This window comes from Leptonychotes weddellii, chromosome X, assembly GCF_054177405.1.
Source record: "Leptonychotes weddellii isolate Sample4059 chromosome X, ASM5417740v2, whole genome shotgun sequence".
NCBI lineage: Eukaryota > Metazoa > Chordata > Mammalia > Carnivora > Phocidae > Leptonychotes > Leptonychotes weddellii.
Window position 1 is genome coordinate 31376259 of NC_138385.1, and position 102815 is coordinate 31479073.

The 102815-nt window shown below is 38.4% G+C and overlaps 1 protein-coding gene and 1 pseudogene across 1 annotated transcript; both read right to left on the reverse strand.

Annotated features, from left to right (window-relative positions):
- Window positions 1-19493: 19493 nt before the first annotated feature.
- On the reverse strand, window positions 19494-84286 carry ALG13 (ALG13 UDP-N-acetylglucosaminyltransferase subunit). The gene is given in 31 exon segments (XM_031027289.2): window positions 19494-20414; window positions 23029-23206; window positions 25148-25188; window positions 29129-29290; window positions 35941-36106; window positions 37339-37410; window positions 40727-40807; window positions 41134-41189; window positions 41292-41324; window positions 43538-43658; window positions 44002-44158; window positions 44350-44463; window positions 45307-45553; window positions 46293-46420; window positions 47460-47560; window positions 47916-47980; window positions 49824-49932; window positions 50916-50991; window positions 52872-53034; window positions 53237-53318; window positions 58048-58120; window positions 59495-59541; window positions 60268-60318; window positions 62597-62680; window positions 63235-63411; window positions 63414-63452; window positions 63454-63578; window positions 63581-63606; window positions 81015-81153; window positions 82986-83148; window positions 84134-84286. Coding segments are annotated over 31 exon segments (3423 nt in total). The 5' UTR covers window positions 84215-84286; the 3' UTR covers window positions 19494-20148.
- On the reverse strand, window positions 38013-38138 carry LOC145717998 (U4 spliceosomal RNA; annotated as a pseudogene).
- Window positions 84287-102815: the final 18529 nt, after the last annotated feature.

Consider the following 102815-nt stretch of genomic DNA (forward strand, 5'->3'; position numbering starts at 1 on the left):
ATTAAAGAGGGCACATTCTGCATGGAGCACTGGGTGTTATGCACAAACAATGAATCATGGAACACTACATCTAAAACTAATGATGTAATGTATGGGGATTAACATAACAATAAAAAAATTAAAAAGAAAAAAGAAAGGTATTTCAAATACAGCGCTTAAATGTCATCTGACCCCAGAGAAAGTATAAGCCGATGTGAGAGTGAATTTATAAACAGAGAAAATTGGAGCTAAGAGAGTACCTTAGAGAGAATCCACTCTATCCCGACCTCTCTTCCACCCTCTTATTTCACAAACAGAAAAAAAGGGCCCAGAGAAGAATAATGATTTGCTCAAGGTCACAGAGCCAACCAATAAATCCAGATCTACTAAATCATAGAAGCAAGGCATTTATTATTAAGCATATATATGATATAGTATACATAGGAGATGTGAAAATGGAATGGCCGCTATACATACATTTTCTTCATTTGCCCCAAAATTTCAGACTGACATATTTAAATGTAAAGTGAAAAATGTACTCTGAAGTCAAATATAATAATACATGGTATAAGAATCATTTACTACTTGTCCAAATACCTATGCCACGGTTTACCTCCATTACAGTTGGCTTTCTTGTCACTTCTAGACACCTGTATTCATTTGTTTGATTCCACCATAATTCCATCAGTGTGTCCCTGATAATGAGTAAGGGTATAGATCCTGCAAAGAAAATGTCTGAATTATATTAGAAAATGACCACTGTTGAAGAATCTCTTCCACTTCCAACTTTAAGTCCAGTGGAGTACAAAGAAAGAGGAAAGATTTCAAATTCAAAGTCATCGTTTTTGGAAGATGCCAAATTTTACAGGGGTATAAATGCTCTAAGTTATATTTCTGTCCACTTAAATCAGAACATTGCAGATTTCTTTCTGCCTCCCATAGTCATTTTTTATTCTACTCTGACCTAATTTAGGCTATTTCAGCTAAGCCCAAAACATCTAAACATCTGCCGGCAATTTGATTAAAGAACTGAAAAAAAAACTAGGGCCTCTACCTTTTGAATGACTTAAATAATAAACAAATACTTTTTCAATAAGAACTTTATAGTTGTTATGGCAGTGCAAAAGCTCTCCTGTAGATTTCATTGAATTTCAGTGAAAAATATGAGCTGATACCTTAGCCAGAAAATACCAATGACCATTTGATGTTCCTATTTAGGCCTTGCGAGTGAGACTCAAGTGGTGTTTTGACTAACGGTTTAAGTGGCCCAGACCTTGCTTGGTTTATTAAATCATCAGATAAAAAGTACTTGAAGTTAGGCAGACATTCTTTCCTGTTTAAAAGTACATAAGAAGAATTGACCATATTATTCTGGTAATCGAGTTTCCAAAACAATGCTAACAAACAGATTGCTTGTATAGACATAGCCAAAGTAAGCTGATGTAATTGTTCAGATCATTTAAATAACTTCTTCGTACCTACCTGTCAGCTCCCTCTAACCCCTGTGGCTTTGCCTAAAATCTATGGGCATTTTAGTTTGTTTCTCTGGCTTGCCTTATCTAGATAATTGTTCCAAATATCCACTTTGCTGGTAAAGAGTTAGCCACTGGGAACCGAGTACTGCAATTCAATGTGAGCATTACTTTAGTAAAGAGAAATGCTATTTCTACTGGATTTCTGGTGACCTTTTCCATCACTTTGTATCCAACAGATGTGAGTTTTGGCTTGTGTTGCCTTTAGGGGGATGTTTGTAAAAATGGGAACCTTATCTGTGTTACACACACATGCACATGCACACAGTGAAACTTAATAGCATTTGATCGTTCTGGCCTTGGCCAGATCATTCTTTTTTGGTAATTATTTGATCATTTTGAAGGGAGGGGGAACAGGAATAACTTCAATGCAAAGAAACTTCTTGAGATATGGTGAGGAATTTCTGAAATAAACTGCCATGACAGAATCTGCTGTAGCACAATTATTAATATTGAAAGCTCTCAGAATTTTGGGTTTCTGGCTTGAAGAAAAAATAAAGCATGTAGGTCAGAAGAAAAGAACCTACCTGCAAAAATAAAACTACGCATTTTTGGTGAATTAAATTAAATCTGCATACTTTGGATTTATTGCATACTTGAGATATTACTATTCATATGCTGAAACGTGGCCTAGGATTTCCACCTATAGGCTGCTTGATGGTCCAGAGACGAAGATTCCGGTAGGTGGTTTTGAGAGGTTTATTTTTAGAGAATGAAACTTTCAGTAAGAAACAAAGGAGGGAATTGCTTGGGACGATTCCGGTAGCAGACCAGGCTGCTCTAGCATTTTTAAGCTCCGTATTTGTTTTATTCCTGCTCTAGGGTGGACTTGTATCTTGTACTTGATACTTTATTGGATTTGAGTTGTGGTCTTTCATTTTTTAGATATACCATCAGTGCTTGTGGTACTTGAGAGACACGCACATATTAAGAATGATAATGTCTAAGTATAAAATTAAGCAGAATGCCCTTATGCCAAAGCTAGCTTTCTTATCTAGTGTGAAAAGTTGTAAAGCTGTGTAAGAACTTCCTGTTAATGAATTGCAATTTTTGTAGTAAATGGGAAGAGCCCATCACTTTCAACCATCGTAGTCAACCTTCAGAAATCCGTAACTGTAACATCCACGTACTCTACCCTCATTCTTCGCCCTCAAAAAGAAAAGCCTTTTTTACAACTCCCCAAACGACTTGATAGAACCAAAAAAGACTAAATGAAGAAGCAGGGAAGAAGGGCCTGCAGTGTGAGGTCATTTTCACCAATTTGCAGCCGATTTTGCCATCCAACTTCATCGATGAGTAGGTTTCAGGGAACCTAACATCCCAGGAGCTGCCCCTCAACACCTGCACACACACATACCAAGGCAACATCCTCGGTGGCACCCGAACAAGTAGGTGGCAGTGGCCTTTTATTTTAGCCTAAGGTGGCCAACCATTTCCACGTACACGTAAGCTGGGCTTGGCCATTCCATGCCTTTTCCCACAAAGTTCAACATAGCCCAAAATACTCATTGCCACCACCTGCCTTCCAACTTAGAAAACCTGTTGACAGTTCTCTGGTCTTATACAACCCTTAAAACTGACCCTTGGAAGACAAGACAAACAAGAGGCTTTGAGTTTTTACGGGGAGTGCTGGAGGTACTTAGATGCTGGTGGTAACAGACGGAAAAGCTTGCAAAGAATGAGTATGGACAAGCGCTTTAAAACACAGGACGAAACCACCAAATTGTCGAACTCTTTAGATGACCAAATTGAGATGGACTTCCCCAATAAAAAAAAAGTGTAGTTCCTGAATTAAAACATTAACTTCACTGTTTCCTCACTCAGAAAAATCCAGACGTGTAACAGTATATGAAAACCAGCTCCGAACAAACTGTAAATTCATTTTTCAAAGGTCGGGTCAAATTTAGCTTGAATTTCAGATCATGGCAAGTTCTCACCTTGTGGTCACTATATTGCTAAGTTCAACACATCAGACTCATAGTAAGGTTACATTTTAAATTGTGCAATATTGTCGATTAGCTTTTATAAATATGCACGTTTAACCAGTTACTGGGATGGATCTCTCCAAATTTTATCTAAGAAATAAAATGAATTTGTCAAAACTCTACATCAAAGAGAAATAAAGGGTAAAATTGGGGGAGGATAGTATAGAAGGCTAGATTCTATATCCGGTGTCGTCTTTTAGCCTCATAAATTCGGAATAAACATATCAAGTGAGATTATAAAATAATGAGATTGATATTTTCATAAGCATGCTGGAATGTATGTGCCCAAATGAATGCTATTCTTCAAAGTAATCACCTTAAGCTGCACCCATATTCCAAGGCTGTCATTACTCAAATCACTGTGGACGTCTGCTTTTGGGAGGACTTTCAAAATCCATAAAACAACCTCTGAATATCCTCAATGGTAGAAAACCATGATCCTATAAGATAAAAATTTTTCAAACAGTCAAAAATAATTTTAGGTCCATATTTGGTAAAAAGGTGGGTGATCAAGCTGAGTTCTACTTTTTCTGGTTCAAGTGCTAATACATAATAGGCACTTTAATAGGCACAAATATAAAACAAAATGGTTTCTTGTGTGATTTGTAAAGTGACCTGAAACTGCTCTTTGGGAACCAGTTAATTTTTTTCTTATCAACTTTACTGAGGAATGACGTGTACAATTACCTGCATCCCTTTAAAATGTACAATTCAGTGAGTTTTTGCAGTTGTATATATCCCTGGAACCACCACCAACATTAAGATACAAAAATTCCCACCACACCCAGAGTCCTCGTTCCTCTTTGCAGTCTGAAATCTAGTTTTAAATATGCTTGGAGCAGTTAAGTGGCCGCCAAAGCCTCCCAAGGAAGAAACATTAAAGAACACCATATTTAGGTATAGAACCTCCACTGATTTGGCAACAACCATAATGACTTAACCCTTGAAACATCTGTGTTTAAATAGTAAAACACATCCCAAGTTCCAATAGTTTGTCAGAAATAAACCCAGAATTGGCTTCCCAAACCTTACCTGAGCCATAAGAAATGACACTTTATGATGCAGAGGTTCTGACAACTAGGCTGTTAGCTGGAAGAAGGGGCAATACAGAAAAGCCCCAGGCTTTGTAGAAAAATGGAGGGCGGCGGCAGCTGGACCCAGGAGGAGCTCTGGTAGCAGAACTAGGAGGTAGCTATACGGGGAGGACGGCAGCAGCTAGCTGAATGTTCAAGTCATTTGAAAGTCACATGTATTTCCTGTGTAAGGTCTAGTTACATGATTTAAGGTAAGGCTTCAGCACTTTGTGGTCCCGCCTTGCAGGACTTCTTTTATGACAGATATTCAGTGATCAGTTTAAATAACCAAAGCAATGCAGCCTGTAGTCCAACAAGCACAGTGATAACTGTACTTAGTATACTTGGACAGAAGAAGCAGAATTCTCAAGTAACTAACAGGATCATTAGAACCAATGACACTAAAATGAATGTCATGTGAGCTCATGAGGAAACCTCTAAACCCAAAGGGTTAACACATTAGTCTCTGGCTTCCTTAATGTAAAGGCAGTCTAATTTGATAAATTATTAGCTTTAAAAGTTTTAACTGTTCAAATTGCTCCTTTAACAAAGCAAAAGTAAACTCATGTGTTTTCTTATTTCAATTGTAAAAGGAAAGACTTTCTCAAGGACATTTCAGTTAAGTATAAACAAACACATCCTTCTCAAGTGGAAACATTTTGTCTTTGTTTCTTATAACATAGGAATGCACACCAGTGATAGTATTCAAGAAAATACCAATATTTAAACCTTTCACAGAATTATGTTTCAAGATTTCTCAAAAACGAGGTTGAAACTGAGGTTGAAACAATGAATGTAGTTTGGAACTCACATTTGACACAAGACAAAGAATAGTAAAAAACACAGGTGGTGTTTAATTCACTTTCTTAACCTAGGTGACAGCCCGATCACACATCACCATACAGAAAATGTTTGCATCAAACTTAAGGTTAAAATTAGATCTCTTGGGCTTAATCATGAAAAGGGAAAATTCCAAATGTGTTTGTGTAAATGGCATTTTGGCTTTGCAGACTACAATTTTAAAAGCTAAAACCTCCTTGAGGAATTTCATTTGGATGATTTCCGTAAGAAGCGCAAAGTTAGTGTCATCTTCAAATGTGTTAAAAAATATTGTACAATAAAATGATTTTGTGTATTTTTAGCTTCAGTATGAAGAAAAATAAAGCACTGAGTTTCTTCCCCCCGAATTGTCTGGCTGCTCAGAATCAAGGTGTTTTGTTTCTCCATTTTCCCATCATTTACAGCCACCTATTATTAATAAACATTTGTGAACAATGGATTTTACGCTAGAATTTAACCACCATACACTTAAAGGAGACCTCTGCAGTTCCATATATTTTGAAAAGCAGATGACTGAGAATAAACATTAGTATCATTCTACCTTTTTATTTACCATTAGAGCTGTGACTATCAAATATTTAAAAACTGAATAAGCATTCATTTTTAGTATATGTGCTGCCGAAGCGAGCACTGAATAAGCATTCATAAAGAACTTTGAGGGGTGCCTGGGTGGCTCAGTCGTTGGGCATCTGCCTTCGGCTCAGGTCATGATCCCAGGGTCCTGGGATCGAGCCCCGTGTCGGGCTCCCTGCTCAGCAGGAAGCCTGCTTCTCCCTCCCACTTCCCCTGCTTGTGTTCCCTCTCTCGCTGTGTCTCTCTCTGTCAAATAAATAAGTAAAATCTTAAAAAAAATAAAGAAAGAACTTTGAGATAATGACATAAAGGGACCAAGACAGTTATAAAGCTTGAGCTTACACATTGAGCAACATTACAGGCCTTATCCTGAAAATTTCTTATTCTTTATTGAGTACCCAAAGTATAATACATGTTGTGCAGAACAGTTTGAATCTGTGGGCCAGCAAGAATTTACATAAACTAAAACTAATGATGTAATGTATGGTGATTAACATAACATAATAATTAAAAAAAACTTTAATAATAAAGAAATCTATTTTTAAAGGGAAAAAAAGAATTTACATAAACTGAGGTTAAGCTGGTCATTATTAAACTAGTATACTCTAAGTACATTTGGGCAGTATTTCCTCAAGTATCAGTTGGTGCTGTAAGATTTTTTTTTTTTTTTTTTGTAATGGGGCGCCTGGGTGGCTCAGTTGGTTAAGCATTGGACTCTTGATTTAGGCTCAGGTCATGACCTCAGGGTTGTGAGATCAAGCCCCATGTGGGCTCCACACTGGACATGCTTATACATGGAGCCTGCTTAAGATTCTTCCTCTCCCTCTGCCCCTCCCCAACCCACACTTGCAAGAGCGCTCTCTCAAAAAAATAATTTTTTTTACCTTGCCCCTAATTAAATCAGATTCGAAGTTTTAATGTTTTTATTTTACTAACATTAACTTTAGGCCACCAGAAAACTGGTTAGCATACCAGAACAGCTTAACTTTCAGCCAAATAACTCGTTTGCAAGTCCTGGCCTAATTATTTAAAGTATGATTGGGTGTATAACATCTACACATTAGTTAGGTGAGTAAGGACAACTAAATAGGCAGTAACATAACTGAAAAGATCTGCAACTGGCATATGCAATAAACTCCTACAACTCAATAATAAAAAAAAACAAACTTCAACATACCTCAAAAAGAAATAGATACAACTGGCACATAAGCACATGAAAAAGTGCTCAACACAATCTGGGAAATGAAAACCACAACGAGATACAACTTACTACACACCTACCACAATGGCTAAAATCAAAGACTGACACTACCAAATGTGGACAGGGCTGAAAAACAAGTGGAACTCTCATACATTGCTGGTGGGAGTGTAAAATGGTATACTCAAATTTGGAAACACATCCTGCAGTTCCTTACAAAACTAAACATACACCTAAACTGTGACCCAGCAATTCCATTCCAAAAGGAATGAAAACAAATGCTCAGAGGCTTGTACAAAAATGTTCATAGTGATAAGGAAAAATCTGTGTCCTAAGATGGCTGACTGAGCCAGCAAGGGAGTTCCAGCCCCTGCCCTGGGGCTCTTCCACGTTCTTCTCCCTCCTCTGCTTCCCACACGTGCCAGTCCGGGTTCTTCTCCCTGCCCAGCTTTGCGCATGTGCCAAGAGTGCCCAGTATGTGGAAGTAGAAGTGTATAAATTGCCCCCTTTGTGCTCTGGGCTCAGACCTTTGGAGACCACTGTCCTCTGAGCCCCCTGGGGTTAAATAAACCTCCTATCCTCCAAGATCTCCGGGTGCTGCTCGGTTCTTCCATCAGGTGATCCAGTCCAGGTTCCGTAACATTTGGTTCCCTGACCGGGAAACCCAACTGCGCTGGCCCATTGTTGCCATCGGTCTGGGGGCAATGGCAGGGTGGTGACGGAACGAGGGATCCTAACGGAGAAGGGATGCCCTGCCTGATTTTCGGCAGTCTCCTGCCCTGGTCGCCTCAGGCCGGCCCCACTCCACTGTTCCCGCCGGACTCGAGGAGACTTGGCAGGTGAGGACCTGGTCCCGACATCGGATCACGGTAAGGCCTGGGGCCCCAGGACCCAGACAGGCCCACCCCCACTGGGGTGGAATGGGAGCCTGATCACCTCCCAGAGACCTCTTAGAGGTCTCCCAGGTAGGGATTCCCAGGGAGGGAATGTAATAACTTCTGGAGTGAACGTGTGAGTGAATGTGCAATCCGACCTGGCTTACTTATAAGCGGACTGATTCTGTGACTCCACGGGTGGGCACCCTTAAGGACCCCAGAAGCCCCCAGAGTCTGAGTGGGCCCGTCTGCGATTCCATGGTGAACGGCATATGGTCTATGGCGGCATCGGAAGTTTCCGATCATAAGTCACAACGCTGAGACCGCTACGGCTAAGCTTCACCTAAGCTCCTTCAGGACACGGCCAGACGGGCATCTGATTGGTCTCCTCACCTCAGGAGGCACCCCCCCCTTTGTCTGTCTCTGCGCCACCGCACACGGGGACATCACCATGGGGTCAGGGCAGAGTAAACCTACGGTTCTAGAGACCATGATCAAAAATTTCAAGAAGGGGTTTTCGGAAGACTACAGAGTCAGGATGAACCCCGGCAAGTTGAGAACCCTATGTGAATTGGAATGGCCCACCTTTGATGTCGGGTGGACTTCAGAAGGGACACTGGATGTCCCAAGGATTCATCGAGTGTGGCGAGTCGTAACAGGAGAACCAGGACACCCTGATCAGTTCCCATACATTGACTCCTGGCTAGGAATTGCTCAGATCCTTCCCCCCACCCCGCCCCGGGTACAATTTGCTTGCAATAGTCAGGGACAGGCCAGGGTCTTAATCGCCTCATCCAAGCGACCGAAAGAAAATCAGCAAAAGCCCCAGTCTCCACAAATCCTAGCCAGAGATCCCGAGGATGAACCGATCCTGCCCCCACCGTACATAACCCCGAGAGTCTACACCTGGCCCTTCAGCTCCAGACACTCTGCTGCCATCGGTTTCACCGGCGCCCCCAGGCCCAGAGGATCCACCGGCGCCCCCAGGCCCAAAGGATCCACTTTCTCCAGGACCAGCAGCCAGGCTGCACCCCAGGCTGGGTGCAAGTGCCCTCCAAATGCCGGTACGAGAGACGCGGGAACCCGAAAGGCACGATGAACACGGGACGGTCCAACTCGGCCATTCCATGATGTATTATCAGCCCTTCTCCACCACCAACCTCCTCAGCTAGAAACAACGCCCCATCCTACTCTGAGAAACCACAGGCTATGGTAGACCTCATAGAATCCCCCTTCCAGACTCATCAGGCCAACCTGGGAAGACTGCCAACAGTTACTCCGCACCCTGTTTAACAGAGAGGAAAGGAGGAGAATAATGAAAGGTGCACGGCAGTACCTGAAAGAGCACACACCCTGCTGCCTGGGCTAACACAGCCGCACCTGAAGAGCGCCCAGCATGAGACTTCACCACATCTGAGGGACGGGCCCACATCCGCCGGTACCAGGAGGCCTGCCTCCGGGGAATCTGGGCAGGAGCTAAGAAACCCACAAACATGACTAAGGTATCCTTGGTCACTCAACAACCAGGGGAGTCCCCCGGGGACTATTACAAAAGACTATGTGAAGCCTACAGGATATACACTCCATTTGACCCCGAGGCACAGGAAAGCCAACAGATGGTAAACACCTCCTTCATAGCTCAGGCCGCCCCAGACATCAGAAAAAAACTTCAGAAACTAGAGGGTTTTCCCAGGATGAACATCACGCAGCTAATAGAGATTGCCAATAAGGTTTACATGAACAGGGAGGTTGCAGCTGAACGGGAAGCCAACAAAAAGATGAAAAAGAAAGTCAGCCTCCTTACCGCCGCCCTGAAAGAAAAGGACAACACAAAGGCAGGGAGACCCCGACCACTGAAAGGGGGGAGACCCAGAACCCCCTTGGCAAGGGATTAATGTGCCTACTGTAAGGAAAAAGGGCATTGGAAAAACGAATGTCCCAACCGGGGAAAGGCCCAGAAGCCCAGCTGCTACAAGGAAGAACCCCGATAGGAGGACTTCATAGGCCTGCGGGAATGGACTCAGACTGAGGGGGACCAGGCTCTTTCCTCCTTGGGCCCCATGAGCCCACAGTCAGAATGAAGGTGGGGGGCCAACCCGTGACTTTTATGGTTGGTACTGGAGCCGAGCACTCTGTTGTCACCTCCCCAGTGGCCCCTTTCAGCAAAAGGACTGCGACCATCCTTGGGGCCACCAGAGCGCGGGCGATACAACAGCCCTTTCACCAGGCTCGCCAGTGCGAACTCGGGGGCCACAAGGTCCGACACGAATTCCTTTATCTGCCTGATTGTCCCATCCCTCTCCTGGGCCGAGACATACTCTTCAAACTTAGGGCTCAGATAACCTTTGAGCCCACTGGACACACTAGCCTCCAATTGAACCCAAGGCAAGAGGGGATGGGGTCCCTGTACTAGAAATTACCACACCAAGGGAAGAAGAATGGAGGCTATTCCGTGCCCAGGCCCAACCGAATAGCCCACCGGAGTTCAGACTTGCCTTCCCTTCAGTATGGGCTGAAAACAACCCACCTGGACCAGCCTGGAATCAGGCCCCTATCATTGTTGAACTGATCCCAGGAGCCCAACCTCAGAGGCAAAGGCAATACCCCCTTCCACAAGAAGCTAAGATCGGCATCCAAGAACATCTGACCAAACTCGAAGAAGCAGGTATTCTAGTCAAGTGCCAGTCGGCCTGGAATACCCCACTCCTGCCAGTCAAGAAGCCAGGAGGGGGATACTGACCAGTTCAAGACCTGCGGGCCATCAACAAGGTGACCATCTCTCTGCACCCAGTGGTCCCGAATCCATACACCCCCCTCAGCCAAATCCCAGGTTTGGCCAGATGGTTCACTTGCCTAGATCTGAAGGATGCCTTCTTCTGCCTCCACTTAGCTCCCCAGAGCCAGCCCCTATTTGCCTTTGAATGGTCTGAACCTGATACAGGGCGCCAGATGCAACTGACTTGGACGCGCCTCCCGCAGGGGTTTAAAAACTCACCAACCCTCTTTGGGGAAGCACTGGCCATGGACCTCGCCAGCTTCCCAAGAGAGGCCACACGACGCACCCTCCTCCAGTATGTGGATGACCTCCTTCTCGCCAGTGACACACAAGAAGACTGCACAAGAGGCACAAAGGCCCTCCTACAGCTCCCGTCAGACTCAGGATACCGAGCCTCATGGAAGAAGCCACAAATCTGCCAACAACAGGTCCAATACCTTGGTTTCCTCCTCACCCAAGGGAAGAGAGAACTAGGGCCGGAGAGAAAGAAAGTCATCATCTCCCTGCCACAGCCGCAGACAAAAAGGGGCCTACGAGAATTCCTGGGAGCTGCAGGATTCTGCTGCATCTGGATCCCTGGGTTCTCAGCAATAGCAAGACCCCTCTATGATCTCTTAGGGGGACCAGATCGAAAACCCCCTGTCTGGACTGAGGAAGCAGAAGCCGCTTTCACAGAGATAAAGACTGCCCTGGGGTGGGCTCCAGCCCTGGGCCTACCAGATATAGAGAAACCCTTCAATCTCTGTGCATGAAAAAGAAAAGATAGCACTCGGGGTACTCACCCAGACTGTTGGGCCCTGGCAATGGCCAGTTGCATATCAGTCAAAGAAGCTGGACCCCATGGCAGCGGGATGGCCACCGTGCCTCAGGGCGCTGGCAGCCACAGTCCTACTCTTCAAGGAGAAAGACAAGCCTACCCTGGGGCAAGAACTTAACGTCAAGGTCCCTCATGCAGTTGTGTCCCTCATGAACGCACAGGGATACCGCTTCCTTTCCAACTCTCGGCTAGCACAATACCAAGGGCTCCTCTGCGAAAACCCGTGGGTCACACTCAAAACAGTAAAGACATTAAACCCAGCAACTTTTCTCCCCATGGACGAGGAGGAACCAGAACATGACTGTTCCGAGGTGACTGATGAGGTCTACGAGAGCCGTCCAGATCTGCGGGCTCAAGCCATAAAGAATCCAGAGCTCACGCTGTCCAGCGATGGCAGCAGTTACCAACAAGAGGGTGCCCGGAAAGTGGGTTATGCAGTAACCACAACCACTGAAGTCCTAGAAGCTAAGGCATTACCAGCTGGATGGTCAGCTCAACGGGCTGAACTATATGCCTTAGTCCGAGCCCTCACCCTTGGTGAAGGCAAGTGAGTCAACATCTATACTGACTCTCAGTACGTCTTTGCTACTGTACATATACATGGAGCCATCTACAAGGAAAGGGGCCTCCTAAACACTGCAGGAAAAGCTATCAAAAACAAGGAGGAGATACTGAGACTCCTCAAAGCCGTCTGGCTTCCAAAGGAAGTAGCAATCCTGCAATGTAAGGGACACCAGAAAGGAGACGACAACCCCACAATGCAGGGAAATCATCTGGCAGATGAGGCAGCCAAGACCACAGCCAGTGAGGACATGGACAGAGCCCCTTCCCTCGCCATGGCCCTGACACCCCCGGAAGAAGTCCCTCCACCCAGTTACACTAAAAAGGAAAAGGAATGGGCCATGGCTGAGGGAGCCACCCTGACTGAAAAGGGATGGTGGATGATGCCAGATGGGCACGTCTTCATTCCAACAGCAACTGGAGGGCATCTAGTCAAGGAACACCACCGACTCACTCATCTGGGGGAACTGCATTAGAGGCCCTTCTCAAGAAGCACTACTACATCAGTCAGCTGCTGGCACTACGCCGAGTGAGTGAACGGTACATAACGTGCTAAAAATAATGCTCGGTTGGCACCACGGCCCCCGCCAGGTGTCCAGAAGGTGGGAGCAACCCCCTTCGAGGATCCAAGAGGTAGACTTCACAGATGTGCAGCTCTGGGTGGGTCGAAGCTTTCCCGACCAGGACGGAGCAAAGCCGGGAGGTAGCTAAAGTCCTCTTGCGGGAGATCGTGTCCCAGTTCGGCCTGCCATTAACAATCCATAGTGACAATGGACCCGCATTTGTGGCAGACATTGTACAGGTCTTGACCAAATCTGTCAACATCACCTGCAGACTCCACACCGCTACCGGCCCCAAAGTTCAGGGAAAGTAGAGCAAATGAATCGCACCCTCAAGGGAACCTTAGCAAAGTTTTATCAGGAGACTAACCTCCCATGGCCGGATCTGCTACCCCTAGCTCTCTTGCGTGCTCGCTGCACGCCTGGGACATTAGGTTTCTCCCCATTCGAGTTAATATATGGATGGCCTACCCCATGCTTGGGAAGCCTTCCAGGAAACTTGCATCAGGTTGGAGATAAAGGGATAAAGGAGCAGCTTCAGGCCCTGGGGGCCACCCTAAATAAATTACAAAAGTACACCATTGAGAGGGCCCCAGTCTCCTTAGGGTCTCAGGTACACTCCTTCCAGACAGGGGACTCAGTTTGGATCAAAGATTGGAAGAAAGACCCCCTCAAACTGCAGTGGACAGGGCCCCACACTGTTGTTCTAACCGGCCCTACTGCCCTCAAGGTCTCAGGTGTCACCCCGTGGGTCCACCACTCAAGAGTGAAGAAAGCTCATCATGCGGACGAGGAGCCGCGCCAGTGGAGAGTCCAGCCAGACCTCACGAACCCGCTCCGGCTTCACCTTCGACGAGACCCCACCGACTGATGGACACCTGCTCACCGTGGTCCCTGGCTCTCATTGGCATGATTTCCCTCATCTTGTGTCACCTCCCACCTTGGCACCACGGACCTCAGATTACCTCTTTTTGGCTCCAGTACTGCTGTATGGAAACTCTTCCTTTCCTGTCACGGGTCACAGTCGGGTCTGTGCGCCTAACACTTTTCTGGCTTGTGATCAAGGTTTATATATCTGCATCACCCCGCACAATCAATCATGCACACTTGTCGATCTCTTACCCGATCTTTCAGTCCCGGGGCCCCACTTATATGGAGACCTCCTAACTGACCCCAACGTTCCCCCACAGCCATCCCTCTTATCGTGAGTCTGTGGGCTGTGTCAAGTGTTGCCTGATGTCTCAAGTTCAGTACCAGGGGCTAACTCAACAACTCACGGTGGATTTTTCTGCCCTCACTCAGTTGACCCTGGCCCTGCAGCGCCAACTTGATTCATTGGCCCCAGTGGTCCTCCAAAACAGACGCAGGCTCGACTTGCTCATGGCCCCACAAGGGGGGCTCTGCCTCTTCTTACAGGAGGAATGTTGTTTCTATGCTAATGAGTCGGGGGTGGTCCAAGAAACTCTGACTCAATTACAGGAACAAGTAAGTCACTGGCGGGAAGCACTCCAAGCGGAAGACATGGTGGGATTCCCTCACAATGGTTCCCTTGGTTCGCCCCCCTCATCGGCCCCCTCCTAATGCTCCTCCTCACAGCAGCATTTGGTCCTTGTATTCTTAATGCCCTTACTAGATTTATCACTGCTCAAATTGCTAAGATCAGACTCCAGTTGCTCCTTACTATCGCCCCATAGATGAAAATGATGCCCTGTAAACTAGGTGTTTAAAGGGGCATCAAAGGGGGGAATGATAAGGAAAAATCTGTGTCCTAAGATGGCTGACCAGGCCAGCAAGGGAGTCCTAGCCCCTGCCCCGGGGCTCTTCCGCGTTCTTCTCTCTGCTCTGCCTCCCGCACGTGCCAATCCGGGTTCCTCTCCCTGCCCCGCTTCGCACGCGCCAAGAGTGCCCAGTACGCGGAAGTAGGAGTGTATAAATTGCCCCCTTTGTTTGTGCTCGGGGCTCAGACCTTTGGAGACCACTGTCCTCTGAGCCCCCTGGCGTTAAATAAACCTATCCTCCAAGATCTCCGAGTGCCGCTCGGTTCTTCCGTCGGGCGATCCAGTCCAGGTTCCGTAACAATAGCAGCTTTATTCCTATCTAAAAACTAGGAATGGCTCAGGTGTCCTTCGATAGAATGGATAAACAAATGATAGCATATCCATACAAGAAATGCTGCTGAGCAATAAATGTGAACTGGCACACACAACATGAATGAATCCTGAATACACTGTGCTGAAAGAAGCCTTACACAAGGGAGCACATGCCCCGACTTATTTATATACATTTTGAAAGACAAACTAATCTATGATGGAAAAATCAGAAGGAACAGTGGTTACCTACGGGATGGTCTGGGATGACAGAGATTGACTAGGAAGGAGGGAATTTCCTGGGGTGATGAAAATGTTATCTAGATAAGGGCTTGAGTTTCACAGATGCAGGATTTTTCAAAATTCACTGCATCAAACACAAGATTTGTGCATTTCATTGCCTGTAAATTTTACCTCAAAAGAGAAGTGAACCTTTAACAAATATTCAATTCTAGTTAACAATATGCTGAAACATTTTGGGATGAAGTACACTGGAGTCTGCCATTTTCTTTGTAATGCATAAAAAAACAAGGATTTATAGATGGATATGTGAAAAGTCAAGTAAAGTAAAACGTTAATTGTAAAATCTAGATGGTGGATACACACATGTTCACTATGCAATTATTTCAACTTTTCTGTACTTTTAAAACTTTTCATAATAAAATGCTGGAAAAATAAGCAGTGAGTAAAGGAAAATAAACTAAGTTAACAAAAGCCAAATCTATACCGTGCTTCAAAAGTAGGAGGGGGAAAACTTCTTAGGTAGTTGAAGCTATTTTAGCAGAGCGAAAGGAATGAAAGAAAATTAAAACAAAATTCAACTGCTGAAGCAGGCAAAACAAGTTATAAAATCATGGGTTTTTTGGGGGGGGTTGGTAAGGCCATCCATATGGTAGAAACTTTTCTATTTTATTGTGGTAAGAACACTTACCATGAGAGTTACCATCTTAACAGACTTTTAAGTGTACAATACAGAAGTGTATTATACAGCACATCTCTAGAACTTCATCTTGCATAAAAAATTTATCAAGATAAAAACTCACTTTGATCTGGCTAATATACCAGGAAGGAAAGAAAACATTAGTTTTTTTAAGTCTAGAACTTTAGTACTCCAGTACTAGGGTATAATTTTTTTTCTATAATTCTGCAAATGATTTGAAAAACCTGTATTGTATAGTTTGGAAAAAGCCATTAAGGTCTGCCAGAAAAGATCCATTACTTGATTAGGTGAAGGAACTGACCGCCCACAGAACACCAATAACTCAATACTACTAATCAGTAATGTTTGCTAAGATAGATCTTAACATTTTTATTCATGGACTGGCCTGTATTTTCACAGGAAATGATCCAGTTTAACCTCAATATTGTGAATCACTTCTCCCAGCCCCCTTTCACAAAAAATCTAGCCAGTGGCAAGGACCACCTACCAGAAAACCCCAAAACACAACAGCTGTTCAACAGTAAAGGACTTCCTGATTTCCAAGCTCATAAGCAGTGAACTCAAAACGCGTTGATTATTAGGGAATTAGTGAAGCAGTAAAACCTGAAATGGTTCACTCACCTCAATTAGTTTCAACTACAAATGTATATCATGGTTTAACAAAATTTAGTTTTACAAAGTGGCTAGCAAATACTTTTGAGAATTACAAAATTTGAAGACTTAGTTGCCTATACTATAGGCTTCTCCCAACCCCCAGATGTGCCTTGTTAGGTACTGATCTACAGACCTTACGTGATGGCTTCTCTAAAATTGTTTTCCAGCAATCAAGGCAAAATTTTTTAAAACCTTAACTCTTAACTTCGTAAACATTTATTCTCCATATTGCCAGTTGCCAAGGTAGTTTAAAAAAAAAAAAAACTATTATGAAAAACTTCAAACACTAAAGTAGAGGGAAGAGCATAGTGAACCCAAGCTTCAACAAGTATTCAACGACTAACATGCAGCTCATCTTTCATCTATAAACCCTGCCACCCAGGTTTGAGGTGATACCCAGATTTATCAATCTGAAGTGGTTTTAGTCCCACAGTAGTTACCTAAACTCAGGGTCCATCATTTCCTGAAGCTGTTATCACCCCAAGCACAGGGACCCCACACATCCCTGAATCTGCCTTTGATAACTGAAACAGAAGACAAGTGTTCTAATCAAGCTGCGCCAACTGAAACTTATTCTAGTGAGGGGGGGGGGAACAAGAGGTTGTCTTTTGCTGTATTCTCAATTTAGTTCTTATTACAAATGGAAATTATAAATGGCTTCAAGGGTTTCATGCAAAATGAACATTTGTCCCAGATTTAGAAAAAGTCTAGATTAAGTTCATGTACAGCCCTTCCTCAATGGGCTATAGATTTCATTATTCATAGAGATTTATGTCTGAATTAAGTTCTGGATGTCTGGTGTTCACATAAGAAATGATTTGTTCCTACTTTTATTTCCAAAGCTAATTAAAAGGTTATGCCTTGATTATAGGTTCCAAAGGAAAAATGAAATATGTTTGAAAAATTCACAAGTCTTGAATTTCAATAGTAAAACAGATTCAGTATTTTCATTTGCTGTTAAACCAAGGCAGAAAACTGCAATTAAGGGGCGCCCGGGTGGCTCAGTTGTTAAGCGTCTGCCTTCGGCCCAGGTCATGATCCCGGGGTCCTGGGATCGAGCCCCACATGAGGCTCGCTGCTCAGCGGGAAGCCTGCTTCTCCCTCTCCCCTACTTGTGTTCCCTCTCTTGCTGTGTTTCTGTCAAATAAAATATTTTTTAAAAACTGCAATTTTGAAAGTAAATATACACAGCATAAAAAAGAATTGTTTTCCTCAGTATGGAAATGATCCAGCTTTCTACCTTTGCTTTGGTGTAATCAGATCTATCTCAGGAAGGGGTAGAAGTAAAGGGTCAAGAATGAACCACAGTGCCTTTGGAGCAGAGGGAAGACAGGAAGTTTTTTTGCAACATTAAGGGCCCTAAAGAGTTAGTAATATGAAAAAGAAAAAAGTCTACCACTATGTTTATACTATAGGTTGATTAAACACATTAAGTCTTAGGACTTTGTAATTACCAGAAAAACCACTTCCTTTTTATCTGGAAGCTACTTTCAAAAACCACTGCAGACTTCTGCAGCAATACAGGTTACCTTCACCCTCTCAAACCCCAAAACAATAGGAGGGTCAGGGTACATGCTTGATTATTTCTTTGAGAAGACTGACTGGAATACATCAACAAGTAGACTACACTTGCATGATTTTAACAGACCATAAATACTGATTTCCACACTGGTGACAGATAGTTAATAATTAGGTTGATCTAGTATACACCACGATCCCTGGTTTTCTGGTTAAGAACAAGTATCTCATTAAATCACTTTAATTAGTAATGGAACTCAAAGCAAAGCAGCAACCTGTAAGTTTAAAATAAAAACAAATCAACTGGGAGCTTAAGGCAAACATGCTTGTCTCAAAACCACACAATTTCCAGACCCACATTCTCAAGACAGACTATAACCTTCTAAAACAATCCTTAGAAGCTAATTAGTAAACCACTGAGAGTTGAAGATACAGGACAATCACTTACTGTCAGTTATATATATTCCAGAAATGTTAGCATATTTGAAAAATCTCAGAGAGGGGTTGCTCCATGTTTTAAGTTTGACTAAAATAAACCTTTACTTAAAACATGAAACAATTTGTAGGCTGCACAAATTGAGGACCCAGGAGGTCAGGAGAGAAGAAGCTAAAACACTAATACACAGTCCGGTTGTTATAAAGATCAGCACACTGTTGTCCCATCTTTCTTTACTAAACCCTGATGCCAACTTGTACAGCAAGGGCTTCTTAAGATGAAGGATGTAAAAACAAAACACAACCAGTTCCGTATCTATCAAGAAAGAGAAGTCTTAACTAGTACATGGATTTAGAACTCATTAATATCAATTATCTTCAGAACAGTACACTGAAGATAGTATATCTTCTTTAAAATGGTTTCCCCCCCAATACTTTAAGCTGCTAAGTTTCCTGGAGCCTGGAGGTTCTAAATGGTTTTTTGCCTAGGGTGTAGCTGAAGGTGGGAAAAAATGGACTGATTCACAAGAATAACCTTTAAAGATGGCAATATAAATAGGTTTTGTGGCAACCAAAGAATTCTTTTTAAATAGCTATCAGGTGAGATACAGCAAAGCATTCATTATGAATAACCCCTCACAGAACTGATGAATACAGAGGGTCTTGTGGTCTTTGGGTAAATAAAAGGGAAAAGATGAAAGAGTTCTCACAGAAAGTCAGAGACAAGGCAAGGCAGGCCTACAGAGATACAAGGTAAGTCTAAAAACAAAAACTGAAAGATACAACTATTGGAAGTACAGGACAATGAGAAAGTAAGTCTAGGTTAAAGTTCCATAAGGGAGTTAAAATTAAAAAAAAAAACAAAAACTCCACAACCTAAAAAGGGACATTTTCAAGGGAAAAGAACTGGTAGTATGCATCATAATGCCTTGCGAATGAATCACATTTCAATTGGGACCCACAAGTTCATGTCATAAAATTACATTTTTTTTTTTTTTTGCCACCAAGATAGCAGGGGAAAAACATTAGGACAATCCAATGTCTGGTACTCTTTGCTGACACACAAAAAAAGAAAAAAAAATCCCACTCATTTTAGCAATTTTAAATGCTAATTTTTATTTACTGCTAACTGTGCAAATGACACCAATTCAATACTGTGCAGTAAAACAGTTACATAAATCCAATATCAAACAATAGCATATGGGATAAATCTAAAGCAGAGCACCATGTGCCTTCAAAACTGATTAATATCACAGAACATAACTCAGTTCAGACAATTCTTAAGAAACCTGAAAAGCTCTCTCATTTAATATTTAGTTATCCAGAAGCAACTGTTCTTGGTTTTTTTATTTCCTAGAAAAAAGTGAAAGTTATTCCAATTTTGCACGGTTTAATATGATGTGTGACATCTGAACCAAGGAAGTAGTTTGTATGATTTATTCCTTTTATCAATTGGAACCATCAGCTAATACAAAGTTGACAAGCTGGCTGACAGGAAAACAGCTGAATGTAATGAAATATGCTCAACATGGGGCTAGCTGTACATCCATCTCAATTTCTTTATCCACAACCCAAAGTAATATTCCTTTATTTAAAGTAGTATTTTAAATCAAAAGATAAAATAATCTTAAAGACAGATACAATAGTAACCACCCTAACCACCTAAATCACTTTAACATAAAACACTTTTTAAAAACCAAAACAGCAAAAAATGGCAGTGCAAGAATACTTCATACTGCTGAATCTTACATATTCTGAGGTATGTAATGAGAAGCTGAGGGAGGTGAAGCAATATAGCCAACTGGCCCAGGATTCACAGCACCATGAATTTGAGAAGAACCACCATATGCTGCACCAACTGGGTGCCAAGGGGCAACATAGGGATAATCTGGCACAACAGAAAGACAGGAATCAAAACCCGGCAAAGGTGGTGGCCCATAGGGATCTGACATCATTGGATAATAGACTGCTCCATGAGGGACAGATGCAGGGTCAGCATTTGGAAAAGTACCTGAAACAAAGAATGCAAACAGTACACACTTTATATACAAAGATTCACTAAAACATCAACATAAATGGATGTTCAGGTAAAAGTGAAACTCAGCATTAACTACAGGAAAGATCACAGCAAATGTGGCAAGAGCATTTTCATATTTTTTTTTTTTTTTTTTTAGAGAGAGGAAGGCGGGGGATAAGGGGCAGAGGGAGAGAACCTCAAGCAGGCTCCATGCCTAGTGCAGCACCCAACGCGGGGCTCAATCTCTTCGACCCTGAGATCATGACCTGAGCAGAAATTAAGAGTTGGAAGCTTAAACGACTGTGCCACCCGGGCATCCCAGAGCACTTTAGATATGAACATTAGGGACTGAAGCCAGCTACTAAAAGATTATATGAAAATTTCCTAATTATAAAAATTTAAATATGTGTGTGTATAATGGGTCAAATGTATTCTACCTAGAGACAGCTATCTTTCTGGGATGATTTAGTACCTACAGACTAAATACATACAGAAACATTCTCTAGAGTCCTTCTAGTCTCATAAGGGTAGTTCCCAATTAAGTTATTCAATAGTTCCCCACAGTGACACATATTATCCAAATAACCATTTTGTATTACTTTAGCAATTAAAAACTCTGGTGTGTATACAATCTGGTCTATACTTGAAGGTTCTGAGAAGCATCCTAAAGACCAAACATTGAAGTGCCATCTCTTGAATGTCATTAAGATCCTAGCATCACTTTAATTTTACACTTTTGCTACCATGAGTCAGTTTTAGTGGAAATAGATGCAGTTCTGTCCTTGCTATAGTGACTATGTAAATATTAAAAAGGAGTCCTTCATTACCTGGAATAACGTAGATGAGCACATTCTGTGGAATGAAGACTTCCACTGTCTCATGGTTTACAACAATTAAAAATAATTCTATAAAAGGTACATGGTACAAAAATGCAATGAAGGTTGACACTTTAATTTTTATTACTATGGGCCATATCACATCACCACACTAGGGATAAGATTCTATAGTGCTAATATTTCCAAACCATTAAAATGCTTTAAATGAAGGGAGAAACAAAAGGAAATTCACATTTCTCACATGCAGCAGGCACAGTATACTTCTACATATAGTATATACATATATCTCATTTAGTTCTTACAGTAACCCTGGCAATATTCCTGTCAGATAGTTCCCATTTTACAGAAAATCGGGCTTAGGGAGGTTAAGTAACTTAGCTGAGATCACAACCATCAAGTAGCAGTGCTGTAATGTGAGATAGATTTGGTTCTGTTAGTCTATATAATTTTTCTACCTCCTGCTGATTCCTTCTAAGGGCAGTCAAGATCCTATTCTAAATCCTTTAAAATGCTGCTCCATCTATACAACACTGTTAATTCACAGAGAAACCATCTTTATGGTCTGGCACAGTGGTCTCAAACTTTTTGGTCTCAGGATCCCTTTACACTCTTAAAAATTGATTATTTCAAACAGCTTTTGTTTATTTGAGTTATACCAATATTTACTGTATTAGGAATTAAACTGAGAAAGTTAAAAATATTTATTAATCCATGTAAAAATAAGTTTATATTCCAAAACAAAAATATTGTGAGATAAGTGTCATTGTTTTACATTTGTGCAAATCTTGAATGTATGGCTTAATAAAAGACAAATGGATTCTCACATCTGCTTCTGTATTTAACCAATTGTGATACATTGTTTTGAAGTATATGAAGAAAACCTGGCCTCATACAGATATGCAGTTGGAAGAGAGAGAAGTCTTTTAATAACCAGCCTTTTCAGATAATTAGATATTCTTTGATGCTACACCAAAACTAGGTAAGTGGTAGTTGTCAAAGGTGAGTAGCAATGTGGACTTTTTCATACTCTCTCAATATTAAAATCCACGGTTTTATCTTGCACTTTGAATATATCTTTTACAAAATTATACATAGGTAACACCATGCATTGGTAATTGTAAAAGTATTATTGTACTGAGTTACACAGATCTCCCAAATGTTCACACATTTTATTATACAGTGTGAAAAAACACATTCATTAACAGCCCCATCTATCTTTTCAAGCTTTTATTTTTTTTAAGTGATCTCCACCCAACATGGAGCTCAAACTCGCAAGTCTGAGAACAAGAGTTGCATGCTCTACTGACTGAGCCAGCCAGGGGCCCCAATAACTCCATCTATCTAGAAAAGTACTGAGAAGCTGTCAAGTTCATGGCAGCAGATATAAGTTTTCCAAAATTCTAATTTTTATTTGAAAGCTGGGATTTTTATCTTTGTTTTTTCCAAGATTTATTTATTTGAGAGAGAAAGAAAGAGAGAGAGGCCCCTGGGTGGCTCAGTCAGTTAAGTGTCTGACTCTTGAATTAGGCTCAGGTCATCATCTCAGGGTCATGAGATCTAGCCCCACATCAGGGTCCGCGCTAAGCGTGGAGTCTGTTTAGGATTCTCTCCTTCCCTCTGCCCCTCCATCCCTGCTCATGCTCGCTCTCTAAAACAAACAAGAAAACACAGGTCTAGAATATGGGCCAAATGAGATATCTGAAGGTTATTATTAAATTACACATAATATAGTCCAATTGTCCTTCTTGGAGGCACTCTCATTACATACTCACTGTTTGCTGATGCTTCCGCCTGTGTGCCATCTTGTCTCCCCACCTCACCATACAACTGAGGAACTGTCTGCTCTACCAGAGAAGATGGCTCAGCATAGACTGGATAATTCTCTACATGAAGCTGCTGCTGCATCTGTGGCACATAGACCATGGAGTGCCAGTAGTTGTGGTGATAGCACTTGGGTAAGAAAGAAAGAAACACTTTACTATCTCTTTTCTTAAAGTAGTACAGTTACTCACTAAAAAACAAACTAGGCTATGATTTTCAGGTAGAGTAGCATTTTTGACCTAAAAGAACATTTGGAAAATCTATTCTCTACTACAACTTTAAGTTCTTTTGCAGGATCTATCTCATATTTGAACATAGGAATTCTTTTAAGAAGGCATCCTAAGGAAATTACAAATATACACAATGACCTGTATACAAAGATGTCTTTCCTAGCATTATTTTTAAAAGCAAAATAGAGTGGACTAAGTCACAGGGATGAAAGGTACAGCATAAAGAATATATATAGCCCATAGTATTGTAATAGCATTGTATGGTGACGGTAGGTAGCTACATTTGTGATGAGCACAACAAAATGTATAGACTTATTAAATCACTATACTGTACACCTGAAACTAATGTAACATTGTATGTCAACTATACATCAATTTTTTAAAAAAGAAAAAGAACACTGAACCACCTAAATATTCAACAATAGAGAACTGGATGAATTATGATATATCCGTGATGGGATACAATAGAGGCAATAAAAAAATTGTGCTGTGAAATATTTAAGAAAAAAAGTGCTCACATTGTTAACTTAAAAGTTTACAAAATTACATAGCCTCGTCAATATTTTGTAAAAGAAATAAATAAGCTATAAGGAAATATATCACAGTGTATAGTGGTTGTACACATGATTTCAGTTATCTTTATGCTTTAATATTTTTCACATGTACTACAATGAATGCTATTACTTTTGATACAAAAAAGCATTAAAATAACTATTCTGGGGCGCCTGGGTGGCTCAGATGGTTAAGCGTCTGCCTTCGGCTCAGGTCATGGTCCCAGGGTCCTGGGATCGAGTCCCGCATCGGGCTCCCTGCTCCTTGGGAGCCTGCTTCTCCCTCTGCCTCTCTCTCTCTGTCTCTCATGAATAAATAAATATTTTAAAAAATAAATAAATTAAATAAAATAACTATTCTGAATGTCCTTCTATTCCCATGATGTAAAATGCAGGAGATGTTTTAAAATGCCTCAGATATCTGACATGAATTACAATGTTTCCACATGTATCTATAATAAACTAATATAACTGAAGGTGCAAGTAGTTTATATTTTCAATTCTTGAAACTGCATTTAGGAAATAAGAACAAACATCCCATTCCACTATTCTTAATTTATAAATGTGTGCCAGTTGGAGAAGACAGTTTTCTAGTGAAATCAGTGTCTGGGAATATGAACTAATCTGAGCATTATCCAGGAGTCCGTCTGGTTTACTATCATCTGCCAAATCTTAAAATGTATCATTCCATTTTAGGAAATATGCCATCTTGTTATATCAGAAGTCAGGTGTATTTCGGGGGGGGGGGGTGATGTCTGAAAGAAAAAAATAAAAGAGCTCTTACCTGAAATCAGAGACACCTTTCAGGGATATTAAGATATTTGTCAGAACCCTCACCCTTCTACAATTCAGGGGAGTGGTGAAAATCAGTGTTTGGTAAGTATCTATGAACACATAACTGCTTTAAAAATAATACAGTCCTTTAAATGTCTTTGAATCAGTCCAATTACTTTTCATATAAAATGTAGAAATAACCATAAAAATGTTTCAAGCAAGACAAATGATCCATTTATTATTGAAACAGAGGGTTGACATATGTATGATGCTAAATATGGGGGCCAATAAATGTTTAAGTTGTGCTGCTTAGAGCCACCACTTGCCATAATTTAACTATTTTATAAGAGGAACTGAAGCACTGGGAGGCTCAAGTACAAAACTGACTTATATCATCTTCAGAATTATCTTATCTCCTCACAGTGTTCTTGGCTTTTAAAGTTCAAGAGTCTGATTATCAAACCAGCTTACATTTTTAATCTAGAGTTTGTCAAAGCAATTTTAACATGACTTACCTGCAATCCCAGATTGAAATAGTACTGCAAAACTTTTGTATCTAAAATTAAAAATCTTAATTTTAGTGACTAGAAGACATAAGCAATTAGAACTACCACTTAAAAGCTTTTCTGAGTATAGTTATAAATATAGTCTTCTTGCATCACCACCACCCTCAATTCTATCTTATAGTAAATGACCACTTACCTGCCACTATAGGTAAGATCATTTTCTGATCCAAGGTTTAATTACCAAATACATATTTTATTTCTAGTCTGAGTATTAGGCAGATGTTACAGAAATACTACTCTGCTAATATTTAGAAAGAATCCAGTAAAGGCATTTTCTTGCTTGTCTCAATAATAAAATCAAGACTTTATTCTTGAGACAAGCAATTTACTACATAACCAATCATAATTGTCTTCTGTTAATGGAGCTACTACACAGTACAAACTAATGCTCTACTAATGCCAAGATTAATGATGCCTAATATAACTAGCACTGTATCAAACAATTCACCTTGCTTTTACTTAACATGACTAACATACCACACTAGAACTCCAAAAAGAGGAGGCAGTAAGAAAGGTAACTCAAAATAATTTATATCTTAAGGTGATAAAAGCTTCTTCATAGAACTTAACATATTTCACAAATAAATAAAAACTAGATGTATGGGATAAGAGGGAATAATCTTAGCATTCTAATTGTATCTCTAAATGAATTTTTATTGACTGACCTGGGATCCATGTATATTCTTCTAAGTAACTTGAGTCCCACTAACAAACTCTAAGAAAACCCCTTTTTCTTAAATTGGAGACTTCTGATATGTAGAAATATATTTACTACCATTTTAAAACAATCAGCTTTTATTTTGACCATTATGTGGGAGTAGAGTATAAAGACTAAAGGTTAAGCTAAAGAATATCAAAAGATAATAGCAGGAAATAAATTCACAAATGGCACAGGATTCCATTCCTTGGTGTATGTATGTTCACACAGAATTTGTATACAAATAGCCATAGCAGTATTATTCACAGTAGCAAAAAAGAGAAAACAACCCAAATGTGCATGAACTAATAGATAATAAAATGTGGCATACTCATACAATGGATTATTCAGCTATAAGAAAGAATGAAGTATGGATACATGCTACAACATGGATGAACCTTGAAAACATCATGCTAGGGGCGCCTGGGTGGCTCAGTTGGTTGAACGACTGCCTTCGGCTCAGGTCATGATCCTGGAGTCCCGGGATTGAGTCCCGCGTTGGGCTCCCTGCTCAGCAGGGAGTCTGCTTCTCCCTCTGACCCTCCTCCCTCTCATGCTCTCTCTCATTCTCTCTCTCTCAAATAAATAAATTAAAAAAAAAATCTTTAAAAAAAAAGAAAACATCATGCTAAGTGAAAGAAGCCAGTCACAAAAAGACCACATACTGCATGATTCATATATGTCAAATGTCCAGAACAGGCAAATCTATAGACACACAAAGTAGAAGAGTGGTGGCCTGGGGGAATGAGAAGTGACTGCTAATGGGTACAGCATTTCTTTCTGGGGTGACAAAAATGTTCTAGAAATAGTGGTGATGATTGCACATATTTGGGAATATACTAAAAACCACTGAACTGTACACTTAAAATGGGTGGCTTCCATAGTATGTGAACTAGATCTCAAGCTGTTAAAAAAAAAGGCACACAGATAGGGACTATAAAAACTCAGAAACATCACTTTGAGATATAATGGGGGGTATCATGAAAATGACTGGATTTTAAGAGGAAGATGGAAGACTGGAGGGGAAAAAATTTGAGTAGATCACCATATGCCAGCAAACGTTTAGAAGTAAAAAATCAGGTGCAGAGTTCTTGCAAAAGTAGAAAGAGATAAGGGGCACCTGGGTGGCTCGGTCATTAAGCCTTCGGCTCAGGTCATGATTTCAGGGTCCTGGGATCGAGCCCCACATCGGGCTCCCTGCTCAGAAGGGAGTCTGCTTCTCCCTCTCCCTCTGCCCTCCCCCTGCTTGTGCTCTCTCTCAAATAAATAAAATCTTTAGAAAAAAGTAGAAAAAGATACAACTTTGGAAAAATGACCAGCAGTTTCTTATAAAACTAAACACACTTATCTATGACCCATCAATTCCACTCCTAGGTACTGCCCAAAGGGAATGAAAACATAGGTTCATAAAGACTTTTTACAAGAATACTCACAGCCTTATTCATAAAAGCCCCAAAATGTAAATAATCCAGATGTCCACTAACAAAAGAATGAACGGGAATTTTTAAAGTTTTTTTTTTTTTTGAGAGAGAGTGAGTAAGCGAGAGAGCATGAGCTGGGGGAGAGGCAGAGGCAGACTCCCCGCTGAGCAGGGAGCCTGACACAGAGCAGGACCCTGGGATCATGACCTGCGCCAAAGGCAGACGCTTAATGGACTGAGCCACTCAGGCGCCCCTAAACAGGAATTTTTATACAATGAAATACTAACTCAGCAATAAAAGCAAATGGACTACTGATATATGCAACAATATGAAAGAATATAAAAAATAAGGCTGAGCTTAAGAAGCCTTCCATAAAAAGTATATATTGTATATTCATATGAAATTCTAAAACAAGTGAAACTATGACAAAAAAAATCGAACAGTGGCTGCCTCTTGGGGGTAAGTAGAAGCAGGGGTGGAAAAAGACTAGGAAGGGGCATGAGGTAACAGTGAGATAATGGTATTTTATACTTTGATGGGGATTTGGGTTACAAAGGTGCATGTACTCATTTCTCAAAACTCAGCAAGTATACACTTAAAGATTTGTGCATTATATGTTAACTTTACATCAAAAGAAAAAATAAACTCCAAACTCTAGTTAATGATATATGTATGCTGAAGTTTTTATGGGGAAGAATGTTGATGTCTGCAATTTACTTTGGAATGCACCAAAACTGAAATGGATGACTTGATGGACAAGGAGATGGATGAAGGAAAAGATGGACAGATATGTGATAAAGCAAGTACAGTTAATGATAGAATCTAGGTGGCGAATACATGAATATTCATATTGAAATTCAACTTTCATGTATATTTGAACTTTAAGGATTTTATTTCTTTATTTGAGAGACCGACCGACAGACAGTGAGAGAGCATGAGCAGGGAGGAGAGGGAGAAGCAGGTTTCCCGCTGAGCTGGGAGCCTGACGTGGGGCTCCATCCCAGGGCCCTGGGATCATGACCTGAGCCAAAGCAGATGTTTAACCGACTGAACCACCCAGGCGCCCCTGAACATTTTCATAATAAAATGTTGGGAAATGCAAAAATCACCATTATGTGGTGACAGAGTAGATCTTGGGCAGGGATAGGTAAGTAAGCTACTCCTTAGTTTAATTAAAGAAACAAGACCACATGGCTTAAATCTGAGGCAGATCAGACCCCCAATTCTTCAAAAAACAAAACAAAACAAAACCTTCTCAGACTTCAAAATTCACTTGGAATCCTAAATATCGAAAACTGCAACAATTTCATACACTTGTGGCAGGAATGTAAGAAATGGAGAAATTTTGGTATCAATTCCTGCTTTTCTAAAAAAAAAAAAAAACAGGGTACCTGGCTGGCTCAGTTCATGATCCTGGAGTCCCAGGATCGAGTCCCACATCGGGCTCCCTGCTCAGCAGGAGTCTGCTTCTCCCTCTGACCCTCCCCCCTCATGTGTGCTCTCTCACTCTCATTCTCTCTCTCTAATAAATAAAATCTTTTTAAAAAAATTAAAAAAAAATAGTTGAGAGAACAAAAAGAAAATGTTCAAGACAGACCTGTAGCTATCCAAAAAACCATCCACTTCTTGATTATGGAGAAAGTTTTCTCAGCTTTCAGTTCTTTCTTTCCTTAGTCACTTACCTAGCATTATGCTCTCAGGTCAATTTCCATTTGGACCCTACCCCCAGTAGATAACCAAAGAGAGATATGCTCTAAAATAAAAAAAATTTCAGACTAAATAACCCTCACACAACTCTCAAAATCTCTTTACCTTGAGGCAGATCACTGCCACTTGGATCACAGGAATAAGGTGGAGGTGGTGGTGGTAAGTTTGAAGCCTCTCCCACCTCAAGAGGAGGAGGTGGAGGTGGTAAAGAAGCAGCAGCAGCAGAAATAGGAGCAGAAAGGTATGGATAGGATGGTGAAGCAATCACTAAAAAAGAAAACAAAGTAGCAATGCACAACTGTAACACCTTATAAGCAGTAGTTCATCTTCTACTTTTGCGTCCCCAATATGGTCAAACAATTCTAATTCCTATGGTTTGACTTAAAAACTTGGAAGGTGAATTGCCCACATTCTTAGACATCGCCAGTTGAAACTGGGAGTTCATTACAGGTTATTTTGAATTAAGGTAATTACTGAAATTAAAAGGAAAAAAACTGGAAGTTGCAGAGTTTTGACTATAAAGACTTCATGATAAAAAAACATTGGCTAACATACATAAATGAAATACCATTAAAGCAAAATTTTTACTTAGCTTAATATAAAGTTAAGGATGTTTTCAGCCATCTGCCATTCTTAGTCTAATCACAAGATGCAGAAGCTAATAAGAGAGACTAAACTACACAGATTACAGATTTAAGTAAACCTTGAAGGTTTCTACTTATTAGCAGAATCACTGGAATTTGGGCATTCTAAACCATGACAGTTCCATTTCTAAGGACACACAGAATCTAAGACAGGCTAGATGAAATATCTTATCCCTTTGACTTTCCGTACCTGTGGCTATAGTTTAAAAACAATATTCATTCAGGAGTTTCAATTTTTGACATAAGAAATTCCAACATAGTAAAAGTATCTCCCATACACATACCAGATAAATTTGTTAAATCTGATGAAAGATGAATGATACAACCCTTCAAGTTCAATTCAATCATTTTAGCCAACTTAAAGACATTCAAGTACTACATTTATTGTGTTACCTGCACTGTAATTTTAACCCTGAGAAGTACAGAAACTTTAGTCTCAATGTTCAATAAAGATTTAAGTTCAGAGTTTTAGAACACTTAGTTTAGTACAGGAATGGTGCACTCAAGCTGAATTTGTTATTCTGTTAATTTAGCAAGAGAAATTTAAGGTCAAATATTAGAAATAATCCCTACTGTTTTTATTCCCTGACATAAATACTTACAATATACTTATCTATACCTTTATACAGTTACAGGCCAACAGTGATAGAAGATGTCTTAGGGTGATTTAAAACTTGGATAAACAACTCTTTGGGGGTGATGAAACTGTTCTCTCTTGATTGTGGTGGTGGTTATACAACTCTATGCATTGTCAAAACTCAGAACCGGGCACCAAAAAATGATTCTTATTGTATCCAAATTAAACAGTAACATTTTAAAACGTGCTCAACTGTTTTGGAGTTTTGTCATGTACGTAGAAATCTCCACTTTCACAGATTTGGAAGAGGCATTTAAGTTTTAGAATATCTCCAAATATTCAAAAGGCTTTATGAATTTGTTTTCCATAAAGTAATGGCTTTTTCAACTAAGCTCCACTTGTATTCCTTTTAAACTAGCACTCAAATCACACCATTTTTTTAAAAAAAAATAAATTAGCCATTAGCTAAAGATAGCAGAATGTGATTATGATCACTAGGTAAAAACCAACTACTAAACATGGATAGCTAAGTAAGTTCTCATGGGCCTGAATCAAAAGCAGAAGAAATTTGGAGATTATTTTATCTGAACTCACCTTCCCTGAAAATGCATATTACAGTAAGTCCCTGAAGTTTTATAATTTCCAATTGCTCTAGAGATACACGAGCATCTCATTTGTAAACTTAACAGGGCTCTATAGGTTTAACAGGTAGAATTTAAGGGATAGCTCCAAAACAATATAAACTTTACTAAAATATTAATGGAAACAAACATAGTCCATTCAAAATGCTTATTTGCCCTATGAAGCTGCAGTCTGTTTCAGGACGTTTCAGAAGAGCATATGAATATACATAGTAAGGCTTGATCATGATCTCAGGGTTGTGAGATCAAGCCCTGCATCAGGCTCTGCGTTGGGCGTGGAGCCTGCTTAAAATTCTCTCTCTCCTCCCTCTGTCCCCCCACCTGGCTCCTATACACAAACACGCTCTAAGGGAAAAAAAAAAGTACAATTAAAGTATTATTTACCTTGATCACTGTGGTTTTTGGCACTTTCTTAAGTTTTGCACCCAAGGCAAATGAGTCACTAGTCCTGGCCCTGACAAAAGCCTTGGGAACAGTTATCAAAACTCAGTTAACAGTATTTAATGCCTATGGGGAGATTCATATTAAAGGCAATCATTGCATCTAATGCCATGACAATGCCAGATAATAAGTGACTTCATAATGGAGGATGGGTTGGGGCTGCCAGAGAGACACAAGAATAACACAATGGGAAACATGAGCTGTTTCATCTAGAGGAGTGAAAGAAATGTTAAAGAGTGATTACATAGCAGCCATGACCTAGTAGAGTTATAGCTGAGGTTGATAAGTGACTCAAAGAACAAGAAGTAAAATAAATGCATTTTTAGAAATATCTACACAGAACACAATCTGACATTTAAATGGGAAGCTTTCAATGACTGTACATAAATGAGGCACTCCAATGTTTGATTCACCTGTCATTTGATTTGAAGCTCAGAAATCTGCCTAATGCTTTTCCTTGCAATTAGCACAAAGTAGTAAAACCAGGGTCTACACTAACGTTTTCAGTGAAAAATTTCTATGGTCATTAATGAACATATATTGAATGCTTTTATTCCAGGAATTATGCTAAGCACTAATTTTTAAATTATAAGTGAATCAGATACAGAAAGCAAATCAAAATGAATTATTTTAAAGTGGACACTATCAGGTCAAGAAATAAAACTTTGCCAGTCACTCCAGAAAACGTCTTTGTGCTCCATCCCAATCACAACCCTCTCCCTCCCACCGTAATTTAACCATTACCCTTTCACAGTAATCACTCCTTTGTGGTTTTAAGAGTTTTGTCATCCAAACGTGCATCCCTAGATAGCTTTTAAAAGTTGAGGTCTTAAATGTCTTTTAAAATATCAGTCCCTTCTCCATCCCTGTCATTTCCTTTCAGTTTTTGTTTTGAAAAATCTTGGCCCTTTGACCTATTGAGTTTCCCACAGTCTGTATTTTCCCGATTATATAGTCATGGTGTGTTACAATATGTTCTTCTGTATTTCCTGCAAATAGGCAGCTAGATCCAGGAGATTGGATCAGACTCAGGATTGATTCCTTTGACATACCTATAGGTAATGTTTCTGCAATCTTCACAGCTATTGCTGTTTAATACCTAATTCAGTAAGGACTGCAAAATAATTATCTTCACTGATTAGTTAGAATACTAATACATAGAAACACTTTCCCTCATCTATTTGGTTACCCAGTGGTACAGTTCATATAAGGGAGGCAGGATAAATGCTTTATTCTTTCACTTTATTTTCCAGTTAAGAAAATGAGGGGCGCCTGGGTGGCTCAGTCATTAAGCGTCTGCCTTCGGCTCAGGTCACGATCCCAGGGTCCTGGGATCGAGCCCCGCATCCGGCTCCCTGCTCAGCGGGAGGCCTGCTTCTCCCTCTCCCATTCCCTCTGCTTGTGTTCCCTCTCTCGCTGTGTCTCTCTGTCAAATAAAATCTTTAAAAAAAAGAAAGAAAAAAAGAAAATGAACTGGTTTCTTGTCATCCTAAGGTGACCAATTTTTAAAATATCATTAAGAACTTTTATGTTTAACATATTTGGTATGTTCCAGTCTGCTGCAATTATCATCGTTGAGACTCAAATTGTTCCATCTTTGGCCAATGGGAACCTCTTCAAGGTGGCTCCTGAGTTCTTCTGACATGGCCCCAGTAGTCTGATAGCTTCTTTGCTATCTGGTATGACAAAATGATATAGGCTCATCTTGAACATTTCCTGCCCAGACCTGGAATCTGCAGCCATTTCTCCACAAAGCTGCTTGGTTTTTTTAAGTGAGAAATGGCATGTCAAGACCACAAAATGAGTGCTAAGAATATTGTTTCTAGAACTTTTCAATGGACAGAGCTGGGAAATATACACATATATTTAAAGATAAAACACCTGAAGTTATATTGATACTTCCAATTCAAATTTGAGACCATAAAAACTTTTCTTTAGCCTTATTATATCCATATTACCTTTCTTCCATACTTAGACTCCTGGTTTGCAAGGGCACAAGGGGATAAAATTAGAGTATCCCATACTCACTCATTTGTTTTAGCCGACATTACACAGTCTCAGAATAACAATCTGATTATCTAGATAAAAGAACCTCATGTGATAATTGAGAGGATTAAAAAATGCTTGGCATATGGTCTCTCAACTCTATTTTTAAGAATAGCCATACAATATCTACATTGTCCAAACATAAAGTTATTGCTATTACATAGTGTATTCTCCACCTCTTAGCCCTCATTGTCTTAATTCTTTATGTAATTATACATTTAATACTTACCATTAGGTCTTCTGTCGATGTCTTTGTTTTGGTAGTCTAAAAGTCAACTCATTCTCTGGAACACTGATGTCCATTTAATAGAACTTTCCGTGATGGCAGAAATATTCCGTATCTGTGCTGTCCAATACACTAGGCCACTAGCCACATGTGGCTATAAGCACCTGGCATGTGGTTGGTGCAACTGAGCAACTGAAGATTTTATTTAATTGTAATTAATTAAAACTTAAATTGTCACATGTGGCTAGTGATTACCTTGCTTGACAGCATAGTTTTAGTAGATTCTTCAGGAAGGGCTCATGAAAGTAATATTCTCTGAATTCTTACTGCCTTTTAGGCTTGAAAATCAGTTTTGGTTGAATATAAAATCTTTGTTTTACACATGCCTTATTTTAAATGTTACTCCATTTTCTTCTAGCATAAAGAACTGCTGTCAAAGTTTGATGATTATCATTTTATTTATTTTATACTCCATAGGCTCTTTTATCTAGATAATCAAAGGACTTGCTTTTTCTTTAAAGTCTGGTCATTTTACTAGAATTATTTTGGTGTTGGCTGTTCTGGGTCAATATTCTCAGGTATGCAGAGTGTTGTTTCAGTATATAGTTTTAAAGTTTTTTAATTTCAGGGAAAGTTTTCTGAATTATAGTTTTCAGTATTTGTTCTTTTCCCTTACTTTGGTTTTCTTCTTCAGAGACTTCTATCACTGTTTGATCTCCTTTGCCTAACTTTAACAAGTCACTTGAATCTTTATCTTCCTTTTCTTCATTTTAGATTCCCCCTCCTTCTTATATCTTTCTTTTAAAGCATTATCTGTTGTATATACTTGGTCATGTTCTTTATAGTTTAGTCTTCGTAACTGAAATGAGTTTCTGCCATTTTTAATGCTTTTCTATCACTTCGAGTTTTTCTAATTCTGATTTGTTATTCTAAGATTTTTAATTCCAGTTATTCTTTAATGTTTTGTATTATTTATATCTTTAGCTCATTCTGAAATAGCTGTTAGTTTAGTTGGCACATTTTAGTTGGCACATTTCTGACATGTTTTTACTGTCTATAGGGATATTCTTTTTTGTTCTTAAAACATCTTTGCATAGGATTTCACCTTATTGCTTTTCCTTTGTGACGTGAAATTTTTTTCATGAACTTTAGAATGAGGTGGATATAGGGTAGTTTTGTTTTTGTGTAGTGTTCAAAAACATGACTGCTTTCTAGGATTCCATGGCTCTGTTGTCCTCTACTTTGGTCTGGACATGTTCTTTTCCCAATCCCGATCGATTCTGATTCCACTCCCAGTAGTTTCTCCCCAGTAAGGAATACTATCCTGACAGGGAGCCCTGGCAGGTCACTTTTGAGGGTTCTTAGGGGCCAGATTGCTCCAAGCCCTTCAAGTCCCTTTACCAGGTACCCAAAGCACTCACCTAGTATTGGAGAGGTCAAATCCCTTCCCAGTCTTAGCTGCTCCTTCCAAATTGGCCGCCCCACTTTCCAGTGAATTCTTATTAGCTCTTTTGGGGTTCTTCTGTTCTCAGGTCTATCAGACAACATCCCTGATGCTTCCGTCTTCTTGCTCCCACATAGACCCTGATAGCATGCAGGTCTTGTGACTGGTGGTTTGTCCCTAACTGCTTAGGGACACCTTGTGGGGATACCTTGCCACCTAGTTTCACTGTAAATGTTACCCACGGGTTTTGGTTTTGCTATTTCCATTTTTATTTGAGGATTCAGATTAAATAGCTATGTTGTTGTTGCCACCACCTTCCCCGAATTCTGAGAATTCTAAATTATATTAACTCATTGGAATTTCATGGCCACTTTATAAATTGGTACTACCAGTACCCCCAAGAGCTCATAGGTTAAGGCTAAATAACTTGTCCAAAATTACAGAGGTAGTGAGTTGTAAAACCAAAATTCTAACCTAAGTTTCTTAAATCCTAGAGCCTATATTCTTTCTTACAACATTCATGGGAAAATGATTCATTATACAGAAAAGTATTTTACTGCAAACTTTTCAGGAATTCTGTGAAGTGTGAAACACCTCTACTTTAATTCCTGTATAATAAAACTTAAAGTTTAACTAGTAAAGTCCTCTAAATTTTCAGTAAGGTAGCAAAACAATAGCTACAAAATTATATCAAAGCCAAATTTGCAAGAAAAAAATTGAAACCCTGGCCCTGAAATCTCATGGATTCCTCAAATACAGAACATACTTTATTAAGTAGGTTAAACAAATTTAATACTAGAAATTAAAGTAATCCTATCTAATCACTAGAATTGTTGTATGTGCATGCTCATGAACAGGAAAAGAGGCTTCCCAAAGTAAGCCACCACCAATAACCTACCTGGCCTGCCTTGTATAGGTGGAGACACAAATAGAGGCTGTACAGCATTCTGTGAGGAAACTGAAGGGGTACTACTAGCTTGATTAGCTGCTGCACAGTTAGGTAAGACTGGAGCTGGAACACTATTGGCACAAGAAGCTGCAACTGCTGTAGAATTTACCATCATCTGTAAGTGCAGAAGAAAAGTTTAGAAAAGTTTAGTGATTTCGCAAACACTGTTAGTCTCTTATCTGATTCTAAGTTTCAAGATATAGTATTTGGATAACCAAAATACTGAGAAATCAATCTTTATGTAAACCGTATATGAGGTTATTTCTTTTAAAAGAGCACAATTAACTTTAAAATCTTAATTTTTAAATTTATTTTTCTGAAAAAGTAATATATTAATATGATTCAAAAATCAAGTATAAAATTGTATACAATGAAATGTTTCCTTCCAACCCCTATCTTCCATCTGCCTAGTTCCCCTCCCCTCTCCCCAAACAGGTAATCTCTGGATTTCCTACATATTATCCAGAGATTGCTATGTTTGTTTTTACATGTGGATACATTTCCCCACGCTAACACATACTTTTTTTTTTTTTAACAGAAAAGGTGCTTTGCTTTTTTGTGTGTAAACTTCATGGGACTGCAATTTGTTTTTTCTGATGAGGCTGCAGCACCCAATACAGCACTGTGCACAGAGAGATATTCACTACATAGTTAACACACACTTCTTGAACATGCTGCTCTCAATGCAGTCTCCATTTTCTTACCACACACTGCTGTGTGGCTGCTACCCATTCTGGTCCTCAGAAACTGTATTCAAAGTCACCAGTGGTCTTCATGGCAACAAATCCTAATAGACTCTTGCTAGTCCTTATGGTGCTTGACCTCCTGGCAGCAACTGACACCTGACTATTCCTTGAAACATTCTCTTCCTGGGGCTCCCATAGTACTACACTCTCCTACTTTTCCTCTCTCCTTAACTATTCCTTCCCTACCCATTTGCTAAAATTTGGTGATCTACAGGCTCTGTTCTGGATGCTCTCCTCAAATCTCTTCCTTTCCCCAGGATTATCTTACTCGCTCCCATGGTTTCAGCAACCTTTCTGACGCTAGCTCCCTATTCTTTACATTTCAGTTTCAGTACATGAGAGACTTGACCAGTAATTTATATTAATTCACTCGTTATATAAGAGGTTTGGAATAGAAGGACTATGAGTAGTCAAACGCCAGCACATAGAACAATGTCTGGAACACAGTAGATAATCAATTTCTCGAATGAATTTTACTGATCACCGTGCCAGGCACCACAAAGTGCAATAATACTTAAATACGATGAAGGACAAGGAGAACAAAAAGAAAAAAGTCATTCCCCCCACCCATGTGATTGCTTGATAACACTATTAAGATTACCTTCTGGGGGTAGTTGTATGAGGTAACTGTGTCCTGAGGAGACATAGAATATGGTCTTCTGTCCTGAAGAGACTTTAATGAATATAGAAATATAGTTAAGTAAGGGTAAATCAAGAAACCAAACAACATATCAATAAAAGATCTGATTTGTTCCAACATCTCCTAAAATTAAGTGAAAAGTGATCTGTCCTGAACGTGTTCAGATTTGGAAGCAACTACTAAGATAACGTTCCAAAAGGTATCACTCCAGTGCCTGATTTAGGTGACTATGCTATTTCCCATCTATAGAGAACCTGATCGTATCCAATTCTAGTCCAATGTAGATACTAAAATGTAGCGGAGGATTATAAACACCTTTTCAGTGGCCTTTCTTGCCTTAAAAGCTTCAAACTTAGTAGGACCAACAACAGTTTTACTAAACAAAAGCATTCCATCTAAAAATGTAGCTTGGGACAAGGGTGGATATATCTGGTTATTCAGCTGTAGCCTATCTAAGCAGGATGGGGTATAATCCGAACACCACTCCCCTCTGGCTCAAGGTCTTCTTTGAAAGTAAAAATGATTTTTAAAGGGCTCAGTTATACATGACAAATTGTCGTGACAACAAAAACAAAAAACCTAGCAGAAATTGGTTTAACAATGGTAAGAGCACAGAGGGAATCAAGGAAAGTAATCACAGAGAAGAGGAATCATATTGTGACAAAGATGAGCCCAACTTACCATGGACTGCACATTTCTATTAACAATAATCGCTCCTCAGATAAACCTCATTGGCTACGATACTGCCACTGCACATTACTAAAGTCAGTTTTCAAGTACAACCAAAGCACCTGCCAAAAAGTAAACTTTGGCTTTAACTCAGGGGGCCCAGTGTGAATGCTAAACAATTCTACAGAAGGATTTAGTTGAGAGTTGGGCACAGAAATAAATAGCAATAAATATTTACAGGGTTTTTTTTTTTTTTTTTTTTAGGAGGCTGTGTGCCTGGACATCTGTAAGTCCTGCACTGGTCCTCTCCCCACAGCATGCTGTGAATAAAATTACTTAGAAACTTGCTATAGAGGGCGCCTGTGTGGCTCAGTCGTTAAGCGTCTGCCTTCGGCTCAGGTCATGATCCCAGGGTCCTGGGATCAAGTCCCACATCGGGCTCCCTCCTTGGGGGGAAGCCTGCTTCTCCCTCTCCCACTCCCGCTGCTTGTGTTCCTGCTCTCGCTATCTCTGTCTCTGTCAAATAAATAAATAAAATCTTTGAAAAAAAAAAAAAAGAAACTTGCTATAGATTTGGTGACTGGGGAGTGGGAGTGGAGCACATCCTGAAGAGACTGAAAGCTACTGAGGATGTATGATAAAGTAAGTTCAGAACAAAAATGAACATGTGACAAATGAAATTAAAGGGACAGAAAGAAATTAAGTATCAAAAAAGAGAGAAATTAAATATCTATTCTTGTCATCCTTGATGGTGAGGTTTTTACTTGTTTTTTCACTGGGGTGGCTATTTCAAGAAATGGCCTAAGAAGCATATGATGAGAACAGTAATGGCACAGTGAGAAGAAAAACTATTTCTCTAGAAGGGAAAAGGAAAGGGAAGGAGAAATAAGGGGAAGAGAAATCACGTATCATAGTTTTCTTCATTCCAAAGATTTACTGCCTAAACAGTGTAAACAAAAATTTAGTATGTGAGGTTAAGATTAACCATAATTACAGAACAGAGGGTTGTTATTCAAGTTCTTACAAATATTCCAGTTCTCCTGGGTACATGGTAAGTTGTTCTTCCTGGCCCCATGACTTATTTGGTCAATATGAACAGAAATATTAAAAGCCAGTGTTCAATTACCCTATCTTTGGTCCAGCAAAGTGACTGTGAAAGCACACATGTCCATCAGCCTGGGTCCCCCGAGTGACTATGATGAACAAAAGCCTGCTACCAACCTACACTAGACATAGAACATGAGCAAGAACAACTGTCCTGTGTTAAGCTGCTAAGATTTGGGGTGGGGGGGTGTTACTGCAGCATAACTTAGCTTGACTGAAACAGTAATTTGGTAATTAGAAGTAGGGTACAGTGCTACTGTAACAAAAACCTAACTTGAAAAGGAGAGAATGAACTTTTGTCTCTTAGGGGAGGTTTGGAAAACAGTGTTAATTTTGTGTTTTGATTACTGTTGGCAGAGTTTAGCAACATTTTTTAAGATAGATGTGTACAGGAAAGGAGTTTGTAGGTAGGAATGAAAGGGAATAGAGAATCCTTGAATACAGGGACTTACGGGGTTAAAGACGCAATTGCTTCAAACCAAAATTGTAAAATATAAAACTGATAAATACTTTGGACAACAAAAAGCAGTTAAAACTTGGGTTTGAAGCAAAAATCAAATTGTTAAAATCTGATTGCATTAAGATATTTCAAAGCAAGAGTCCAACTAAGAATGCAACACCCACTGAATCCTTGCAATTGGACAAAATGGCTCATGGAAAAGCCTCCAAAAGTATGGCTCCTCCACCCCTGATAAGGTCAAGGTACTTGCAATCAGAGAGACACAGAGATAAGAAAGCAAATTATAGCAAATCTAAGTAGTATATCTATTAAAAAAAAGAATTGTCAGTATGGCTACTGGCATATGAAACCAAGAGGAATCATAGAGAGAAGCAGAATAAATTAATCACGCAGCCAAAGAAACTATGAGCAGAACTAAAACCATCCAAATGAGATAAAACAACCCCTGGGCTCCTAATTTTCTCCAAGTAAGAAGCAGGCTGAGAAAGCTGCTCAGCTGCCAAGAAGGATTATTCCCCAAAGCCTACTTCAAATATGGCCAAGGAACAAAGGGCCCTGGAGCAACCAAGAGCCCCAGAAACAATGAATCAGAGAGCCCCTCCAGGGGACAATCCCCATGCCTAGGTTGGGGGCCCTCACAATGTCTGTCCATGATGTCAGAATTGCTAAAGGCCATTAACTATTTCTCCCATTTCCCCCCTTTCTGAATGGGAATTTTTACTGCCATTTTTCAGTCCCTGCTTCACCGTTATAAATTAGGTATGTAGCGGTTAAATAACTTTGTGTCTTTGGTTTTAGGCCTCCAGATGAAGATGAGCCACATCTGGACCCAATGCACAGAGTACTACACATTTCCCAGAAACCTTGGGCTTTGAGTTTATTACACTGAATAAGATTTTTGGATTGCGTCCCTTGAGGTGGAATCGTCTTTTGCCTGTGGGAGGGAGTATGAGTTGAATGTTGTGGTCCTTAGCACTGTTAAAATATTTCCAACTTTTTGACTTTCAGGCACGCATAAGTTAATACTTCAATGGAACATATTCTGGCTAATGAAAAAGAAAGTGACAGGTGTCATGTCCAGGTGGAAGCTCTAAGAGCCAGGGCACCATTCACTACCTTTTGGTTCCTTCCTTGGCAACCATGAATGGAGCTTCTATCAGCCTGAGTTCCTGAGCAGAGCCCTCCTGTAGACCTCCACTGGATACGAAGCATAATCGAGAAACAAACTTTTGTTATATGAAGTAACTGAGACTTATGACCCATTCTTACGGAAAAATCATAATAAAATCCTCTAAAAAATCATCAATGCCAATGTTTGAATTTCCTCTTGTATCAGCACATTAGGAGTATCATTAAATAGATTAATTTCAGGGTCTTAATTTCATCTACAAAATGGGAATGAAGCCCTAACTACCTCATAGGATTATTCTGATTTAAATACATTTATATGTATCTCTCTTAGAACAGTGCCCTAGTACACAGTAGGAGATATAAAGTGCTTGCCATTTTTATTAAATACCTACCAAGTTTGCTGTAGATTCAGTTGTGCTATAAACACCTGAGGTTTCATAGTCTGGTTCTAGAGAATATAGCCAAAGTAAAGTAAAAAATGAGCATTATTTTATAATTTAAAATTGTATAAACAATGATGAATGTCAGATTATATCTAGATCTCACTGACCTGAAGGATAAATATATTCTTCATGATATCTCCCTACAAAAAAAAGACAGAAGAAGTGTTTATGTAGGGCTTTTTAGCTCAGCAGAGCCAGATGGCCAGCACTTGCTTTTTCTCAAGGTTTATGGATATATATTCAGAACTAAAATGTATACATCCTTGAAACAAATGATTTGAACTTTCATACTAATCAACAGATATTGAAGCCAGATATTGACTGTAAACAGGACAAATTTCTCCTCTGAAAATTCCCTTGGTTCTTAAAAGTTCAGGCAGAGGTAAAAACCCAGTTGTATCCAATTTTTCCAGTCAAGCAGTAGAATATGGTGATTGAGTTCACTGGCTCTAGAGTTAGGGCTGTCTACATTTGAATCCTGATTAACTTATATCACTTTAGGTGGGTTATTTAATTTTTGTGCCTCAATTTCTGCACGATAAAATAGGGTAACAGTACCCAGATCATAGGGGGTGAAAAGAACATAGCATGATATATAGTAAATGGTGTCTGTAGACTATAACCCGTATTATGCTTAGGTGGACATTAAAGGGGTATATCATGCCTCATCTGTTTCTCAGCCTGTCTTAAGTAAATAATACATTTTTTAAAATTGGTTTGTTCTCAGAGGATGGCTCAGTGATCTAAAGTATTTTGCTGTTAAGACTATATTATACCACTGAAATGCAGAGAAAGTTAATCATCAACTGGACAGTTTTCCACCAAATAAACCCCACAGGTCAAAACTGGATTTGATTCTTAAACATGTCACTTATCAATCACATACATGCAACCACTCCAGACAGCAGGATTTAAGCTGAGAACAAAGATTTGGTTACTTTGAATATGCCACTACGGGTGAGCAGTACATCTGAAGGTACCCACACCAAGCTAAAGGGAAAAGACGAAAGGGTCATGCTGAGTAAAAGAGCAGAGAGTACACGTCCTTGAGCACATGCATGGGGACAAAGTCTTCACAGGTCATTCTTGTGCTAGATGTTTTGTCCTCATTAAATTCCTAGAAATACCTATTTTCTTCTACACATGTACACAGAAAAACATCACAAGAAAATAAAGAACTTGACTGTTAAATCAAGTCAGTGAGACTGCCTCATACCTCCTTAATCCACCCAATTCCTCCAGAATTGTTTCAGTAGAATTGTCTGTCACTCATACATCATTTTACAGTAAAATGGTAAAAACAAGCACACCCCATGGTGAGAGGCACCACAGCAATTGTTAAGGACATACATACAGGCTTTAGTGTCAGACAAACCAAATTCAAAATTGACCTCTGCCAATCACAAAGGACCATATATTGCATGATTCCACTTATATGAAATGTCCAGAATAGGAAAATCCATTAAGATAGAAAGCAGACTTGTGGTTGCCTAAGGCTGGGGGCGGGGGGCGGGGGAATGGGGAGAAGCTGCTAACGAGTACAGGATTTCTTTTTGGGGTGATAAAAATGTTCTAAAATTGATTGTGGTGATGGTCATGCAACTCTGTGACTATATTAAAATCACTGAACAGGTGACTTTTAAACCCTTTTTAAACAGGTGAATTATACCGTATGTGGATTATATCTAAATAAAACTGTTATAAAAAAGTTAAATCTCTGCCACTTACCAAAGGGTATGACTTTGGCCATGTCATTTACCCTTTGTACCTCAATTTCCTTATAAACAAGGATACCATATTCCTTAGAGGGATGCAGTTAAGTATTATATTAAATTATAAATATAGTTCTTTAGTACAGTGGATGACCAATAGGATACAATGAACAGTAACGTTGTAAGTCAAGCAGACTTCTTTGGGCAACGAAATTATTTTCATAATAGCAGTCTCATAAAATAGTCTCATAAAATAGCAGCTAGTCACAGAAAAGCCCAAAGTAGTTCTACAAACAGTCCTCACCATAACATAAATAGTGCCTTCCTAATAAGGAATGGGTATTTTCCATACCAAAATCTCACCAAATCAAAATTCACTAGAAGACCTAGTGAGAGAGCTGAAAGTAAACTGTGACAATGTGGTGGCCTATAGAAATAGAAGTCTGTCCTTCTGAGAAAGACCAAAACATCTTCAAACACCTAGCAAGCTCTGAGACAAGAACTGATAACTCGTTCAAAATGAGCTACCAGAACAGTGTGAGATCCCCTGAAACCAAAACTTTAAATCTACTTCACAGCCCTGATGTGTTAATGCCACAAGAATCATCTTTTAAAGAAACATTTAACTGTAACTGACTCACCATTATCACTCTGGCCACTGCCCTCCTCTGAATTCAAAGTCTGTTTGCCCGAGCTACGTCCTCGCCTTGCAACACAGTATCTCGAAGCAGCAGGAACCATTGTAGAGGGCCCTCCACGATTCTGTACCAAAGACACACACATAGACATGCAGTTCAGGAAATAAAGCTATAAATATATCTTAATGTACTTTAGAATCAAAAAACATGAGAAAATGATCAAGAAAACAAAATATTAGCCCACACTATGTAAGGCAAAATTATTGGTCCACCTCTACCCCTTTTCTCTAATAGCTTTAAAAAGTTCTCCTCTCCCATATTTTAAAAGCTCTAAGATAAAAATTCATGTTTTCCAGAAGTGCTTTATTTGGTGGTTTGTCAAAACCTAAAATCTATCCACACTGCCTTTAAAGAAAAAAAAGAGAGAAAGTAAACAGCTTTTTTGAATAAATCTTTGACCTACTTACAGGTAAAGTTGGATAAGCAGTCTCATCCCCTTCTTCAACTTCATAAAAGGTAATGGTTTCTTCCAAGCCCCTGGGCATCTGTCCACTCTCTGGGGCAAAGCTATACTGGCACTCCTTATTCATACAATGCATCTGGCGGTGACTACGTCTAAAGGAACTTAAGTATTAAGTAGTTCAGAGAAAAGGGGAAAAAATGATAAAATTTGGTGGTAACGTTTCTAATTTCTAAATAACAGTTCAAACATCTCAGTGTTGACACTTCTAAAAAATTTAATCCATGTATTTGTTGCTCAGCAATGAAGCCAAACGTACCCATTTTCTGATTTTCAACATTTAAAATTCACTTACCGAGATCTATAGGAGAAGTTATCATAGCTCTGGCAACATCTTTTACCTGGGCCAGGGTAAAAACCAACTTTAGGGCCCTCCATGTTATGCCTGTTTATAAAGCGAGATGAATCCCTAAGAATGAAGAGAAAGGAAAACAAAACTCTTTATTCACTAGTGCTTGAGTTGTTAATCTTTACACTTAAACAGAATTAACACATCTTTCTAAAATTGTCCTAATGGGGCGCCTGGGTGGCTCAGTCGTTAAGCATCTGCCTTCGGCTCAGGTCATGATCCCAGGGTCCTCGGATCGAGCCCCACATCGGGCTCCCTGCTCTGCGGGAAGCCTGCTTCTCCCTCTCCCACACCCCCTGTGTTCCCTCTCTCGCTGTCTCTGTCAAACAAATAAATAAAATCTTTAAAAAAAATAAAATTGTCCGAATAGAAAGAGCTGTGTTCTCCTCACTACTGGCATTAGGCCTATCCATTATTAATGGATACAGAGCCAAATACATGGCACTCAACTTGATAGCCCTAGCATGTCTTCAACCATTCCATATTTCCTTGTAGACAGTGAGAATACAAATCTCCCAATAAATTCATTTGACAAAAATTTAAGTATACATCAGTTACATCCTCTATGCAGACATTACAAAAGGGAGCTAAACTGCTAAGACATTTCTAAATTCTACTGTAATTCTGTCCAGGAATTATTGACAATACATAAATAGAGGGGCACCTGGGTGGCTCAGTCGGTTGAGCTTCTGCCTTTGGCTCGGGTCATGATCCCAGGGTCCTGGGATGGAGCCCTGCATCGGGCTCCCTGCTCAGCGGGGAGCCTGCTTCTCCCTCTCCTCCCTGCTCATGCTCTATCTGTCTCTCCCTCTCAAATAAATAAAAAAAATCTTAAAAAAAAACATTTATTCAAAAACATGTAAACAGAGATGTACATTATCTTGAAAGTCAGTTAAGCCTTACCTGGGCATCCCATATCCCCGACCTTGTCTCTGAGATGCATGTTGAGGATGAAAATGTTCATTAGACATAATACTGCCAGCTGTCGGTGGGTAGTGCATTGGAGGGTCATGCCCATAATGCATACTGTGCTGAAGCCTGGGCGGGAGGAGGGCATCTCCCCTGCTGTAAGCCATAGTCATATAAACCTCTTTTCCTCTAACTTTTTTGAACATCTTCTTCCGTTGTTTCATGTCCACCTCTGACATAGCTTCCAGGCAAACAAAGAAGCAGCCAAATAAGCTTCATAACCAAAGCAAAAGATCCAGTCCTCCCCTCCCCAAATGTGTAGAACTTTTTTTTAAGGGAACAAACTAAATAAATACAGGGAGAGAACGTCTGTATTCTTTAAGGATGTACTAGATCTTCCATTTGGAAGGGCAAAACCAGCAGGTAATTTCCGTATCAATGGACATCTCAGAACTATCTTTAATACAGGTGGCTCTGATCATCAAAACATAGTCGGCCAGTCACCTACATTACCTATTTTCCAAGAAATTATGCCTATTAATGTCACTGGCTGCTTCTATGAGGTGTTTTCCTAGTTCCTTGAGAAATCTATTCCCTTAAAGTTTTAGAGTCTAAAATCCACTCCAGCTTAAGTTTATACGAAGTCCTGTAGAACAGTGGTTCTCAACCACAGGCAATTTTGCCCCTCCCCACCTTGAGGCACATTTGGCAATGTCTGGAGACATTTCTGGTTGTTGCAACTGTGGGGAAGGATGCTACTGGCATAGTGAATAGAGGCCAGGGATACTAATCAACCTACAATGCACAGAATGCACAGGACAGCTGCCCACAACAAAGTTACTATCCATCCCAAAATGTCAGTAACGCCTAAGTTGAAAAACTCTACCAGAGAACAAGACTTATCTATGTTGTCTTTTTTTTTCTTTTTAAAGATATAAGTACAAGAAGGGGGCTATAATAAAAACCTTCAGCATACAAACCCATTTCTGGGACATAGCCCCCGGAAGTTTTCTGGTAACCTCTTCCTTTCCGACTGGGCATAGCATTCCAGGCAGGAACAGGTGTGACTTGGGTAACTGGTTTTAAGTTAGCCAGCGGAACCACATGCCTTAAAGTTAAAGACACCACCATAAGCCACTGCAACAGACTTAATTCTCACTGGATATATATACCCTCACCCATCCCGCTTCATTTTCAAGTGTATTCTACTTAAACTTGTTGACACTAGCTACCCTATTGAGGTTTTCTTTTTAGGTTAGAAAACCTAAGAGTAGTTTGTACAGTTTTACAGCTATTTGTAGCACATATCACATTCCAGAGGAAATACTGTGATAGAGTAGTCTACAAATATTTGTTGCCTTTCCTTGGAAGAGGATTGTATTTTCCCACCCAACTGACTTCTGGCTCAGCTATGTAATCCACTTTGGCCAATAAAACGTGGGCAGATGCTTTAAGAACCAGCACATGGTTGATCATGTTCATTTCTTCCCTGTGATCATGGAAGACTGTCTAGATAAAGCCTTTGTTGGCCTGGGTCTCCCCTTCGCTGATGCACTATAAAATGCTAAATGAGCAAGAAATGAACTTTATTGTTTTAAGCTACTGAGATTTTTTTGGTTATTATAAGGGCAGCATAAGCAAGTTTAATGGTTCTTCAAGTGGACCAACAGCATCAATATCACCTGGAACCTTGTCAGACGTTCAAATTCTTGGGCCCTACCACAGACATACTGAAATCAGAAACTCTGGGGATGGAACTCATCGATCTGTTTTAACAAGCTCTCTAGGTAATTCTGGGGCATGTGAAAGTTTGAGAATGACTAGACTAGCTTATCTTAGTATAGGCAGAGGCTCAGTCAGCAAACTAGCTTTCCAATTAGTATGAACAGTTTTATACCAGAATTCTGTTGTATTTAATATTTCTAGTAAACTGGCTAGGGCCTAGGGATTTGGAAACTATTCATATACAGGTGTATTGAGATTTCATACTTCAGCATGTGCTTTTAACAATCTGAGGTAAGTCATCTTAAGCTGGTACCAGATGTAACTAGATTTCTTACTATCATCTGGTAATTCTCAATTTAATATTACAAAAAGGCATCAAGAGCCAAAGATTTTAGTAATTAAACAAACCATCGTATTCTTACTTTTCTGCCAATTCTTCAATGAAGACTGTTACTGAATTGTTCTCATTTCCAACTTCCTGAATATGAGCATTATAGTATCTTCCACCTGATTCCAAGCGAACCTGAAAGAGGATAGGAGACACTAAAAATACATCCAATCTCCAATCTACTGACAGATATATCTTCTGCCAAACAAAAGTACAACTTCTCCCCAAACAGATTTCAGTATCTACTTATTAAAGTGGTTGAAATCAACACTGCCATCCAGTCTGATTTAATAGAGGTGGCACATGCTGGAAGATCCTTACATTTTTTTTGAAAGATCCTTACATCTTCTTACATAAGTTTGTAATTAAAATTTAACGAACATTAAAATTTTTTTAGCATTTTGTAAATGAGCCTTGTTGAACTTATATTAATGACTAAAACCACAACCTTGGAGAAACAAATGACTGAGTTTTTAAAAGATGAACTAACCTGACACTTGTCTCCCAAATAGTAATGTCTCCCAGCATACTCCATGTAATCAGATTTTTGAAGTTCTATTAAAAGAAAATGAAGATTCAAGCTCATCCAAACTGGTTCCTTTCCCATTTTACATCATTTAATTTTCTAATTTACTTTTACCAGTGTTTTTGACAATGCTACTACTATAAGGTAAAATCGGGGGGGGGGTTCCTAAAGGGTCATTCTCTTACTCTTGATATTCATTTCTATAGTCAATTAAGGAGATACCAAAATAGTTTTGTGCTAAAGAACATAGATAGGTGGAAACTGGGAGGTTGTAATCTTAGTTGGTCAAACACCAGTAAGGTACAATTTGAAGTAACACACCTCGATTAAAAAAAAAAAAAAAAAAAAAAGAAAAAGAAAAAAGAAAAAAAAAAAAAACAAACACTACATAGCTTCTTCAAAGTAACCTGTTATTTTTAACAACTTATTGTGTTCCACAGGGTCTTAACCTCATTCTAGATTGTTAGATTGTTAACTATACCTAAGTTAACCAAGGTTCAAGAAGTTGAATATGAAACATTAAAGGCTACCTTGAAAGCAGAGCTTTAAGGGCTAATTTGATCAACTTCTCTTGGAAGGAGATAAACAATTACCTATTTCAAAAGTTGGCAAACTTGCTTCTTAAGGAGCCAGACAGTAAATATTTTAATCTTTGTGGGTCATAAGGACCCTGTCACAACTACTCAGCTCTGCCATAAAACTATTAATGGACAGTAAATTTGAATTTCATATAATTTTCATGTGTCACAATATACTGTTCTTTTATATTTTTTTCTGCCATTTAAAAATATAAAGACCATTTTTAGCTCACAGGGCCATACAAAAAACAGCCGGCAGGCTGGATTTGGTCTGTAGGCCATAGTTTGCAGACACCTGACCTATTCATTTACCAGTGAGGATAGTCTTAACATTTTAAATTTAAGATAAACTTATTTGCAGTTACAAGTTTCAGGTACTCTTTTTTTTTTTTTTTTTTTTTAAGATTTTATTTATTTGACAGAGAGCGACATCAGTGAGGGAACACAAGCAGGGGCAGAGGGAGAGGGAGAAGCAGGCTTCCCACTGAGCAGGGAGCCCGATGCGGGGCTCAATCCCAGGACCCTGGGATCATGACCTGAGCCAAAGGCAGACGCTTAATGATTGAGCCACCCAGGCACCCCAACAAGTTTCACGTACTCTTAAAAGTTATCTAAAAATGGGGCACCTGGGTGGCTCAGTCGTTAAGCCTCTGCCTTCGGCTCAGGTCATGATCCCAGGGCTCTGGGATCGAGCCCCACATCAGGCTCCCTCCTCCACGGGAAGCCTGCTTCTCCCTCTCTCACCCCCCCGCTTGTGTTCCCTCTCTCGCTGTGTCTCTATCAAATAAATAAAATCTAAAAAAAAAAAAAAGTTATCTAAAAGTGATTTCCACACAATCTTTGCAAAACTGAAAGTCTTGGATAAACATCAGATTCTAAAAGATCCCTTCCCACTTCTAAACCTATTTGTTTCCTCTTCTGGACTTAAAATCATGAGAATATACCGGGCGCCTAGGCTCAGTCAGTTAAGCATCTGCCTTTGGCTCAGGTCATGATCCCAGAGTCCTGGGATCCAGCCCTACTTGAGTAGGGCTCCCTTCCCTGATCAGCGGAGAGCCTGCTTCTCCCTCTCCCTCTGCCCCCCACGCCCCCGCTGGTGTGTTCTCACTCTCTCAAATAAATAAATAAAATCTCTTAAAAAATAAAATAAAATCATGTATCGAGTAAGCTAAAAAGTACCAGGCTATTTTTTTTTTTACAACAGTACATTAAGAACATCTCATCAGAAATAATTTGCAAAATTTTTTCCCTGGATCTGTCAGGATTCAACAGTACGCCACTGATATTTCATTACCTTTTCTGCTGTCCAACCAAACATCAAATTCTACATTACGATAGATTTCTGGATCCAGGGCTTTGAGCACCTTATAGGGGAAGAGCATCTTTGATGGACTTTCTGGAGACTAAAACAAAAATAATCATGCTACAAATTCACCATCCTTAGCATTAGTGTCCTTTCTATGAAAAAAAGAATTAAAGTTCTTTTTTTAAAGTATGTACATATGCCTACCTTTTTTATTAAAAAAATAAATAAATGCCGTAAGTTTTATTGTGTATTTTAAAAATCAGGACATTAAAGAAGCAATATGCAAATAATCTAAAAGTTTTTAGATGGCAGAAGGGAAATACTGTCTACAACTCAGGATACATCTCATATAAATCAATCCACACAGATTAAAGATTCAGTCAGGCTATTCAATAAATCTCATCTTGATAAACAGCACAGAGGTGCAACAAACTGTTTCTGTACCCTAAAATCACCTGAAAAAAATTTGAAAATTTTATTTCATTTTGGTCAAAATCTGTTACAACTTCCAAAGAAATTACCTTGTTCTTCTGCTTTCCTAGAATTTCATCATATCTAATACTGTTACTGTTCCCAAATTACCAACACTTGGGGCATACATAATTATAATAGTATCTTCAGCCCTATTTAGTGAGCCTCAAACTAAAGGTCTGCTTGATTTTAGTCCTATAAAGATGGTAAAAATCTCTCCCCTTTCTCTAAACAGATTACCTATTTTCTTTGAATAGGACAAGCATTATATTCTTTAATGACAAAAATAAACCTTAGCATCAGAACACTGATTACAAACTAAGTATCTACCAGATTTGTAACATTACTTTAACTTGAAAAACAGCAGTTTCTGAAAATTCTCAAGTGTTCAGAGTTTGCTTGGAAACAATCCAAACAATTCCATCAAGAATAAAAATTCAGAGAACATTAAGCACCCATTTTACATTTTCAGATTAAAACTTCCACAAAGGCAAACCTGAACTCCTCCTCCACACCATATAACTAGAATGGACCACCTGACCTTAACTTGTTTGTTATGGTGCTGCAAGCCAAGATTATGAAAATTCTTTGCCCTAGAAAATTTCAAACCTTTGCTTCTTCTGTTCCTTGATTGTACCCCTCTGGGATATTTTCAATATTGCAGCAGGCACCCAACTCTTCAGTCCTAATTGAAAAGATTCAGAACAAAGAGCTTTATATAAATGCAGTAGCTAAATTTTAAGTCTAATGACTATACCACCACATAGTGGTAAAGTAGCTCAGGTCTAAAAATGAGGCAAATACTTTTTTACCCCAACATTTACATTTATGCTTCCTTTTTCTAAGTATGTGCTACAATATACTTAGCAGATTATCTCCTAAATTTCATACCTCCATCTCTTAAAATGGCCCTATGATCCTTGCCTCCTGGTGTGCACATCCATGTATGATTCCCTGATCTCAAGTTTGCTTCTAATCAACAGATAGGATGTGTTATTATAACGCATAAGAATGTAGTGCCTGTATTGCTGACCTCTCTCTTGCTGACTATAAGGAAGCAAGCAATCATATTTCACCAAGCCCATGTGGAAAGGAGCTGAGGGTTACCTCTGGCTGACAGCCACCAAAAAAAAAAAAATTTTTTTTTTTTTCAGTCCTACAGCTGCAAAGAACTAAATGGTGCCAAGAACTACAAAAGTGGAAAAGTGGATCCTTCCTCAGTCAGAACTTGAAATAAGAACTCAGTCCTGGCCAACAACCTCATTGCAGTCCTGTTGAGACCCTAAGCTGAAGACCCAGCTAAACTGTGCCCAGATTCCCAACTCATATAATTGTGAGATAAGTGTGTATTAAGTTGCAAAATCTGTGGTAATACGGTCACGCAGCAATAACTAACTAATACATTTTGCCTTTTTACTACTATAGTTTCCATAAAGCCTGATGTCCTTAGAACAAGTCACCAGTGAAGAATGAAGCAACTTCTACCCCTGCATTCCCAAATAAGTTTTAAAAACCACTCCTCGGGGCGCCTGGGTGACTCAGTCGTTAAGCGTCTGCCTTCGGCTCAGGTCATGGTCCCAGGGTCTTGGGATCGAGCCCCACGTCGGGCTCCCTGCTCAGCGGGAAGCCTGCTTCTCCCTCTCCCGCTCCCCCTGCTTGTGTTCCCTCTCTCGCTGTGTCTCTCTCTGTCAAATAAATAAATAAAATCTTAAAATTAAAATTAAAAACCACTCCTCTACCAAAAAAAAAAAATTGCAAGCCACAAATATGCAAGAAATAAAATTGCAAGCAAGACAAAAAGACAAGGTGACACCTGACTGGCACCAAGCCTATCTGAATTTCCTAGACAGAAGTAGGTTATCAAGAAGAAATACAAGACAATGCCTACTTTATTATCTCTAACACAAAATTTTTGACCAAATCTGTTAATAACAGTTTCCTCAGAGGCCACAAACTACCTTCTCCTAGTGAGTACCAAAGGTAGACACTCAAAAGCTCCTAAAACTTCCCTTAGGCTGAGAGATTCTTTTCTACTAGCTGGATGTATGTGTCAAGCAACCACTGTGTAACCTCAGTTACCAACTAACAAAATGATGGTGCTGGTTTAAAATTAGTTTTTTCTCCAAGTATGGTCCAGGTCCACAGCCTACCTACATCAGAACACTTGGGGTGTCCTTGTTTAAAAAAAGCAGATTCCTAGCCCCACTGTGACCTCAGATTTTGTGAAAGTAGCCCCAAGAATCTGCCTTTTTAACAAGCACTGTAAAGTATACCTTTGTATACAACTGAAGTTTGAGAATCATGGGGTTAGGTAGTTCTAAAGTCACCTCCAGCAATAAAAACACTGATTCTGACTTGGATCAAACCTCCAAAGCCTGAACATCTTAAAATACAACATATCTTCTTGGTAAAAATTTCTCTTCCCCCATTAAAAAATGTATATCCATATACATATGTGTGTGTAGTGTAAGTTATAAGTTTGTCAAGCCCCTTCCACTTTCAAATGATGATGCACAGAAACATGAAACATGATCATGTAGTTGACATCCCCTTTCCCTGTATTACCTATCCTGAGCTGAACTCTTGTAGTCAACATGGACATCTTCACTGCCAGTCAGAGCATTGTTTCTGTTCTTTTTGGAACCACTTCGAAACAATTCAACTGCAGTCTTCAACTCTTCTTCATCCACAACAAACACATCTTTATAGAGAATTTCATACAATACAGCTAAAGGAAAAAAGAGCCAAAACTCCAATTATCAAATTAAGATCTCTTTATAACAATGTGAAAATAGCCATAAACCAGTATATAATTTCAATAGGTATGAACAAAGTCTTAAAAGAGCTATTTGTGGCGGGTCCTTCAATTTAAAAATGGGCAAAAAAAATCATCTGAAATACACCTAAGCATTTATACAGCCTTCACATACCCTGACAAACAGCTGCACTTGACTGAAATTGTTTCGAGTATACTGAATCATAATGGCCATTACTTGAATAGCAGAGTAGAATCTGAAGAAAAGAAAAACACATAAAATTAAGTAAATGTTACATATCTTACAACTATGAAATACTTGAAATTAAATCGCTAACTAGAAACTGATAACTGTTTTTAAAAACATGACTTTTTTAGATTCCACAGATTAAGTGATATCATACAGTACTTTGACTCATTTCACTTAACATGATGTCTCAATAAAGCTGAGGCAAAGTGATTTTTTTAAATTTAAATACAGATAAATGGTAAGCTAGAAGTCAAAGGGATTTTCTTGAAAGTGACTTTTAAATGCCAAGATTAAAATCACTACTAAGGCTACACTGTGAGCCTACAGCACATTCCCATTAATATACCACACAAGTACTGATCTACAAATTTGCAAAAAGATGGGAACTTTTATAAACTGACTGAGTAAATCTAACAGAAATCCTAACAGAAGTCAAAAGACCCAGCTTAACTTCAAAAAATGACTGGAGAAATTAGGTCAAATACCCAAATACTCTAAACTCAAGACTATAGGGGGAGAGACTTAATTTATTCAAAATGTTATCCCTTGTACTAAGTAGCACTATATGAATACACCATATAGGAGCAATACTGCTAAAGAGACTTCCTTAATGAAATAAGGCACTGAGATGGCTACAAAATGAGTTAATTTCTTTGATCTTTAATCTCTAGTTTTCCCAAACAACAATCCAAAGCCATGCTTACTAACCAAAGTATTTTCATAAAAATGCTTATGGGCTCTATATAATGAAATGTGTTTGAATAATAGCACCAAAGCCTTTTAAAATTTTTGTTCAAAAACCTGTCTTGTGTAAAGGATTAATACCTAGTGATTAAGTCTATTTTATTTTGAAGCCACCTCTGGTACCAGGAACCTAAGGTACCAAAGATGATTCTCTGTGTTCTATGGGAGGATGTTGCCACCAAGCTTCTTTGGCAGAAAACCATAAGCACCCTGTTTGCTGCCTTCCTACCTATTCTGGGCTTACTCCTTCCAATAATAAAGTTCTCTATATCAAGTCTGTTATTCTTCCCCAGCCTTTTTTTGAAATCACAATTCCAACTCCATCAATATAATTCATTTCAGAGTACTGAAGGCAAACATCAAGCTAAAGTTAACTCATAGTGAAATTTAAGTTATGAAGTATCACACGCCCCAAGGGGTATTTGCCTTTGAGAGTTTATTAATCCAAAAGAACAGTGAACAGATTTTGAGCAGAGAAGCCCTTTGTACCTTGGACTGGAAAAACTTGAAACTCCAACTAAGAAAGGTAAATAACTGGAGGTAGTTGTTAAGGAGTAAAGGAATCCAGCTAACCAGAACTGAATAAATAAGCAGGAAAAAAACCCCAGAGATAATGGTGTAATTTATTCATGTGGCAAGTTCCATTTTGATTTTAAGAGGTAAACTAGACAGGATGGCTTTTATGTTCCTTGGGGTATCCCAACATAAAATAATAGTTCTCTGATACACACTTGTGGGTAGGTTAAGTGGGATGTCAGGGCATTAAACTAGCGAAAAAATGAGGTAGATATGTATTACTGATGAGGATAGGTGAAAAGAACAAGTAATAATATATTTAGTAGGAGCCCATCTACATTAAAAAAAATAAATGCAAAGAGAATGATATAGGATACCCACTCAAACTTAATAGTTGTTATTTTGAAGCACAGGAGATTGAAAAGCATGAATGAGGGCTTTTTTTTTTTTTTTTTAAAGATTTTATTTATTTATTTGAGAGAGAGAGAATGAGAGAGAGTGAGTACATGAGAGGGGGGAAGGTCAGAGGGAGAAGCAGACTCCCTGCCGAGCAGGGAGCCCGATGCGGGACTCGATCCAGGGACTCCAGGATCATGACCTGAGCCGAAGGCAGTCGCTCAACCAACTGAGCCACCCAGGCGCCCATGAATGAGGGCTTTTTATTCTACCTTTCAGATTTAAGTTTTATTTTTAATAGAAGTACATCTATTCTTTCTAGGTAAAGAGGCTAAGTAAAGATGGATGGCTACCTTCCAATGGCATTCACTTTGATACTGAATGACTATGTAAAATGCAAAGTTAAGTCAATAAATGTTTACTGCTTTTAATAAAGTCATTTTTGAACTGAGCCTGAACTGAGAAACAGCAACTAAGTTTTTGACAAAGCAAGGTGTCACACAAGTACCCTGTTGCCAACTGGCTCTTTCATATTTAAATTTCAAGATGAACGAACATACTTTATACATTTGCAAATGATACATATACACATTATCCTGTGCATGCAAATGCCCAACTGCTGGTATTAGCTTTGTATGCATGTACAGATTAGAGTTATACATGATATTCTCATGGTTGCACACACTCAAAAGGTCTTATACATTTTGTATTCTTATGGTTCCCAATGGGTGAGGTTTTCCCCTTAATTAGCTCAATATCTCTGTAAAATATACAGGACTCATTTAAAAATGGAGATGTGTAATTGTAGGAACTAGGTGATAGGGATTATGAATGTTCACTATACAAGTCTTTTAATTTTTCTCTATATGAAAATTTTCACAGAATAAAATGTCAGGGAAAAAAACTGAATTGCAGGTTTAGAGTCCTGGTAAAGGTCTATATGTCTAAATCTCTTCTCCGGCAATGCTGTATATAATTGCTAAAATACAAAAGCTACCACTCTTCCTTCCTCAAAGAATTCTGATTATGTCACATCCTTGCTTAAAAACTATGAATGAGTGTTTAGAGCAATTGTACTGAATGTCTGAAATTTACTTTAAAATACACCAGAGCGGCACCTGGGTGGCTCAGTCATTAAGCGTCTGCCTTCGGCTCAGGTCATGATCTCAGGGTCCTGGGGTCAAGCCCTGCATCGGGCTCCCTGCTCTGCGGGAAGCCTGCTTCTCCCTCTCCCACTCCCCCTGCTTGTGTTCCCTCTCTGGCTGTGTCTCTCTCTGTCAAATAAATAAAATCTTTTAAAAAAATAATAAATCTTTTTTTTTTTTTTTTAAAGATTTTATTTATTTATTCATGAGAGACAGAGACAGAGAGAGAGAGAGAAGCAGAGGGAGAAGCAGGCTCCCAAGGAGCAGGGAGCCCGATGCGGGACTCGATCCCAGGACCCTGGGATCATGACCTGAGCCGAAGGCAGACGCCCAACTGTCTGAGCCACCCAGGCGCCCCAAAAATAATAAATCTTTAAAAATAAAATACACCAGAAATTAAGATGGATTGATGAATGGATAGATGATAAAATAAGGATACTAAAAGTGGTGGGAATTAGAATGTTCACCATAAAATTCTTTTAGCTTTTCTGTATTTTTGAAAATCTTTATAATAAAATATTGGAAAAAAAACTACAACTATTCCGAAAAGCCAAATTCTTGGCATGGCCCACTCATTATGTAACTCTAGCCTATCTTTACAGCATTGGCCTCTCCCCTAACCAACTACTTGAGTCCGAAAGCGTCTGCTGCTTCCATGTCTTTGCACAACTCCTCTGAATAGATTGCCCTTCATACTTGTTGGACTCATTGTTTGATATTCCACTTAAATACCACTACCACCAGGAAACTTTCTAAACTCTCTCAAGCAGAGAGGACTTTTTCTTCTATGTTCTTTGTACATACTTCTATTATAAAACTTACCACTTCACTGTAAAATTAACTATTTGCATTGTCTGTCTTCATAGTCTGTTAGGCCCTTGGAGAACAAGTATGTTGTATTCATTTTGGTGTCCCCAAAGCCCAGTGAAGTACCTGATATTACAGGGGCTTAATGTTGCCAAACAAATTAGATGGCAGTACCACTGATAAAACAAGGTTCCCCAATTTATACTTATTTTCTAAGTTTTCTCTTGCATTCTACTCTATTCCTAATGCCACTTCCCTGGTTCAGGTCTTTTGTTGTCTAGATTACTTTAACATCCTAACAGTTCTCCCAGTGTCTAGTCTTGTCTTATGATCATCAAAATGTTGCCTGAATTATGGTCCACCATGTGAAACAAGACTTGCAAAACGCAATTACTGTATAGTCTATACTCACTAATCAAATAATCATGATAAAAGGCTTTTCTGAAAACTCTTTGGAAGAAAAATTTTATGCTGAAGAACAATCTGTTTAACTGCCAAGAGTTCTCAACCAACAAAACAACCTCCTACTATTTTCCAAGTACCTTACTAGGCAGTAATAGCACACTGTCCTGTCCTCAAGAAACTTTCAGAATGAGAGAAATAGACATGAAAACAAATACAATGTGATAAATACTGTAATTACTTGGGTGATGCTAGAGGAACACAAAGAGAGGAAATAACTCCAGGGGAGTTGGGAAAGTTTCAAAGGAATTAACATTTGAGATACAAAGGAAAAGAAAAAAGTATAAAAATTGGACTATCTGGAATCATGGTATACTAAAGTTGCAGGACAATGGAGATGAAAAGGAGGTTTGGGACCCTTTAAGGGACTAAATGCCTAACTTCCAAGTTTGAACCTTATCTTCTAGTCAACAAGGAGCCAATTATGGTTTTGTTTTTTTTTTTTTACCTATTACAGGAGTGCTAAGATCAGATCTGTTCAGAAGGGTGGCTAACAACACTGAAGATAACTGAATGGAGAGGAAAAGGCTAGTGACAGAGAAGCTTGGCATTTAGACCATGCTTTTTTTCCCATTAATTTGGTAACAAAGGATGATTTCTTACTATCTTGGTAAGCCAGTAGCATCAATTTATTTTATTTTAGTAAACATTCACTCATCTTCTTACCTTGTCTTCATAGCCATTATCTGTGACATAAGTTGGAGGCTTTCCGGGATAGCGATAAAGAATGAAATCCCGACTACATGGGTAGAAAACATAGGTGGTTGAAAAGAGATAATTTAGTATATGCAAGAGATAGTTATAAGAACAAGTATCTGGGCTTTTAAACTGTCACCTTATTCATACAAAATAATCTAAATGTTTAAGAGGCTAAATAATGTTAATTCAAAGTAGACAGCTAACTGCCCCTAAAGTTCTATGGATTTTTAAACTGTACCTTAATTTGGGGAAAGGAGGAGTAAAGATAGACTACCAACTGTACGTTGGCTCCCCACTTATTTAAAGCATGGGCTGGCAAATTTTACTTGGTAAAAGACCAGATAATAAGTGTTTCAGCTTTTACAGGCCATATGGTTTATTCAACTTTGACTTTGTAGCAAGAAAGCAGCCGCAGACCATGATAAACAAGTACACGTGACTGTTCTAATAAAACTTTACTTATGGACACTGAAATTTGAATTTCATAAAATTTTCACATGCCATGAAACATTATTCTACTTTTGATTTAACCATTTAAAAACTTCTTAAAAATTATTAGCTCGAGGGCCATAAATAGAAAGAAGGCCAATTTAAAAGCTGGCCCTTGACTTAAAAGCAACAACTGATTAGCTACCTGTCCAATGCCTCTTCTATACGACTTCTTGATGGATTTAGTGAGAAATGAGCAGGCAGCAAAACACTAACTTGAAGGAGTACCACAATGAGAGGGTTTGGACTCTACCATATATGCCATCTCACCATCCTAAAAATTGTGACGAGTCTTACATATAGAAATCAACTTCCTCAGATGAACAAGATTCCCACTAGCCTCTAACCTACATTATATAACTATTTTCAAAACTGCACAGCTTCCAGAAATGCCACTTTTGCTGTCTTAAAGACCAAAGTGATAGAGCAGTGTTTCTCAAAATGTTCCATTATCATCTCCTTAGAGAGCCTTTTTACTTTTCATAATTTCCCTCTGAAATTTTAATACCACAGATATACTGTGTATCTGTTTAGGTACCATAACCCTTTGAAGGACCACAAAGCACTGTAGTATCTAATTATCTTTTTGTCTTGAAGAACCAATTTCTACCCTCTTAGAAGCTGTATTGCCCCAGTGAAGACACATGCAAGAAGCACAAAGTTAAATATACAAGAATTCTAAGAAACATATTCTGATTTCCTACAGGAACACTAGCAGTTCTTAAGCCCTTTATTTCATTCAAATGGACACAAATGCTAGAGGCTCTCCACCTAAAAATTAACACCAATTAACTATGCTTAGACCTCTTCATTCTACATATCATTACATTAAATCCAAATTTCCCAAATTCTAAAGAGACTTGAAAAGAAACTTTACACACAATCACACATACACACTCAGTCTTTAAAAATAGATTTAACTTACTTATAAATTAGAGAAAGAGCTCTTATTTCCAGCTGGCCAGCACTTTCCTAAACATAAGTAGTACATAAACTTTTTAAAAACATTCTGTAGCTAGGATATAAAAGTTTCTGCAAGTTCAACATTGTTATTTTAGATGCTTAGCACTGTTTTAGATGAAGAATTTGTAGAACACACTATTAACTTGCTTTGAGGTTTGGGATATTGTGTTACTCATTAACATTCTGAAAAAAAAAATAGTCCTAAAGACCTTCTCAGTTACCTATTAAGTAACAAGGACAGGTAATATGATTTAAAAGGCACAATAAAAATGGAATTAATGTTAAGAATATGAAGTTAGCAGGGTACTTAGTAAATGCTAAGTCCAGAACTATGGAATTAATCATATAAATTATTTTTAATTAAATATGCGTTTATAGAGCTTACTTCTACATAAAAGGATAACTACAATTCAGGTGAACTTTTGAATAAAAAAATAATGACCTTCTAGTAACATTACTATCCCTCCTCCCCCATTAAAGTGAAAAGGCTTAGGCTTGTCCTGTTTGCAAACAGTCTATGGATGATAAAATTGTTGACACACAATTCTCAACATTCAACACACAACAATAGGTCAATTGCCAGCCTCTTAACTTTTGCAAGAACTATTTGATTCAACACAGCTGGCTACTTAAGAAAATAGGTTGCGTCTAACTAAAGAGACACAGATGAATGAATATTTAGGTTTACTATTCCATAATACTCTGAAAAGATTAAACCCCCATATTTGATCTTACCTTGGGATCTCCCAACCGTTCCAGGTATTTCTCAAAAGATCCCTCCACATACTTCAAAAATAAAACAAACTTGACTTAACCAAATACATAGCATTACTAAAATCTGATTATATTCTGCAATACTATCCTCCAATGGGTTTTTGTTCAGCTCAATAATTATGGTATTAAATTACTATTTTGCACAGCACCTCAAGAAGATTTGCACATACATAAAAGTTATGAGTGGAGAAAAGCTGGACTATAAAACTATCTTAGGAAATGGTCTGGCTGATCCACATACCAGTGCATTTCATCAAATGTAACACCTTGGAGTTTCTTTTGAAATGCCAATTTAAGTTAACTTGACAATTTTCATAAATTATGCAAGCCCAATAATTGTAAGGATTTTAAATCTGATAGACATGCATTTGCAAAGTTAAACTGAGGAACATTATTAGGGAATTTTATTAGTTTCAGAAAAGCCCAGGGCACAAGGGAACTTCTTGGGGTAAATCTTGATTGCAGTGGCGGTTGCATAACAATATGATTGCCAAAACTGAAAGTGCTAAACTTAAAATGGTGAATTTTATTGTGTGTAAAATATACCTCAATAAAAATAAAATTAAACTTGGGGAACAGAATATATGTCTAGTTCCATGTACATATATCACTGGACAAAGTTTTAATTTTTCTCAATCCCTTTTTTTTTATTTTTTTTATTTTTATTTTTTTTAAAGATTTTATTTATTTGAGAGAGAGAATGAGATAGAGCATGAGAGGGGGGAGGGTCAGAGGGAGAAGCAGACTCCCTGCTGAGCAGGGAGCCCGATGCGGGACTCGATCCCGGGACTCCAGGATCATGACCTGAGACGAAGGCAGTCGCTTAACCAACTGAGCCACCCAGGCGCCCTCTCAATCCCTTTTTAAACAGCTTAAGGTATAATTGACATACAACAAACTGCTCATATTTAAATGGCACAAATACATTTTGACATATGTATGCACCCAGGAAACCATCATGACAACTGTGATAGTGAGCAGATCCATCACACCCCTAAGTTTCCTTGTGTCCCTCTATAACTCTACTGACCCCCACGCAACCACTAATCTGCTTTCTATCACTAGAGACTGGCTTGTATTTTCTAGAGTTTTATATAAAGGAATCATACAGTATGTACTTTGGGGGAGGGTCTACCTTCTCTCCTTTGACGTAATTATTTTGAGATTTATCCATTTAAGTTTTAAAATTTTACACAAATCTTTGTTACTCAAAATGTGGTTACTATTACTGTATCATGAACAAGAGCAAGCATCACTTGGGAGTTTCGTTAAAATGCAGAAATCTCGGGCCCCAGCTCAGACCTACTGAATCAGAATCTGCACTTTAACAAGATCCCCAGGTGATCTGTATGCACAAAAATACTTGAGATGCACTGTTTTACATCATGGTCTTGCATTTGAAGTAATTTCATGAATAATCCTTTCCCCAGATGTTGTAAAGACTGTAATTAACTCCTAGGTAATAAGCTTTAAAGTCAAGAAGCCTTCACATAGTTTTAAAATTCACTGAAACCTGTTGAGAAAATTAAGAGTAAACTTCGAACAGCAGGCAAATACCCATCATATACAGTCAGAAGAAAACAAATAGTACTGGAAAGGCTAAGAATTTTTTTTTTTTAAAGTCACACAAAAGGGCACACTACAAATCAAACCTTGATAAAACCTCATTCCACTAACAAGAATTCAAATATTTCCAAGTACTCAAAGATGTCTTCTAGAAGTTGTTTTAAAGCCAATTAGTGGCAGAGCACCAATTACCAATTCGTCACATGAAGATAAATGTTTAGAACCTAATTTGTTTTCTTACAATTAGGTTTTATAAGATTCTTCATATCGGCTGAAGATCATTGTGTACAGAATTAAGAATACAAAGGGGTTTCCCATTTATACATACTTGGAAGTATACATTTAAAAATATTAACATAGCCAAACTTTGTGAACTATGATTACTTGGTTCAAGAAAACAGTGGTATGGATAATACAGAACAGTAGTCAAAATGTAACTTTTTAGGGCTTGCCAGATTATGGGCAGTTATGTGGGAAGTAGAAAGTAGTGGGAAGGATACAGATGAAGTTTTTTCCTTAACTTTTAATTGGAGAACAGAACAATCTTATTCTGGAGGTGGTCCAGAAGCATGCTAGCTAGGGGGAAGACAGCTGAAAATTAAGTATTTGCTATTGAGAGGAGATTGCAGGACATAATTTTCATTATGTAGATGGCTCAAAATTCATTTCCCATTTGCTACACACTCTACTAACATCTCTACCTTGCGTTATGTATTCTACTTACAGACTCAAAAGTTTGTTGATTTTCTCTCATATATGAGACACAAGCCTTCCTGATTTCCAAATGATGGACCTGGCTGCAAAACAACTAAAAAGAAGAGAAAGACCAGCTGTCAACAGTCATTTGAAATAGCTTTTAAATTAAAATGATGAACTGGGCACTGAGTCCCCCTTATTTGAAACATATGTAGGAAATTAAGTCCTGACCTTACTAAAATCTTTTTTCCATCTTTACTGGGGTTGGAAGAGATGGTTCTGTCTTACCACCCCCACCCTTTTTCTAGTTCTTATGGGCACAACCTATAAATTTTTCCTTAGGCACTAAATTTAGAAAAGTAGGGGCTGTTTATAAAGGATCAAGATTCATTTCAAAGTTTTCTGTAATTCCATTCTTATCTTACATTCCAAACTGGCATTTGGAAAACAGAAAAAGACAGCAAAGGCACAGCAATATATCTGGACTCATCAGCAAAGGCATACACCAAGCTAGTAAGTGGCAGACAGGCCTGGATATCTTTACTAGAAAAGAGAAAAGGGATTTTTTTTTTTCTGGTGGGCTCCAGGTCTTCTAGCTCCAGTACCATGCCATGTGTCAAACCCTGAAAACTCAGTATAGGGAAGATATATTTGTTATCCTTTTACCTGCTCCGAAATAGCCCGAAAGAGGCAAGAGGCATCCTTGGCAGTCAGCTTTCGAAACAGCCCTAAGCTGCCTAAATATTCATCCATTGATGCCTCATTCAGAGACTTCTGGCCGCAGTACTTTTTCCATCCTTTATGCATTTTGCCAGGGGTGGAGGTGGGGAAGGGGAGAAAGGAACACAAATGTGGCAAGAAGGAAAAAGCAGGACGCAGGTAGGAATGGGTAGCAGTGACAAGGGCTTGCTTATGCAGGTATCCGGAAAGCAGCCCAAAGTCTAGGGATGAGAAGGCAGTTGGAGTCAGCGCTGCAGAATCTTGGCACTTCTCAGGAGCAGAAGCAAAGGGCTGGCTTGCCCGGGACAAGTCGGGACCCTGTGAAAAGAAGAGGAAAGCCGATGCTCCTAGGAATAGAGAACTGGACTTGAGAAGACTTGGGAGAAGGCACTTGGGGGAGCTACCTTGTTGGGGAAGGATGGGATTAATGCAATCAGCCCAAGGTTGAGAGAAATATGCACAAGCAGCTGAGCTTTGGGACCAAAAAGAAGCCGAGTTTGCAGTTAACTCAGGGCAACTGCTGCACGAGGCTGCAATGGGACTGCAACAAGACTCAGGTGTATATGATGCAGCCTGGCCCACATTATATCACTTTAAGATTTTTGCCCCAAATTTTCAACTACAGTCTCTGCCCAAGTTCCCTGCTCCCCTCATAATTTCATGGAGATGAGAGGAAAAAATTATAAACCTAATTATTACTGAACTTCTGTATTAAGATCTTCAAAAACTAAGAAAGTCAGAGGCTGGGGGCGCCCTTGATCTATAGGGGCTAAGATCACAGTTCAAGCAAAATAAAGTGCCAAAGCAGTTGCCTGGTTATTTCAGGTAAGGGGTTTTAAGTAATTTCATTTGGTTCTCCTAGGTAATAATAACTCTCTGCTAGGATCACAGAAACTAAATCCATTAACTATACTAGAAAACAGATACAATTCTTGACTAATATCCCCAAATTATTGTATAGCATTAACAAAAAGAGAAAATGCAAAAAGGGTTTCTTAAAAACTGGAAACAATGAAAGTTTAAACTGAAGCAGCATAAAAGAAAATGTCTTACCCACAAACTTTCTAACAGACTACGTTTAAAATGCTATGGCACAGCATTAGAGCTGTTGAACATGAGAGTATTTCCATGTATTATTAGGACAATTTTCTGGAAAAACTACTCTGGATTCTAAGAAAACCAAAATAAATACAGCTGTATTTGTAAGGTTCAAAAACAGGACTGATCACTTGCATTACTTGATTCCACTGTCAAGTGTCTCCTTTTTATTTAAATGCCACAATCAAGTTCCTTTCTTAAGTGTTAAACAGATCCAAAGTTGGCTTTGGAGAAGCTGCAAAATTAAGCTGCTTTGAAAATTGTTTTTCTTGTATCTGTGGATCCAGTAGCTATCATGACTGCCCTGCCTATAGAAAAAGTATCGATAATAAAATAATTTAGGAATGAAATAAAAGCATGGTAAAAAATAAAATCTTGACTTCCTTTAGCCTATCAATTTGAAATTACCGTAATTAATTTCTTTTTTAAGGAAACCAGAACACTAGGGAAATTATGCCTTTTGAAAAAGTCCTGAAACATGGTTTGGGAAGAGGGATCACCATCTTTTTCTAAGGCCACAAATTCACTGAGAAAAATTAAAGGTTATAACGAAAAAGTTAACTCACTTTTGGCAGTTTTTACTTTGAGGGAAAAAATGCCAATTCTTCATATTTATTGCTACTGAAACTAAAAATAAAGTACATAAAACTTCAATTAATACTAATCTACATACTTCATTTTGATGAAGGGAATAAAAGGGAAAACGGAGAGGAAAAAGAACTAGAAAAGTAATACAAGAAAGAGCAGTAAACAAAAATTAGAGACAAGAAGACAAAAAGATGAAAGAAAGAAGAAAAAGAAAAAAAGAGGAAAGAGAAGTACACAGAAAGACCAACACAAATATGGTTAATGGATTACTGACAAAGGTTCAAGAGTAGTTCAACAAAGACAGTATTTTCATCAAATGGTGCTGTACAATGGCATTCATATATAAAAAAATGATCTTTAGCCTATACCTCCCATCTTATACAATAATTAAAATGGATCAAAGGCCTATATGTAGACCAAAATTTCAAAACTTTTGGAAGAAAGCATAGGAGAAAATCTTCAAGACCTTGAGTCAGGCAAAGAGTTCTTAGATATAGCAAAATGAGTAATTGGACTTTATCAAAATTAAAAACTTTTGCTCTGCAAATGTCACCGTTAGAAAATGAAAATGCAAGCCACAGATTGGAAAAAAATATATCCCATCTGACTAAAGAGCTTTGTATCAAAAGTATAAAAAGAATTCTCAAAAGTCAACAGTAAAAAAACACAACTAAAAAATTGCCCAAATGATTTGACTACACATTTTACCAAAGATATAGGAATGGCTAATAAGCTAAAAAGATGTTCATCACTAGTCATTAGGAAAATGCAAATTAAAACCATTATGAAATATAAATACAACCTACTAGAATGGCTATAATAAATACAGACAGTAACAAGTGTTAGCAAGGATGTGGAGAAACTGAAACCTAAGTAAAAGAAGGTAGGTGCAAAAGGGGTTTGATTCCAAAAGATATAGGATCCCATTTATATGAAATATACCAAAAAGGCAAATCTATAGAGATAGAAAGCAGATTAGTGGCTGCCTGGGGTTGGGGTATAAGTATGTATTAACTGCAAACAAGCACAAAGGATCTTTTCTGGTGTGGTAAAAAATGTTCTAAAACCGTGATGTTTGCAACATTTCTGTACATTCACTAAAATTACTGTACACTTAAAAGTGGTGATTTTTAACAGCTTTTCAGTTAATATACCATGCAATTCAAAGTGTACATTTCAATTACTTTTAGTACATTTACAGAGTTGTCATCCATTGGCACAATCAATTTTAGAACATTCTCATTACATTCAAATGAAACCACACCCATAACCAACCTAATCCCCCACTGTCCATCAACTCCAGGTAACCACCAATCTACTGTCTCTATATTTACCTATTCTAGACATTTCAATAAATGGAATCATACAATATATGGTCCTGGGCAACTGACTTCTTTCACTTAGCAGGAGGCTTTAAAGGTTCACCCATGGGCAGCTCTTTCTGCCCATGGGTCCTCTCCCTGTACTTTAATAAAACCACTTTTTTGCACTAGAAACAAATTTAAAAAAAAAAGGTTCACCCATGTTGTTGTAGCATGTATCAATATTTCAATCCTATAGTTAAACTATATTTTACTTATCCATTCATCAATTAGTAGACATTTGAGTTGTTCCCACTTTTTGGCTTTTTATGACTAATGCTGTTATAAACATTCATGTGCAAGTTTTTGTTTGGACATGTTTCTATTCTTTTGGATAATACCTAGGAATGGAGGTGCTGGATCTATGTTTAACCATTTGAGCAACTGTCAAGACTGTCCTCCACAGCAGCTGCACCATTCCACATTCTCATCGGTAGTGTATGAGGGCTCCCATTTTTCCACATCCTATCCATAATTACTGTCCATCTCTTGACTATAGCCCATCTAGTGGGTATCAAGTGGTACCTCACTGTGGTTTTGTTTTGCATTTTCCTGATGGCTAACAATGCTGAAAACCTTTCATGTGTCTAATGGTCATCTGTATATCTTTAATGAGATATCATTACATACATTTTAAAATGACTAAATTTTTTTAAAAAAACTGACAACAGCAAGTGTTGACAAGGACATGAATCAACTGGAACTCTCATATGTTGCTGGTATGAATAAAATAGTACAGCCACTCTTAAAAAATTGTTTAGTAGTTTCTATAAAGTTAACCAGAGTTGCCACATAACTCAGCAATTCCACTTCTAGTTATCTACCCAAGAGAAATGAAAACTTCAGCTCACACAATAACCTGTACATGAATGTTTATAGCAGCTTTATTCATAATCATGATCCCCCCCCAAACTAGAAACAATCCAAACATCCTTCAATTGGTAAATGAACTGGCACATCCATACAACAGAATACTGCTCAGTAATAAAAAATGAGGTATGATACACAAAAGAACATGCATGAATCTCAAATGAATTGTATTCAGTAAAAAGATTCAAAAGGCTAGATACTGTGTAACTGCATTTATGACAAACTGGGAAAGATAAAACTTATAGAAAGGGAAAACAGATCAGTTGCTGCCAGTAGTTAGGGTTATAGAAAAGCCTTACTGCAAACGGATGGAAGAAAGGGGATGTATGGGGGTGATGTATTTTGTATCTTGATGGTGGTAGTGGTTACACAATTATATGTTTGTCAAAATTTACAGAACTATACAAGAAAAATGCTGATTTTGCTGTATTTAAACTGAAAAATAAATTTTAAAAAAAGCAGCAGAAAGAATTTAGAGTTGAGGAACTCACAGAATGGACAAGATTGAAGAGAAAAAAAAACAAGAAAATCAGAGGATCACTACTGGATAGCCAACATCTAACACAGGAGGCCCCCAAAAAGATAAAAGTGGAGGGGAAGAAATGATTATGATAATGATGAAAAGAAAATTCTAGCACTGCAGGATAGGAGTACCTATATTTAGATCGAAAGGGTCCATGAAGTAGCCAGAACAATAAAAGCAAAAAAGATGATCAGCAATGCACACACCATTTCTGAAGTCAGGGATAAAGACTCTAAAGCTTTCAGAGATGAAAACTGGGTCATATACAACTTCTCAACAGAATAACTAGTAGCTAGAAAAAAATAAAGTTCCTTATGTGAGGGAAAACTATTTCCAACCTTGAACTCTATACCAAGCTACCAATCAGATGGGAGTAGAAGCGTTTCCAAACATGAAAGATTAAAAAACTTACCATCCTTTCTCAGAAAGCTATGAAGGATATTTGAAACCAAAATAAATAAGTTAAACCACAAAAGGGGGGGGCAGAGAGTCCTAGAAACAGAAGATTCAATGTAAGAGAAGCAAAAGGAATTTCTAGGATAAGGGTGAAGGGGAAATCCCAGGACAGACATTCAGCAGGACTACAGATCAATGACCAGTTCACCTAAAAGGGGATAGAACTCCAGCACAGACATTTCAAAAATAAATAATAATGAAAGTTAAAGATAACCTATTTAAACATACTAGGAAAGATGTATACCTCTGTTGGAGAGCTTGAGAATATTTTTATAGAAAATCAAGCAAATGAAAACATTAAAAATGAGGTAAACAGAAATAGGAATGTAATCAATGAATACTGACTACATGACTCAGATGTGAATACTGTACTTAAGTAATCACGTCAACACTGAAAACAGATCTCACAAGAACTAAATTATTTTTTTTCAACTTAAATACCATCTATAGACTTCCTACTGTGGAAGAGGAATATAAAGCCTCCTCCTCCATACTAGCAAGTGTATAGATGATATTTAAATTAAAAAATGAAAACAAGTTTAAACATATCCACTTATAAAACAAAGGTAATATGGCCAACTACAGAAAGCAGATCACAGATGGGAAGAAGTGGGACATGGAACTGTTTGATACACCTTGTAGAACTAGTTAATATTTTATACTATTTATGTGTATTATCTTAAGATATAACAAAAATTTAAAAAAATACTAAGTGAAGAAGTAATAGCATAATAAACTGGGAAAATAAATGAAAAATAGAATTTTATAGCTACAGTACCTCCTATTTTACAAATGAAGAAACAAGTTTCAAATATTATGAAATTTGTCCAAGTTTTCACATCCTATCAATAACAGTACAAGGACTATATATTGTCTGATTATTGTAAAGAGGAACCATATATCAAAAAAGAAATGATGAACAAAGGCTCAGAGGTGGTTAAGTACAGGTTACATTCCCCAAATCAGTACAATAGGACTTTTTAAAAAAACCTGCGGGATAATAGACTTCATCCTGTGTGTAATAGCCATTTCATATTATTTAATATTGTCCTTCAAAGTATCTATTGCACTTGAAATCCCAATTGGCTTACTATTCTTCTACAGCAAACTACTCCAAATCCTGTAAACCTCTAGAACAGAGAAAGGGCTCCATAAAACAAATTACCCCATGCCCAGAGATTCTGATTCAGCAGGTATAGGGTGGGTCCTGAGAATGTGCATTTCTAACAAGTTCTCCGATGACAGCTGATGCTGCTGGTCCAGGAACTTTGAGAACTAGCGTTCTCAATCAATGCTGTTTCACAAGTTCTTAGTAAGTGTCTCTAAAGAGTTTCAGGGTGAAAATTTCAGCAAATACTGCACACTATAATCCAATCTTTGAGGTTCACAATGTCCATTAGCAATATTAAAGGCTCTAAGGAATGCTAAAGTTACCTGCTTAACTTTGATCTGGCCTTTTCCATAGGGGAATCTTTTACAAAGACTTTCCAAATCTTTCTGAAGATTTAGGAAAAGCCAGATCAAAGTTAGGCAGGGAACTTTAGCGTTCAAGTTAACAAGTTTTTAATGCACAATAGCTACTGCTTTTAAATTGTTTCAAAGTTTGAAAAATGTTTCTGTACAAATTTTTTGTCATCTATACCTAAGGTTACTGGGATAATTACATAAGATACTGAATGTTAAGTGCTTAGCACAAAAGTGCTTAAATATTGATTGCTGTTAGCTGCTACCTTACAAAACAATTCACTAAGAAATTCTTAGTGAACAGAACAATTTCAACTAAATTCTACTGGAAATCAAACCAAAGTTCAAATATAGCTCCCCAGAGGAGCTTTCCCCAACACTGATAAAGCTTCTTTCACTTCTGAAAATGGAAAGAAAAATAATTGCCTTAAACTTTTAGGCACTGTACTCTGGGTACAGATTAAAATGAAACAGACTGAAGAAAATCCAAATAACTTAAAATAATTAACATTGTTTGACTTATTATAAAACTGATGTGCTTTTATAATTACTACTTTCTATATTAAAATTTAACCTGCAAATGTGACTTGTTTTAATTGCTAGAATTGTCTTATTTCTTCACTGATCAAATAGGATCATGAATACTAATAGTTTTAGTTCTGAGGTAACACTTCTTCATATTTCAACTAATTAAATGAGGTACATGCCTGAAAATTTTTTTAAAGCATACATTATCTGTGACAGAGAAGGTTTAGTTGTAAAGGTATATAGGACATGACACTTCTGAGTTACTATTTTAGTTTGAGAGGCAACATGGTACCATGAAAAAAGTATTATGAACCTGGTTATGCTACTTTCTCTGAGTCAGTTTCCTCATCTATAAAAGGAAGGAGGTATGGTGCATGTTTAAGCTCTCTTTCAGGTCTAAGGAACTGTGAGGAACTGTGATTCAATGGTGGATAACAGATTTGCCCTCCCTTTAGATGGTCAAATTTGTGATCAACATTAACCATAAAAACAGCTTGTAGGAGGATTAACCTATTATCCCGGCAAATCATGGGGTTGACTGGCCCACATAAAAATGAGTAAATCTTACCTTACAGATGAAATAAACAGACCTAGATTTTTGAAGGCAACAAAATTTATAACCATGTGTGGTGATGGATATTAACTGTGGTAATCATTTTGCAATATATACATGTATCTGATTATGTCAAATACATTAAACTTTTACAATGTTATGTCAATTTTATCTAAAACTGCAAAAAATAAAAATGACAATGACATGTATGTAAAGATTTGTGGAAAACTGCTGAAAGGCAATCAGTATTAAAAAAACTCATTTATTTCACTTATTTTTAGTACCAAAATAACATGGAGCCAATTGGGGTATATAACTCAACCCTACAGGACCTATTTTTAAGGTTTTTCATTACTTAAAAATATAATGGTAAACATTCTGAAACATTTTTAACAGCACCCTGGAAATAGAACCTGTTGCTTCTTTTCATAGTAGACATTTAAACAAAATGAACAAAGCAAAATTCATGAAGGAAGGGAACACAATGGTTCCAAAACAAAATTTGGCCATTGGATCCTATTCAACCTCCCTCCTCTTAAAGCTTTAGGAAAGAGACAATAAAGAACTGATTTCCCAGAGTAGTGATCCTTCAGATAAGCAAAATAAAAGAAACATTACCAAGAGCCACTTGCTTTCATTTCCTTCTCTTCCCCACTTCCATCTGAAGCACTCTAATATAGATTAGGGGAAAAAAGGAAAGTAATGCTTTGTTTAAAAATGCATCCTAATGGCACAGAAATGCTAAGGGTTGGTTTTTTATTCAAGATACTTACAGTGTCTGAACAGTCTACCAACATACAGGGGATTGAAGGAAAGGAGAATACAGACCAGAACACTCTTGTTTTGATGCACTCACTTAAGCTTCTAAATAATCTTTAATTCTCTAACTATAACCCCAGCTAGAGACTATGAATTTCAATATGAAATTCAATGAAGACTTTGCTTTCTGTATCATTTAGGAGTATATACTGTGAATTCCAGGGAAATATCTCTAAGTCTACTCCTACTTCTTAAAACAAAAACTCTAACCGAGAAAATGTATTACTTCAATGACATTTTTTTATTTTCAAACATGCCACACAATTGGTTTTGTGTCTCAGAAATCACCTATGAAGGAAGTTAGCTTTACTAATTCACAAATGGGAAAACTGAGATTCAGAAAATTACTTAGGCCAAGGACTTAATGTTTTTCACTCCTAAATTTGGGAAGTATATTACTCACCCACTGCACACTGGCAGTGGAGAAACAACCAATATGTTCTGTACAAAAGGAGAAATGAACAATAAAAAAGATGTAATATATGGCCTCACAGACATCATTCCAACAGTGACTATCAGTTCAGCAAACAAATACATTAGAAGCACACTTGACAGTAAATGAGGTACAAAACTGTATTGCTTTTCCAAATAGCCTATCTAGTATATCCTAGAGTAATTACTACAAATGAAAAAAATTCCACTTAGTTCCTTTTATCAATTAGAAACAGTGCTACACAAGACATTATGGATTATAGACAATTAATAGTATAACAATATTAAAATTAGTTTCAAATTGTGTTCCGTATGTGTTAAACTTGGTAAGTTTCTAATTTGTTATGTGATAAAACTGGGAATTACTAAACTTAAATGTATTTAATCAGAGGGCTTCATTATAAAGGAGTCTAGTAGTTATCACCAGAGTACTAATGAACAAGGAACGAAGAATGAAAATACTTAAATTGGCCTCAGTCTGGAGATTCTCAACCTGGAGCCTCAAGGTACCTGGGAAAAACTCCCCGAAATTCACTGCAAAATATGTGTCAGTATGCGAGAGAAGCAATAGTTTTATATATTTTGAAGGGTTCCATGACCCAAAGAGGCTTATACTACTGCCTTAGAGAGCAGGACTATAGCCATCAAAATAAAATGACAGAGTATCAATCAAAATAATTTTGGTCAGGATGTGGTAAAAATTCATAAACACAATAAAGAGCTAGAAGTCAAATACCAAAACAGATGGTATTTAACAGTATAAAAGACCTTAAAAATATTCTACCAATATCAGAGTCAAGAAGCATATATTCTTCAGGAAATTCCTGTTTGAAGCAAGCTAGGTTTGCTCACCTTCTATCTAGCCACCTACAAAAATTATAATTTAAAGAACTATTCAATATAAAGATTGTGCTAGAATACTCACTTTTGTAAAGAATTAACCATCTAACAAGGAATTAAATGTTTAGTGGTTATCTTAAACCCTTTTCCATGTAATCTGTTATTGGAAAACACTACAGCTACTGCTTTTAACAAACCTCTTCATTTTTAACACGTTTTACCAAAAATCCCCAATAGGTACCATTATTTGACAGACACTTAAATACCATTAGGATATTACACAGTGTCAGTATTGCTATGTTTTAATGCCAGTCCTGTAAATGTTTGATCCTACAAATTTCACCATACAATGTGATGGTCACATCTTTCTTCTGAACAAGAGACATACTAGACTCCAAGAAATGACTATGTGCAAGATTACAGTGTTTCCTAAAGACCAATCCCAATCAAGACAATGAGAAAAAGTGCATTTATGCATTTATCATTTATGGAAAGCCTACTGTGCTGCAGGCAGAGGATTCAAGAATGAGTAAGACAGTTCCTCCTCAACTAGACTGTTAAAAGAGTTCCTCCAGAGCAGTAATCATGTCTTGAGTGCTGCTGATACAAAAAGTAGATGCTTATTATGCATTTATGTTAAAAGACTAAATGAGCAAATAAATGGGCTCAAGATATTTAGAAAGCAAAGCTAAGAGAACCTGGTGACCAATCAGATATAATGGGTTAAAGATATCATTTAGTCCTCCAGGCTTATAATACCATCAATACGGGCAAGGATCTCAGAAGGATGGAAGGAGAAATAAGATTTTAGTTTGGGGCACATTAAGTTTACCACGCTTAGAGCATTAACAGACATATATGACCAATAGGTAACTGGAAATACCATTCAGAAGTTCAGATCAGAGTCGGGGAATATAGATAGAGCATTAATAGTAGCTCTGGGAGTAATGAAAATATCAAGAAAAAATAGAGAGAGAACAGAACCAAAAACAGAACCTAAAACAAATATTTGGAGAAAACAAAAGAGCCAGTTAAGTAACTTGCAACCAGACAAACCACCTGGGAGTTTCTCCACATGGATTTTGATCAGCATTCAGTAGGCTTTTAAAAATAACAATGTGAAGACTGAAATAAGTAATATACCTGTGGTTATCATACAATCAAAATTTCTTGGAATAGTCCTGACTTCATGTCCTGTCACCACAAATGATGGAAGAAATACAGGGAAATCAGCATTCTAGCAATTACAATTCCCAGTCTATCAGACACTTAAGTAGCATAAAACTTCCTTTTTGCATTATGCTGAGCTCAGTTTCCTCATCCGCAAAATGGGAGAATAGTAGCTATTTCATAGAATTATTGTAAAGATTAAGTAACTTCGTACCTGTAAACTGCTTTTTTTAAAAAATTTATTTACTTGAGAGACTGAGAGTGAGCACGAGCAGGATTGGGGGGGGGGGGAGAGGGAGAGAGCAGCAGAATCCCAGCTAAGCAGCGAGCCAGACACAGGGCTCAATCCTAGGACCCTGAGATCATGACCTGAGCTGAAGGCAGACACTTAACGGACTGAGCCACCCAGGAACCCCTAAACTGCTTTAAATAGTACCTGATACATACTAAGCATGCAACAGGTGTTAACTATTGTTATTTTTCATTCCCCACTCCCCCACAAAAATATAGTATTAGTTGTACAGCAGAAAAACAGATTAGTACAACTATCTGGACCACCCATTCCAAACCTTTCCCCCAAATCAGTTTCAAATAGTCTGCCCATGTCTCATTTCTTATACCGTATGCAGATTTTTGGTCATGTCTGAAAATTTTACAATTCGAACGAATCAGAGAGATTAAGTGCTTATACTACAATAAAGGGCCAAGAAAAATGTCTACATTACTTCTAGTCATTACGGACGTTTTTTTAGTCTTGGAAAACTCTTCCTCAAACTATCAAAGTGGTGGTACATATTTTTATATTGCCCTTTTTATCTACATGATTTACCTTTAAAAGCACAGAGTAGTACTCTAAGGTGTCTAAAATCAGACACTTGACAGTACTTTCCGATAATGACCAGCTGACCCTTGAACAACACGGATTTGAACTGTGCAGGTCTACTTTACTTTTTCTAAAACACAATATTGTAAATGTATTTTCCTTGATTTTCTTTACATTTCCTTTTCTCTAGCTTACTTTGTTAAGATTACAATATATAATACACATAATATACAAAATGTGTTAATTGACAGTCTATGTTATCAGTAAGGCTTCCACAGTCAACAGCAGGCTATTAATCAAATCTTTGGGGAGTCAAAATTTATATGTGGATTTTCAACTGTGCAGGGTGCAGGGTTCTTGCACCACTAACCCTCCACATTGTTCAAGAGTTAACTTTTAATGTTCCAGAATCCCACTTCAAGTTCATCAGTTGCACTCTTACCCACCAAATCCTTCCAGCTTTCTTTCCTCCCAAATCAGTCATCAAAACTCCCTACTTCCCAAAGTCATCCTATAACCTCACATCACTTTTCATCTACTCCAACATCAACTTTCTACTATTACTTGTCCACCTCTGAACATATCCATGATAAGAATTTCTCAAAATACTCCTTTGCTTCCTTATCCCTGGAAATTTAAATATCTCTAACAGAAAACTGCTAAATAAACTACACTCCAATAACCCACTGACTTCAAGAACCTGAAGCCCTGCCATGCAACGAAACCAAATTTCACTCAGAGCAAATATTCCCAATAGAATATTACCGTTAATTTTTCATAAGGACCAATAACTGGTAATTTTGGCAATTAATTTATCTTAGCCTTCTTCCTCATCTAAAGTGGTTTGTAGTAGGTATGTTTAAAATTCTCTTCCAACTCCAAAAATCTACAAGTCTTTGTCTTAAAGTCTTCCTTTATTCAATCTACTATCAATCCTACCCATGGCATTTTGGATTCCAAAAACTCAGGAAGCACAGGTTTCTAAGTCCAAGGTAAGTTTATCATACACCAAAGAAAAACCCAATTAAGGGTGAAATTCCTACTAAAGTAAACAACTTCTAATAAATGAACAAAACTCTCCTTGGAAGGGAGTAAAGTAACTAAATACTAGACAATTATGAAGAATCAAAAGCTTACAATATATATTATGGTGTGGTAGAAAGAGTACAAGACAAGGAGTCAAGAAGCTGCTTCTAGTGGCAGCTCCCTGTCAAAGGCTGTTAGACAAGTTGTAAACCTTTGGCCTTCCACATCTGAGAAATGATGGGATTGGACTAGATGACCCCAAGAATTCCTGCCAAATGAAACTGATCCGGAGAGATCCCCGGATTTTTAAGCCGAACTGGTAAAAAAAATTTCACAAAGGTATATAGTCAAGGGATATCACTACACGCAATTAACACCATTGGCTTAAGCCTCTGCTAAATGAAATAATGCAATCAGGGTTATATATTCTTGTGGGAAAGAAAACAGAGGATTTGGGGTCCCATATTACTTTACAGTTGTCTGATGTTTAAGTTGACCCTTTGTTTCTGATTCTCTATGGTTAGTCCTTCATGACATAACTAAAAACCAAGTGATCAAAATACATTTTAAGCCACAATTTTTCTCAAATTAGAGCACTTATAAAAGAGCCCAGAAAATTCTCTCCAAATATTTGGAAAGGGCCTTTCCTATATAACATTAGCATTAAGACTAATGTAATGTACATTTATGATTATGGTGCTGTGAATTCTCAACTATGTAGATATAGATTACTCACTTTTTAGATTATTCTCAGCAAAATTTTAATCCAAGTTGGCTTCCTCCTGCTACCCAGAGTATTTCTCAGCCACCACCTTCTACTATTAAGAATTTATTTTAATATTAGCCTAAGTAAAACACAATCAGGAAAATAAATCTATAGAAACATTATATAAATCATCCCCAGTAAAATGCCTAAAATAGCCAACATTTTGATTATGGAAAGTATGTCGTTATAGTGTATACTATTTTTATAAACTCTATCTAAAATTTCTACCAGAAAACTATGAACATTTAGAATCAAGACTACTTACTCTAATCAGAATTTCATAATGTATCAATCTTGAGGAACATGAACCTAAAAGTCATGTATTTAGGCCATTATATACATCTGATCATATATTTGCTTGTAGAACTAATTTTTTAAGTAAATTATAAATTCCTCTGTGATGTTACAACAAATGTTTCAACACCACTGTGAGAAGGGGCCCTTAAAAATAATAGCAAGTTCTCTTGGCCTAAGTCCTTTTTGATTTACTCTTTTCAAACCAATAAAACTTTGATACTGAACAAGATTATTTTGTCATTTTCTATTTGCATTTTAGAGGAAGAGAACAAATCTACGCCACTAAAAGTAATTTCTCCAAGTACCATAATCAACTGATTTGATATTTAATCTTGTTAACCTTTAATTAATCTTAATCTTTTTAAGGTAATTATTGAACGTTTTATTTCACAGAACACAACTCATCATTTTTGCTTGTCTTTTAAAAAATTGGTTCCTTAAACTGTACAGCTAATGATGCTGACTCTCAAATGCCTTACAAATTTGTTACTGCTTCATTTTATTTATTCTAAAGAACACCAAACTAATAACTACATTTGAGGTTTTGGGATTCTAGGATAAAACCTGTGAATGCTCATACATATTTTAACTAAAATATAAAGTAAAAATCTATTGAATTTACTAAATTGCGGTAAGGATTTGGACCCAAATGCTAACATTCACACCATAAAATTTTCTATACATTCTATAGATGTATAAGTTTATTAATTTATATTATTCTGCAAATATACTATATATTTAATTTGATTTAACCACATTCCATAGGTTGGATTTGGGGGATGTTTTTAAAGTGTTCAGAGTTTAGTGTTTATTTTTGTAATCCAACAACTTTATCCAAAAATGCAGAAAATTTTTCTGGCTGGCCAGGAGGAAAACATTTCAGTGTTGATAAGTCCATTGACTGTAACAGCCCAGGAAGCGTGCTAAAACAAAAGAAGAAAAATATTAGGTAACAAGGGAGAAAATTCTGTAATTCATCTGCTGCCCACTTGATGACTGAATCTAACTTCCAAGAATACTGTGATGCTTCTCAAACTGTACATGCGAATTTTAATAAAATTTTATTTTAGGTATATAGTTGACCCTTGAACAAGGTGGTGTTAAAGGAACCGACAATCCGCGCAATTGAAAATCCATGTACAACTTCCAGGGTCACCTGGGTGGCTCAGTCGGTTAAGTGTCTGACTTCAGCTCAGGTCATGATCTCAGGGTCCTGGGGCTCCATCTGCATCTGCAGATGTCTGCATCTCCCTCTCCGCCCACTCATGCTTTCTCGCTCAAATAAATTTAAAAATCTTAAAAAAAAGAAAATCCATATATAACTTCTGACTCCCCCACACCTTAACTACAAATAGCCTACTGTTGCCTGGAAGCCTTACCAGTCACATAAGAGTCAATTAACACACATTTTATACATTATGTTATGCACTGTATTCTTAACAATAAGCTAAAGAAAAAATGTTATTAGGAAAATCGTAAGGAAAACACATTTACTGAAAAAAACTCCTTGTATAAGTGAACCCATGTCATTTAAATCTGTGTTGTTCGAGGGTCAACCGTACATACAAAGATTAAAGCAATACGAAGAGCACTATGTAGTACCTGTCAATACCAATTCAACAGATACTGTACATCGTGTCAACAAATATTACAGAAATGTTATTTCATGAAAGATGTGGTCACATGGCTTTTAAACATTTCTCGGGACTGGGCAGATATAAAATGAAGCAAAATTAATTTATGAAAACAGAATAAATGAAAACAAAATTAATAGCTGCCAGACAAGAACAATAAGCTGGAAAGACTACTGGACCATGCATGAAGACTGTGAAATAGCTTTCTTTTGCCAGTAATTTACTATCATAAATCCATATATAATTAAGGTACAATCACCATGCATGTTGGAAGATTCCAAACCATGACATAAAAGTATTACTTCACAAATTTAAGCAGCCACTTAAATTAGAACAGACATACAACTACCCAGCCTAGATCTGGGGGAATAATGTACCTAAAATGAAAATACAACCAATTATTGATTCTTACAGAATTCATGTATGTGACTTTTTTTGAAGTTAATATTAAGAAAAAGACTTCTAAAACTATAAGAAATAAACTGGAGACTTGTACAGCTTTTCAACTTGAGTAAGGAATCAGGATGTTTTTCTGAAATCAGTGCTTTCTCCTTTTAAATGTACTGACATAAAATCAAAGCTGACTTAACATGTAGAATAAAAATACTCATTAAGTGTCCGGAAAAACTGACTTGCATAAACCCGTTAGGAGGCGGAGTTTATTCTTCTTTAAAAAATGTTAACCCCGGGACGCCTGGGTGGCTCAGTCATTTAAGCACCTGCCTTCAGCTCAGGTCATGATCCCAGGGTCCTGGGATCCAGTGCCTCATCGGGCTCTTTGCTCAGCGGGGAGCCTGCTTCTCCCTTTGCCTGCCACTCCCCCTGCTTGTGTTCCCTCTCTAGCTGTGTCTCTGTCAAATAAATAAATAAAATCTTTAAAAAATAAAAAAAATTAAAAATGTTAACCCCTAAGAATCTCAACTACCCAAGGACAGTTATCTGAAGCCTACATAATTTTTATTACCTAGCTTCTCCCGACTCACAGTACTTTTAATAATGACTTCTGTGTTATACAGCCACCCTGATCTTTCCTCTCCTCCATCATATAGGGATTAGGACACCAACAATTGTTCCTGAAACAATCAATGAATTTGTCTCCTCTCATTGAGAACAGAATTGTCTGTTTTGTTCACCAATACATGACAAGTACCTAGAATAATGCCTGGCACATAGTAGGTGCTCAATAAATATTTAATGAAAGAACAAGTATTTACTGAGTGCCTAAGAGACAGACGCAGTGAGGTTAAAAGACAAGCCTTTTATGTTCTAGCCAGTTTCTTCTAAGGTTTTCCACTTGAAAATTAATTTCAATTTATTATAACATAAAAAATATATTTTATAATACTTCTATAAGGTCTTTACTTTTTAAAACATCAAACTAGGATAGCTTTTAAAGTCAAATAATTGGGAATTACTGACCTGACCCTTTTGCAAGCTTCTAGTGTCTCAAGAAGAATTAATAGAAAACCAACCAGCAATTTTCTTCATCCTTCTACAGTGATGTTGACCAGTTCTTGTCGAATTTTAATATACTTCTAGAAAATAATACTCCTTACCATAGTAATTCCTTTGCTTAAAATACTTTAATGGCTTCTCACTAAACACAGAATAAAATGAGAACTCTTACCTGAGCTATCCCCACCCAGTCTCATCTTATACTATCTTCTCCCTTGCTCGCCATACTCCTGCCACACTTAACCTTCCCTCTGTTCCTCAAACAAAACAAACTCCAAGCTCTTTCCTAACTTAGGACCTTTGCAGTTACTGCTGTTCCTTCTTCCTCTAGAGCTTCACATGACTAGCTCTTGTCATTTAGGTCTCAGCTCAAATGTCATATACTCAGTCATGCCTTCCCTGACCAATCTAATTAATCTTCACTCCCAGCTATTATATCACACCCTGCCTTATTTTAACACATTTCACCACGTGAAATTATCTTCATCGTTTATTTATGAACGGTTAACTATGTCCCCCTACTAGAACATAAGTATCAAGAGAGCAGGGGCTTTACCTCATGTTTATCACTGTATCCACAAGCACTTAAAAACAATGCCTATGACATATCAGGTCTAGTTTAATTAATGAGTGAGTAAATTTCACTTAGGGATCCCAATGGATTTACTGAAGGCAAAACCTTAATTATAAAAAATCAGCAAATGCCTTCCTTGAATAATGAAAATCTAATGAACTCAAAAATTATATTCTCAGAGACTTGCGCACCAGATGGAACTTACATACATGCGTACACACACAGATATTCACATGAAATGAAACACGCACAGACACAGAAAGAAATATAACAGAGATCACACTCACAGCATTAGACAAATAAGAGGGCTTTACAGGTGAGAAAAATCAAAGTATGTTTGATAAGCAGGAGAATGTAAGAGGTTGAAAAGACAGACAAGTTAGGTAGGTGGATAAGAATAGCTAGGGAGGATTTAATGCAAGAGGTCAAATTATCAGTCTGTAGTATACCTGCAGGTACAGTAGAAGAGATGCCCGTCTTTGTGTAGCTGCTTTGCCAATTCCAACTGATGATTGTTCATCAACTTTTCGTTTACAACCACTACAAGGGGCTTTCTTTTTTCCAGAGTCTCCAAACAGCTTCCTGCACCTAAATCAAAATTGTTAAGTTTAAAAAAAAAGAAAAAAAAAGCTAAGGTGCTCCACCAAGCTTTATAGACAGAACTGAAGATGATAAACTTAGCTGGCAGAACTACAAACCAGGCCTTTAAATTATACATTCAAATGACCAAAGTGTAGTGACCAGTTCTCTATATTGTTATAAACTTGACTTGAAAAATACATTCTTTACCACTGCCAACAATATTATGACCTACGATTCAGTGCTTTGCCACTTGCCCTCTACTAGTATGCCCTGGGCATGAGCCTTGAATTCAATTAAGATTTAAGTTCAACATACTACACGTGAAACTGTACTGCACTTCTATTCAAACACAAGTGGAAAAAGCAAGTCTTCAATAGTGACAGGCACCAAAAAGAAAAACTCTGACCATCCTTATAAGGCTGCTTGTGAGGTACCATCCCCAAAATGTCAAGAATAAGTCTCCATGGGCGCCTGGGTGGCTCAGTTGGTTGGGCGACTGCCTTCGGCTAGGGTCGTGATCCTGGAGTCCCGGGATCGAGTCCCGCATCGGGCTCCCTGCTCGGCGGGGAGTCTGCTTCTCCCTCTGACCCTCCCCACTCTCATGTGCTCTCTCTCATTCTCTCTCTCGAATAAATAAATAAGATCTTTAAAAAAAAAAAAAAAAAAAAAGAGTAAGTCTCCATAAATGTGCATATATACAATATTTGGGTCAATTCAGCTCTAAAATCTAAAATCGTTTAGGTATTTTAAATGGGAGTTAGAAGGGCGCCTGAGCGACTCAGTCTGTGAAAAGCCTGCCTTGGGCACAGGTCATGATCTCGGGGTCCTGGGATGGAGCCTGGCATCAGGCTCCCTGCTGGGTGGGGAGTCTGCTTCTCCCTCTACCCCTCTCCGCAGTTCGTGGTGTCTCAAATAAATAAAATCTTAAAAATAAGTTAATAAAAAATAAAAAAGTAAATGGGAGTGAGGAGACTGATAAGTAGACAAACCTTTTTGGGTTGACTAGTTTAGAGTAGTAGGTAGGACAGACTCTAACACCAAGACTTTTATCTACTAACTTGACTGGAGAAGTACAGTTAATCTGTGTCTCTGTTTCTTCATCTGTAAAATGGGAATACTAAAAATACTTAGCTCATAGGTCTGGGAGGATTCAATGACTTATATACACAAAGCACACAGAACGGTACAAAAAACTATTAACTATTATCCTATACATTTCTAATCACTAATCTGTTGGTAATGTTTACTTCTAGTAACTTTTCTCCCTTCAAACTAGACCTCTTAAGAACTAAGAAGCTTCTTCCCTCACTTATCCAGCAATCGAAACTGCAATGCTCCCCAAAAACAGTTCTTGTGACGGTACCGGCAGTCTGACTAGATCAGGATGGTTTTTGAAGAGCAGGCAATGATTTACACAACATGTGGTTAAAAAAATATTTTTGACTGCATTCATTTCATACTCCCATTTAAAATATAAAAAAAACTTTCAAAGCCAATTTCTCCATGTCCAATCCAACCAATAAGCTGGCTGAACATTCCTGCAAATCTAAGCCCAAATACTAATTTCAAATTTGATAACTCTTTACACACGACGTTGGGTAAATTATTTTGCCCGTGTTTGGAGTTTCTTTCTTTAAAGTTAGTCTATGTTGTTAATTTCCTCGTATCACCCAGAAATAATAAGTTCTCTAGTAATGTTCTCAACAGGTATATTCAAATAAGTATTATACTCAAAAGGCTACAGTGCGTTACTCTAGTGATTTTACTTTACCTCAAAAATTTCAAGTTTCTGTTCTTACTACCAAAAACCCAAACTGTGGTATTCTAAGGCACTTTACCTGCGTGACTAATAACAAGATCTGCTTTCTGAAGATCTTCTTTCAATGAATCCTTGTACCTGTAAACATCCAGAGCAAATGACTCAGTACTGAATGGTTCAGGTACCACCTTTCCTCTACCTATCTGAAGGACAAGTCGGTTGTAGCCCAGGCTCTTGATGATCTGAAAAGGGAAAAAAAAAAAAAGAAAGAAAGAAAAAGCGGGACTTTTAAACAGGGTACTGGAAAAACAAACCCTAAAGTCGGTGTTCAGACCGCAGCGCGGGCCGCAAAATCTTCTACCTGCGGCCGATTTTACTTTTCCAGAACGACGCTTTACCCCCGTACCGGGCCCCGACAAGGTACCTCACGAGTCCTACCGGTAAGATCTACGCGACCCTGCTCACCAAGCCGTTGAAAGAACCGGCCACGCCACAGGCAGAAGACCAGGCGAGACCCTGAGGAAGGCGTCAAAAACTAGAGGGGAGACGAAGAAACGGCCCCAATCCGCCTCAGGGCTGAAGCTGCGCGAACCACCGGCCCGGAGGAGCCGCCGCAGCAGCCGCCGCCGGAGGACGCCCGCCTCGAGGACGCCTGACGAGACCGCGAGGCGCGGGCTCGCCAGAGCGCGGTGGGGGCAGGGCGGGGACGGCGCGCTGAGTGGGATCGGCCGTATCGAGCCGAGCCGGGCCGAGCCGGGCCGAGCCGGGCCAGGCAGAGTTTGCCGAGGCGTCTGACGCCGACCACGCGACCCCGAGTGGACCTGAGGAGCGGCTGGAGGCTGGCCCGGGCCGAGGAGCCCCACTCGGAGAGGCGGAGCAGCGGGAAGGAGGGGCGAAGCACGAGGAAGGAGAGGCGGAGGCGGAGAGTCGGAAGGGAAAAGCCGGGGAAAGGAGGAGCCGGAGAAAGGATGGGGAGGAGCGGCCCGGAGGGCGGCGGGGAAGCGGGAAGAGGAGGCGGAGGACGCTAAGGAGAGGGGGAGCTGGAGGAGGGCCCAGCCGAGCGCGGGGAGGAGCCAGCAAAGGGGCGGCGGCACCTGAGGTAGAGCTGTGAGGGGTTCTTCCCGAGCGCTGCGGTCAGGCAAGGTTACCGAGGCTAGTGGTAAGGCTAGCGGCGGCGAGCGGCGAACGAAGCCGCCACACGCCCGCACGCCCGCCTCCCCCACTCACTTGCAGCGTGTCGCGCGCCGAGACACACGCAATGAGGTCGTCAAAGCTGGTGGTCCCTACAGTAACAAATACGCACTTCATCGCGCGGGTTCCCAGCCCCGAATCGCAAGGGCCGGATGTGACGTAGCGGAGGCCACGTGGGCTGCAGCGGCCGCGCTCGGTGGGGATGGCGGAAGTCGACCAGGGCGCCAGAGGGCGGTGGGAACCGGGGGGTGTGGCGCGCGGGCGGAGGGGGTGGAGCCGAAGGGTGCAAATGGCCTACGTGCCAGAAACGTGATGTGTGTATGAGTTCACCGGGCCGTCACAATAGGAAGGTGGGACTTGCCAGATTTACTTTTTTCCAAAGGTATTTAGAAAATAATGGTGAAACCTCATACCTAAGCGCTGTGCTGGCGTTATTGCTTGGGTACCACACATCTTTTGAATGATACAGGAGTTTGGGACTCTATTTGCTACCCTGTTTTGCCAATATTCGTTTGAGCTATGGTTTTACCTCAAGTCTGTTGAGAGCCTGTGAAAAAAAAAGAGCCTTTTCAAGATGACTCATTAGCATAGGCTCTTCAAACTAGTTCTCAGGAAGCCAGAGCCCAACAGGGTCTCTTGGAAGCTGTTGCCTTCACTAGTAAGCACTGTATGTAAAATAGAGGCACTAGGGCCTGAAGCCTGCATCTATAATTCATTGAACTCATCCATTGAGCCCTTTAAAATGTAAAATTATGATAAATTTAAATTACGATGAAATGTAAAGTTATACATTAGCATGAATAAACACCACAGATACATTACACTGAAGTAGTCAAGTACCCGGGAGGTAATTTCTCAAGACTCCCTTTTTTTCGGGCGCCTGGGTGGCTCAGTTGGTTAAGTGACTGCCTTCGGCTCAGGTCGTGATCCTGGAGTCCCGGGATCGAGTCCTGCATCGGGCTCCCTGCTCAGCGGGGGGTCTGCTTCTCCCTCTGACCCTCCCCCCCTCATGCTCTATCTCATTCTCTGTCTCAAATAAATAAATAAAGTCTTAAAAAAAAAAAAAAGACTCCCTTTTTTTCTCCTACTACCATTACTAAGATGCTTTATTTCATTCTAATATTTTCTGTATTTCCTACTTAAAATCTCACTTTAGTTCATATTTGTGTTTTCCCCTGCCTGATTACATACAGAAAGGAAGCTGTGAGAAGAAAATAAAGAGGAAAAGGATTAGAGGTGAATTAGGCCTAGAACATAAGCTGAAAAAAAACCTCTTAAGGCGTATTTCTACTGGACTGTTCCTTTAAATCTTGTAGCTTGGGTAATTGTCTTTTTGAGGAGGGATATGCTGCTACGCCTTTCTTGATAACGATTTTCATGAATTAATGATACGGTGAAACACTACAGTCTCATAATAAATGTAGAAAGATCATGGTTAAATAATAAAACATAAGCATAATCCCAATTTTCTGCCCAACAAGAATAAACTATGAATATTTATTAAAATATGAAGAAAAAAATATTCCAAAATACTCTGTAATTCAGAAAGACCTTTACCTCTGGTTGTGTCTGTGAAATCTTTTCCTGTATCTAGAAGATATTAAAGAAGCACTGTTCTGATTAGCAGAGAGAGAGAAAATAAGCACACATATAAAGTGAATATTCTTAAATTCCCAGAAAATCAGAAAATTGAATTTCTAATATTTTAAATGTGCTGGACTTTAGTAAAGCATCTTCTTGCAGAAACTGATCCAGAAATGTTTTAAGGACCCAAGATTACATAATTAATGTAAAATTTTGGCAAGTAAGTCTTTTTATTTTACTTAAGTGTGTTTTTCCTAAACTTACACAGGCTTACTGATCAAATAAGTTAACATTACCCACAAAAATGTTTATAGTTATGAAAAATGTAAATGTTTTCAACTACATTAAATCAGTATTCTGACAAACTTTATTTCAGCTGCAAATATGCTTTGTAGTATGCCAGCCTGAAGATAATTTTCAAGATCTTTAAACAACTTAAAATTGTGGACTGACATTAAATTGAGTTAATGGATGCCTAATCATTGCACCACTAGATGCTTTCGAAGTAAAACAGAATATTGAAACATTGGTTTAGACTAAGCATAATTCCAATATAATGTTTTATATATTTTGCATTTTATTTTGAAATGCTATAGGGAAGCTATATCTTGGAGTTGTATAATGTATTCACTTTTGCCACTTTAGGAAGTTATAAAAAGGATTTGTATGGCTATGGGAAGTTTGGTCATGTGTATTCTTAAGCCCTGCTAGTCTATAAAAATGTTTGTATATGCCATATAGTTCTGTTTTCCATCCTTCACTTTTCTCTTTAAAATAGAAGTTAGTCACTTTGATCTAAAGTTATAATTTAAAAAAATAAAATAAAGTTATTGTTAATATGGTAGTTGAGGCTCTTCAAAGAGTAACAGTGACAATTACAATACTATATGTGCTTTCTTTTTTCAAGGAAAAAGAACAGTTTTTGTCTAAAGTAGCTTTTTCGTTTTCAGACCCTTTTATACTATCAAAAATTACCAAGAACCTCGAAGAGCTTTTGTTTATGTAGATTGTAATGTATGTTAAACTGTTGATATTTACCATCTTCAAGATAAAAGAGAAAATATTAAAATATTTATTGATTCATTGGAAAGTAGCAATGATGAGCACATTGCATGTTAATGTAAGTGACCTGTTTTTTATGAAAATAGCTTTTTTTCCCAAACAAATATTTTCATGGAAGGAATAGCATTGTTTACTATCTGGGGTAACAGAAGAAAGCCAGATATTTGTATCTTTTGCATTTAATCCACTGCATTTCACACATCACATAGCCTCTGGAAAATTCCACTGTATACTCATGAGAGGAAGAGAGTCAAAAAGACAGATAATATCTCAGTATTGTTATGAAAATCATTTTGATCTCACAGATTATCTAAAAGAACATGAAAGAGTATGAAAAAATGACAGAACTTAGAAAGAATTTTATTTGCTTTGGCTTATAATACCTGAGTCTGAAATGCAGCTATGAAATATATTCAAATGTTTACAGTACCCCTCAGTTTAGATGGTCCTGCTTTATTTAGTAATTAATTCTTCTACCTACAACACAAAAGGTTGTTCTTTACATGCAATCTGCCTAGGTAGCAGAGATTCTGTGTCTCACAAGAATAATTTTCTATGATTTAAGTTGCCTTTATTATGTACCTGATTATTTAAGGGGGGAAAACCCCATAGAATATAGGCTCTTCACTTAAACAATAGTGTTAGCTTTGTGTTTCTTTTCAAATGCTTTATTTGTACAGGAACACACACACACACCCCCAACCCCCTTATTAGCTGTTTCTCTTTCCGGGATTTCAGTTACCCCACTCAATCTGCAGTCCAAGAAACAGAAGATCTTCCTCCTGACTTCTATCATCAGAAAGTCAATAGTAGCTTAACACACTACATCAAAATGCCTAGATCAGTCACCTTGCTTCATCCTATCACATAGGTATTTTATCATCTCATATCATCACAAGTGTGGGTACAGTATAATATGATATTTTGAAAGAGAGAGAGACCACATTCACATAACTTTTATTACAGTATATTGTTATATTTTTAGTTATGATTGTTAATCTCTTATTGTGCCTAATTTATAAATTAAACTTTATCATGTGTGTATAGGTATGAAAAACAGTATATATAAGGTTTGGTACTATCTGCAGTTTCAGGCATCCACTTGGGGGTCTTGGAATGCATTCCCTGTGAATGGGGGGGGCTGCTGTGCCTTGATTAAATAGGTAAGTATTGTTTCTTAGTCACTCATGATCCAGTCAAGTGCACAGATCTCTTCTGACAACCCTTTGGTTTTGCCTTCCCAAAATCAGTTCCTGAATTTCAAACAAATAAAATTTTCAGGATATATTTTAAAACTAACAGTAAAAACTTTTATGTGTAAAACCACTAAGATTTCTCAGAGGGCCTTTGGAATCACAAGATTTGCTCTGTCTCCTTATAAAGAGAGATACTGGAAATAACTAGGATTGTTTATGTGTTCCTACTGTAAAGTTGCATGGGAAGAGTTGTTTGGTCAGAAGGGACACGGCCATCCCTAAATTAGGATTTTCTGGTAAAATATTATTAATATAAACATTTTAGAAATTGTATGCTTTATGGGAAGTCCCTGGTGATTTGTCAGTGCCCTTTCTGTGTATAATACTGTTTTACCTTCAGGGGTAACCCTCATCAAAACTCTGATGAAATAATTATATACTGTACTCCAATATAGAGTTTTGCCTCTCTCTACTGAGGATTGGCAATATATAGAATTGGCAATAGTAATAAATTGACCACAGCCATTAAATCTCTTAATGTTCTTGTTTTACTCTAAAGCTTACCTGAAGGTTCTACTGTAAACTACAGGCCAGAATTTGCATCTTCAACAAAGAACAATCTCAGAGCCTCATGGAGAGGGACCATACCAGGTACCTCACATGATTGCCACTCCAAAGAATAGACTTCGGGGTTCAGGCTTCCGAGCTGACATCACTTAGATAACTTTCAGAGCATACCAGTGGACTGAGGCAAGATTTCCAGGGTTCATTTTATTTATTTATTTTTAAAGATTTTATTTATTTATTTGACAGAGAGCACAAGCAGAGGGTGCAGCAGGCAGAGGCAGAGGGAGTAGCAGGCTCCCCGCTGAGCAGAGAGCCGGATGCGGGGCTCGGTCCCAGGACCCTGGGATCTTGACCTGAGCCAAAGGTAGATGCTTAACGACTGAGCCACCCAGGTGCCCCCAGGGTTTATTTTAATCCAGTGAAAGGCACAGATAGCATAGCATCGGATAACCAGGATGCATGTGCTAAACAATGCCTAGCCTTCCATCAGATGCCTAGTAATACTTTTTTGTTTTTTTCTCTTTCAAAATATTTCAGAATTTTTCATCATATGAAACCCAGGTATCCTGACATGCATTTTAGAAAAAAAAATCATATGTCCCTTCCCAGATAAAATAAAGATGGAACTATTGCTGAGAATCTGAAGGAAATATGGAAAATAAAGTAGCATTAGTTATCCCTATCATAAGCGTGGTCTCTTAATTATTTTATATAACTGAAGAGCTGTTCGATTTTTTAAGTAATTTAGGAAGAAACTGTAATGAATGTATACCATATTAATTTATTCATATTCTTTTTGTATGTTTTGTTTCTGCTCTTACTATTTTCTCTGCCTCTCCATCATTATGGATAACTAATCCTTCAGGATTCAGCAGAGGTGCAATTTCCTCCAGGAAGCCTTTCTCTGACCCTTGTAAGTTATGTCCATTATGTAAAATACTACTTTGCCTACCTCGGTCATAATTCTTGATGTTTAAGTTACTTATATACTTTTTACTTCCTCTGGACTGTAAAATCCTAAAAGGTAGAGACCATGTCTACCTCATCTCTGAATTCCCAGGATTCAGTGCTATCCCTGGAATCTAGACAATACTCAATAAATGTTTATTGAACTAGAAAGAGTTAAATTATTAGGTACCATGCTAGGCCCTGTGGGGATTAGAGATAATTAAAACATAGTTCCTTTTCTGTTCCAATAATAGAGTATATATTTTGTTCATTGGCTGACAAATGGTTCGCGGACTTTTAGAATTAAGAAACCATGGAATCCATTCTTTTTATCTTAAGGACAAGAAACGGAGGTTCAAATAGATTGTGATTTTTCCCAATACTGTAATAGCAGAGTAAAGGGTTAAACCCAACCTTCCAGGGGCGCCTGGGTGGCTCAAACGGTTAAGCGTCCGCCTTCAGCTCAGGTCATGATCCCAGGGTCCTGGAATCGAGCCCCGCATCGGGCTCCCTCCTCAGCCGGAAGCCTGCTTCTCCCTCTCCTACTCCCCCTGCTTGTGTTCCCTCTCTCTCTGTCTCTATGTCAAATAAATAAAATAAAAAAAAAAATAAATAAACCCAACCTCCCAGATGCCTGGTAAGTGCTCTCCTATACTATGCTGAGTTATCCTTTAATGATAAGCCTACAATAATGGCATATGCTTTATAATATAAAGCAATAACAGCAATATAACTTTTAAAGGAAGATAAATCAGAAGTGTTTCTTCTTAATCCTTTCAAACACAGCACAGCGTAGAATCTTCGAGCTGCCTAACTTGTGTTTAGATTTCTTTAATTTGTCATCATTCCTGAAAGGTTTGTGTCTATCTTTTCTTTATTATTATAGTAAATATCAAAGCTGAGAAGTCACATGCTATAAAACATTTGTTTTTAATCTCTGCTTTGTGGATCCCTTGTGTTCTTGAAAAGTTGCCAAAACTTGACTCTCCTTTTCTTTTTGCACCTCCAAAATGTTATTGATACAACTGTCTTACTTTTAGGGATACCGAAATAACTATTTCTTGGCTACACTGGTCAAATCTTGGATTAAAATTATACTATAATAGAGTCAATTTTTTAGAGAACCATAAAGAAAATGGTTTAATTTTAAAGGGTAGCAGAACATGCCACCCCAAAAAATGCACTTTGACATGAGAATTATTTCAAGTTGATGGCAATTGAAAAGAAGCTGACAGCAGAGAGAATAAAATGGAATAACCATTGCTAAAAGAGTTATTTAAAATGGAGCCGGGAGGACATTGAGATGGGGCTTATGCACATCTTCTGTCTCAAATTCTTGGAATTTTTGCTGAACTCAGCTAAAAGCCAAGGCATCTGCTATATGTTAAAATGGACATAATGGGACTTTCTGCCTAACACTAGCCTTAGCAACCAATCACATACAGATTAGTGTAATTGTAGAGAAACCAGCACCAATCACTTTTTCTTCAAAACAACTTATGTAAATCCCCTGTTTCCTCTTTAAAAACTCTAACCTCCTTTGTCTCTTTGGAGCATGTTTTCGATTCTGCGAATCTGTCTCCCGGATTGCAATTCCTAAAACCCCAAAAAAACACACATATTTTATTTTGCAGCTTGCAGTTTTGTCTTTTGTTGATTGACAGAGCGGATACAAGAAAAACTCTCTGCCTTCCCCTTTATGCCTAAAAGTAGTTGTAAAGATACCCTCCCCTTTGTACCAGGAAGGACAGAAATTAACCACCAGAGACAATTCTACACCTTTATAAGCCTGGAGTCAGCACTATAGGAATCTACATAACAAACTACTAACTCGCCTTTATGGTCCATTTTATCTTTACCTTCCCCCAGTTTGCCACCCAGGAAACTCAAGTCTTTTTCCTTTGTCTTGTCACTAATATAAAAATTGTTCTTTTGTTAAGATGCTGTATAAACTCAAGTTCTAACCACCCCTTTCAGTTACTCATCATTGAGTACTCCCATGTGCTATGCATGATGCACATATTAATAAACTTCTGTTAGTTTTTCTCTCGTTAATCTGTTTTTTTTTGCCAGTCTAATTTGTAAGGCCCTAGGTAGAGAATCTAGAAAGGCAGAGGACAAAAAAGATCTTTTTCCTCTTCTATGGTTTATTAATTGATATGTTTATTTTAACAATGTTTAAAAAATTCAGACTAGGCTGCCTAGTTTCTTCAAGATCCTAGTGAGTAAAAGAAAGGACTTCATTGGGGTGCCTGGGTGGCTCAGTCATTAAGCGTCTGCCTTCGGCTGAGGTCATGATCCCAGGGGGCTGAGGTCATGATCCCAGGGTCTTGGGATGGAGCCCCGCATCGAACCCCCACATCGGGCTCCTTGCTCAGCGGGAAGCCTGTGTCTCCCTCTCCCACTCCCCCTGCTTGTGTTTCCTCTCTAGCTGTCTCTCTCTCTGTGTCAAATAAATAAAATCTTAAAAAGAAAAGAAAGGACTTAATTTACCTAAGGGTGTACAAGACAGCTGATAAAATCAGGATTCAAAAATATACCAAAAAAAAGATATGAAAGAAAATATTAAGAAACAGAAACAATGAGTTCAAATAAACCAGACCAAAGTCTTAGGCTAAGGTTAAAAAAACACTATACAAGTATAAAATTGGGTTTTAACGGACTGTAATGAATGAGTTGGCTGCACCACTACTTGAATTATCAGAGTCAGAGAAAAAACCCCTAATTTTTATTAAATGCTCCTCATGTGCCAAGCACTGTGGTAGACATATTACATGTCTGATCTCTTTTTATTAGGCTTAAATTGTAAGATTTTTACAAATCTGATCATGAAATTACTACTCATAAAATTTACACTAGAAATCATATGAAAGCTACGATATTACTGTAATAATGAAAACGAACCTTCGTGAATTTCACTTCACATCCCTTCCCAGGCTACAAAGACAAAGATCAAAAACCATGAAATGCTCTCTTTAAGTAAAATCCAATTGAGTATGGAACAAGTTACCTAAATGAAGCATTTAATTCTATTATAGTGACTACAAGACTAAGTTATACATCTCATTACCACGTATTTTTAGAAGAAGGAAAAGACATTTATGTGATCCTGATTATATGGGTATGTGCCTCCTGTGTGGATCAGTGATGTTAATTAACCCCTTGTTGTATAAAATTATCATAATCAGCTTAACTACAAATGATATAATGCTTGATTAAAGGAGACTGTACTGAATAAAACATAATTCCAGACATTGCTTAGAATCCATTGTATATGAGGAGGCCAGCGTTTAGATGAACCAAAGATATTAAGGTTTTAATGTTTTTCAAGAACTCAAGTTTCGGGTGCCTGGGTGGCTCAGTGGGTTAAGCGTCTGCCTTTGGCTCAGGTCATGATCCCAGAGTTCTGAGATCGAGTCCTGCATCGGGCTCCCTGCTCAGTGGGGAGGCTGTTTCTCTGCCCCTCCCCGGCTCATGCTCTCTCTCTCTCTCTCGCCCACTCTCTCTCTCTCTAATAAATAAAATCTTTAAAAAAAGAACTCAAGTTTTCAAAAGGTCTGAATTTTATTTTGTTTGTATTTAATTCTCTTTAGTTATTGCTAACATATAGCAAAAACTACAGAACATAACATGTCATTGTTTATAAATGTCAGAGACGTGGATAAATCACTTAATAAGAAATTAATTAAAAAATATTTATTGAGAGACGCCTGGGTGGCTCAGTCAGTCAAGCGCCTGCCTTCAGCTCAGGGCTTGATCCCAGGGTCCTGGGATCGAGTCCCGCATCAGATCAGGCTCCTTGCTCAGTGGGAAGCCTGCTTCTCCCTCTCCCTCTGCCTGCCACTCCTCCTGCTTGTGTGCGCGCTCTCTCTGACAAATAAATCTTAAAAAATATATTAAAAATATATTTATTGAGCACTTACAATGTCCAAGTTCCTCTGCTACACACAGATGCACTAGACAGCTTAGAGTTTAGTGAAAACACACAAACATGTATACAAGTATGTTTTTACAAATTGTGGTAAAATGCAATAAAAAACAGAGCAAAACAGAGAATAACGAGAAGACTGGGGGTGGTGTGGAGACCTCCTTTAAATTCAATGGTCAGGAAAAGCTCTGCAATAGTGACATTTAAGCTGAGCCTTAAAAGATAAGGAGCCAACCAGGAGAAGATTGAGGGAATAACCTTCAAAGCAAAATGAATAGACTGTGGGCAGGTCATCAGGAAAGGTGCTTTGCTTGTTTGAACAAAGAAATGAAACAGGACAGTGTATGTAGAGCGTAATAAGCAAAGGAACCAGTGGCATGCAACGAGATTAGAGAGTTCAACAAGCCCTACAGGTCGTGGTGAGGATTTTTATTTGTGTTCCTCAAGAATTGAGTAAGTGGCAAATATGCCACCGTATATATAAGAGGATTTTTACCTGGTCTTAAGAATTGTGATTTTTAGATTAGAACATGCACACAATGCATCTCAGAGGAATTAAACTAAGCACAAAAATGCATTGTTCATAAGAATAACTCATCTCTAAACTAAAATTTTAATTTTACTAAATTGATACCTTGCACAGAGATCTTTTAAAAATAGCACAGCAAAAAAACAACAGTCCTCTATCCTATCCCTCTCCATTCCTGATTCTCACTCTTGAAGAGCAGTAACTTTAAACAGTTTTAGCTGTTCCCTATAGCATTTACTACCATGTTTTTATCTAGTAACTCTCTATTATGAAAGGTGGCAGGTTGGCTGTTCTGCACCCATAAACACACACTTCCCCTCCTTCCAAAAGTTTTGGTGAAATCTATATTCAGTGATGATGTTACTATGACTTTATAAACATTATTCAGAGTTTAACCAAGTATTGAGTATGTTGTTACATTTCCTTTCCTCTAAAAATTTTGTTTTGACAAATTAATTTAATTTTTATTTGCTTAGGACTTTTTTATGCATCTATGACTTACTCATCCCCAAATAGGTTTTTCCAAGAAATCTCCACATCTCCTGTGTGTTCAAATACATCAGGTTATCTATAACTTTCATTTTTTTTTAAATTAAAGATGTCTCTAATGGGGATATTTGTCCTTCTGTTCCAATGTGAACTGGTTTAGTCTTTCTGAATAGCTGCCTTCCTGGCTTATCCCCACACCTTTATCCTGAAAATTGCTTTTGCCTTTCTCTTATGTTGGATCCCATTTTATGTACACTATGTTTCCCTCACTTTCACTTTAACTCCCTCATTTTGGTGGACAAATATCCTCCAGTAATTTCTTGAGAAAGACGGTACCTTTTTTGAGCTCTTGAATGTCTGAAAACACTTCGTTCTAATCTCTTTTTTTTAAGATTTTTTATTTATTTATTTGACAGAGAGACAGCGAGAGCAGGAACACAAGCAGGGGGAGTGGGAGAGGGAGAAGCAGGCTTCCCACTGAGCAGGGAGCCCGATGCGGGGCTCAATCCCAGGACCCTATGATCATGACCTGAGCCGAAGGCAGACGCTTAACGACTGAGCCACCCAGGCGCCCCTTGTTCTAATCTCTTATCTGAGTGTTAGTTCAACAGATACAGAGTTCTAGGTTGATGAATTAGATGTCCTATTGCTACTGTACCAAATTATCCCAAACTCAGTGGCTGAAAACAACACAAATTTATTCTCTCTGGATCAGAAATCTGAATTGAGTTTCAATGGGCTAAAGTCAAGGTGTTGGCATGGCTGGTTCCTTCTGGAGGCTATAGAGGACAATCTTTTTCTTTGCCTTTTCCTATTTCTACAGGCTGCCTGCATTCCTTAGCTCATAGCTCCTTCCTGTATCTTCAAAGCATATTACTCCAACCTCTGCTTCAGTTTTCACATCTCTTTTTCTTACTTTGATTTTCCTGACCCCTTCTTATAAGGACCTTTTTGATTATATTGGGCCCACCCAGAATCCAGGAGAATCACCCCATATCAAGATCCTTAACTTAATCACATCTGCAAAATTCCTTTTACCATGTAAGGTAACATAGTCACAGGTCCAAGGATTAGGATAAGGACATCTTTGTGGGGAGGCATTATTTATGCTACCACAGTTGGAAATTATTTTCCCTAAAAACTTGTCTTCTAGATTCTGGGGGTACAGTTTAGAATTTTGTTCCTAATATTATTTGTGATCCTTTGTATATGACCTGTTTTTTTCCCTCTGGAAGCTTTAAAATCTTCTCTTTATTCCATCTTCTGAAATTCCACTATAATGTACATTACTGAGAATCATTTTCTCATTCACTATTCTGGAAACTTGGTAGACCTTTTCTTTAAAAAAAAAAAACCTTTTCAATCTGGATACTTACATATTACGGTGCTAAGAATTTCTCTTATATTATTCCTTTAGTAATTTCCTCCCTTCTACTTTTTCTGTGTTGCCTTTCTGGAACTTCTGTTGGTCTAATTTGCCCCTCCACTACTGAATCCTTGAATTGTCTCAATCTTTACTCTATTTTCCACTTCTTTTTCTTTCTATTCTACTCTCTAGGAGAGCTCCTGAATTTTAAATTTTTATTATTCTTTTTTTTTTAAGATTTTATTTATTTATTTGACAGAGAGAGACACAGTGAGAGGTGGAACACAAGCAGGGGGAGTGGGAGAGGGAGAAGCAGGCTTCCCGCAGAGCGGGGAGCCCGATGCGGGACTTGATCCCAGGACTCTGGGATCATGACCTGAGCCGAAGGCAGCCGCTTAACCGACTGAGCCACCCAGGGGTCCCCAGACTTTTTTTTTTTAATACTTAAGATCTATCTGAATAATTTTTTTGAAATTGTGTCTTGAAATCACCCATTTCATGAAATCCACAGGAGCTGGTCCTTCTAGTCACTAAATGGCATGCTTCTTAAAGTTCCTCAATGAGGACAGTTAATGTCTAAAGACAATTTTTATAAAAAGGCATTCTGTGGATATCCAAAAAACACTAGACAGGCCCATGTATCTTTTTTCCCATTTATTTATTTTTAATTTTTAAATTTAATTTCAATTTAATTAACATACAGTGTATTAGTTGTTTCAGGAGTAGAATTTAGAGAATCATCAGTGGCATATAACACCCAGTGCTCATTACATCAAATGCCCTCCTTAATTCCTATCACCCAATTATCCCATCCCCCCCACCTACCTCCCCTCCAGCAACGCTGTTTGTTTCCTATGGTTAAGAGTCTCTTATGGTTTGCCTCCCTCTCTGTATTTATCTTAGTTTATTTTCCCTTCCCTTCCCCTATGTTCATCTGTTTGGTTTCTTAAATTCCACACATGAGTGAAATCATATGGCATTTGTCTTTCTCTGACTGACTTATTTCATTTAGCATAATACCCTCTAGTTCCATCCATGTCATTGCAAATGGCAAGATTTCATTCTTTTTGATGGCTGAGTAATATTCCATTATATATTTATATATATAAATACCACTTATAATATTCCATTATATTATATATGTATATATTCCATTATATATAAATACCACATTTTCTTTATCCATTCATCTGTCAATGGACATCTGTGCTCTTTCCAGATTTTGGCTACTGTGGACATTGCTGCTATAAAGATTGGGGTGCATGTGCCCCTTCTAATCTCTATTTTCGTATCCTTTGGATAAATGCCTAGTAGTACAATTGCTGGGTCCTAGGTAGTTCTGTTTTTAACTTTTTGAGGCACCTCCATACTGTTCTCCAGAGTGGCTGCACCAGTTTGCATTCCCACCAACAGTGTAAGAGGGTTCCACATTCTCCATATCCTCTCCAACATTTGTTGTTTCCTGGCTTGTTAATTTCAGCCATTCTGACTGGTGTGAGGTGGTATCTCATTGTGGTTTTGATTTGTCTAGCCAAGCCCGTGTATCTTATATTTATGTATTATCATAAATTATCTATAGTTTTAAGTATTTGAAAGTTGATACAATTCAGTTTTCTGTAGCAACAGATCTTACTTTTTTACAGTGCAGTGAATAGTCATATATATGGCTTACATATTTTAGAATTGTTTATTTCATGTTTCTCTGAAACAGATTTTTACTTTTCTGTTGCAGAAGTGGGCCTCTTAATCTCCCACCCTCAATGTTATTAACTTTGGAGTGTCTTATTTGTGGATATAGAGTATGCTATAAGACTTTCAGTTAAACAAGGCAGATGAGACACATGTATTTATCTCTGTGGCATCATGAAGCTCCACTAAAATGACAGTAAAGGAATTTTTTAAAAGATATAAATGGAGAAGGACAAAGAGGAGAGGAGAGGAGATGACAGCAGATAGATGGAGTCAACAAAACTGTGGAAGTTGGAAAGCCTTAGACGAGATGAGTGCTAAGCTAATTTAAGAAACTAGAGAAAGCTGAAACCTAAGGCTGGTGGTGATGGATTCAGTACTTAAAGTTACTGGATATCTCTGAGGTTTGGGATGAAGGGAGGGCTTAAAAAAAAGAGGCTTAAAAATTGATCAAAAGTATATATTAGAAAAAAATTAGATCCCCAAAACCCCTTATCTATTCCAACAAAAGATTCAAGTTTTATTTTCTGGAGTAATTGAGACACCTTTCTAGAAAAAAAAAGCTCTAGCCTTGGAAACAACAGGCATAGCTGAGGGCTGGGGTGTGAACTTTAATGAAAATGAGGATTGAGTCTCTATGTACTAAATAGTAACTCCTCCCAACCCTGTTGACTTTCTGCTGCTTGGTTTCTAAGATATTATCAGCTGAGCAGGGGATTGGAGAATTCTGGAGAAGCTGACTAAGCACTAGTATAGAGCCCTATAGACACTGATATCTGGGATTCTCCTATTGAAAAAACTGCCCACTTACTCCCCAGTGAAGCTCAATAATCCAAAAGTCCTAACAATGGAGACAGAACTTCTTTTTTGTGCCTCACTCTTAAATATTTATGGCTAGCCAAATCCCTAAATATTCGAGGAAAGTTCTAAAACGAAACACAGACAAACCATAAGGGACTCAACAATAGGAAACAAACTGAAGGTTGCTGGAGGGGAGCTGGGTGGAGGAATGCGGTAACTGGGTGATGAGCATTAAGGAGGGCACTTGGTGTAATGAGCACTGGGTGTTATATGCAACTGATGAATCACTAAACTGTACCTCTGAAACTAATAATACACTCTATGCTAATTAAGTGATTTTATTTTTTTAAGATTTTTATTTATTTGTGAGAGTGACAGAGAGAGAACATGAGGGGGGGGAGGGGGCCGGGGAGCGGGCGGAGGGAAGAGGGAGAAGCAGACTCCCCGCTGAGCAGGGAGCCTGATGCAGGGCTTGATCCTGGGACTCTAGGATCATGACCTGAGCCAAAGGCAGATGCCTAATGAACTGAGCCACCCAGGTGCCCCTGATTAATTGATTTTAAATAAAATTTAAAAAAATGAAACACAGAAACCAAAACTACAAAAGTAACAAAAGTCAAAGCAAAAAGAAACAAAAACACCCACTATAATCAATATCTTTTCAGAGATATGAGAAGATACTACATTTGAGACCTAAGAACAGTATTCTGTAAAATTGAACTTTCAAGGAATGAGAAAGAACATCTAGAAATTAAAATATTATCGTAGTAATTTAAAATCAATAGAAGAATAAAAATATCCTGTTGATTGTTTACTAGATTCCATTCACCCAAGTGCATTAGGTATATATTTCATTTAATTTTCACAATAGGTCAGTACTATTTTTATCCCTTTTTTCAAAAGAAGGAACAGGCTCAGAGAAACTAAGTAACTTGTCCAAAGTTACACAGGTGGTAAATGATGGAGTCAGGAGTTGAACTCAGTCTGTTTCACTCCTAATCTGCACTCTTAACCATTGTCTTTTAGGGAACATGCCAATGGAGATATCTGGGAAATATTTAGATGTCTTAGTCTGGAGTTCAAGAGAAAGAGACTAGAGATACAGATCTTGCAGTCATCAGCACGTGTTACATCCTCAAATATAAGAAGACCTCAGTAAGGAGAAACTAAAAAGATTTTCTTGTTGGGGGGCCTGGTGGCTCAGTCGATTAAGCTTCTGCCTTTGGTTCAGGTCATGATCTCAGGGTCCTGGGACCCAGCCCCATGTTGGGATCCCTGCTCAGCAGGAACTTGGCTTCTCCCTCTCCCTTTGCCCTCCCCATCCCACCCCCATGCTCTCTCTCTCTCTAATAAATAAATAAAATCTTTTTAAAAAGTTTTTCTTGTCAACTGGATTATAAAAAGTTTTAGGGATACAGACAAATTAGTAAAATATCTACTTGTAGCACTTAAAATTTCACTTTAGTAAAATAACTACAGCTGTATTATAAAAATGTTAATTTAGCTTTATTGATTTTTCTCCTCATATTTCATGAAATAACTTTAATTTTCCAGATGCATTTTCAACATTAGTGTCTGCATCATTACTAGAGTCTATTCTTATCATCTATTTTCCAGAGCTCAGTGTCCTCACTTCTACGTATGAATCTATTTGTATCATCTTACTGTGAAGGAAATTTTATCCCAAGTCATAAATACCCATTCACATAACATCACATTTGCAGTTGTGATGTCATATTCTCAGGACTAATCACTACATTTGAATTAATATTTGTATTAAGTTTGTATTGATATTTTTATGTTTATATGAATGTATATATTTGCTTGCTTATTTTTTTAAAGTTTTTTTTTAAGATTGTATTCATTTATTTGACAGAGAGAGCAAGAGAGTGCAAGTAGGGGGAGCAGCACAGGGAGAGGGAGAAGCAGGCTCCCCGCTGAGCAAGGAGCCCAATGCAGGACTCGATCCCAGAGCCCTGGGATCATGACCTGAGCCAAAGGCAAACGCTTAACCAACTGAGCCACACAGGTGCCCCTACTTGCTCATTTATTTTTAAACTGACTTTGATATAGGTTATTTCATACAAACATGGTAGTATTAATTGTAACCTCTGGAGTAGAAAACTAGATAGGGCTCCATTAAAAAAAATTCATAGGGGCGCCTGGGTGGCTCAGTTGGTTAAGCGACTGCCTTTGGCTCAGGTCATGATCCTAGGTTCCTGGGATCGAGCCCCACGTCGGGCTCCCTGCTCTGCAGAAAGCCTGTTTCTCCCTCTCCCACTCGCCCTGCTTGTGTTCCCTTTCTTGCTATCTCTCTCTGTCAAATAAATAAATAAATAAATAAATAAATAAATAAATAAAAATCTTCAAAAAAATTCATAGATTAACATGATGACTATATAAAGGCAGCAAAGTATACACTTTTCTAAAAGAAACTTCTTGTATTTAACTAAGATGTGTTAAAAACCTACTATTTGGTAAGTGCTTCCATCTTTTAAGATTTTTTATTTGTTTTTAAGTAGGCTCCATCCCCAGCGTGGAGCCCAACGTGGGGCTTGAACTCACGACCCTGAGATCAAGAGTAGGATGCTTAATCAACTGAGCCACCCAGGAGCCCCAAGATTTTATTTTCAAGTAATCTCTACACCCTATGTGGGGCTCAAACCTACAACCCTGAGATTGAGAGTTGCACACTCTACCAACTAAACCAGCCAGGCACCCCAGTGCTTCCATCTTATTTTTAAAAAGATCTTATTTATTTATTTGACAGAGAGAGTGAGAGAGCACAAGTAGGGGGAGGGGCAGAGGGAGAGGGAGAAGCAGGCTCCCCGCTGAGCAGGGACCCTGATGTGGGGCTCAATCCCAGGACCCCGGGATCATGACCTGAGCTGAAAGCAGACACTTAACCGACTGAGCCACCCAGGTGCCCCTGCTCCATCTTTATAACAACACTAATACCATACCCACAGTGTCATTTCCTCCACTTCTTTTTCTTATAGCTGAGGAATGAGTCTCAGAAAACTAATTTATGAACGAGAAATAACTTAAATACAGTAGAGATAGGATTTTAATCCAGTTCCAACACAAAAGCCCATGTTCTTTTTTTACCTGCTCTCCTTTACTCAACAAGTAATATATAGTTGTGAAATGGCTGGCTAATGACCATGAGGCAGAGTTCAGTTAACTGGCCTATGTGTAAAAATGGAACGAGTAACCATGGTTTTATAGGACACCGTTTTCATCAACTGTCATGCCTCCTATGGGATAGATGTCATATTTCAATATATGGGAGATGGCTTTTGGAGAGTTCCATTAGGGAAAAGAAGGAGAGAAGAGGAAAAAACTGGAAAAGGTGGGGGTGGGTGGTGATATCTGAATCAATAGCCATTTTGTATTAGAGTAGGTTTGAGATAGAACCATTTATAATTCTGGCATGTATCTGACCCTGAATCCTCATAGTAAGGCTGTTAGGTAAAGACATACATGACACCAGAAGTCACCTTAACATTTAAAACAGAGCCCATGTGGGGCACCTGAGTGGCTCAGTCGTTAAGCGTCTGCCTTCGGCTCAGGTCATGATCCCAGCGTCCTGGGATCGAGCCCCGTATCAGGCTCCCTGCTCCACGGGAAGCCTGCTTCTCCCTCTCCCACTCCCCCTGCTTGTGTTCCCTCTCTTGCTGTCTCTCTCTGTCAAATAAATAAATAAAATCTTAAAAAAATAAAAAGAAAAAAAAAATAAAACAGAGCCCATGTGATATCATAGGTTTTCCTTCTAGACATATTTAATATTATGTAACAAAATTTTGTTTAGCAAGAACTTGCTTAATAAAAAAGTCATTTTATTACCTTTTGACTTCTCTTGGTTAGTCTAGCTAAAGGTTTGTAAATTTTGTTTATGTTTTCAAAAAACTCTTAGTTTCACTGACTTTTGTTATTATTTTTATTTAGTCTCTATTTCATTTATAATATTTTTTTAAAGATTTATTTATTTATTTTAGAGAGAGAGAGAGAAAGAGAGCGAGCACAGAGGGGAGGGGCAGAGGATGAGGGAGAGAGAGTCTCAAGCAGACTCTGCACTGAGGTTGGAGCCCGATGCAGGACTTGATCTCATGACCCTGAGATCATGACCTGAGCTGAAACCAAGAGTCAGCTTAACCGAGTGCACCACCCAGGCACCCCATTTCCTGCTCTAATCTTTATTATTTCCTTCCTTCTGCTAACATTGGACTCAGGTGGTTCTTTTTTTCCTAATTCCTTGAGGCGTTAAGTTAGGTTGTTCATTCAGAATCTTTTTTTTTTTTTTTTTTTAAAGATTTCATTTATTTACCTGACAGAGAGAGAGGTAGAATACAAGCAGGGGAGAGGGGCAGAGGGAGATGGAGAAGCAGACTCCCACTGAGCAAGGAGCCCGATGGGGGCTCAATCCCAGGCCCCTGGGATCATGACCTGAGCCGAAGGCAGACGTTCAACGACTGAGCCACCCAGGCGCCACCAGCAAAAGCAATCCTGAGAGGAAAGTTTATAGCAAAAAATGCCTACATTAAGAAAAAAGATAGGGG